Source organism: Dromiciops gliroides, chromosome 6 (assembly GCF_019393635.1).
Source record: "Dromiciops gliroides isolate mDroGli1 chromosome 6, mDroGli1.pri, whole genome shotgun sequence".
Lineage (NCBI taxonomy): Eukaryota > Metazoa > Chordata > Mammalia > Microbiotheria > Microbiotheriidae > Dromiciops > Dromiciops gliroides.
In genome coordinates this window covers 149,194,689-149,338,867 of record NC_057866.1, presented here as the reverse complement: position 1 = coordinate 149,338,867, position 144,179 = coordinate 149,194,689, and positions in this window count along the sequence as shown.

Sequence of the window (144,179 nt, the reverse complement as noted above, 5' to 3'; positions counted from 1 at the left end):
CTTCCTCTAAGACAAGTCTGACTATGCTACTTGTCTGCTCAAAATTCTTCAATAGCTTCCTATTGAATACAGGATTAAATATAAAATCTTTGCACTCATATTTATGGCCCTTTGCAAGTTTGCCCCCATGTGCCTTTCTTGCCTTATTTCAGTACTTTCTTCATATAATGTATATTGTAGCCAGAGTGGGCTAATTGTCTGCCATTGCTTTCCCTTATGCATTCACAAAATCCTAAAGTGCACTTGCTCCTTGTCCCTCTTTTTAAAAAATCGTATTTGCTTTCAAGCTCCAGTTCAGCTGTCCTTTCATGACTGGACACTTGTATTATTAGTTTTAAAGTTGTTCCTGTATGTGTCCCAGTCCCCAACTAGACTGAAGCCTATATATATGTAAAAACTCTGACATCTAAATTTGAGTCTTCCTTAGTTCTTAGCATAAAGTAGATGCTTATTCAGCATTTGCAAAGTTGAAATGAAGCAGAAAATGAAGCAGAGTTGTCATGTGTCCGCAGAAATACATACTTTGCATCCTTCCTCAAGTTTACATTCAAGATGGATTGCTTTCATTAAAAATGTTTTTCTTTGTTACCAGGGAGGATGAAATCTAGAATGTAGCAGAGAGGGGGGAATATTTCAAGAAATCGCTTTCATGTGAAAATAGGAATCAATGAGCTTTTATAAAGCATTTACTATGTGCATGGCACTATACTAAGCACTGGGAATACAAATAAAGGCAAAAATGAGTGGCAGTCCCTGCTCTCAAGGAGCTGACATTTTATTTTATTTTATTTTATTTTATTTTTTAATGTATGAGGTATTTTTTTTCCATTACATGTAAAGATAGTTCTCAACTTTTGTTTATACATGCTTTACAATTTCAGATTTTTCTCCCTCCCACCCCTCCCTCCCCCCTCCCCTAGACAGCAGGTAATCTGATATAGGTTATATCTATATATCTCTATACATATACATATATATATATATATATATATATATACACACATAATAACATTAATCCTATTTCTGCATTAATCCTGTTACAAGAGAAAGAATCAGAGCAGTGATGCAAAACCTCAAAATAGAAAGAAAAAAAAAACCAACAGCACCCAAAACAAAAGAAATAATATGGTTCAATCAGCATCTATACTCCACAGTTCTTTCTTTCTTTTTTTTTCTTGGATTTGGAGATCCTCTTCTATCATGAGTTCCCTGGAACTCTTCTGTACCATTGCATTGGTGAGAAGAATATAGTCCATCACAGTAGGTCAACACTCAATGTTGATGATACTGTGTACAATGTTCTTCTGGTTCTGCTCATCTCACTCATCATCAGCTCACGTAAGACCCTCCAGGTTTCTCTGAACTCTTCCTGCTCATCATTTCTTACAGCACAATAGTATTCCATTGTATTCATATACCACAACTTGTCCAGCCATTCCCCAATTGATGGGCATCCCCTCAACTTCCAATTCCTTGCTACCACATAAAGAGCAGCTATAAATATTTTTGTACATGTGGGTCCCTTTCCCCCTTCCATGATTTCTTTGGGCAAAAGACCTAAAAGCGGGATTGCTGGGTCAAAGGGTATGCACAGCTTTATCGCCCTTTGGGCATAATTCCAAATTAGGAGCTGACATTTTAAAGGAGAAAGGGGGAAAAAATTAGTACAAATAAAATGAATCCAAAAAATATGTGGGAGGACAGGGCAGAAGGTACAGAAGGCACAATGGAGAAATAAGTCTGGAGATTCAGCAACGGAGCTAAGAAAGGAAGGCATGGGGACAGCTAGGTAGTGCAGTGGATAAAGCACTGGCCCTGGATTCAGGAGGACCTGAGTTCAAATTCGGTCTCAGACACTTGACACTTATTAACTGTGTGACCGTGGGCTAGTGCCTTAATCCTCATTGCCCCACAAAAAGAAAAAGAAAAGAATAAAAAAAAAGAAAAGAAGGCATTAATAAAACTTATTTTTTGAGCTCTGTAAATTTTGTTTCATTAATGGATGTCCCATAACTACAACAAGGTTAACGATAGTCCCAATGTACTCTGTCAGATCATATCAAGTTCTCTGATCTCACTTTTTGGGGAACATTTAAGAACTTATTCAGAGGAAGGTAACCAGAATGGTATGGGGGATTTGGTATTATGTCATTTGAAGATGGAATGAAGGAAAAAAGTGAGGTTATAATTTTTTTTTTTTTGTGAGGCAATTGGAGTTAAATGACTTTTCTAGGGTCACACAGCTAGTAAGTGTAAAGTGTCTGAGGCCGGATTTGAATTCAGATCCTCCTGAATCCAGGGCTGGTGCTCTATCCACTGTGGCACCTAGCTGCCCCATGAGGTTATAATTGAAGAAGAAAAGACACCAATGGACACATGAACTCCAGAGCACCCATGAACAATGTATTTAAGTGTCTGAAGAGCTTTAGTTTCATAATTAGAATAAATTAAGAAGTAGAATGGTCTGCCCTAGTTGGTAGAAAGTTCTCTATCACTAGAAGTTCTAATCAAATTTTTGTGAGTACAAGGACTTCTTATTCTCATCTGGACTAGACTTCATGATTTCTTCCAAATATCAGATACTATGCTTCTTTGATTTCTTTAGAATAATAGTATCTGATTAATATGGCATGGAATAATCCTACACAAATATTTTCATTTTATTAAGAAGCTAACCCCCAAATTAATATACAACTTAAAATGTCCTTACTTTAATACATCATAATTAAGGAAATTATAAATATTTATTTTGAAGGAACATAATTATGTTGCGGCCTTCATTTGGTAAATTTATTGACTTTATTAAAATTAGAACTTTGTTAATTCGTGTTATTAATGTTATACTATTGACATTAACCCTCATGTAGTTGTAAAATTTAGATGATGTCATCATTTTATTTGATTATGATTTTTGTTCCATAATTGATAAACTCATTAAAAAATATAAGCAATGCAAGTTATGTTCTTAATGACTTTTTAAAAATATATGCTCAAACAAAACAAAAAATGAAGACAGCTGGTGATATTTCACATAGCACTCCAGTGAAATTATCATAATTTACAGGGGTCATGTCATAGATATAATGCATTTCTGGCAAAAATAGGGAAATTTAGTAACTATTTCTAACATAAAATGGTTTATTTTTTTTCAGCTATAATAATACAATTATTGCCATATCATTTTGGGGTGGGGGGATACTATATGGATTGATTCTTGTGCAAAGAAAACATATGCATTTTTAGACAAGGATATTTCATCTTACTTGTGTCTTTGTAGATTCCTAATATTCATTATTGATTACATATACTTAAGACTAGAGGGGTGTGTGGGTGTGGGTGTGAAGTCAGTAGTATCTATACCCAAAGCAGCTGTGAGTGATAATTATCAACTTCAATATTAATATGTATTACATCCTGCATCCAAAATGCAGACAATTAAAAAAAATTAATCCAGATACTGTTCATTAGATTTGTATATATGTGATAAATATCATATATGTTTGATTCTTTACTTCAATTTATTAAAATTCCAGTTACACATTTTAAAGAGAAGTTATTCTGTTCTCTATCAGCCACTCTGCTTGGCTTTCACTTCATGGAACAATATCCCACTCCCCTCAAAGATAAGCTGATCATGTGAAATCTCATCAGCATAAAAGATGATTCTGGTTTTGGTGGTCAACACTTTCTAAACTCACCCTCAGTTGCTTCACTCCTCTGATTGGAGGTCTAGAGGACAGAGCATTAAACTCCTCCCCATTCCTTCCTTTTATAGAGAGCTCACAACTTCTGTGGTAATTGCACTTTCCATTAGAAGCTCTGCTTGGCTTTCTATCCATAGAACAATGTACCCTCAGTGTACTCTCTACCCATTTGTCCCTCGCCCCTTTTCTCACCCTTCCCCATTTTTCATTTCTGTGTTGTTTTACTCCATCAGACTGTAAGTCTTTTGAGGACAGGAACTGTTTCTTTTTCTTATTTGTATCTCAAGCACTTAGCACAGTGCCTGCCTGCCATATAGCAGACACAATAAATAATTACTGAATTCAATGAATTTAAGTTCAGGCAGCGTGGCTGCCAGCAAGGTCATACTGTTGATTTTTATTGACCTTACAATTCCCTAATATTTCCAGGTTTCTTTTTATTCTCAATTTTCCAAAGAAATTCTCATTTTTAGCTTTTCTTTCTTTATACTCCATGAAAAGCATCATTTTTTTCTGTGATGATGTTACCTTAAATGTCACAATACAGTCAAGCAGATTAGAGATCCTTTTGTAATAAATTACAATTTAGAGTTTTAGCGCCTCCCTGATCTCTTCCACAATTTATCACGAACCTTTTCATACATTGCTGTCCCTTGTCCATAGATGTGTTACTGTTGCAGCTAGCCAATCTCATTTAATTTAGGTTGAATTAAGGATGCTTGCATAAACTCTGTCAGCCCTCTCTTCTTAGTTACCAGGAGGAATTACAGTCAGCAGAGAGAAAGAGGCATGCCCTAATAGTCAGAGGCCAACTTTGGTTTTCCCACTGATTATGTATGAGCAACTGCAAACCTTCCTTAATTGGTCAAAATAGACTGGCTCAAACATAATATCTCTGAAAATAAATCAATTGAATATATTTTATGAGAACCTATCCTGCATCAGGCATTGTTTATGACACAGGGAAGATTTTCCAGTCAGTGCTGACCACTATTTGAAACCACTTGTGCTCTGTCTTTTTGGGTAAGAAGGGAGATAAGGGAAATAAAATCTCACTAAACTGAACCAGAACCATTTGCCAACATGTGCCCTGCCCTATATTGGATAGCTGAAGCCTTACAAGCTAAACAAACCTATTATTTTGAAAGCCCTTTGTTTGAGTTAGGTCAGTCATTCATGCAGTATTAATACCTGAGGTTAGGATGGATCTCAGTGTTCTGCTTATATGACAAATGACTCAGAATGGATCCATCAGAAATAGTGCTGAATTTTGAGTCAGAGGACCTGGGTTTTGATATCTAATTTGCCACCTATGAATTGTGTGATCCTGAGAAAGTCATTTGATGGTTCTGAGCCACATTTTTCTCCTTTGTAAATTAGATCTGTGTTTTAGATGACTTCTAATATATCTTCAAGCCTTAATTCCTATGATCCTGAAAGTACATTAAAAAAAAAAAGATGCATAGTAAGTGGAAGGTCGATCTAAAAAGGAAAAAAAACAACAATATTTATTGATTGGGGTGAAATGGACAGTGCAATTAGGGAAGAAAATTTGGAAAAAGGTTGCATTTTACCAGGCTGGGAAGAAGCCCATGACAAATGCATCATGATAAAAATCATAACATAGTTATATAGTGCTTTAATGTTTGCATAAAGCATTATAAACATTTTCTCTTTTGGACCACAGAACAACCCTGGGAAGTAGGTATTGCTAGTGTTATCCAAGTATTACAGGAGGAAACTGAGAATCTAAGAAATTGGCTACTGTCAAATGGCTTGTATATATCAGAGGAAAGATTTGAACCCCAGTCTTTCTAATTTCAAATACAGCACCAAATTCATTACACCATCTTCCTCTCTCTTTGGCCAACCATCCATCTATCTATCCATCTATCTATCCATCTATCTATCTATCTATCTATCTATCTATCTATCTATCTATCTATCTATCTGTCTGTCTGTCTGTCTATATTTTAAATTAGACTGAAATTGCTCACTACTTTTCTTTTCCTTGACCTAGCATAGAAATGACATATCTTAGTTAGGTCAGGTTACACCAGGAAACTAAACAAATGGAATTAAAAATCTTTGGCTAACACTTTTATACATTTCGTTAAACTTTATATAAATCATACTAATTTCTTTGAAGCTATGCTAATTTACCTTGATGATTTTGAACTAATAATAGAAAGGTAACCAGTCTTCACTCATTATATTTTTCCACTTTAGCTTATTAGTTTTTAAAAATGTGGCTGATCCAATTTATTCCTAATTCCTGATGTTGCTTTTAAAAAACAAAATCTGAAGCTGTCTGTGATATTTTTTTTCACCATAGGTAACAGTCTACCGTGAAAGTACTCCTGAACCCATGGAACAAGGTAAAATATTGTTTAATCATTTGCAAAACAAACATTTCCTTAACTTTATTTTCCTGAATGCTTTTTTCCCATTGTGAAATGTATAATTACATTCTTGTTACAATTAAAAACAAAACAATGGATAATATTCACAGCATGAAAAGATAATTGCAACATTAATGAATCAGGTTTCTTTCTATGCTTCATTAGGAAGGTAAAATATATATTTTTAAACATTAAGGGCCTACACTTCAATTACCAGCAAAAGTAATGAATTTCCTTTTGTCCAAATCATTATACACATTCGCATATACATACATGTGTACATGCACACACATAAATACATGCATACACACATACATATATATACACATAACTATAGCAATGCAAACGAAAAAATTGAAAGTCAAACACAATTTCATTTAATGACAGGCACTAATGACTCATTTAAGTAAAACATCTCATTTAAGATAAATAAATAAGCACTCTTCACAAAAGTAAGGTAATAGTACCTTAATTAAAGGATTTTCTATTTAGTTGCAACTAAATATTTCCAATTTACTCTGTAGTCAGAGGACCTTGGTTCAAATACTATTTTTGTCACCTGTGTGACTTTGGGCTTCACCCTCAACAGAAAAGAATAGGTTTGGATTGGATAGCCTCTGAAGACTCTCAGCTCTAGAGGAATAATTCTAGAATCACCAACCCTAAGTTAACTGCATCATATATGTCAAAATTTCCTTAATGCAATTCTTTAAAATTTTGTTCATTTTAAAGGCTTTCTTTAAGTCTATCCTGAAATTCAGCAAGAATTTCAAGTCTACACACTGAGTTATCAGTTTAAAAGTTTTCTTCCACTCAAGATTTCTGTGAAACACAGTGTGACATAGCGGAGAGAGGTCCAGGCTTGAAGTAGACAGACACAACTTGAGCTCAAGTCTGTTCCCCGAAACACATTCCAGCTGCTTAATCATGGACAGGACATGGTTCTAGGCAGCCAACCAAAAGTAAGATAACAACCAATTGCTAATACACATCAGGGGAGGGAGTTCTCACAACAATGAATCATTACCTCTGCCAAAAAGCATTACATTAAAAAATTGTATTTTGAATACAAGGCTATTTTTCTCATTCCTATTATGAATAATATATAATCCCACAAAGTTAAGCCACAATTAATATTCACATAAAATATCATGTTCAGTATTTTAATCTTAGAGTTAATTTGTTATAAATTTGTAAAGGAATTAGAAAGGAGAATGGGTTATCTTCCTATTATTTGCTCCTGTTGGAGAAAAAAAAAAGGCTGTAACTATGTATTTGTGGTTAAAATGTTTTACTCAGTATGAAAATCAGTTAATATGTTTTACTTAGAGTAAATATCAGAGTTAGTTAGAGGGGAGAAACCAGTTTTGTTGAGGATAACTATGGGAGTGGATGAGTATACTTCCTTCATGATCCTTTGGTTTACTGTCTTTTGTTCTAGAACTTCTCCCACTTCCTTTACAAACCTTTGGCCACCAACCCCCAACAGTCCCATTATGAATGATACCCTCTTCTAGGGTTTACATTCCTGATGGAAGTAAACTGAGCCCTATACAACTAAGTTTGCCCTCATAATTAGAATTTCTAGTTATGACATGAATATTTGGATGAAAAATATGTCATTTTAAAATAGCAATGGTGTACCACAGAAAACTTAGTCAAGAATAATTTTGATGGAATAAAAAATTCATTGGAACATACTGGTCAGTGGTTATTGCTTTCATGTATTTGTTTGTAGTCTTTTTCAGCATCAGGTAATGTCCCTGGAAGTCTGACATGTTTCTCGGTCCTAATTAATTGTTAGGTGTCATGTATCTCGCTTATTAAGATTTTTATGGTTTTCCCACATCAGCAGAATGTGAAAATAGTTATGCTTCATTGCAATGCTTAATGTTCTATGCCAGAAACTATGAAAATATGGTTAGAATAGACCCTTATCATAATTGTTGTGGAAATAAGTAGTGCTATGAAATCAATACTGAACAAGGGACATGTCACAGTTTGATGTCATTAATATTCAGTCAAATGTAAGCAGGGATGTTTTTGGAACTGAATGAAGATGCTTAGTCCACACAGATGGCATAGTTTATTTCAGCATTGGGGGTTTCCAAGACCTATTCCATTAAACTTTTCTTATAAAATGTTGGAGGGTGTCTCAAGGTTATTTGAATTCAAGTAGCCATTAAAAACAACCACCCCACCAAATACATAAAGAAACCTTGAGAAATTATTATATTCCCAATCTCTTTAGGAAGACTGTTCCAGTATATACATTTTCTTTTGATGTAATATAACCAGTTAATGATTAAGAAATCTTCTTTACCTGAGATTGATTGGCTGATACCTGAGTTGGTCAGAGTAGGCTTAGCTCTCATCCAATTGCCCTGGGCATATAGCCAAGTGAGAACCATTTTTTTTCTTGTCTGCTGTCTAGAGCAAGAAGAAAAAAGTTGATCTGTGTGTCCCTAACTTGACTGGCCAAAGAGTAATGTACCAAATCGTCTTGGAGCTTGGGTATGCAGAATTTTATAAATATAAACTCTTATGAAGTAAGCTTTTAAAGGGGTTAGAAAGATTCATTGGAAATGATTTTTGACCTTTTTTGTTGATAATAAAAATGATTATAGATTAATTATTTGAGAATTATTTATGGTTTTGACCAATTTACATAGACTTTTTACTTATTGATTGGAATGATTAGTATGAAAGGTTTGTTTCTTTTGCTTCCCAAGCAAATGCTTCCATTGCTGGGATTTCCAAAACAAAATGCTAACTGTACTCACCATTCCATAGTCCTTATTTGTCCATAGACACAAGTAAATTGAGTGAAATGTGAACTCTGAGGTTAGACAGGCTTTGTACATAAGCCCAGTACTGTCTTTGTATATATGCTTGTGGCAGCATATGTCAGAAGCCTGAGGCAGGTGGCCTTTATGACTGTAGGGGGACAATCACAGCTACATATAAAAAGTCTGAAGTTCACTACTGCTGGTGTTTTTCAAAGCAGCCAAGTTATTTCTGTATGCATCAAAAGCACTATAAAATAACTGAGGTGCATTGCATATAGACTGATGGTAATCAGAATTGAGAGATTTGATATATAATATAGCCTTGTTGGCAACATCATCTATTCTGCTATCTAACTCATGTGTGTTTGGTATGGTTTCCTATAATTTTCTGCATTAGGAATCGCCCTCTGGGAATTCATGCCTCTTTACGTCACCTCGAAAGAGTGAAGTATCTCTGGGGATGTCACTTTTCTTCATGCATCTGAGAGATTTTAAAAGTCAGCAAGTGAAGGTCAGATAAATCAATGCAAGAATTGCCCTAAGAGGAAATCTGAGCTCAAGTAGTATTGGCCAGTACATGCATGAGAATAGCATCTACAATACTTCAATCCTCCTGCCTAGGAATTTACAAATAAGAAAGAAAGCAAAGTCTCTGATATTCCTATTTTTTTAACTTGTCCTTGAAAATTGAGAAACTCTATGCCCACCTCCATGTGATAACATTTTTATATTGTTATGATCCCCTGGAAGCTTCTTATTATTATGGTAATCAAAGAAACTCCTCTCTCTTTCTATCCTCCCACTTTCTTTATGCTTTTGACCACTAATACTCTTCTCATAAAGTTCTTCATAGAGTATCAATGGTTGGTTGGTTGGTTGTTGTCATTTGTGTCTCAAAGAGGACCAAAATGGCATTACTATGTTGGGGTCAAGATACAGTGTGTCTGTCACTTAATTCCAAATTGACTCACCAAAAAAAAAAAAAAAAAGATACAGTGTGTCTAACTGTGACTGATCAGACCAATATGAGCTTGAAAGGCTTTACCACAGGTCAGCCATAAATAGTCATATGAACATTTGGAGTACAGATGTCTCTAAATTTGCACATCTCACCTTTCATTTGAGCTATCACAATTCTGCTTTGCTTATAGAGCGTGGCACCTTCTTTGATCCAGGCCTGTCATGCTGGGCAGTCCTTTCACATTGTCTTCCATGTTATACAAGGTATATTGGGAGTAGAGAAAGCCTCCCTCTCACGTTTCAACAGAGGTGACTGAATTCTCAAAGACTATGAAGACAGCACCTTTCTACTATGTTGGAAATGACTCATTCATTAAGCAAACATTGATTAAGTGCCTACAGTATATCAGACCCTATGGTAAGTACACTCAAGGAGCTTCCATTCTAAAATGGGAGTCAACAGGTATGTATGCATACATATGTATCCACAGAATACCTACAAGACATTCATAGAAGGTAGTCTCTTGAGGGCAAGATTCTAGTAGCAGGGGGGATCAGGAAATGTTCCATGTACAAGATGACTTTTAAGCTGTTTCAAAGGATACCAGCTACTCTAAAAGGTGGCAGTGAGGATAGAAAGCATTGTAGTCATGGGGGAAGAGAGAGTACAAAGGCAAGAAGATAGGAGATGGTGTGTAACATAGAAGGAACAGCAAACAGGCTAGAATGTGTGGTAAACATTACTTGTGGTAAAGATTAATATTGCCGTTTTTAGCTGACTCATTTGGGAGGGGCCACACCTGGCCCAATCTGAGGTTACGTATGCTACTGAGGTCAGAAGGAGAACTCTCCATAGGCAGGTTTTGAAGGACCTCCACTTTTGGAGGAGGAAAGATTGAATGCTCCCTGAAGGGAGGTGGAGGGCACTTCTGGAATGCTAGGCATCTGCTGAAAAGCAGTCTCTCGGTCTTCTCCCCTGGCGGTGGCGTGAGTTTGCTCTCTCTCTGGCATCTGCTGTCCTGGTGGCATGAACAACTGCAGATTGTCAGGTTTTGGTGAGTTAATTATGGGAAACTCTAAATTCCTTTAAACTAGCTTAATTGCAAATGGTCTGAGGATTGAATAGGTTAAGTTTAGAGTTAAGAGTATTTATCTGTGTTTCTATTTTCCTATTTCCTTATCTTTTATTTTTATTAGTTTCACCTTTGTTGTTCAATTAATTCCAAATTAATAAAATCTGATCCTTTTGTGAATTAAAGCGTAAAGGCTCCTTTCTTATTGGCCTGGGAGAAATATCTAAAAAGGGCAGTTCAGAGGGGAGGGTGAACCTAAAAGGTCCCTCATATTTCCAGGACCCCAATATTAAGGTGTCACCTAAATAACACTCTGTATATCAAATTTTGGCCCTCACAAATGACTGAGCTATAGAGTACATGGAAGGAAGTAATATATAAGGAGACTGGAAAGGTAGGAAGGATCTAAGTTGGGATAAAAGAAACGTTTATAGGTGGTGTTATAATAAGGAAATGTAAGAGTTTATTAAGTGGGGAGAGGTTGTTAGATGGTCAGATCTGTGCTTTAGGAAAGTCACTGGGGCAATTATTTGAGGGGTGGTCAACGTGTAAAGAGATGAGGCAAGAAGACCAAATTGAAGGCTATTGCAATAGTCCAGGTGAGAACTGATGAGAGTGAGGGTGAATATGTGAGTAGTGAGAAGAGAAATGATTGTATAAATATTGTAGAAATATAAATGGCAAGATTTGTTATGGGTTGAGAGAGTGAGGAGTAATGAATGATACTGAAAATTTTGAATATAATCCTGACAATAGACTATCTCTTCTTTGTGAGAAATAGTCAAGTTAAGTATAGGGATGTATATTATCACTAAACTATCCACTTGGTGGTAGATTCTTTGGCAATTCAAGAAAAAAAAATAGATTTCTCCTTTGCAGTATAGGATTTGAAAATAAAAATGGAGGCAGTGGAGAGAAGAAGATGTGAAATTTATATAGTGTAAGCAAGGATTATCCACTGGATATCCTACATACTCCATTTGCATAGACACAGCATTACAATGGCAAGAGGTCTAATGGGAGTACCTAAGCATGGTGAATATATTTGTTTAGCTGATTTGAGGACTGGGATAAGAATCACTTAGGATGGGCAGACATGGATGGGTTGTGCTACATCACTGGAGAAAGTACTCACAGACCCATCAAAGTACTGAAGTATCAGTGCTTGTATGTATAGAAGTAAAAGATGCTCTGAGATAATTATTTGGTATTAACTATGTGTAACTTCATTTCAGAGCAATTGACTGGCTCTATGAGGTTATTGCAGGATTTCACATTGAACATTCAAATTCAGTAAAATATTAGTCCATCAGTGCTAAATGAATAAATGAATCAGAAAAAAACAAGCCAAATGAAGTAAAAATGTAGAAGGTTAGGCTATTTTCAAATAAAAATATTTGCTTATAATAATATTTGAATAGTGTTTTAAAACTAAACCCATTTTACCTTGCTTGGTATATATTTCTTTAGGGTTGTTCCCAATTTTCAAATTTAATAAAGCCCAGGAATAAACTGTTTTATATAACTGATATTTTGATATTCAAAGAATATCAAAGATTGTTGCTTAGAGACCTACATATAGTAAACATCCGGGGACAGTAGTAGCAAAGTTGGATCGAGAGAGTCCTCACCTGCCTGCTTTCATTTAACTATCAGGAAGTATTTACTTTTTAATGAGAAAGAGAGGGATAAAGAGAAGAGGAAGAGAGACAGACAGAAAGAGGACAGACAGACAGACACACACACACAGAGGGAGAGCAAGAGCAGTGCAAGCCAAGAGCAAGAGCAAAATACTTGTTATTTTTCATTGTGATCTCCCTATCTCTGATCTCAGCTCCTCCACTTCTGGTTTTTTTTAGTTTTTTTTTTTATGAATAGGCCAGGTCCAGTAGGATGACTATATCCTATACTAAAATGAGCAAGTCCTCTTTTCCTCTTTCATTTTTTTCTTTACTTATTTCTTCCTTTCCATCTCCTCTACAGTTCCCTTGCCAACTCATCCTCCACAACAGAGACCACACCCTGGAGAAACGTCCTCTGTGATGCCCCTTCTCTTTTGATTGGTGTATATATTGGAAAAGGTTTTCCAGAAAGTCTTATCTCTATCTTCCAGTCCCTCACTCCCCGCCCCCCCCCAACCCCACCTCCTCTGGGGAAAAGGGCACAGTCTAACCAGTTTGCATCAGATGTAACTAATAAATGTTTCAAGTGACAATAGAGTAGGTCCAGAATCAAAAATAATCTACAAAGAAATGGAATTATAACAACTGTAGACAATGGGAAGTGATACAAACTTTAAATGAACAACATATTTTTTCTCATTTTAAATCACTAAAACCATGGTTTAATTCATTTCAATAAAAACAAACAAACAAACAAACAAAAAACCAAAAAAAACTAGGTCATTGCTCCATCTCAGAACAGTGATTTTCTATGAAAGTCTTGCTTCCATGGGACTGGGTTTTCTGTCCATGAGTTTTGATCAATACATAGTATTCCAAAAAGAATGACCTATGTCTTATTTAGAAGATGGTGGTTTCTGGTGTTCATATTGGTGTTGGTCTTGTTTTTGGATCTAACCTGAATGCATATTTTGGCTTTGATGATGACAAACTAATAAACCCTGATGAACCACTGTTCTCATCCATCTCAGAATGTCTACTTGACTTCCCAATTGTAACTCTGCTTTAGAAATCAGGTTTTCAGGTTCATTACTACTTCCATTTATTGATAATTCCTTATTAGAACCTTCCTCTTAATTTTTCAACTCATACTAAATTTATCTTGCCACATTTTTGGGGGGCGGGGCAAATGAGGGATATGTGACTTGCCCAGGGTCACACAGCTAGTAAGTGTCAAGTGTCAGAGGCTGGATTTGAACTCAGGTCCTCCTGAATCAGGGCCAGTGCTTTATCCACTGCACCCTCCTAGCTGACCCCAAAATATATTCATGTATTTTTTTTTTTTTTGCTGGGCAATGGGGGTTAAGTGACTTGCCCTGGGTCACACAGTTAGTAAGTGTCAAAGTGTCTGAGGCCAGACTTGAACTCAGGTACTCCTGAATCCAGGACCAGTGCTTTATCCACTGTGACACCTAGCTGCCCCATCTTGCCACATTTTTAAATACACAGTGAAATAGTGGGGAAAAATATTACCATTTTTTTTTTACCAGGTATAATAAGTTGAATACAATTAAATGTTCTCCATTAGATGTCAGTTAATGAATTGCTACCTTACAATTATTTTTAGTGCAATATTCACTTCTTCTATAAATTGAAGGATAGATGTGTATTCTTGTATATGGCATGGCCCTGGCAAGGTGACTGACATATTTAAAGAACTACGCAACCAGGTCTTGGTCTTCTTTACCAACTATATCATGTCATTTCCTTTTATGCCTTTAATAGTTGACCAACCTGATCTTCTTGTGTTTTGTCTCACATACTCTAAATTCCAGTCCTCATCTTGTCTTTGTTATAGCTTCCCTTATTATGACTAATGTGTATCTCCTCTCATCTTCCACATTTTATATCTAGTTGCCTTCAAAATTAAACTGAAGTTCCATCTTCTGCATGAATTGTCTGCTAATGTTCAAACTGTTAACCATGTATTTGTTTGATATATATTTTTGTACCATATATATTTTCTATGTGCATATAGTCTCTGCTTCTCCAGATTTCTCTACCATGCCCCAGAAACTTCAATATAAAAAGCTCTTCAACCCTCGTTGAAGTACTTTCATTTGATTTGCTGCTTCCTCCTGTATCCTCTATTTAAGGCAGGCACCCAGGCCAGCCATTTTTTCATCATTCATCAGACTGTACCCCTACAAACTTCTCCATAGTGTCACCAAATGAGGTACCCTTTCCCCTTCCCCTTTCAGCTTTCTTTTATATATTGTCTTAATCATTAGAATGTAAATTCCTTGGGGCAGAGATACTCTTTTTGCTTGTATTTGTGTTTTCAGAGTTGAATCAAGTTATCTGACACATAGTAAGATAGTAAGCCTTTAATAAATACTTATAGACAGACTGACTGTTGAGAGAGTTTTAAACTTTTATTTATTTATTTGTTTGTTTATCTATTTATCTATTTATTTTTGGTGAGGCAATTGGGGTCAAGTGACTTGGCCCAGGGTCACACAAACTAGTAAGTGTTTAAGTGTCTGAGACCAGATTTGAACTCAAGTACTCCTCACTCCAGGGCCAGTGCTCTATCCACTGTGCCACCTAGCTGCTCCCAAGTTTAAACTCTTTAAGGGCAAGAATTTTATTTTATTTTGTCTTTATCTTCTTATCTACAATGACTGGTACATAGAAAGTACTTAACTAATACCTGTTGATTGATTGATTCTTGTTTCCAGTGGTTCTACTCCCTTACTCTTTCTTTTGAGTCCAGAGCAAAGTGAGCCATTATACTGGCACCACCAACCAGTCAATAGGACAGTTAAATCATAGCATCAAATGATCACAGATGTAGGGCTGAGAGAGGAAGCTTTGAGGTTATTTGTTCTTTATTTACAAATGAAGAAGCTGAGACCAAGAGAAGTTAAATCATTAGCCCAAGGTCACAGAAGTAGTAAATCAAAGAGATGCGAATTGAACCTAGGTTTTAGGGCATAAACGACATATTTACTTGGAATTATAGTCTTCCTTATCCCATATAATTCAATTAGTTTGAATCACCCCAGTGTTTTAGGGTAATACACAATTCAGATTTTTTATAACTTCCATAGATCTATAACCTGCATCATGGATACTGCTTCCAGAAATACAAATCACAGCTCACTCAGGCCTCCTCATTCTACTCAGCTTGTGTCCCTGCCTCCCAGAAATACTCCATAGGAACTTAGAGAAGGGTGACCTTTCAACAATTTTGAACTTTTTCTCTGGTTCTCTTGAGATTTGTGAAATACTATGTCATGTAGGTGCTAATAGATATTTGGATTAAACTGCTTAAATAATGAAATAACCATTCTTTTACCCTTCCTAGTTCAATCCTCTCCTAATTCAAGTCCCTCTTCCAGCCTTACCAATGAGGTACTATTTATTTTGTTTGTTTTAACTCACAGTTTCTCTCACTCCCCAGCTCTCATGTAGTCTGTGCACTTTTTTTTTCTTAGCTCCTTGAAAACTTTACACAATTAATGTTTTCCTTTTTGAGGGTTCCAGATATGCACCACAAGAGTGCTTTCCTCCTAGACACTGGTATTTCCATTAAGCCATTATCGCTGAAACTTTTCCCATGGAAATCTCTGACCCATCTTTTCTTTTCTTCCAAGAAAATATTACTGATTCAACTATCACATGCTGAAACACTACTTGAATGAGTAACTATTAGGCATTCCACAATTGTTTTCTATTTTTCTTCTACATTCTGAATCTTCAGAAATTCTTTCTTCTAAGTTCCTGGTTTCCCCTTAAGCCTTGAAAATATTATTAATTTTAAAAACCCTTTTGTGGGGGCAGCTAGGTGGCACAGTGGATAGAACACAGCCCTGGAGTCAGGAAGAACCTGAGTTCAAATCTGACCTCAGACACTTAACACTTACTGGCTGTGTGACCTGGCAAGTCACTTAACCCCAAGTGCCTCACAAAAAGAAAAAAAAAAAACACCCTTTTGTTTCACACACTATGATCTAATAATGTCTTTAAGCCATTTGACATTTACATTTCTATTTTTTTTATTTGGCATTTACAAATTCAAAATAAGATATAGAAAATATATTATATTTGTCCACCAGTAAACACCAATGGAGGAGTGGGGAAGGGTGAGCCCCAGAATTAAACATGTAAATAAATTAGAAAATAGATCGTGCAAAATGATGATAAAGTTTATTTCTTAAATTAAGAATTACTGAAATAAAATGTTGGAGGATCAAATCTATATTTTGTTGAAACCACATTTATATTTACTATCAATAAATACAGCGATATGAAGTGTTGTATGTTTAAACTATTGTCAGAAGAAAGTCCGACACATATTGAAATGGAGGCCAGCTAGCTCAGTCCAGATTGAATCCTAAGAGGCTAACTGTGGTGTTATCTGGCAAATGCCACAGAGAGCTGTTCTTGCTTGCAACAGGAAAGATGATATAGAGACCGAGAAAGCTTGTGAAGTCAAACAGCATCATTTGCCAAGAGAGTTCCTGGTACGACTGGCAAATCATAGATGGGGTCTCCTTTGGGTTTTGTTCTCTACTCATTATCATCTGATTGTAAATTCCTTGTCCTATTCTTCCCAGCAAAAGGTAAAGAGTGCCACAGAAGGGTCAATAGAGAGTCAAGTAAACTTTAAAATTAATTTAGATAAATGTTACTGTTATAATGCAGCCACCACCATTTTATTCAGTCTCAAATACTATGAACAGGGTTGGGGGTGGGACAAGATAAAACTGTATCCATTGCATAATTAAAGGAATAACTCTAATTTATTAATACCGCCTTCATTGAAAAGGTGAAGAAAATCTACTAAGGTTTATGTTTAAAATATTTTGCTCTGGAATCATGGTGATTTTGTTGTCTTGTGTGTGCCTGTGAGTATTGCTTGAAGCAATCTTCTTTTTCCCAACCCCTCTTCAAGCAAATCTTTGTACCTGCTATACCTTGCAGCTCTAGCATTAACTTTAAAAGGCATCAAAATATGGAGGCATTAGACAGTAAGCTAGAACAATGGTTGATCTTTCCATGTTCATTTTGTGAAACTCAATGAACAGAAAAATTTTGCGAGAATATCATATGGAAAAAGTGAAAAAAAATATTTAATATTCTGAAGAACCATCTTTATATTTTTAACATATGTTTTTATCTGTCCTCTTTTCAACAATTCCTTCAGTGTCTTTCTCTCTTCCCTTTCTTAGAATCATTCCATATAACAAATAAGAAGAAAAAGAAGAAACAAAAATCCAGTAAGGCTAATTAATGGGTCAGCTAGGTGGCACAGTGGAGAGAGCAAACTGGCTCTGGATTCAGGAGGATCTGAGTTCAAATCCAGCCTCAGACACTTACTAGCTCTGCAAAAGAGATTACTTATATCTCTAGAAAGGGGTCGGGTGGAAGGAATATTCTTTAATATTTTTCATCTTTGGAATCATGCTTGTCTTTTGTAACTTTGTGACATACTTTCTGATCTTTTTGCGAGGATGGTTATATTTACATTGTTGTAGCCTTTTTGTAGTATATTATTTTCTTGCTCTGCTTACTCTACATCAGGTCACATCCATCTTTCTGTTTCTCTGTATTCATCACGTTGATCACTTTTTACCAGATATATATTCCATTATATTCAAGTAATACAATATGTTTAACTGGATACCAACTGATAGGCATCTACTTTTCCCCAATCTTCGTTATTATAAAAAAGTGCTACTAGAAATATTTTGTTGTATATGGAGACTTTTTTTTCTTTAATAGCCTTCTTGGGATATAAGCCCAGTAGTTAAATCTACAACAGTCAAAACATCTGGCCAATTTGGACATTTCATTTGAATAATTCCAAATTGCTTTCCAAAATTGCTTTACTGCTTCAAAATTCCACCAAAAGCAAGCACTTCCATCTTTTTTTCTAGTAATATTTGGATAGCATGTATACACTTATACATACAGATAGATATAAGATATAGATATTGATTTTGTAATCTCAAACAATATTTATAGACAGATTTAGATACAAATCATGTAAATGTCCAAATACTTTAATGAAAATTTCAAAATTCATAGGACTCGAAGGCAATATTAAAGGAGCAATGAAGTTAATAAGCTTCATATTTCAAGCTGTGCTTGCCAAAGGAAGGTAGAATTGAATCTTTCTCTTCCACAATCCTTCCCACTATTCATAGTAGAAATGGAATTTAAGTGGTGATGTGGGTAAAATGAAGTTGTGATGTATCCCTCAAAACTACTCCAGAGAAATAGTGGAAAGACAGATGGCCACCTGAGCTACAGTTTAATTAATCTTAGTGTGTTGGTCTGTCTGATAAAGTCCCTCTTATCTCTGTACCCTGCCTACATGACTTTTCTTCCCTCCCATGAAGTTGCTGGTCCTCTCATTCGTCCTATCTGCAACAAAGGTATCACTCAGTTTCTTCATTCCCTGATATTTTGTGCAGAGAAGTGTGATTTTTTAAAAAAAGTTTCTTTTTATTCAGTATGTTTACATGGAAAATGAAGAGATTCACAAAAAGTAATTGAATTTTTTCATGCATTTGGAACACAGATAACATTTCAAAGTTTAATAAACTTCATGTATTTAATATCTAATAAAAATCACTGAATCTTACACTATTTGCTTTATGGAAATCAATTTATAATCACATAATGATAGTATTGCTTTCAAAGTTTCTTCTCAAAAATTTTTTTAAAAAGGAATCCAATAATTTGTAAATCAAAAATGTTTCATGCCTATTTTATAACTCAAAAGTCACTATTAATATTCTTAACACTTAAGATAGGTATATAACATGTCAAACTCCTAAATAATAAAAGAGAAGGAAACATTTAGAATACCTAAATATTTCTAGTAAACAAAATTTGCATTAGTATCTGAAATATTTCAACATTTACTATTTTACAGAACTAGTCAGTGAGAATTGTTTTTTAAAGGTAGGGGGGAAAGATTAAAGGATGGACTGAGAGTCTTAACAGCATATCATATTTCCTTATAAACTCAAAACTCAAAACCATTTTCATTGCATCAAAACTCTTATTAGAAACACAGTTTCTCCCTCTCCTTCATTGGCACTTCATGGCTTTAGAATGGAAAGAAATCTTTATAAAAGTAAAAACCTCCAGAAACTTCTAGAAAACTCTGGGTAATGCCTGAATACTAACAATCTTGCTTTCACCCAAGTCTCCATGGCAATATGCTTAGGGGAAAGGGTTAAAATGCACAATCTTTTAAATCAGCATTTTAAATTTTTTCTTCTCTAAATATTGGGTGCCCTGGACAAAGCCCCCATTACCTGACCTAGTTTTGGTTCTGCCTCTCACTATTCAAAATATACTATGATCTTGTTTTAAAGAGCTATTTCAGAAATAGCAGTTATTAAATATGTTTTTATACACTATTCCTCACGGAGCTTGATTTAAATATACTATACTTCCTTCTGTATTTTAAAAACACAAAAGCTATATATTTAGCGTGGAATTTAATAAGCTATCCTACCTCTGCTATTACAGATTATCAATAAACATTTATTAGTAAAGTTAATGAATAACATACTTTCCTCTTTGCCCTTTAAATGAAATAAGGGATCCCCCCAAATTAAGAATTTAACACAATTCACAAAAATCCTGGAAATAACAGGTTTTTAAAAATATTTTTGACAGATATCTACATTTTTTTCTTAACTAAAAAAGAGTTTATTGGCACTTTCCTACGTTCATGTAGGTTTAAACAGCAGGCTTTAAAATATGAGGAGTTTTGATGAACCATTCATGTGTCATTGCCAAGAAATTGAAAAGTATATACATTTTATGTGAGTTGAGGTTGTAAAATCTTTGTGAACATTTAAAAACAATAATCTTTTAAAATGCACATCATTTTGTTTCTGTGCCCACTATCAACTACCATAAAAGTTATATCACTTTCCCTTAGTCTCCAAATTGTTAATAAATAAACTAACAGAAAGAAATGTCACAGTGAGCAATGTTTGAACATAAAGATTTTAAGTTAGCTAAGATAAAGTACTCTATCTTAGGTAGTGGCAATACACAACTATTTCTCAAACATTTTAGTGCCTGACTACAGAGCAAAGACACAGACATTATCAGAGACAAAGCAATTTTAATGGCTTTCCTATTCTATATGAATAAAACATTTGAAGCAGAGATCTATTTTTCCTTGTAATCTGGAATAATTTGGGACCATGGACCTTGTAATTAAATGAGTTAATGATTTTTCACTATCATGCTTGCCAGGTCAAAGGTAGGAACCAGTGCTATGTGCAACTAAAAGCACCCACCCCAGTCCAAGTGTCTTGAGAGGTGATGGAGAAAGAGAAGAAGAGATTCAGCAAAATGATAGAAGAATCAAAAAGGTTACTAGACTCACTATGACTGAAACATGATCAATTCTGTCAAAACTGAAATTGGACATTGTAAGCTTTTTCCCAACTATTAAATCACTTTTGTTTTCCATATCCAAACTGCTTTTGAAGTCTACTAGGAAAGTCAATTTATTTTAGTGTGAGAGATTGAATAACTTACCTTAATACTTGGCAGGGATAAAATAAAACCATATTTTGTTTTGTTGGGCAATGAGTTACCCAGGGTCACACAGCAGTAAGTGTCAAGTGTCCTGAACAGCATTTGAACTCCATTCATCCTGAATCCAGGGCCAATGCCCTATCCAATTAGCCACCTAGCTTCCCCCAAAATAAATCCATAGTTACATCATTTTGTGAAACTAGTTCCTTGTCATTCCTCAGAGATATAGTTAGGGAGGGAACTCTAGGGTTTTGGTGCAAGATCAAAAATTTAGAGCACATTGAAAGCATTGTTTGGAATACACTATAGTTCAGCTCCCTCTCTTCCTATTCCACTGCCTATGCTAGGCATGTTTAAATGTATAGAGTCATCCCTCAGCCCCATCTCCCCTGTCCATAAAAGGGAAATTCAGAAGGCACAGAAAACACTGTCCATAGCTTCTTACATTCTCTTGCTAGATTACGTATTTTTACAAACTCTAGTTAAAATAATATGTGACGTGCGTTCTCCATGGGACCTCAGCAGAGGAGAAAACACTGGGTAGACATTGAAGCAACCGATAGCATCTACAACATCCCTGAATTTCTTTTCTTCATATAGATATTTTCATGTCATCTGTACCTTTCTCTCGTGCAGTCCCATTTCATCCTTTGTTTGAGATGTACAGCAACTTATTATAACATACTTGAAAAAGGAAAGAAAGGAAATTTAGAGGTTCCTTAGAAATTTTTATTACTGTGTGGGCAATCTGCCTTTTGTAGAATAGAAGTGCATTTGTAGAAGTTTGTAGGCCTCAACTAGTCTAATGATATCTTGAAGCAAAGAACTATTTTCATAGCACATTACATAATACACTAGGTGTGAAATTAGTTTTTCTGGTGATGGACACCCTGAAGGTTGTTAGCTTTTTAAATTTTTTTTTATTATGTACAGCTTCTCCTATACTACTACTGCATTTAGAATTTCTTCTTACAGCCTCAACAAAAATACGATATTTTAATGACCCACCTGCCAACATCATCTCAAAGTATATTGATCATTTCCTATGTTTCTATTCCCTAATTCACATCTTTGCTCCTATAAATCAGAAAAAGTTTTTTCCTGTGTCCCACGTGAAAATTGCTACTACTTAATGCAAAAAAATAATGAACATTATTTTTTATAAGTCGAAATGTTGTTAGTTAAAAGAAATTATAACGTTCCATGACTGTGAGCATTCTTGGGCTTTTTCTAGTGATAGTTTGTAAGAATCAGAAACTCTGGATGTCGCATGCTCACCTCAGTGTTATAGTTGAATTCAGGAGAAACCAGTAAAATCTCTTTGAACTAATGGAGCAGGAAACTGCTCAGGGGCTCTTGGGATAAATAGTAGAGTGCTTTCCTCTCCAATTTGACCTATAAAGTGATCCTGTCTTTAAGTTTATTGTAATACAGTTTAAGAACAGAATGTAGGTTTACCAAAGATGCAGTTCTTTCCTTCAGACTTCTCCCTGGGGCCACATATTCTAACCAGAAACTTAAAAAAAATGCAAAATGAAATTAAATAGGATTTTTCCCATATATTATATATAATATGTATATATTTATAAAAAAGAAAGTTAAAGATTATTCTGAAAAACTGTAAGAATCCATTATTGGCATAATGCAACATTTTGTATTGGGCAATTCTATCTATCCTTTGAATACAAGTATAAAATAATAATAATAATAGTTGACATTCACATAGCATTTTATATTTCTTAAAGTGCTTTGTATACATTATCTTTTTCAGTATTGTGGACCCCTGAGATATAGGTACAATCATAATTCCCATTCTACAGGTGAAAATACTGAGATGAGGACTGGTTAAGTATCTAAGGCAGGATTTTAATCCAGGTATTCTAACTCCAAGTATAGTCCTTTATTCAATCTTCCAGACTGCCTCAATTTAATAATTAAGTTACACTTGTAAAATGTGATTATTTTCTGTGATTATGTCTATAAAACCTCTCAAGTCTAAAACATAAATTATTTGATTAATGGCTAGAAATAAAAGAACTTAGCTTCACAACCTCAGTGTCATCGTCAATGTTCACTGCTCATCCAACCCTATCAAATTAGCTTCCAAGTTTGTCATTTCTATCTCTACAAGGTCTCTTTCCCCAGTCTCCTCTCCACTCACATAGCTACTACCCTCGTTAAGGCCACCCATTACCTGGAATATGGTAATAGTCTTCTATTTGGCCAACCTGACTCTAGTCTCTCTCTACTACCAATACAACTTCCACCCAATTGCCAAAGTGATTTTCCTAAAGTACACACACACATGACCATATCAAGTGTCCCTTCATGCATCCCCTAACCCCTGCCCAGTTCACACACCTCCATACACACTGAAAAATTCCTATAGCTCCTTTTGTATATGACGGACTACAAACTCCTTCATCTTTGCATGTAAAGCTTTTCACAATCTAGCTCTGATTCATCTTATTTCTGTCTCTGTCTCTCTCTGTTTCTGTTTCTCTCTCTCCCTCTCTCTCTCTCTCTCTTTCACTCTCAAAAATAGCTTTTAGTAAAGGATATTTTACTTGTAACAATATATAGCAAGAACAAACATACAAACATTTTCCCTAACACCTACAGAGCATAATTCCTAAAATGAAGAATTTTAAAATGAAGAGTGTGGGAGATTAGTCTTGCAATTTATATCAGATCCTACCTTGGTTTTATCAAGTTCGAGTCCAAATTACTGGATATTGCTGGAACTAGAGTCAAAAAAATCTGCTACTTGAGGTATAAATGCTAGACTAGTTTTTATCACCTGACCTGAACACCAGATCCCCCTGGCCTAGATAAAAGACTACTCTCTGCACCCTAGAATGGAAAAGAATGAAGTAAAAGGATTAAGACTCAGCACAATTTGGGGCCATTTGGCCTGGGGCAGGGTTGGGGAGGGGATATGGGGTGAAGTAGAAGGCTCAGAGCCTCGCTCTCCATTACAGGAAATTTTTATGTTATTTCTCTCAAACTCCAGTGAAGTCAAAAGCCAGGGGTGGTGGTAACTCAGGCCTTTATATTATTGGACAGTTTTGTCTAGACAGCCAATGGATGGGGGACAGTAGAGGAGGGAGGTTCCTCCCAAACCAATGTTAAACCAAAGTAGAATATTCCTGCATGCCTGAGGACTGGTATCTTCCATAAAATTAATGATATTTTAGGTGTTCTAGCCATATTCTAGCCCCCTCATTGCTCTTTCCCCTCTGAAAATGTTTGCTGTCTCAACAAATAAGAAGGAATGCATTTTGATTGCATTGTCTATGGTTCCTCATCTAGAAAATTAGTGCTTCCTTAGGAATAAACAAGCATCTAATTCAGAGGTAGAATGGCCTTTTTTCTGGGGTAGCGAGGTGGTGCAGTAGAAAAAGCACCAGACCTGGATTCAAGAGGATCTGAGTTCAAATCCAGGCTCAGACACTTAATACTAGCAGTGTGACCCTGGGCAAGTCACATAAACCCTCATTGCGCCCTCACAAAAAAATGGCCCTTTTTCAAACCACAAGATGAAAAGAAAAAGGAAAATAAAAAAAAAAAGGAAAACCAAAGATAGCTAAAATTTGCTTCTTGCCTTCTTAGTTTTCTAGTTATTTAACATATTACTCCCATGCAATCTATAATGCAGCCTATTGGCCTGCTTGCTTACCTCACACACCAATCTCAAACTCTCCTTTCTATGCTTTTGTATTATCTTTCCTATGAAGAAAGCTTTGCCTACTCACATTGGTATCTTCAATCCTTAGCTTTTCTAAACAACTCTACTTATTTGTCACTTCTTCCAGGAGGTCTCTGCTACCCTATAAGGTACTTTCCATACATTCTATATGTATCTTATATGTTGTTTTATGTATATCACTTCTCCTATTAATATGTAAGCTTCTTGAAATAAATTATATATGTATATATCATTCATACACACACACACACACACACACACACTTTGTATTTCCAGTGTAGCAGAGTACCTGCAATACAGTAAGCATTTAATAAATGATTGTGGACTCAAAATATCATTGACAAATAATGTATTTTTCAGAACAACTATGTCCAATTTCATAGTAAGAAATAAATATAGCCCCATTTTTGGTCATGGGATCATCTATTTAGAAATAGAAAAGACATTGAAGGGCATCTAGTATAACCCACTTATTTTACACATGAGAAAATGTGGACCCAGTGAAATTAATTGACTTGTCTAAGGTTGTTGTTGCTATCACTATCTATATGGCAACTTAAAATATTTTTTGGTAAGAAATGGATTAAGGTATTATCCTAAAGACAGGACTAATCCCCTTTGTAGACATACTTCAGGTAAAATAATTTCTTCTAAAAAAGCCATATGTAAGGGCATATTTTCTGCCAAAGCCGAAGGTTTCCTCTTTTGCCTTTGTTTGTTTTGTTTTTTAATGTACTACATCTGGGGTGGTACATGGAATCTAGACTGCTCAATAACAAGGCAGAGGTTATATACAACTGTATTTCAAGTACCATTATGATACTTCACCTCATCTTAGAGAGCTATAAATTCCCTTTGATCCAGGATGTTGACAGGGAAGCTTGTATAATACATTTGTAAATAATTATTTGAACCACTTCTGTGGATCTATGATCTCTTCAATGTTAGATACTTCCTTTAATGGAGCAAATTATAAGGAAAGCACACTTTTTATCCTGTGCAAATCTCTGTCTATATTCTTCTGTAGATTTTTCAAAAGATAATTAATCAACATGTTTGAGAGAGACTTCTGAGGAACTTTTGAGATTGTCGAAATACCAGTGGGACACACTGACTTTTCATTGTTTATCCTTTACCTTTGTCACAGGAATATCATACCTCCTTTTCCAGCCCTGCATCTTTCTGATGATATAAAATTTGCACTGATTCCCCTTAATGTTCATAGTATCATTTGAATAAGTTAGGATGTGCTTGCAAAAACAGCCAAGGGTGATGATTGGGGATGGGAATGATACAACAGAAGGCATCAGAGCAAAACTGGGAAAATTATATTATCTCTTGAAGACCTGTGTTTAAATGTCACCATTTACTACTTGGGTGACTTTAGACACACAGGCAGCTAGATAGCACAGCGGATAGAGTGCCAGGCATGGAGTCAAGAAGACTTCTTAAGTTCAAATCTGGCCTCAGATACTTACTAGCTGTGTCACCCTAAGCAAGTCACTTTACCTTCTTTACCTCAGTTTCTTCAACTGTAAAATGATCTGGAGAAGGAAATGGTGAACCACTCCAGTACGTGTACCAAAAAACAAATAAACAAAAAACACCCAAACGCCCACACCAACAATGAACAATAGTGATAGCAACAACAACCTTAGACAAGTCAATTAATCTCACTGGGTCCACATTTTCTCATGTGTAAAATAAGTGGGTTTATAATAAATGCCCTTCAGTGTCTTTTCTATTTCTAGATAGATGATCCCATGACCAAAAATGGGGCTATATTTATTTCTTACTTATGAAATTGGACATAGTTGTTCTGAAAAATACATTATTCTGTCAATGATATTTAAAGCATTATTTCTAGGATAAGCTCAAAAATATTATAATTTAACTAACTCTATTTTTACTCAAAAAGTCATATCATTCCATTTGATTTGTTGTAATGTGAGCTAATATTGTCACGCTCTGAGGAAAAAGAATAGCTTTTTTTTTTCCTTGATAAATTATCAGTTATTTAACAACGTATTTTATCCCTGTTAAGTACTAGGATCTTGATAATACCTTTCATGCTTTCTAGGTCATACCTTAAGTCGACAAGGTCTTTCAAAGATGCTCATATTTCTTAGATTGTTGTATTATTCACACCTTCTGAAATTACCCAGCCCCAGTGGCTCTCACGTTTCATTTTTTCCCCGTTTCCTTTCAGAGTTCTGGCTGAAAGAAAACATCTCCAAGTGAAACAGCTGTTACTTGTTAATACTCTCAACCTCATTAGTTAAATCAATACATCTATCTTTGGCTCACTGTTTGTAGATTTTCTTGTGAAAAGACTAATGCTGCAGATGGCCCCACAAGACTTTTATGAACTGATGCATAGGAAGAAAGTATGACCACGAAAACAGTTTACAGGATAATCCCAATAAGGCAAAGTATAGAAAACACGGACTCTCCAGAATTTTGATTAATACAGTGTTCAATTATGCTTGTGACTTTAAGAGGACTGCTGAAAGTTTTCGTTCTTTAGACTCTTAAGAAAGATATAGTGGACTATAAGCTTGCCCAAGTGAGGCATATCATTTCAAGACAATGCAATATGCTGATTGTTTTGCTTGCCTATATTTTTTACTATGGAAGGATTGACATGTGTCTGTATGTATGTATGTGAGAGAGAGGTTATGGAGGAGGGAGTCATTGGGAATCACATCTATCATCTAGGAAATACTGCTTTTTCATGACCAATTTCCTTATATGATATTTTCACAACTCCATATCATTTTATCGCATAATTAACTTAGGAAGTTTGCTATGTAATCTCCCAGACACACACACACACACACACACACACACACACACACACCACACAAATATGCAACACTTCATGAATGCTTCAACAAAAAGTCAAAACAGGTTCATTTAATGATGGGACTGAAGCCAAAATTATGTTCCAATTGTCAATAAGCTCAGCCTTATAGATACTATATAATGTTTAGGATCCATATGGAGATCCAGATTTAGTCATAGACCTCTTTCAGTATAGATGACAGTTTTTGTAAATTCAATTTACTCTCATTAAAGCAGGTTAAAATACAATGGATGCTTTAGCCAATCTGAATGAATGCAGAACTCTATTAAATATAAAGCTATCCATTATCAACTTGGATATTATCATCTCTACCATGTGTTTATTTGTTTTTTCCCCCAAATGAATTACATTATTAAAGAGTGGAAAAATCTGAGACTATATGAAGGGAATATGATGAAATTGAATATTTCTCCCCAAGGAATAAGAACTTCCCCATTTCTTTATTGTTTGTTCATTTGTTTGATTTTATTTCTCTTAAAATCATAATCACATTAGAACTGAAATGGAAGTTAAGCCTTTAAAGAAAAACAATATATGGTTATGAAAAAAAAATACAAAGATCTACTTTATTATGTATTATAGGGTGTTATCTATGGGAAGGTAGCCAACTATGGGTTTTAATTATCAAATATAACGGAGGTAATGGTATGTTTCACCTATCTAAATTCTAAATAATTTAAACATGCAGTGTTTAATGTATTGTAAGGAAGCCATATTTCTTCATGGCCAACACATTAGTAAGCATTTAATAGATGATTTATTAAATTAATTTTACAGGAGATTTTTAAACAAAATATTGCATATTTTTCTACCTCTAAATGGTAGGGTGAAACTAGTCTAATTTTGTCTACCTAGGGTCACCAGTAATGGACTGTTACCTTTTGTTCTTTTATGCACTCTAGTGGCCATTGAGATGGGCAAGAAAATTTCCTGTACACTTCATGTTGCAAAAAGATGCTTTAGAAATCTTGATCCTATTATTTTATCTCTCTTTGCCACTGCCAAAAATATTCTTGTCTTTGCTGCTCCCCAACTAATATAATAAACCACTTTACCAAGACCATAAATTAATAAGCTTAATGTTGCTCAATATTCTTATTTTTAACAGGTAATTGACATTTATTCCTTTCCAAATGATAGTTAAATCCAGATGGAGGTTTGTTTTAGTAATTAGAAAAAGTCACATTTGTAGTTTGGCCATTAAGAATTATTTACAAATGAAGAAAAATGAGACAAAACAAGTTGTTTCACATTATAGAGATCCTTTTCTCTCCCTTGTCCCCTCAGCTCCCCTACAAAGTCAAAATGAAAACACAAGAGGTAGACAAAACTAGAGTTTGAAACTGAGCAAGACATTTATAAAAACCCAGCTGGGTTTGCTTCTCCCCCAGCTGACTCAGGGCAGTAGAATGGTCAGGGTCTAGCACAAAATCCTCTGAATAAACTCCATCCCTATAGGGCTGTGATGGAAGACAGCCAGGTACTCCACTTCAGCCTCAAACATTGAGAATAGTACAGCAGACCTACTGGGAATAAAAGTAAGAGCTCACTAGTTGAAAGTGGAGGGAGCAGCCACTGAAGCTAAGGACCAGTCTAAGTATTTCACTACACTAACCTTCAGAGAAGATTCTATAGAAGAGTGGTTAGGGGATCTTAAGGGGAACCCCTGAACTCAGGTTTTTGAGTTGCCATATTTTTTGGAAACACTGTAATCAGAGTATGTAGGAGGCCATGAATGTGTCAAGGACAAAGCTTCCCCTGAGCTGCTATAATTTGTTGTTGTACCCCAAGATGGCCTCCCTGTGGGAAGCAAGATAAGTGACCATCAGCCTGTGCCAGGCTGAGATACTGTTTGTGAAGCTGGCATCTTCTGCAGCTAAGAGGGCTCTCCTATCTTCACAGTTTAGAAGTTCCTGTGGGAAAAGAATGAGGCTTTGTTGTCACCCTGCTCCTCCCCGGGAGAGTGGTTTTGGTCTTTGATGTGCTGCTCCCCATCCCATGTCATGCTCTTTGGTATTACCTCCTCCTCCCTTTGTCCTGCTATAATAGAAGTGTAAACTTCTGTAAAAACCTCGAGCTAATTGAGTTGCCATGCATGTTGATTTATCTTGTAGTAATCCTGGTTTTCACACAAGTCTCATGACATTGTGATTGCCTGTTGATAGGAGTTGGGGGGGTGGGGTGGGAATTTCCATGCATTCTCTAGGAGGGGATAGTACTAAGTGGGCAAAGGATGTGAGGAGAACAACCAACGCTCCCTGGAGGTATGTATCAGCAGCCTGTCCTACTCTGGGCTTGGAAGAATGGCTGAGACACCAGGTCTGGGTGGTATGAAAACAAAGGGAACACAATCTTTGAATCTGGGAAATGCCACCTGTCCCACCCTTTTATATTCTTTCTGCTCACTGGGATCTGGTTTTGTGCTTGGCCCAGGCCCCTGGGGGAAGGAAGGTATAGGGTTGAACTTAGAAAAGTAGTTCAAGTGTATCATAAAATGTATGATATTTATGGCTATGATTTGCCTTTCTTAGGGTTTTGTTGTTGTTGTTGCTTTGCTCACTGCTTTCATCCAAGTGTTGGAATTTGTTGAGAATCATTTTTCAGTAAATGAGGTGCTATGTGGTTCTTTTCCATAGATTTTAGCAAAAGCATGTGCCACAGAAATAAAACAGATCTGGGGTATTCTAGCTTCAGTTACCTGATGAGAATATGATAAAAGGCAAAGTAATTATAATACAAAATATATCATGAGATCATAAAAGGACAATGCAATGAGAAACATTTTCTATCAAATGGAAACTATTTGGTTCTTTTAAAATATTTCAAGGGTTCAGTTAGGTGGTGCAATGGATAAAACAATGGCCCTGGATTCAGGAGGATCTGCGGTCAAATCCTATCTCAGACACTTGACACTTACTTAGCTATGTGACCCTGGGCATGTCACATAAACCTCAATGCCCCACCCCCCAAAATAATTGTTCTGCTTCGGGATATATTTCTTTTAAAAACAGTTATAATCCTATTCCAGAAATCTCCAATAGAATTTCCTTTCAGAAATTGTAATGTATTTTCGATAGGATGGTGACATAAACTTCATTCAGACAAGATGCATTAGTCACAAGAACTCAAAAGAACTTTATGTAGTTGTGGAAGACTGAAGTCTGATTGTAACAAAAGTTTAAAAAAATAAAGAGTTTCTATTAAGAAGAATACTTGTAAGACATTCATTCTAGTCACAACAAGTGCATAGTTAACTGTTTTGTTGGTTTTTTAAAGAAAATTTCTTTTGTAAAACAAGGACATTTTGACAATTGAACTGAATCTTTTTCAATGCTTCAGATAGATTTCAATTTGGCACTCCAATACAGATGTTAAACACTAGAAAGGATTATGAGACTTCAATGTAGCTACACATAATTATCAACCATGCAGCAAGCCATCATAACAATGGATTTCTTTGGGAGACCCACCATGTTAATATTTCTTTTCAGAAAGGAAGTAATATTACTTAGCAATAGTATACCAAGTTTATTATACCAAGCAAATTGAATAAGCTAATACCCCCTGTACAAGTGTCCCAGAGATTGAGAATTTGCATAAAATATTAGAGAACAATCAGCTGAATCCTTATTTACATTTCTTATTAATTGATGAAGAGTATTAGAAACCAAATCTGTCCAAAGCAATAAATATGGATGAAAAAGGTAGCTCAAGATTTTAGAGTACTAATGGGGCACCAAGAAAAAATCATTTTTAAAGTATGCATAAATGATAGCAAACTTTTATAAAATGCCTACACTTTAAACACTTTCTCATTTCATGCTCACAACAAACCTGAAAGATTGTGTTATTATTATCCCCATTTTACAGGTGAAGAAACTGAGGCAAACAGAGGTTAAGTGACTTGCCCAGGGTCATACAGCTAATAAATGTCTGAGTCTGGAATTGAACTCAAGTTTTCTTGACTCCAAGTCTGGCTTTTTATCCACTAACGGCACTTAATATTGCTGTGTAATTTTTATTTTTTTTGTTTAATGGCAAACATGGATGCATTAAAGTACTTTAAAATATTCATTTTAAAGCCTCAAGAAGGTTGTTTAAAGACAGATATTTCCAGACTGATTCACTCTTGCATTAGATAAAAAAGCATTTCAAGCCAGAATGCCTTCTCTTTAAACTCGAATCCCTTCATTCTTATCTTTCCAAATCATTCTTTTCAGTTATAATTGGTTCTTCTTTTCTTTTGAAAATTTCCAACAGTGAAAATTGATTGTTGAAGATCACCCATATTTTATAAACAAAGTAGAAGTTTTTTAGCTGGCAATATAGTGTTGCCATAACATATCAGGCTTTCTTTCCTAAAATTGCATTTTGTGATCATTCATCATTTCATGTTAGACATTTCAACAAATGAACTCACATGTGATTTTGGAGCACATGATTTGACTATCTGCAAATTTAATTACTCTTTAAGTTAATGAGAATTTCACATTTAAAAATATGTTCTTTTCAAACCACAACAATCAGGAAAAAAATTATCAACTTTTTCATTAAATGAGTGGAAACTATCAATTTTATTTTTCCATCAGTCAACAAACACATTATTAATTGCTTCCTATATGCCTGGTACTGTGCTAAGTACAAGGATATAAAGAATAACAGAAATATTACTTGGTTTTAAAAGAGCTTATTATTTTAGTGGGGGAGACAACATGCAAAGAACTACATACAATCACAATATGTAAAGAGGAATCCTTGTGATAAGGATTATATTTGTAGAATTCTGAATTCAATTACTTAGATATCTTTGGGTCATCCTATCAAGAGTGGTTATTACATTATATCCATGATTTATTCTGTGGAGCTCTATTCTGTTTCTTGTTTGGACATGTACCCTGCATGATGGGGGCTTTTTCTCTCATCATTGACACTTTATGTAAACTAATGGTTGTCTATAGGTTATTTTTCATTCAGGCAGACATATATTTTTTATGTATTTAATATAATTATTTTTGCTTTTATATATGAAGGAGGTACACATATCTGGAATTTGGAGGGAATGCAACATGGATTGCATTTAGGGAAATGGTGATGAATTTGAAATGATCTAGCTATTTATCTTACCTGGTTCCTCAGTTACTGATATAAATAAGATGGCTACCTGGGAGTAGAAGTACAATCAGTTAGTTCCCATGGAACCAGAGCTCCTCTGCTTCAATATTCATGAGATGGGGACATTAGTAGAGTTCTTTTACACATTAAGGAAACCAATTAGATTCCAAGTCAGACTTCAGAGAAATTGTCATATTGACTAATTGCAACATGGGGAAAAAAAGATTTAAAAAAAAAGGTTCAGCAAAAAACTTTTCTACATTCAACTATATGACTGTGACTTCAGTGCCACAGTGCATCTTTGAGGGGATTCCTGTGGAACCTCATTTGCCTATTCTCATCATGGTTAATCCTGACTGTAACCAATTACTTACATGACACAATTTGCTTCACTAACCTTTCTTTGGTTAACATACTAAAACTTTTTTAAAAGAGAAGTTAGGGAAAGGAGTTCGTTATCTCTATGGGTACAGTGAAGTTATCAGAAAGTAGAAGAAGACAGGTTGGATGCTTACTTAGATATATTATATATATATAATATATATATATATATATAATATATATATATATATATATAATATATATATATAAATATATAAATATTATATTAAATATATATAATATATAATATATATTAATATAATATTATATATAATATATAATGATAATAGATAATATATATAATATAATAGATAATAGATAATATATATATATAATATAATATATATATATATGAAGGATCCCTCCACAATTCTTAATTTTGGAATGGTCTTGCCATGCCTTAAAAGTTTATTACATTTCATCATTTAAAAATAGGTCCTATACAAACTTATTCCTTCCAAGGAAAGATAATATTGGAGTTTATAGTGTTGTTCCTTTTTGTTCCTCTCTGTCCTCTGTCTCTCTGTATCATTGTCTGTCTCTGTCTCTGTCTGTCTGTCTCTGTCTCTCTGTCTCTCTCTCCCTCTCTGTCATATCCTGTCTTCCCTAGACTATACATTTCTTGAGGGCAAGGAGTGTAATTTTTCTTTCTATTCCTAGTAGTAGAACAGAGCTTATGTACACTGTAGGTACTTTAAAAAGGATTTCTTGAATTGGATTTAATTTGGTGCCGTGAAAAAAATATTGTGAAGAAACCTGGAAGTTTCCATATTTTAAAGAAAGTAAAGATGATACATGATGTGGTAAAGGGAAGTGCAGATCCAATCCTCTCTATAAAACTTTCTTATATAATTGTTTTGGTTTATATTAGCCTCTCAGCTATTCCTTAGAATGCTTTTCTTTTTATGATCTATTTGAATTCCAAGTTGTCAACATTCTCTGTATAACCATACCTCTTATTTCTCTTATTCCTATATAACTATGGATTCCTGATTTTTCTTTCTTCTCCTATCTTGCATATTGCAGAAAGCATTTATAAGTAGTGTATTTTTATTTCCTTGAGGCAGCCCTTTCAACCATTTTGGTCTTATGACCCCTGTATACTCAAAAGTTATTGAGAATCTCAAAAGAACTGATAATTCTATCATAATATCTATCAATATTATCTAGTAATTCCCACATTTAAGTACCTTAGTATTATTATGATAATAGTTTTAGGTGCCTCATGGAACCCCCTGAAAGATTCTTAGGGCCCTTCAAGGATCAATAGATGACACTATAAAGAACCATTGCTCCAAGGGAAGTAATTTTCCTTTTTGCAGAATATATTCTTAAAATGAACCTTTTCTATAAAGTTGGGTTTATTCATTTTACATCATTGAAAAACTTCTATAAATACTGAAGTAGCTTTTTAAAAAATAAACGAATAACAGTAAACAATATTTATTTTCTTCATATGTTTTCTATTTACTCCTTGCCTTTGTTGAAATAATCACAAATACACAAAAAAGGTCTTATGACTCCTTAGCATGAGTCACCTTCTTCAACAATGCAAATACAAATCTGCCTATATGGCACTACCTTCCCCATCCTCTTAACTGAAGACCTTTTTCTTATTTTTTTTTTTTAATATTTTAGCCCCCAGTTTGAAGCCATTTCCCAAGAATTCTACTTTTCTCCTCTGAGTCATCTCATATAATTCAGACATTTGCCGCTATTATTTCATTCAGGTCTTAAGTCAAAATGTGGTCTTCATCTTACAAGACCAATCCCTCTATATGATTGCTTGATCTCATTCCCTCACATTTTCTCAAGGAGATTGTTCTCAAAATCATCCCCACCCTCTTTATTTTCAATCTCTCCTTATCTTTTTCTCCTCTTCTGCCTACTAACACAAACGTTTCTCCTCCATTCTTAAAAAAAAAAAAAGATGATGATGCTGAAAAAATGTATTTTACTGGATCCTACCATTAGCTATCACCCTCTATCTCTCCTCCCATTCATGACTAAACTCCTTGAAAAAAAGATTAAGTAGGTGTTTTCCACTTTCCTCATTCTTTCCTCGTTAGGTGATTATGACAGTGCTCTATCTCACCAATTCTCCTCTTATCTGACCAATTACTTCTTTTTGAGCATCCTTTGCTTATTTTCAGACATTTTTAATCCACTAACAATGGATGGCTCCTAAGTATTTTGGTCCTGGCCCTCCTACATTTTGCATATTTCTTTCATTTGGTAATCTAGTCATCTATCAGGGGTTCAATTATCATCTCCACACAGATGACAAGATTTCTTTATAAAGCCCTAGTGTTTTTTCTGACCTCCTATTCCTCATCATCAACTCCCTTTTGGACATCTCAAATTGTATATCTTTTAGACATCTCAGACTCATCTTGTCAAAATAGAACTTCTTATATTCCCCTCAAAATTCTTCCCTCTTCCCAACTTCCCATTAAATGATTCCCATGATTGATTGGTTTGGGGAATCAGCGTTTTCCCCATCACTGAAGCCTAAAACTCACTGTCATTCTTGACTCTTCACTCATTCATCCCACATATCTAAACAGCAAGCAGATTTTGTCATCTCTACCACCACAACATATATGTGTGTGTGTGTGTGTGTGTGTGTGTGTGTGTGTGTGTGTATATATATATGTATGTATATATTTATGTGTGTGTACGTGTGTATATATATATATATATATTCTTCTCTTCCCTCATATAACCATGATCCCAGTTTAGGTCCTCATCACCTTTCACATGGACTACTGCAATAGCTTCTCATTTGTCTCCCCACTCCAATTTTTCCTCAACTCAGGAGCCAAGGTAATTTTTTTTTTCAAAGCCTAGTTCTGCCTTCCTTGCTCAATAATTACAGTGGCTCCCTGTTAGCTCCAAGATCAAATATAAATGCCTCCGTTTATTATTGAATGTTTACCTCACAACCTGATTTCTTTTTATTCTTTATTCTCCTCCGTGCACTTGACAATTCAACTACCCTGGTCTCCTTGCTCTTTCTAGAACATTATACTTCATCCCCACTTGGTACTCCATTTCCCTTCCACTTCCACTGCTGATCCTGCTTACCTGGTTTGCTCTCCTCACTCACTTTGACCTCTTAGTTTTCATGGCTTCCTTCAAGTCTCATCTCAAATCTCCCATTCTGTTGGAGGTCTTTCCATGTGTTCCCCCTCTCACCCATTAGTGCCTTATTCTGTCATAATAGCTTTTTTATCTATTCTGTCTTTCTCTTTATGTCTATTTTTATGTCTTCCCTATTAGAATGTAAACACCTTGAAACCAGATGCTGTTTTTGCCTTTCTGTGTCTCCTTAGCACTTAGAAGAGTGTCTGGCATGAAGCAGAAGCTTGCCAATTAATTGTCTAGATAACTTTTAGGGAATTGCCTGAGTCACAATGAGGTTAAGTGACTTGAACAGGGTCATTCCCACTAGAAAATGACAGAAGCCAAATTTGAACCTTGGTCTTCCTAACATCAGCTCAGCATTCTACTCATCCTGCCATATTGCTATTCTTTAATACACCTAAGAAAAACTAGAACATTGAGTCATTTAATTCTTATTAAATTTTTTTTTGATTGCTGAAGTTATCTTTGGGTTTAGGGTGCTTTGCTTATTGTACTTTATATTGTATTTTTATTTGCCAGGGCTTGCTCTCAGTTAAATAATCTGTATTTTTATAAATATTAAGTAATAACCATAAATGCACATTTTAACATAGGTTGACATGCTTTCATCTAAGATTTAACATTGAACTTGGTAAAGTCAGACTCATGTCATACTAAACTTAGAACAATTATTAAATCAAAAAGATTTGGTGTCTAAGTTCATAAATGTATCTCTGTGGAGTGAGAAACATTAATTATGAGTTTAAATTTATTGTGAAATGTGTTAAAAGCATCTAAGTGTCAGAAATTATTAGTTCAAAGCTATTATTAAAAGCTCAGTCGATACTGTGACAGATGAGTTTCTTTGTGGATAGAAAACATGATAAGACCAAGGTAGGTCAGTGGTTCTCAAAGAATGGTCCAAAGATTCTGATTTTGTTTTCCATTTGGTGCATAGGAAAATTTCTTTAAATAATCTTTAAAACATGATCATCTGTGTTTTGTTCCATTTGTATGTGCATAATTTGTTTAAATGAAAATGTGATCAATTTCAGCACAGTGTATTGGATATATGTCCAGTCATGCAGTTTGAAGGATCTGGGTTCAAGTTTTACCTCTGACACATGCCATCAAGTTACTTTTCTTATAAATAAAGGTGAATTGCATGTCTAAATGGAAGGGGTGTGTACACTGGGAGTTTCTTATACCAATAAAATTCTGAAAGTAGACTTTCCTCTTTCATCTATTGATACTTTGGTATTTTGATGAATTTTAGCTTCCTTCCAACTTTAAGTTTCTATGATTCCTTATGTGAAAATACAATGGCTTTCCCCAGTCATACTTTTTCCCATCTTCCTTAACATACCTATAGCATTTGATACCCTTGACCACTGCCTATATATCTCTAGATATATGTTGTATCAAGATTTCAACTTTGACATATGCCAAAAAGAATTCATTACCTTCTACTCCAAACTAGAATCTGATTCTAACTTTTCTATTTCTACTAGCAGCACCATTACCATCTTCCAAGTGACCCTTACTTAAAACACTGTACTTGGATTGATTCGTATCTTTCACTCCTGCAAATCCAATGAATTGGCAAAATTTGTTTATTTGAGAACCACAAGCTATCTTATATCACTCACCTTCTTTCTGTTCTCATTGCAATTACCTCAGTTCAGGCCTTTATCACTTTTGAACTAGACTATTAGCCTGCTAACTGGTGTTCTTTCAGTCTATCTCTGCTCCAGTTTATCTTTCTTACCTTGACATGTTCCTATTTCCCTGATTTGTTCATGTTGCTCCTTTTTTTCAATAGATTTGAATTTCCTACCAACTTAATACAAACTTATTTGTCATTCAAGGCTCACCACGATGTAGATTTAAAATATTTATTTAAGCCTCATCTTATACCATTCCACTTCATATCTTATGTCTACATTTAACTAATCACCATGTCTTGTTCTCATCTTGCCATTCTCAACCCATCTGTCATTACTTATTTCCTAGTTTTGTTCATATCTTCATGATCAGAATCCTTTGCCTTTGCCTTGTTGGCCTAATGAAATTCCCAGTCAACATTAATCTCAACTGAAATTATGTCATCTACTTAAAATTTCATAATTTGTAACCTAACCTATTAGTAAAGATTTCCTCTCAGACTATTTTGTTTTGTACCACCACCACCACTGCCACCACTACCTTCACTATTTCATGTAATTCTGTAATGTACTTATCATGTAATGTTTCACATTATTCAAATCTGTATTAGGGATTCCAGTATAAAGTCCTTGAGGGTAGAAACCCTGTCTTATCAAAACTTTGCTTCACCCCTGAAACCCAGAATAATTTTGTACACTGTAGGTATGTAATCAATGTCATATTTTTTGGTATTTTTCCTTTGCATTTACTATATTCTGCCTTGCTATATAGTTCATAAGATCAGAAATTTAGAGTAGGAAGGAACCTCATAGCCCTTTGGTCCAACCTTCTACTTTTCGTACAAATGAGGAAATTGAAGCCAAGAGAAGATGAGTAAGTTACTGAACGTCACATAGGTCATAAGTATGATAAGAGGTAGGATTTGAACCTAGTTTCTCAGAATCTAAAGTCAGTGCTTTTTTTCTTCAGGACTTGCTTCCTTATTCTTTTTATTTGTCCTTTCCCCATACCATTTGACTATTTGCCGTTTGAAGATATAGATTCTTGTTTTTCACATTTGTATGTCAATCTAGCACAGTATTTTTTAACTTCATGTAGATTTAATAAGTTTGCCTTTTTTATGATAATCCCATTATTTATTAACTATACTTAAGTATGTGTTAAATTTATACTTAAAAATCTGCAGTTTCAGCATTACTGGAGGGTGATCAAAACAGAGAACTTCAGTTTTGAAAGCACGTCATGTTCACATATTCTAATTCATATTTGAAGCTAGAAACACAGTTTAATGAATAGGTTAATTAGTTTTGATATGTTTATTTATATACTCCAAGTTGATCTTTGTTTGAAGTTGTATCTGTGGAAAACAATATAAGTGGATATCATGTTAACCCCTTACAGAACTATGATCTTTAAATTGCATATTAAATGTTATCCCTTCAGCCTTTTTATACCCTATTAAGGGTAAATATAAAATCTACCCTTTTGTATAAGTGTATTTTATCTTTTATAAAACAATTGAAATTAATTTTCACTCTTACCCAATGCCCATTATGTAAGGACTCAAACTAAAAAAAAAAAAAATTCCACTTATTCTCAGTTCCCAAAAAATGTTTCTGTTGGCAAGTGAATTTGAATAGATTCTTTTGTGAGAAAATAGAAACTACATAAAACTGTATTTCCCTTTTTGCCCTAATGACAGTAAATTTAGAACCAAATTCAGTGCCTAATGGCAGCAATCAGCTCCTTTCAGATGATTGGTAACATCATTTTTCTCTGCTTCTTTTACAAAATCCATGTTCTTTATTTTTTCTAACTAACAAACTCTGTTTATATGTATGGTTGCCTTAAATTAAGTTGCAAATTACTGTGTAAGCTGTCATAAGTCTTTCTAAAAGTAGATAGTTCTTTCAATCTTAAATAAATAAAAATAAACATCCATTCTTATTTCGTAGGTAGCTATCCAGAAGTTCTTCTGAAAAAAAGTGTCAAACTTACTAACATAGCCAGGGCAAAATAAATAAATAAATCAGTAAGCAAGCATATATAATTAGTAAGGTAAAAGATTGAAAATTATTTTTTACTACATAATTTGCATGCAAGAAATACTCATTATATATATATATGCATGCTTAGGACTTCTATTATCCTTCTCCTGATATGATAACTTATATATATATATATATATTTCATTTACACATATGTAATATACATATATCTACATATACATGCATATACACATGTATGCATATATAGAGAGCTGTCCCATGGGGCATGTTCCCAGTTATTCTTAGTTTGGAACAACTATGGGATAGTATGGCATACTTGCTTGGGGCTAAGTGGGATGTATAATTCATCATCTTGGAGTTTGTATTTTTGAGAAGAGCAGATATTCCCTTCATTGGCTTTGAAGCTGATAACTCAGTGGATATGCAATAAGGAGTAATCCATCTCTAGACTTCTCCTGTTCCTTCAGGTGGCAAATCATGGCAGGACTATTTCAAGCTTCTGCTGTAGACACAGAAGACTGAGAGTTATTTCTCCCACATGTAGCCTCATGGACATGAGCACATGGTATCTAAAGCAAATTATCTCTCTAGGCAAGCCAGAACCTGGGCTGCCTCTTTGCTTTTCTTGGCTAGGGTATGGAGTATGTGAAGAAACATAGGTACAGGAACAGAAAAAGTAACTATTATTTAACTGGCATAGGAAACCCCCAAGATGAAGAAATGTTCTCTATTAGTGAAGGTCAGTCCTTTCTCTGGAATTCTCAACCTTAGATGGTTCCCTATAGAATCGACACATTAATTAAATTTCCCAAGGTCAAACAGCCAGTATGCATTCAAGGAAGGATTTGAAATGAAGTTGTTCTTGCCTTGAAGCTAGATGTCTGTCAACTACACCATGATGCTTTTCCTGGAGAGGAATTCTATTTAAAAAAATGGGAACAGGTTGGATATGGAGGTGAAGGGTGGCTACCACTGATGAGGGTTTTTTTTATCACAAATGGTACAAGTACTAGAATAAGATAATATTTGGTTTATATTCCTGTCTTCAATATTTACTAGTCATATGTTTATTTATCTTACCTGTGCCACAGTTTCCTCATGTGTATAAAGGGGAATATCTATGGTAGCTACTCCATAGGATTGGTGTGAGGATCAAATGAGATGATGTATGCATATGTTTTATAAACATTAAAACCTTATACTGGTTGTCCCAAAATAGACTACTACACCAAGACTTTCAGACAGCCTTTAAAACGGAAAGCTCGTAGGATCAGAAAGGGCTTTGTGGGTACTTGTGTGAGGGATATTGGATTATAGTAGAAAACATTTTAGCTACATTTTTACAAAAGGCACAGGAGAGTAATTGGATGTAGACAGAAACTAAAAAAATATATTGTTTAATGTACTTTTTTAGACATGGGAAAACATCAAGATAGGCCAAATGATTTTCTCAAAGCCATGGAAATAACAAGTGCTAGAGTCTGAATTTAAACTCAGGTACAGATTCCAAAAGGTATGCTTCTCCTATCCTGTCACACTGCCCATAAAGACTACACTTATCTTTCCATTTTGTGGAAATAATGTAATAGTGGACAAAAAGAGGACTTTTATAAGATATAATAACTATTTTTTAAAAAAATCAATGAGCTATTCAATCAAATGAATTTAGGAGGAGTTAAAATAAGCTGTAAAAATAGCTCTCAAGGGAAAACGGTCCTTTCTTTTTAATATATCAAAGTAAAAAAAGTAATTATAGAGCATATTTTAATGTTACTGAAATATCACAGAATTGCTTTTAAGCAGACATTATAAAATAATGATTTTAAACAATTGAATTATCTCTTGGAAGACATTTTTCCCATTGATCAGAGAATTTGATCATCAAAGATGTACTGCGTCTTTTCACTCTGTTAAGGAGCAACAAGGAAATTCTTCTTTCTGAATAGGCAACAGTTCTTTGTGTTACCCTAAATTCCAAATAGCCCAATCTTACACAGTACTACACCATAAAATATGAAGGTGTTAAGCTCTGGACACCAAATTTTAGGAAGAACTCAGTAAGTTAGAAAAATCCAGAAGAAATCAACTTATATTTTAGAGGGCCTAGAGATATGAGAGGGGACTGGAGGAGCTGCTGATATTTACTCTGTAGAGAAAAACAAAAGAAAGGAAAACAAATAAACAAACAAAAAACAAGCCACCTAAAAATCTCAGAGGGGATACCATAGCTGTCTGTAAGCATTTGACTGTCTATTGTGTTAGCTTTGTTCTACTTGACTCCAAAGGCCCAAATCAGGGACTATACGTAGAAGTTCCAAAGAGGCAAATTGAGATTAAACACAAGTAAAATTGAAAGATTAGATCTAGCCCAAGGTGAAATGGACCATCTTCAGAAATTAATGGTGACTCCTCATTGAAAATACACAAGCATGGGGAAGCTAGATGGCACAGTGGATAGAGCACTGGCCCTGGAGTCAGGAGTACATGAGTTCAAATCCGGCCTCAGACACTTAACACTTACTGGCTGTGTGACCCTGGGCAAGTCACTTAACCCCAATCGCCTCACCAAAATAAAAAAAAGAAAAGAAAATACACATGCAAACACAGAACAACCAGTCCCTGAATTTCTTGTAGCATGGTTTCTTTTTGAGGTATGGTTTGCAAGTACATGAATGCTGAGTTCCCTTTCAACTTGGAAATCCAGTGGTTCAGAGATAAAGAAAATCTTAAATTCCCTGCAGAACAAAGAAACGACACTAAAAGTCATCTAGGAGCAGGACAAAAGCACCTCATACAAGTGTGAGGCAACTCACATAGAAATAAATCTAAAAAAAAAAAATTCTGTGGAGCTGTAACTTCAAGTCATAGGTAACTCCTAATATGAAAAATCTCTCTACATAAAATAATAGTAGAAAAAACAGAGAATTTAACCAGTCATGGTGACACATACTAGCAATCCTTACTAAAAGGAATGCTGGAATACTTAGGTAGTACCATGGATGGAGTGGCTGGGCCTGGAATCAAAGACAAGTTCAAATCTGAGCTCACTTACTATGTGACCTGGGCAAATCTCTTAACCTCTGTCTTCTTCAGCTTTCTCAACTATAAAATGGGAATGATAATAGCACCTACCTCCCAGGGTTGTTGTGAAATTCAAGTGAGAAAATATTTTTGAAGTGCATAGCAGTGTCTGGAACAAAATAGATAATTAATAAATGTTTCTTCCTTTTTTTTTTTCCTCTCCACCTCTTCATGCTGATGGATTGCTGGAACTCAGGAGTTCTAAGCCTCTAGTATGGAAGCTAATAGGGAATCCACATTTAGTCATTCACCAATATGGTGTAAGGTTAGCAGGCTGCCTAAGAAAAGGCAAGTTGACCCAGGTTGGGAATGGACTAGGATCAAAGCGATCAGCAGTGCAACTGAATCTGTGAGAGGGCACCAAATTTCCACCCTGGATGAGATTTTTTATCTCAAAAAAACCCCAAACCAAACAAACAAACAAACCAAAAAAAACCCCTGAAAACTTAGAAGAGTCTATTGGCATATATTTTTTAAAAATTACAACTACTGTACTTAGTCAACACTTGCCAAATAATTGATATCAATGTTCAATCCATTTTTTCCTATCTCAAGTAAACTAGGAGTACCAATTATACTTCTCATAGCTTCATGGAATTGAGTTCACTATAGGCATCAATCACTGCCATAATAGGTTCATGAAAAAGAAATGCTTAGGAAAATGAATCTTTTTTATATTTATAGAAAAAACCAAACAGCTTTTGAGTTGATAAGAAATAATAACCTTAGTGGATGATGAAGAAGAAACAGATCTATGGAGCAATGGCATGATATCATGAGTCCTGTGGCTATATCTTGAATTTTTTTTTTTTTGGTGAGGCAATTGGGGTTAAATGACTTGCCAAGGTCATACAGCTAGTAAGTGTCAAGTGTCTGAGGCCAAATTTGAACTCAGGTCCTCCTGAATCCAAGGCAGGTGCTTTATCCACTGTGCCACCTGGCTGCCCCCAGGTTATATCTTGAATTTTTAAGCCTGGTTTGCCCATGTAACACTGACATGTATAAATTTACCCTGTTTAAATTCAAACATCTCTTGAGTAATACAATGTAGTGTGTTAAGTAGGCAAAATATGTCTTCTCATCATATCACCTTAGAAAATAAAAATGAAAAGCTTCAATGCACATGTGAACAATAAGATAAAGAGTAAAGAAACCATAAAGATGTCTCCAAGGAGGCACATGGCACTCTGTATTTTCATCTCCCACATTATAAGATCACACATTTAGAGGTGAAAGGGACCTTAGAGGTCATCTCCCTCCAACCACTTAATATTACAGAGGGGTAAACTGAGGAACAGAAAAGTTAAATGAATTGCTTGAACAACCTTTCCAATATCCTTTCACATCACTCCCATCACCATGTTCTCTATTCCAGTCCAATTGGCTCACTTGCTATTCACTGTATGCCACATTTCATACCCATCTCAGTCTTTACACAAGTGTCCTGTTGCAACCTGAATAAATTCTATTCTTAATTCTTACCCTTTAGAATCTTTAGCTTGCTGCAATGGAGGGGGCTACTTCCTATATAAGACCTTTCCTGACCTACCCAGATGTTGTTTTTCTCTTCTTAAAAATCACTGTGTCTCTTTCAATACATTTTACATTTAATTGTGTTTATATTCCATCTTCCCACCCCCCAGCAACAGAATGTGAGCTACTTCAGGTCAAGGTTTGTATAGGTTTTGCCTTCACGTTTCTAGTGCTTAATGCAGAATGTTTTTCATATAGGAGGCATTTAATAAATCTTGGTTAAACTGAGTTGCCCAAGGTCATATAAAATTCAGATCCAGGGAGTCGACTTCCAATTCAGTGTTCTTTCTACTTTTGCACACAATTTGAAACATGCCAGATCTTTGAGAACTATGTTGTAAAATCTGGAACATGATATGGTATTTTAAATATCTCTCATCCTGGTTAACAATACCCCAATGCTGAAAGAGTCCTACTTCTTCCCATTAATCCATAGTAAATTTCATGGAGGAGCACATAAGCATTCCTGTGAAATCCAGTTTAGGAGAATCATTTGAGCCTTTTTCTCTATTTTTTCCCCCTGGACACATTGAATATGCCTGCAGTTTCTTTAAGTACCATTTGATTGGGGTAGAGAGTCCTGGTTCAAATTCAGAAAGATTACATTGAAAATATATGCTTGGAAGGAAAAGCACGGAGTTTAATTAAATTTACAGATTAGGAATGGGGATGAGGGTATTAAACAATGTGAATGTATTACTGAATGTCTCTTTGAATTTGACTCAATCAGGAGCTTATTTTCCAAAATGTTTTTTACTGTAATTGGGATGGAGGCTTTGAAGTAGCAATGTAACATAGAGAAATAAATGAAAAACAATCAGAAAAGCCCCAGAAGCCATTAGTCAATTCTATAGTTCAGAAATTGTTGGGGGTAGGGAGCTCCACCTGTTGGAAATTAAATCAAATATGGGGCACTGTGAATGCAAAGGGATATTTCAATTTTGCCTGAAGCTAAAGATTAGTATGAAATGATACTGCCAGTCACATTCTTATCTCCTTGTCTCTAGATTTCTCTGATGATGAGGTATAGACACTTGTAGTATTGCCAGAATTAAGGCAGCACATAGAAAAAGTCCAAGTCCAAATTCAATGGTTTGTTGATTTTTATTTATTTTTTTAGTGAGGCAATGGGGGTTAAGTGACTTGCCCAGGGTCACACAGCTAATAAGTGTTAAGTGTCTGAGGCCGGATTTGAACTCAGGTCCTCCTGACTCCAGGGCCGGTGCTCTATCCACTGCGCCACCTAGCTGCCCCGGTTTGTTGATTTTTAATAAGGTGGAGAAAATAGAGAGACTTTGTAGGGGGTATGGTTGTTCCTAACAAACAAGGGGAATATCTGATTAGGGAAGGTTCTGATGAGAAAGCATCCTCTGTAAAACACAATGCATTTCAGAGATCAAATTCATCTTGAGAAAGGAGCTTTACAAACAGCACTTAAAGCTCCTTCAGAATAACAATTATGAAATGGAATGCAAAGTTGAAACATGTATTTGTTCCAGTGCTGACCAACCTGATCCATCAGCATACATAGAATGGCAATAGGACCAGAGGGAGGAGAAACATGGCATTCTTCTTCCTAATAGAATACCCATAATCATGAGATCACAGCTCACTTGGATTATTAAAGGAGGCCTACACAAGAAGGACATGGTTATCAGCAAATAAAAGGTCATCTTAAATTTGGTGCTAGTTTCCCCTTAACCTTGAAATATATGGTATGATTGACAGGGGTAGTGTAGAACAATGGTTAGAGGGACAGCCTTGGAGTCAGGGAGACCAGAACTGAAGTCATTCTGAGGTATGCTAACTATGTGAACACAGGCAAGTCACAAACTTTTCGTTCCCCCAGACAAATCTTTAAAACTATAAGTTAAATTCTTATGGGTTTATAGCATTTAAAATGGGTCTACATCAATGAGATCTTAGTTCTACATATGGCCCTCTCTATCTCCATCTCTCTCTGAGGGAAACACATGCAGAAATATATGTATATATGTATACATTGCATCTACCTATATGTCTAATCCAATCAACCTTTATTAAGTACCTATTCTGTTCCAGGCATTATACTAAATTGTGGGGATATAATTAATAAGAATTCCTGCCCTCAAGGGACTTACAATTTAATGGGGAAAAATAAAACAAAAAAGAAGGCAGTAAAGTTGTGGGGGGCTTGGGCACCTAGAGGTAGCCAGAAGGGACATCTTATTCAATGGAGTTGAAACTAGGCAGAGCAGCAGATGCAAAGTGAATATATACATACCCACATACATACATGCCATGTACACATGCATGTATGTATATGTGTCTATACATGTGGGCATAACATACATATATGTGAATAAATTATATTCATATAGATACACATATAGATATTTCAATATCTATATAAATAATTCAGTAATGTTCCTGCTCATAGATATACAAACACCCATATATCTATGTACATTTTTTTCATGTGTATGTGAATATGAGTTGTTCATTGGATAAAGTACCAGGCCTGGATTCAGGAAGACTCATCTTCCTGAGTTCAAAAATGGCCTCAGACACTTACTAGCTGTGTGACCCTAAACAAGTCCCATAACCTTCTTTGCCTCAGTGTCCTCATTTGTCAAATGAGCTAGAGAAGGAAATGGCAAACCACCCCAAATGGGATCATGAAGAAACATACATGACTGAAAAAAGAAGGGGTAATTGGATTGCTAAGTGAATTCACAGCATTCTCAGCATACATAATAACAAGGGATGTGGATACAGCCCTTTAGGGATTGCAAAGCTCATGTAATCATGTAAGGCATACAGGTAAAATTAGTTCATTTTGTCAGAGAGGTAACTGAGGTACACAAAGGTTGAGTTAATCTCCTAGGCTGTCATAACTGAAGTGTAAAGTGGCAGGATTTGAATCTACCACTCCATTTACTACCCAAAACTACTTCATACTACTTGGAAACATTGAGCAGAGTCATGAACAGGGTCATCTTGTTGACAGGCTCCAAGAGTTTCAGGGTTCTCTCAATAAATTAATCACTGAGTATTTTAAAAAAGATGTAGTGAGCCAGACACCTGTTTGGGTTCTGCCATTACCACTATAAAGAATACAATAATCCCTACTTGCAAATAGCTTACATGTTAATGGAGAAGACAAGAAGTGCATATAAAAATGTATGCGTTTTTTTAATGTATGCAGCATAAAGTTAATAAATACATATGTATACAAAGCAAGTAAATGACAAGTTAATTTGGGAAAGAAGGAATTAGTAGCAGGAGGATAAGAAAGCATTTCAAACAGAAGATGGGACTTGAGCTGGCTCTAGGAGTGTGGTGTATGGGTGTTCAAGGAGGACTATCACCTCTGGCGTTTGGACTTGCTGAGCCCTTTTTTAGGGCAGCTTATCCAACTTTTTGTACTTAACTGGCACTCAATTCTGATGTGTGGTTCCAAGAACCTGTGCCATGAGCATTGAGTTTAGGGTAACAGACAGAGCACAAAGCTATCTGTGAATTAGGGGAAGGTATACCCCCAGCACAGAAAGACTTCCCCCAGGGCAATGGGTAGATGAGAATAATTTGTTTCAATGGCCATGAGGGCAGCTAAAGCAGGTACTATAAAGTGTTTATAGCTTGGTCAGATATTGAAGACACCAACATTATCTACTGAATCCTTGGCCATCACCAGTTATCTTGACTTTTATCTTGCACCTGGACTTTGATGACTCTGGTAGAGAGTGTGAGGCTGACAACTTTGTGCAACTCTGCCTCCCTTAAACTCACTTCACCCACAAGACATCACCCTATGGTGATGGACAAAAAAAAACCCAACAGGAGTCAAAGTTAAAAGGACACTTCAACCTGATTTTTGAACAATAGGCATCTAGAACTCGCAATCTTTTCCTTTAACCCTATCCCCCTTTCCCAACTTCCTATCAAGGCCACCATCATACTCCTATTTATCCCTACTCCCTGAATCCTCACTCTTACTCATACAATATATCCAAACTGTTGTTAAACTTGTTTTCTACCTTCACAGTATATCTCGTGCACTTTCTCTGCTTTTTACTCACTTAGCTATGACCTTTGTAGAGTCACTTATCTCCTTTTTCCTGAATTATTGTAATACCTTTCTAAATTGGTCTTCCTGTAACACTCCACTCCAACCCATACTCTGTTTTCTGATTGAATAATTCTAGGCTTTCAACATCCCAGTAAAACAGTGCTTCTAAATACAATATTCCTTATTATATTTTAGACCATGACAAAGAAAGGCAGAGAATCATAGTGAATCATGAGCATGCCTGACTTTACATACTGTCTATGACACAAAATTATACAAATCATGTGGAAGCTATTTAACCTCTCATTGTGCCAAGAAACTCTAAGACTAAATGTTTCAGGTGAGTTATATATATGCATCTTTAGGGTCGAAATAACAATCTAAACCTCTCTATTCCCCAAACCCTCCTCTTTTCCCTATGGTGAAACCATTTTCCTATAAGGGGACTTCAAATCCTTATGCAATTACTTCCTTAATTATTATTAATAAATTGTAATAAATTATTTTGCACTTACTACAATCATTTCCCACCAGTTTCCTTATTAACCAGAATGATTTTTATTTTATTTTTTCTTTCACTTCAGCTACCTGTAGAGATCTTTTCAAAGAATACCTCTAACAAGAATCAATACAATAAAAACCTTGTTAAATATAGAAATGATACAAAGGTGTATTTCCATATACAAGTACATAGATCAATTATCCATTTTCTGATGTTCTACTGGTGACTGTTGCTAGTCTTCTAGTTCAGTGAATTTTTTTTTTTTTTTTAGAGAGGCAATTGGGGTTAAGTGACTTGCCCAGGGTCACACAGCTAGTAAGTGTTAAGTGTCTGAGGCCAGATTTGAACTCAGGTACTCCTGATTCCAGGGCCAGTGCTCTATCCACTGCACCACCTAGCTGCCCCTAGCTCAGTGAATATTAAGTCCCCCTGCCTTGTTTGTTTAAGAAAGCAATTACAAGATATTTTATATGTTTGGAAAGAGTACTTTAGTTCAAGTATGGGAAGGATCCTTTTGTGGCAATTGTTTTCTTTAATTTATTCCTTAATAAGTGGTCTTATTGAACAAAGTTTAATAGGATTAAATACAATAATTAATGTGATTTAATTCATTTATTAAGTAAAAGAAAATTCTCCATTAAAGTTCTTCTTTGATGCATCATTTGAAGGTAGTTCCCAGGCTTTTCTTTGGTACACCAAAGGAATGCAAATAAGGGCAGGTTTTAACCAATCTGGAAAGGTCAGGCTCAAACAAATCTCAGTAATTTTGGAGAAATTCACCCAGAGGTTAGCATGAGGATGGTCTTCAGTAAGAGCAAATCTCAAAGATCATCATGTGAGGCATAGAGAACTTGAGATCTGAATTAGTAAATCATAGCCTTGAAGAATAAAGACTTGTTTTTTTGAATAATAAACATTTTTATTTAAAGTTTTGAGTTCCAAATTTTATCCCTCCTTCCCTTCCGGCCTCCACACTCTGTGAAGAGGTAAGCAATCAGATGTAGGTTATACACCTGGAATTATGTAAAACATTACCATATTAGTCATTTTGTATGAGAAAACTTGAATAAAAGAAAAAAAATGAAAGAAAGTGAAAAATAGTATGCTTCAGTTTGTGTTCAATATCAGTTCTTTCTTGGAGTTGGATAGTATGCTTCATCATTAGTCCTTTGGAATTGGCTTGGATCATTGTATTGCTGAGAATAATTGTCTTTCACAGTTCTTCATCAAAAAATATTGCTGTCACTATGTATAATGTTCTCCTGCTTCTGTTTACTTCACTATACATCAGTTTATACAAGTCTTTCCAGGACTTTCTGAAATCATACTGCATGTAATTTCTTACAGCACAATATTATTCCATCACTATCATATACCACAGTTTGTTTAGTCATTCCCCAATTGATGGGCATTCCTTTGATTTCCAGTTTTAGCCACCTTAAAAAGAGCTGATAAAGACTTCTTTTTGCTGTGTCTACTGAAATATAGTAATGGGCCTGATAACTCTAATTCTGAGAAGAGAACTATTTTTAATTTTAAATTATATTTTATTTATTTTGCTAAATATTTCTTAATTACTAAAAACTCTCTCCTTCCCACCTATCCCTTTGTCCCTTTCCTACTCCTTGAGATGGAAAGTAATATGATATTGATTAAACAGATGAAGTTGTATAAAATGTATTTCCTATTAGCCATATTACAAAAGAAAACATAGAAAAATATAAGAAAAATGTATATATGTATGTATATACATATGCATATACATATACACACAGACACAGACACAGACACAAACACACACACACACACACACACACACATATATATATATATTCAAATTGCACTCAGCCTTTATCCATTCTTTCTTTGAGATGGACAGTATTTTTTTATCATGGGTCCTTTGGAATTGTCTTAGATCATTGTCTTGTTTGGAGTAGCTAAGTCTTTCATAGTTGCTCATTCTTAAATTATAGTTGTTGCTGTGTACAGTGTTCTCCTGGTTCTGTTCACTTCACTATGTATCAGTTCATATAAGTATTCCAATATTTTTCAAAAACCATCTTGTTTGTCTCTTCTTGTAGCAGAATAGTATTCGTTCAGAATCATATACCACAACTTGTCCAGCCATTCTCCAATGAATGGACATCTCCTAAATTTCCAATTATTTATCACTAACAAAAGGGTTGCTACAAATATCTTTGTACAAATAGATCCTTTTTCCTTTTCACTGATCTCTTTGAGACACAGACCTGGTAGTGGTATTACTCAGTCAAAGGGTATGCACAGTTTTCTAATCCTTTGGGCATAGTTCCAAACTACTCTCCAGAATGGTTGGACTAGTTCACAACTTCACCAACAGAGCATTAGTATTCCAATTTTCCCACATCCCCACCAGCATTTGTCATTTTCCTATTTTGTCAGGGTAGTAAATCTGATAAGTATGAGAGAATACTTCAGGGTTGTTTTAATTTGCATTTTTCTAATCAATAGTGATTTAGAGCATTTTTTCCATGTGATTTTTGATAGTTTTTATTTTTTCTTCTAAAAATTACCTGTTAATATCCTTTGACCATTTATCAATTAGGTAATAGCTTGCATTTTTAGAAATTTGGCTCAATTGTCAAGGAAAAATTAATTTATATCAGTGTGTGATAAGTATGAGTTTTGAAATATTTGATATTGTAGCTATAAATGATAGCTGGATAGATGGAATCACTTAGGCTAAGTGTTTCTAATGAGTATAACTATGTAAGCAATGACAGACAGCCTGTACTTCTTCATGGTCATGACTCATTCTAACCCTGTGTTAAAGATATAAATGATCAATGCTACATGCTAACTGCAAAGGCTGTGTGTTTCTGGGGTTCCCAGTTGCCAACACAAACACTTATCTTACCCAGCTTCTGGTCTTTATTAGGAAACACTATGCAAGTCTGGCATCAATAAGTGACTCTGGGAATTTTTCACAACATTTGAGTACATTTAGAAATATCCTCTCCCATAATTGGCTTCAATTACTTGCTCCCAATAAAGCCTACCTTTAAGGTATAAAAGTTGCCTTCTCAGTTCCTACCCTGAGTGTGTGCTCCCACCAAAATCTTTGCCACAGTACAACTCTCCCATCACATGAATAACCAAAGCCCTGTGGGTGTGGCCTGTATTGCCATAGTGTGCGTGTGTGTGTGTGTTTATATAAACACATGCACATAGTTTATTTTTGTCTGTTTACTGTGCCACATAGTAATAAAACTCATGCATATACTAGTTTCCTGGGTTCCATTTCCTTTAAATCCTCAAACTTGTGTCTTTGCTTTAACCAGAGCCATAAGGCCAAATAAGCACCATTTTATTTGGAGGTTATTATTTTTACACTACATAGATGATTTTATACTACATAGCAGATACTATATAGCAGAAACACACCATATACTGCATTTTGTGTAAAACATTTTTTCATTAACCTTGTGTTACCAGAATTTGTTATATTTTAACCTCAAACAATTAAAATCTTTATATAAAGTAATTAATAGGATTTAAATAACATTCACTTTACTTAGTTCAATCACTAATTAATCCCTTGGTTTAATCTTTCAAGTCATAGGTGTATTAATCACAATATATATGATATATGCATGTATATGTGTATGTGTGTGTGTGTGTGTGTGTGTGTATATATATACTATAACTTTCTCTCCTATCTCATTTTGTTTTTGTAGCTAGAGCTGGATTGAATGTGGGGTTAGGAGGCAGTTTCTGGTCTGATTGGACAGCATGCATTCTATTTCAGCCCCAGGATGATAAGTTAACTCTTTAAAGGACCTTAGTCCCTTCATCATAAATCCAAGTCTCTTATTTTACAGATGAGGAAGTTGAGGATTAGAAAGCTTAAGTGATTTGCCCGAGGTCTTATAGGTGGCAAAAGTAGGATTCAAATTCATTTTCTCTTGAGTCCAAATAATGAACTCTTTTCACTGTGGCACCCTGCTTCTCTACCCATACCTTGTAAACAATCATAAAAGTGTTAGAGAAAATGATACACACATACACACACAGAGAATCAAAAAAGAGAAATGCTTATTTCATGCCTACCTCTTGGATTGTCTGCTCAAAGTCACTTTATAAATAGCGCAAGCAGAGAATTGTTTATCTGGTATTGAAATCTATTATGCTACTATGTTTTTAAATTTCCCTAGGTATGAACCTTCATCTATACATACACAACATAAATATATAAACAATTATACATACATATACAATATGCATGTACAAACTACTTACAAAAATATACATTTACATATATGTTAACTATCTTATCCCTAAGGGGTACTTAGAAATCATCCATTTCAGTTCCCTCAATTTTACAGTTAAGGAAACTGTCCTGTCTAAAGTCAAAAGGATAAAAAGTAGCTGAATCAGGATTTGAATCTGTGTCTCCTGCATCCAACACCATAATACAACAACTATTCATAGTATTTCCTCACTTGCACTCTAGACAAATTGGTTTTTGAAAATTTCTTCCACATCCCCTTATCCTTTATTTATTTTTGGTTTACTTTTTCTCTTCATAACCAACAAATATACCTTCTTTTTTACTACCATCAACTCCTACTGACAACTTTTACCAGCTGGCTTTCTCTTATCCTGAATTTATCTGACTTTAGGTCATTGTCCTCCCCAGAATTCCTTCTACCCACAAGGAATAACAAGACCCTCTCTCTAATCCCTCCTGTCTGGAGTGCTATTTCACCATCACAGTATATCCTACTTGTTTTCATTTTCTCTTTTTATATAAATTCATAAAATTTTATTTTTCACTCTAAATAGCCTTCTATTCTTGGCATGTATCTTTGTGACCAGACTTCAATGGGATAAGATCAAAATGTTCAGGCAAATCAATTCATGGTGGGGGCCATTAACAGAAACCCATGTGAATTGGATATTATCAATAGCATGGTCCTAGTTCCAATTAGCCCTCACTACATAGGCAAGTCCTTGATCTCTGCATGGGACCACTGTGAGTTGGTGCTCTGTGTACTTCTGAATAAAATGTCATCATTCATGAAATCAAAGGTCTTATAGTTTATTATTCATATAAGTCTTAGAAAATAAAATCTTACAAACTCTACAGCTAAAAGCTGCCCTTTTTTAAAATATTCTCTTTTGGTAGTTCACTAAAAAAATAGCAGGCTTTCACCATCTCATTCTTTGAATAGATGAATCAGATTTTGGAATCAGCAAGATGGTTAGCCTCTCATGTCAGGGAATAAATTTGCTTGTGAAGACAGAAATAAAAATGAAAGCTATAAATTGAAATTAGTTTTTTAAAAATCAATACTAAAGTCATCTAACTCTGGGGATATCCTCCTGTGAAGTAATCCAATAAGTTTAAGATGCCCTATTTGGAGAAGTTTTATCACTTAGCCCTTGGACATCTGTCAGGAAAGGAGGATTCATCCAGAAATCAAGGCTATGTTGACCCAAGGGATCTAAAAGTGACCAATTGCATTATATTTTTGAATCAACAAATATAATATTAGAGGCATTGTGTGTAGTGGATAGACATTTGGCCTTTAAATCAGGAAGATATAGGTACATCTACTTCCTCTAACACACAATTCTTTTGTTATCATGGCAATGTAACTTAAATTCTCAATTCTCCATGCAATTCTCTGACAACCTAATTGCTGACTTGGAGATTTGCATTGATGGGCATATCATAGGATCATAGATTTTGAGCTAGAAAATTCATTAGACTAAAGTTTGTGGTGTTAACCTAGAAATTAAGAAAACAATTAATAGAAGAGAAAACAAGGTCTTTAATCAGGGGCAGAGAAACTATAGCTCCTGGTATCACAAAGCTTGGAAGCTAGGAATACCCAAAGATGGGAACAGAGAACAGGGTTTTTATGAGGTAACAGAACAGAGGGAGCTATGAAACTGCCCTTGGGAAGAGTAAGTTTCTCACAGACAGAAAGTATTTAATGTAAATGAATCTTTTTACATAATAACATAAAGTCCAGGAAGTAAGCTTGGGAATCCTCAGGAGGGGATAGTTTGTTTGGGGGAGATCCATAAGTAGTCAAGAGTCTGGAGATGACAAAGATTGGTCAGCCCCAGGCAATTCATCTGTCTGGGAAAAAGGGGACTGGGTAGGGAATGAGTTCTCAGTAAATTTTGTAGTTCTCAGTGGATACAAGAAAATTTAGTTTATAACAATTTAGAATCTAAGTCAGCAAAAGGTTTTGTTCTGGAGATTTAATATAATTCTAGGTATGCAGAAGCATTATTTATTTTATATCTAGAGGGTAATATCTTCATAGGGTAAGTAGGCATCTGGATGTAGATTATTTTCCAAAGGAATTTATAAAAAAGCTCAAAGTTATGCAGGCCTCACCATTGATCTACTTCTGACCTTGGGGACAATCTCTTGTGTTTTAGGGGAAGAGAGACAAAGATTATATAATCTAGTCTAAAACTGGCTTTAGTGTGCTGAGACAGAATGGAGTGTTATGAGCATGTTCCATATGTTTGGCCTGAATGAATCTTCCTGGTAGACTTCAGAACATGCACAAGTTTTCTATGACTTTCATATGTACAGGGTGGACCAAAAGTCACAATGTTTTAATAACTTTTAGCAAAATGTTTTTCTTTATTTTTGGTCATTTATATGATTTTATTTTTCACACATAATATGAATTCATTTCCTATATATTCTGTATATGATGCTATAGTATTGCAAATTAAAAACAAACAAAAAACCAAAGGAGTCATTAAATATCAAAACCACTTCATGACTGTTGGCCCACTCTATATTTACTCTATGTAAAAGAAAAGGCATTTTTTTGGCCAGTGAGACAAATTTGAGAGCTCCATTTAAAAGTGTACTGCCTGGTCAACTGATCTTGGCTGTGTTTGACTTAGAGGAAGGTATAGGTAGGCTTAGTCTGGGGACTATACTCATCAGTGTGAGTGTGAGTTGGGATAAAGAACTCCTAGAATACATAAAGACTACATGAAACATGAAAACACCCCAAACATCAGAAACATGAGGCAGGTAAATGTGAGAAATGGGTAGTTGTCTCCTCTCAATGTAGATATAACAGTCAGTCATATTCCCCCTGACCTGTTTGTAGGACAAAGGTCTCAAAGCCCCTCCTCCCCCTCAGGTTAGCAAGGTCACATGGTTCAAGAAGCCCTGGTCTCAATAAGGTTCGCTCCTGAGTTGTGTCCATAAAAGGAAGTATAAGGTCCACTCCTGAGTCATGCCCATACAAGGAAGAGGGGTGGGAATACTGAATTCCGATTAGCTAGTTTTTGCGTATAGATTGTAACCCTTGAGGAATTGGACCATTGATGAAAAAGGGGAGGGTCCATTCATGTTAGGGACTAGGCTATAAAACAGGGCCTGTGAGCCCCCTTTCTGGGCACCCACTAGCTGCACACTGATGATATAGTGGAAATTGGGGTACGGGTTGGGGTTGGGGTTCTTGGGAATTCCTCTTTAAAGAATTACACCCTCTTGCACACAAAACTTAGTTAGAACAAGGTGATAGTTTATTTAGGAGCAAGGGAAGGGAAGGGTGGGGGGAGGGAAACCATGAAAGAAATCCTTAGATTTTCATGGGGAGATTTGGCATAAAGCACATGGCTCAGAGGTACCAAATCTCCTCGAACAGGAGACCGGAAGGTACTTTTATAGATGACTGATGGGGGTGGACCATCTGCCTGTGGAAAGTTCCTTTAGTGAGAGAGGACCATCCCCCACTGGTGGTAGCTGGGGAATTGGGTGAGCAGTGGAGGACCATCCCCCACTGGTAGTGACTAGAGGAATTGGGTGAGGGGTGGCTACGGATCCCTCTTCAGAACACAAAGGCCGAAGCCACACCCAAACTTATCTCCCCAGGATAAGGGAGACCGGAATGAAGGGTAGGAATCCCAAGCTAGCTCAGTCTGATTTGGTTCCTCTAGGCCTTATCTGTCCTCTGGTTTAGTTTCTCAAGGAGAAGATTCCTCGGTGTGCCCCAGAGAAATTCTGGGGTGCTCTGCGCCCCATGACATTCCCCACTTCTCTATATATAAGGAAAGGGGACGAAGATTCTTCTGAAACTGCTTCATGCTGACCGGGGGTCGAAGAAATCACGGCGCAAGGGAGGGGGAGGGGAGAGAAGTGGAGAAGGCCTGGAATGCTCGGAGTTGTGAGGGGCCCAGAGAGTCCAGAGGCAACACGTAGGCACAGTGTCATGAATCCTTGAGCCTAGATGGAACAGACTTAAACAAAAAAATTAAAACTGACCAGAGCAAAAGGGAAAAGGGACTTTATCAGATCAGGAGTCAAGTGGGACCTTTTTGCAGGACAGGGTGTGGCCTGCTTTACAGGAGGGAGTTCAAGCCTAATTCTGTGATAGGCAGTGTCTGTCTACATTAAGGGTCCCTTTTATCCCATCCCTACTTTGTGCCTTGATTGCATGCTAGGACCTGAACCAGAGAGTAAGACAGAGGTCGCCCCAAAACCATTCCTAGGCTTGCCTCCTATGTCCAGCTTGGCCATAGGCCCGACACGATGCTGGTCAGGAGAGCAAGCTGCAGAGCCGATCTCTTGGGTGCTGCCCTGGGGACAAAGAGGTAGGAGAGCTGACCTCACCTTCGTGCGGCGTCCCCCACTTCTGTGTCCCGGTTTACTGCAGCTGCCAGAATCTCGGCCAGCCGGAGTTCTGCTGGTAGCAGATGTGGTGATGGCGGCTGCTATTATAGAAGCTTGGTCTATGGAGCGGGCACGAGCCATCTTTTCTCTCTCTTTGGCTACTGCAAGGTCCCTGTTATTAAAAATCTTAAAAGCAATGTCAAGGAGTTGTGAGGATGGGATCTGGGGACCCCAGTCTAACTTCTGGAGCTCTCTCCTAATGTCAGGAGCAGACTGGCTGATAAAATGAATATTGAGGACAGTAATTCCTACATCTCTTTGGGGGTCTAGGTTAGTATATTTCTTCAGAGAGTCTGCTAAGCGGCTCATGAAGACAGCAGGATTTTCATCAGACCCCTGTGTTATCTCCCTCACCTTTCCATAATTGACTTGTTTCTTAACCCCCCTTCTCATTCCCTCAACTAGGCAGGTGACCATGTGATTTCTACGAGCCCTATCTTCCCTGTTATCATAGTTCCATCTCGGTTCTATGACCGGGACAGCTGTAAAACCAGGGACCCCAACCCAATTTCCAACCTGCGAGTGTTCATCCCCAACTTGTACCGCCAGGTCCCAAATCTGTTTTTTCTCATCAGGGGTACAACAGCTGGCAAGAATAATTTGCAAATCGGTCCAGGAAAGGTCAAACTCCAGTGTCACAGACTTAAAGCCATCTATGAACTTTGTGGGGTTCTCTGAGTAGCTCCCCAATTTCTCTTTAATCTGAGATAACCTGCTTATAGAAAAAGGGGCATGCCTTACTGTTGTGCCCTTCCCAATGGAAAATTCCCTTAATGGAAGCAGGGAAGTAGTGGGAGACACTGGTAAGGACCTGGGTTGGGGAGAAAGCTCAGGTGGAGACAGAGGATTGGGCGCAGGGCCCAGTGGGGGAGGGGTGACAGCCTTTGGCTGTGGAGTAGGTGGGGGAGGGGAAACAATCTTTGGCTGCAGCATGGGTGGAGATGGGGAAAGGGAGATAGCCATAGGTGACTGCAGATTAGGTAAAGCAGATGGGGTCGGCTGAATGGAAAAAACAGGAGAAATGGGAACATATTGGAGTTCCCCCTGATTGTAAATGGGGTAGAGCAGGATAGAAGGAGACTGATATCCACTCCCCGTGTGGCACAGGGAATTGGTTCTGAGATCAGCCGGTGGGCAAGGAGAGGTCTCAGTCATAGAGTGATATGACTGTGGTTGACCCATAGGTACGGAAGCAGGCGGAGAAGGAGTGGAACGAGAAACAGGTAGGGAATGAGTTTGAGGAGGAGGGGAGGCTGAGGTCTCAGAGTAGGTGCCCGAAGGGTTAGCGAATTGCTTGGGCTTTCGGTGATTCTCCACCGGCAAGGGGACCTCATCCTTTCCCTTTGACTTCTGGCTCAAACTCATAAAAGCCGATACGTATGGAATCTCTGTCCATCTCCCTTCACGCTTGCAAAACTTGTCCAATTGCAAGATGGTATTATAATTAAGGGTGCCGTGTACAGGCCAATTTCCTTCACTTCCTAGAGGATAATGTGGCCATAAATTGTTACAAAAATGTATCATACATCTCTTTCTTAGGTTTTTAAGTTCCAGTCTAGTCCAATCTCTTAGAATGCACCCCAGAGGTGAATTTTTCGGAACACTCCCTTTCTGTCCCATAACTACTGTCTAAGGAGAATAGTCTGAACCAAGAGCAGAGAGCTGGTAAGGGATAGACACATAAGCATAAATGTTCTTACCCAGAAACGTGTAGTCTGAGGGTCCTAGCGTGGTTCGGACATCTAGGAGTCCCAGGCTGCTCTCTGCTGTCCTGCAGACGCCAACCGTCTCTACCTCTCTGTGACTCAAACGGGAGGTTGAGTCCAGTGGGAGAGGGAGAAGAGAAACCCAGAAGGTAGGGTCTTACCTCCAGGTTCTGTGCCGAGTGTGGTCCAGACGTCTGTTTGAGCTTTCAGCGAGGGAGGGAGACTCAGGCTGCCCTCCACTGTCGCGTGCGAAAGCTGACCCTCTCTCTACCTCTCTGTGACTCAAATGGGAGGTTGAGTCAGGCGGGAGAGGGAGAAAGGAAACCCAGAAGGGAGGTTCCCACCCCCCAGTTTGTGTGCTAAGAGGAAAGAGGAAAATCCCACGTCCCTACAACGTTCGGGCGCCAGATGATATAGTGGGAAAATGGGGTACGGGTTGGGGTTGGGGTTCTTGGGAATTCCTCTTTAAAGAATTACACCCCATGACACTAGGGTGCCTCCTTCTCATGAGAAGAAAATAAAGCCTTTGTCACCTCACTGCTGAGTTCGTGAGAATTATTGAGAAGAGGATGAATTTTTCCCTCACATAAATAAATACAACTATTCAAGAAAGGTAAGTACAGAAATAAATTACTTCAAATTTAGGAGTTATTTTTGTTTGTTTATCAGCTTGAAAGGAAATAACTGAACTATTGGAAAAATAAAAAAAAATTAAAGAAGGATCTTGAAGAGATTAAAAAAAAAACCTTTGAGAGTTAAAAAGATAAACAACATTTAAGCAAATAGGAAAGATTAAGTTAGAGGAATATACCTGAAACAACATGAAATATATCCCATATCCCCCATTAGTGAATCAAAGTATTTTCTTGGGCAAATATTGCAGAATAAAAATGTGCATAAATGGGAAGAGGAGATGGAGTGAGTGAAGCAATTGGTGATACATACTTCTCAAATATTAGTGAATAAATAGTAAAGCGATAGTGACTCTTACAGTCCTTTGGCTAGAAAAGAAGCTGTTGGATGGAAAATGAGAGAGGATACAGAACTGAAGGAAAGAAACTAAAAGCATGAAGGGGTGAGGTGAGGTTCTCAAATAATGAAAGGAAGAAGGTCCCACTGAAAAGCATTGTCATGGGGAAAGCAGTGCAAGATGGGAATTTCATCATTGGTTTAATCTAGGTGGCCCAGTGGATAAAGCACTCTTCATAGAGTCAGAAGGAGCTGAGTTCATATCTCACCTCAGACATGTAATAGCTGCATGACCCTGGGCAAGTCATTTAACCCCAATTGCCTTGAATATCCAGGGCCATATCCAGTCATCCTGACATATATCTTGCCACTCGGCCCAGATGGCTCTGGAGGAGAGAATGAGTTTGGTGACCTTGAACAGCCCTCCCTCACTTAAATCCAATTCATTGCAAGTCATGGCATTACCTTCTCACAGTCATGGTCCTCTGAGAACAAAGAACAACATCAACAATCTAGGAAGAGTTGATGCCTTGGTAAATTAACCACCTTCTTTGAGATTGTTCTGTCTTAATAGATAACATCCTAATTCAGGAGATAGAAAACAGCTGAAACATAGGAGTGGGTGGGGGCCATAGCTCCTAAGATTAGATAGTACAAACAATAGGAAGTAATCATGGAGCTTGCCACCTAATTTAGGACAAAGAGTAATTTTGATCATGGAGCACTATTTCTAGCCACATATTGCTTTCCTTTTAAAATACTTTAAAAAATAAAGCACAACTTGGGGCAGCTAGGTAGCGCAGTGGATAGAGCACCGGCCCTGGATTCAGGAAGACCTTAGTTCAAATCTGGCCTCAGACACTTAACACTTACTAGCCGTGTGACCCTGGGCAAGTCACTTAACCCCAATTGCCTCACCCTCCCCCCCAAAATAAAGCACAACTTAAAAATGGGGTGACAGCCCAGATAAATAAAATTAATAAACAAGAAACTGATTAAAAGAATAAGTATAATTTCCAAAAGGATCACAAATTTAACCTCAACTTTAACCCCATGAAGATAACAAAGAAATTTAAAAAGGAATAAATAAGGATGTGGACCAGGCATTAAAGAAAACAATTGCAGAATGGATATGAATGGAAGAGATTTAATAGAGAAGAAAACAAAGAGTGTCTAAGGAGGGAGAGGGTAAATTTAGACAAAAATAAAACCAACATAACATAAGAAAGGGGAAAGCAAGGGGAAAGCAGATGAAGGGAGATTTTGAAGTAAACATTTAACCTAGAAGGAAAAGATGAGAAAAAAAAAAGAAGAATTTTTAAAATATAAGGAAAAAATTAATCAATAATTAAAAGTAAAACCTCAAAACTGGGGAAAAATTTAGTGAAAGGAAAGCCTATGGGAATAGTGTTATATAAATTTATTTCAGGGGAAAAAAAACTAATAGGTAACAAAGTATTTCCTGAAAAGGTGATTAAAAAAATCTTCAAAATTCTCTCTCAATAAACACACATACAAAGATACACAGATGTGTATATATGTATATAACATACCCCAAATATCTTGCCATTTAATTTTTTTAAAAATACAATAAATGATATACAGTAATAGTAGATTTTTTTGGTTCCTTTCTCAGAAGTAAACAAATCAAACAAATATAAATAAGAGAGAAAAAGCAGAATTAAAAAGCAGTTGGAAATTTTAGAGCTGAAAGATATATGGTAACTTCTGCATCAGACTATTAGTTCATTTACAATTCATTCATTTGTTCAATACATTTTATTCATTTTATGCCAAATATAACTGGGGGAAAAAAGATCATGTATTAGGGTACAGTGAGAATTCAAAGAAATGTGACAAAGAGGAAAAGAAAGCCTAAGCATTTCATTGACAGACCATATAACAATAAAATAAAAAGCTGTAATCAATAAGGCAGCACAAACAAGACAGCTAAGCAGAGATTTAACAATGAAAGACAACGAATGGTTCAAAACACATATCATTTAAAAAATTATAACTGTTAAATTTTTAAGAAAATATGATATTAGCAATTAAAAAGATAAAATAGATAATTTCAATTTAATATATGTATAAGATTTTGGCATGGACAAAGTTAATATAAGGAGCACAAAAAAGGGGAGTAATAGAATGAGTAAATTCTTTGTATCTCATATTTGTGATAATAGTCTGGTATCAAACCTACATAGACAAATAATGGAAATGCATATGTTCAAAAGTTATTCTCCAAAAAAAAAAAATCTCCAATTGATATGTGTTCAAAAGGTATGCAGTAATAGAAGGCTTTCACAAAATAAGTTTCCAATAATTAACTAATTTATGAAAGAATGCTCAAATTTCTAATAAGAGAAATCCAAATTTATACAATTTTGAAGTTTTACCTCATACCAAGAAAATTGATAATGATGATAACAAATGGAAATAGTAAATATTGGAGTGATTGTAAAAAGACAAGCATACTAATGAATTGCTGTTGGACATATGAATTGGTCTACTAATTCTGAAAAATAATTTGGAATTATTTAAATAAAGTTCCTAAAATGTCACTACCTGGGACAGCTAAATGGCACAGTGGATAAGCCACCAGTCCTGGATTCAGGAGTACCTGAGTTCAAATCCAGCCTCCAACACTTAACACTTACTAGCTGTATGACCCCTGGCAAGTCACTTAACTCCAATTGCCTCACCAAAAACAAACAAACAAACAAAAATGTCACTCCCCTTTGATCCAAAGATTCCATTGCTAGCTATATACCCCAAAGCAAATAAAAAAGGGCCTATGCATACACAAAAGTTATTATATCACTCTTTGTGGTAGTAAAAACAAAATAGATGCCCTTCAGTTGGAAACATCTAAACAAAATTGTGGTGCATGACTACAATACAATATTACTGTGCTTATAAAACAATAGCTATAATGAATAAAGAGAAACATTCAACTTAAATGAATTAATGCAAGTTGAGTTAAGCAAAACAGGGTGGGAACAGTATAAATATTGCCTACAGTAATATAAATGGGAAGAAAACAGCAACAAAATAATTGAAACTGAAAGCTAAGGAATTAGAATGATGAAGTTTGGCCACAAAGAAGTATGACTTCTTTGCAGATGAGTAAAACCATGGGTGCAGTATGGAATGCTTCTCAAAACATCAGAATTGGTCATTGTTTTTGCTGAAACTGTCCTCCTTTGCCTATTTTTCCTTAATAAAAGGATAATCCTCTGGAAGGGATAGGAAGGAAAGAATACAGTGGAAAAGACAGATGATTAAAAAGCTAAAGCTATGAATGAAATTATATTAAAGTTAAATTTAATTTTGCTTTTGAAACTGAAGCACTGTTTTTATTTTTTTAATTGTGTTCTTGTTTTTTTTTCCTTGTGATCTGTGGAATCTCTTCATTGATATAATGTGGGCACTATTCAAAATTTCTGGACAATTTTATTTTGTCTGGCATTATGTTATTTAGATTTTTTTATTTATCCTCTTCAGCTGGAAAACTTATGATTCTTTAATTTTCTCTGGCACTAAATTCAATTGCTTTAGTTTGTATTGAATTTATATGTTGTACTTCTCTTCTACTAAATTTTCCTTAATGTCAATATTTTTTTTCCAAGTATGTTATTCTTTCTCTTACAGCTTTTATTTCATTGGCTAGGTTACTTGTACTCTGACAGTTATTTTTTAATTCTTCAATAAAGCTTCTAATTCTTGCATTGAGAACTATTTTCTAACTGAAATTTAATCCATTTTTGTTTGTTTTATGGGGGGTATCACACTTTTTAAATCATTATAGTTTCTTTTTGTTCCATGATCAATAAGGCATCTACAGTATTCTCTTCTTCATCAGGCAATATTGATTCACTATCTTTCATATAACATTTGTTTCAAGTATATTGTTTTCTCTTATGAAGATTTAGTCATTATTCCTTCTGTTTTTAAGACTTTGCTTACCTATCTGTAAAGAGTTCTTTTATTTAAGTTTTTTTCTTGATCTTTTTTGTGTTTCAGAAATTTCCTTGTTTTTCATCATTCCCACTTTGTAACCTCTTATATAGATATCAAAGACTGGGCTCCTGAGCAATTTCAGCTTCTTCATCTCAGTCAATACAATGTTCTCTGGGCCAGGTACCTGCCCTGAATAGTCTCTAAGAGGACAAGGTTAGACCCAGCTGCTTCTCCTGCCCTATGATTTCTTACCTCTAATCTCTAATTCTGAATACATATCTGTCCACACACATGTGCTTTAGCTCAACAAATTCCTCCTTTCCTTTTCTTCCTTACTTTCTCTTCTTTCCCTCATCAAATTGTTGGGCAAAATCAGTATTTGCCAATTATTGCAAAGTTGGGGGTGAGAGCTATTTTGGCAAAGTAAATACAGTCATGGCATGGAGGGGAATCCTGGGTTAGGCACCCAGTCATAAACCGATTACTTTCCTTGTACTTTTTGCACAGGGCATGTGGAATCAGATGCCTTAATATTAAAATATTCTAGTGTTAATTAAAAAAAATTACCTTGAGGTTACTAATTCTTATTTTATAGCATCAGCTAATCAACTATTATTATTCTAACTCTTTGATATGTGAGAATTGGAATGACCCACCCTGCTGAAAGGGACATTGTGAAGTCTGGCCTGAAAACAAAACATGTGACTTTGGCATCCAGAAGTTGTGTCTACCATTTGTGGGTAGTTGTCAATCAGTGTTACCAGCCAATTACCTTGGAGCTGTGTGTGTGTGGACAGCCCTGTTTCCTGTTTCACAGGAGGGTTCTGGGAGAAGCTGTGGGGGAAGCAAAGCCTTTTTCAGTTCCTGACTTGGGCTTGGCTGCAGAGGCAGCAGGGACAGGCAGAATAGGGATACTTTATCCACATGTTTCTCTTTACTAACCCCTAATATACTTTAATAAATACTTAATGCCCAAAGATTGGTGCTATATGTTTTCTCATTTAAGGTGACCACTCATTAGATTTTAGACATCATACCTAGAATTTTAGGCCCTTACAGGTACATAATTGCTTTTGTTTAAGGTTTAGTTTTGAAGAATTTGGCCAAAAGAATTTTTCTGTTTACTATATTTATATTCACACACATATATGCATATACATATATGTGTATGCATACACAAATGCACATACATGTGTATATAGACATACTCACATGTGTATGTATATATGTTTAATGTTCATGGCTAATTTCTGCTCCCATTTAAATTGTACTAAATTTTTAATTAGGCATATGTCTGTGTGGGGTTGTAGTCTTATATTGTCCTATGGGGTCTTTGATACATATTAGGGTGCATACCTCTTCAAATTTACCTCTTTCACTTTATCTTGCTTGTCTTTATTTTTGTTAAACCTTATATATATATATATATGCCTTTAGACATCTAAAGTTTTTTTTCCTTTAAATCCTATGAATTTTTGAATGCCTCAGTTCCTATTATTCTTTCTACTTTGTAGAAAGAATTGTATGTTTTTTATAGTCACTCTAGATATTCTGCGCACACTAGGTCTTATTTGTAGGGTTGTGTTCACATCTCAGGACCACATTTTGGGAAGGCTACAGTGACCTAGAGTTTTCTAACAAGGACAACCTGGATGGTAAAAAGTTTTTTTGATCATTGTATATAAGGATTAGTGGAAACAACTTAGCAGATTAAGTCTAGAAAAGAGAAGACAGGCATTTAATAGATCGCTACAAGAATCTAAAGTGCTGTTATTTGAAAAGAGGTTGGACTTGTACTGATTTATCATAGAAGACAGAGCTAAGAGCAATAGAAGTTTCAGAGAAAAAAGTTAGTAATATAAATTCTTAAATTTAGAACTAAGCAGAAGTATAATGGATCATCTCAAGACGTAGTAAGCTCCTCCTCAGTGGATGACTTCAATCAAGTAAAGGCTGGCCACTTTTTTTTGGTATCCCCTGTGGTCAGCACAATGCTTGGCACAAAATAAGAGCATTGAGGAGATTTCTTTGTATTAGGGGAAAAAATACATATAGATAGAAAATTAAATAAAATACATAAAGTTATTTATGTGAAAAGAGCACAATTTTTTTTAAAGGAGATTTGTTTACATTAAAATGTGCAGTCTTAAAGGTAAGGGTAAAGGGACTAAAATGGATTAAAATGAGGGAATCATGGGAATGACCAGAAAGATGCTGGAATTATGAATACCATGCACTTCACATTAGCAATGGTAAAGTTGATTTATGAATTTATGAATTCCTGAGCAAGATGGTTAAAGGATGGGAATAGGAGTGGGGAGACATACAGGAAGCAACAAGGCAATTGGTAAATTCATTTTGTTGCTTGGATCATGTTCAAGGTAATATGATCTGTAAACTTCTGGGATCAGTTTGATTACAAGACTGAAGTGAAGGGTGTTTGATCATTTCATTCTCAAACATGTTAGCTCTGTCTCAGGTCTCACTTCAATATTGTGCCAATTATCTGTCCCAGATCATTTTTATGTGTAACGTGTGTAGGGGAAGGATATGGAGGATACTTTGTTTTTCAGTGGTTTCAGTCATGTCTGACTTTTTGTGATCCCATTTGGGGCTTTCTTGGCAAAGATGGTGGAGTCGTTTGCCATTTCTTTCTCCAGATCATTTTTACATATGGGGAACTAAAGTAAACAGGGCTAAGTGACTTGCCTAGTGTCTGAGGACAGATTTAAACTCCGGAAGATGAGTCTTCCTGATTTCAGGCTTGACACTTTATCCACAGCAGCACTTAGCTACCCCTTTGGAGGGGTACTCCTCAGCAAGAAATAAAGTGGTATGAGGTGAGGAATTGTTTTGAAAGAAGATATTGATTGAGGCTGAAGGCTTAGAATAGTGATGGTCTTAGTCTAGTTTTTGAATTTCCTTTGTTGGAATCCTCAATGTAACATATAATAGTGGTTCATAGGTGTCTATTTTGGCACAAATTGTGGCTTATGTTGTTCTAGTACCCTTATACAGTATGTACTCATTTTAGGGAATAGCGAACATTGAAACAGTGAAATCCAATCCAATCCAGCAACACTCAAACCCATTAAATCAGTTTTCTTTCTGTCTTTAATGAAGATCTAGGATACTGGGTAACCTAGCATCCCTAAACTAGAGAGGGACCTCATTAAACAAAAACTTTGCCAGATTCTGTCAAAGAAAAATGGTATACATATTTTTGTGAAACATCTCCTGCAGCATATTTTTATTATATATTAGTTTATGATAACGTTTCCTACATATTTTCTAAATCATTTAAAGACACCTAAAATAAGCTACTTCATTGGATATTTTTATCTGTTTTAAAAATAAAACAAGTATTGGTGAGCCATAAAGATGAAGAATGGGACATTTCCTTGTGCTTAATTATGAATGCATATTACTACAGAAATCAACCATGATACTTAGAAAAAGGAATTCAGCATAACAAGTCTGTCTGGGAGAGGATCACAGAAGCTTTAGTTACTGCCACAGCAAGTGGACTTTGTTAGAGGATAGCTTTACCTATCGGGTGTGGGGACCAATTTTTAATTGGGGAGTGCTAGCTAAGCGGCTCCCCGCAATATTGGGGCAAGGAAGGAGACCGGCAGCGTCCCTCAAAACAGAGCAAGATTTATTTTAACAAGAACAAACTTAAAAAAACCACAAACAGGATCAGTAGGATCAAGGGAAATGAAATAAAATGGGGAAAGGGAAATTGTAATACCTGAAAAAATACCACTCCCAGGAATCAGCTGAAAATACTCAGTAAGAAACACCCCCCACAGCCCCAGCCAATGGGATGGCTGACAGTCACATGACTGCCCTCACTACGCTTTTGCCAGGCCCATGCAGGCGTTGGTGAGTGGTGATGATGTGAGGTGCCAGAGCCCTGGCAAAGGCTACCACCAGTGGGTGGAGCACTGTGTGGTTTGCGGACCCCCAGGCCAGTGCTCGCCAAGGCATAAAAACCTCAAATAACAATTAATTCTTTACAAGGGTAAAACACATACTCTAGAGACAGTGTTGTTGTGAGACTCGAATAGCTATATTTATTATCTAGTGATAGGTTATTTACTATTTTTGATGGAAAGAGAAAATACAAACTACAATAGCTAATTCACATTTTATTTTCTAATTAAATTATTTCAATAATATGTCTCAGTTACACATATATATTTAAGATAAAATATACATATGCATATATGTATCTAAGAGAAAATATTGTTGATATAGCTTATTAAATGTGTGCTTATATATGAATATGTACTAGTATAAATATATTAGCTTTATACATTTATTACACAAATAACTACATATGTATATATGTAGTCATACATACACCCAGTTACACATCAAGTTTAAAAAATCAAAAATGGAAACAAAACTAAAAACTCTGATAATTCTTAGTGCTTCCATATAGTCTTGCAGACTTTAAATAATAACTTTTGGATGGGTGATTCTCTTCGAACTCTACTTCCCTTTGACACTAAAAATCATTTGTGTAGTATATACATTTCAAATATTAAACTTTAAGAAGAGTACTTTCTTATTTCTGTCTTAATTATGCTAATTTCTTTGTTCTATATATGGCTACAGTTTAAGCTTTGTTACTTTCACTTTTCTTACTTAGTAAAAGCCAGTAAGAGTCTGACATTTTTTTCTCTCTCTCTGCACTTTAACCACTGTTTCTGAAAACTCAAACCTCAAACCTGAATCACTTCTTTAATCTCTTTAATATGGTTCATATGGGACTTAGACATTTAGGTAGGCATTCTATGAAGGATCTTCATTATTTCTGAAATTGATTTTCATCCCATTTGTTAAAGCTGAAAAGGAAAAAATTGGAAAAACTCAAATCAAATCATTTTCTTTTCTGGGAAGGATAAATATCATGAAATTGCATTGTGTGGTATAAATAGAAAGGTCAAGGTATGAAGAGTCATGAGGCTTGTATCAGAGCAAGTCAGATCCTAGGTAAGCCATAACAGTTGTTTTGGTCTTAGTTTTTCCATAAGTGAAATGGAGGAAATTACCTTTTCTTTCTCCCTTGGTAGGTTTTTCTAAGGAAAGCAACCTTTGAAAATATTGTGTATAACTCTATGCAAATGTGTGTTTTAATGGCATAGAAGTTCCTTGGGGTCAATGACTGTTTTACTTTTGTCTCTGTGTAGTTATGCTATTGACTAGCACAGTACTTTACCCTTTAAGTATAGTAGGACCATAATAAATATTTGTTGCATGCATTAATGTGCATTAGTATTCTATCTCAAGTGACTTATTTAGCAGCATGAAAGTTCTCTACTTCATCTTTATTCCTTTTTATGTTTGTAGTTCCATATTCTTAAAAGGAAGCAAAAAAATAAAATCTGAACTAAGTCATTTTAAAATGTTCTATTTTTTTCTGGTAGATTTCAACTGTATTTAGATACATCCACTCTATTGGCTGTTTTTGATCATTTGGGATAGTGGCTTTTTCATGCTCCAGGATCCTTTATCCATGGAATCCTACTATGAAATCCATGGGATAAAACCCTCTTTACATTTTTCATTAGAATTTCTAATATCAGGAATTAGTTACTTAAATCCACTTTTATAATAGTTTTTTTCTAAATTTTAAATAACTCTGTGATGTTTTAGTTTAATAATATAAACATCCATGATTTTTGTAATGTGAGTTCTGTGATCACTAGTTATAAATCACCCTTTCCTTATCTTTGAAAGCAATGTGATTCTTGTCTATGTTTTTTCCAGAAATTGATCATTAAACTGCACTACATACTGTATTTCTTCCTCTTATTCTTTTGGTATTTCATGAGTTACAACACAGCATTTGAGGTGTCAATTCACTGTTTCTCATTCCAAGTGAATAATCATTGCAATGGATTTCCTAGTAATAGAGGTTTTTTTTAATCTTTTTGACCCTTGAAAGTTTTGTTTTTGCTAATGTTATTACATCTCTTGAATACAAGTGTGGTTGGTAGCAAGCTACAGTTTGATTAGAGTTGCTATTCATATTTTAATTGTCCTTTGAATTACTTAAAATTTTAATTATTCTATTTGTTATATTCAAAGAAAAACAATGATAGAGCATCACTGGAAGAATTTTGCTATTAAGGAGATCAGAATTATTTGTTACTCTTCTGTCATTTTTCAGTCTTGTCTGATCCGTCATGACCACATTTGTGGTTTTCTTGGCAGAGATACTGGAGTAGTTTGCCATTGCCTTCTCCAGCTCATTTTACAGATGAGTAAACTGAGGCCCAAGTGACTTGCCTGAGGTCACATGGCTATTAAGCATCTGAGGCCAGATTTGAACTCAGAAAGAGGAGTCTTCTCAACTCCAGGCTCAACATTCTACCCACTGTACTACCTAGCTGTGTTATCAGTAACATGGCAGGAAGTAATTTGGTATCAATGAAGAGCTGCACAATTTCCCCTACACAATATGATGAGATATTTTGCTTTCAGCCTATTTTTGACTTGATAATTAGATATATGTATCAGTTATCTAAAGTACACATATTGAGGACTTAATAAGAATGTTGCAAATTTAGAAACATTTAATAATATTAGGAAAATGTTTTATCTATTTTTCTACTTTGGCTGATCTTTTATTTGCATTACAAAACTTTGGAAGAAAGGAACTGTTCATTTTTATTGTCAATATGAAAAAAAAGTTTGAGTCATTTATGTAAAATTGATGTGGTAGTTTGGGATATGGAAGAGCTAAGATAGTAAAAATTATGTGAACAATTCACACTATAACACTTCCCAATATGCTATTGTTTTGATATAAATACAAATTTGCATTCTAGGAACATTATATATAAACTTATTATCCCCCAAATCTAAGTTTCTTCAAAGATTTACTATTATACCTAATTAAATAATATGTAAGTTCCAGAAACTTTTTTCACAGCTTAGTTGAGACATTTTTATTAAAATTCAAATGAAATATGAACATAGATTATTTGTATTTATGCATATTTATATGAATTATGTATGTATTTGCAAATATATGTGTTTATACATATGTATGTATCAATCTTTTTTTGTTTCCATTGCATTAAGAGATGTTGGAAAATTTGAGAATTTTTTTTTTATTCTACAGGATTTTATATTCTGATTTTAAATAGAATGTTAGTGGGTAAGATTACTTGGTTTCTAAATTTTAATTAGCTTTAGTATTTATATAAAACATTGGTCATTGTGTCTTCAGAGTGCTATGTTGTCAGTCCTTGAAAGTGGAGAGAATGGTAGGTTTGGAAGGAGTGGGTCTTTATTTGAATCCTAGATCATTACTTAATACCCATGTTACCTTACATCTCTTAACCTCTTTGAGTATTAGTTTTATCATCTATAAAATGAAGGGGCTAGACTAGATGTCCTTTGAGGTCCCTTACTGGTATAAATCTAAAATCTTCTGAGCATTGTATCTTCAAAAGCCTTTAGTGTTCTGAATAGTCTGGGTCCATTGCTAATGCAGCTTTTGCCCACACAGTAATGTTAGAACACTGAATAGGTTGCTTGCCTCTTTGAAGAATTTGGGAGATGGTATGTACTTTTGTGCCCATGGGTCAAAATCTTCACCACCTTGCCCCAACTGCCACAGAACCTAGAATTCTACCATTCAAAATATGAGCTAAAAGAATTAAAAAGAAAAAGAGAACAATAAAGGGAAAAAAAGATAATTTTGTTGATGTGAGGGTTTATGTAAGGAGACACTTTCCTGTTGGATACCAATTTATTTCTCTTCTTGAGAAGATATTATAGAGCCTTATTTAAAAACTTTTAGCCTTGGCATCCAGAAGTTAAAGTTATGTCATTGAATTTGGGAATTAAAAAAAATCAGAATAGAATTTAGCTTAATAGCTATAAAACAAATAATCACTTCATAAATTTCTAGAAAATTCTGTGGTTCACAGATGATACAAATCTCTTGGATAAGTACCTTTTGGAAAAGTGACAGCAATTATTTCAAGACTCTGAAGCTCAGGGATTTAAACTCAGGCAAAGGAATAGGCATTTAGTAATATGTTCAGAACCGTAGACAGCTCCAAACATATTATATGAAAGATGACAGAACATTTAGCCTTGTGATGATCTGAAAGTGATTTAGAAAGTCAAATGTATATAAACCATGCTTTCTTTGCTATAGTGAAAATAACATTTGCTTCAGGCTTATTAGACAGACATTCACTTCATATCAAGGCAGAAGCCACTATTTGAATTAATCAATCTGCTATCTGTTGATGCAAAGATACATTTTTAGATGTAATTCTCAGGGGAAAATAATTGCTACAAAAATTTCCATAGGCATCCCACAAAAAACTGTGCAAAATCTAGCACATTACTCAATTTGAATAAATCTTTATGGGAATAGATTACATAAAAGTCCTCAACTGGAAAATGAAGAGGTTGGACTAAAGTATCTCTGGGGTCCCTTTAAGTACTAATGATGTATGGCTCAAGGTAAACCTTTAGAATTCTGCTTAAAAATTAACATTATATAAATAAGAAATGTTTTCATTCATTAGATGAATTGATAATGTTAGGCACAGAAGCATATGAATGAAATGGTTCAAGTAACCAACTTTCTTCTGCAGTGTAAGATTGTCACATTTATCTCAGGACCCAATGTGCTTTGTTCAAACTAACAATGACACTCAAAAAAGATAAAGTCAAGGAAAAGTGCTGAATCATTCTAAACATATACGGAAGTAATCCATGTTAGAGGAAATACACTTTTGAAAATATTCATGGAAGAGTAGATCAAGAGAAGTGGGGAAATACCTGGGTGTAGAATTTTGTATCCACTCTCAGATTTAGGTCCTATGTCACTTGGTTTTCTTTGGTTCTTTTTCTTTGCTACAACAGAAGACAATGAATGGTATATGGGGGATGGGTGGGAAGTACAACCTTCAATTTTGGAAATGACAGTGATATAAAAACACAAGGCATCGATAAAACTTCTTTTTTAAGACACCTGCAGATTGATTTTTCAAAATATATAAAAATGGCAAACATACAGAAAAATAGAAAAGATCACAGATAGGATTATGCCCCCTAAATCAAACACAAAAGTGAGAAAACATCAATGACTAGCCGGGTTTTATTTAAGAGGCAGAATGATATAATAAAGAGAAACCTAGAATTGAAGTCAGCAGGACCTAGGTTTGAGTCTCAGCTCTGTTGCTTCTTAGCTGTCTAACCATCTGTAAGTCTCTTAAGCTTTCTGAGCTTCAATTTCTCCACCTGTGAAATGAAGTCGATACACTACTTCTGATATGCACCTTAAGGAGCTGTAGAAAGAGCATTATATAAATGTAAATTATTCCTACAAACCTATATTCATATTTACTATTCTCCAAAAAATCCTTATAAGAATGAACTATGCAAGTATTCAGTATGTCTTTGATAGATATATGAGAAGACAACAGACCTGCTTTCATAGGTGATTTTATTTCTTTTTTTTCAGGGCAATGAGGGTTAAGTGACTTGCCCAGGGTCACACAGTTAGTAAGCATCAATTGTCTGAGGCCAGATTTCAACTCAGGTCCTCCTGCATCCAAGCCTGGTGCTTTATCCACTATGCCATCTAGCTGCCCCCTGCCCCAGGTGATTTTCCTATAACAGATCACACAACTACCAACTGGTTTCAATGAGATTACAATGTACTTGGGAAATATTTAAGAACATTAAACTTTAAAATACAATAAAATATAAAATCAATATGTGCTTTCCTAAGTCAAAATACACTCATTGTGATCCTTAGGTATAATTTGGGGATTCCATTTCTATTTTAGTTTGACACTGCTGGTATAAATAATACAAGATACTACTTAAGTTACTGAATGCTGATTACAAAGAAACACTCTACTTGGAAAAGCAAAATGGAGCTGTAAGGTGCTTTTGTTTGTTTGTTTTTAATGAGGAATCTTTCATAACCATACAAGCTTCCTTGACAGGATCAGAGGAAGGCCTCCAACTTATCAATTGTATCCTTTATGGAAGATTTATGGAAAGATATGGGCAAGAACATCATAGCTTGAGAAGGAAAATGAGGGACAGTTAACTATACACTGATGGATGGAGTACCAAGTCTCATAACATTATTGATCCATTAAAATTAGGAATCCTTTAAATAGCAAATAAATATTTGAGAATGTCACATTTTCATAAAACCTAATGTTAGGTGACTTATTTTTGTCATTCTTCGAAGTGACCTTAGCTCCATAAGGATGGCAATATCCTATTTTTCATTCTTTATTTCCAACACTATCTTAAAAATATTTCTCCATGCCTTACATGTTAATTACAATTTTTTATGCTTAGGTGGAATTCCTTTGAGATTAAAGCTAAATGAATCAAAAGAATGCGCTGAGTCTGCTATACTTTAGCATAACCAGAACTGACCTAGATTAATAAAAAAATCTATATATATAAAATTTAATTTATGTAAGGAAACTCCAATTAAAGTGAACTTCCTCTATCAATACAGATTAGTAACTGTCTTACAACATACATATTCTTAGAGTGTAGCTTGAGGAGGAGGGTTTGAAAGCCAATTTTCTATTCATTATACTATAACATGCTTCCTTTCTATCAACTGAATAAGGTACATAATCTCAAATTCTGTTTGTAGAATGAAACTGATTAGGAAATAAACCAAAGAAAAGTCAATATCATATGGAAAAATGACCTTTAAAAATTTCAAACAGAATTACTTACATGGCAGTACAATGCATTTAACCTTTAAAAGAATATTCACTTTAGACATTATGCCTTATTTTTAAAGAGTTTCAAAATAAGTACGTCAAGAAATTATACTATTTTCCTCAATGCAGTTTTGTATATTGTTGTTGTATGGCTTTTATAGTTCATTTACCAACCAAGAAAAAGTCATTTACATATAATATTCATACTTCTTTCTAGTTATATATTATTTACATTCCATTACAATATTATAGAATTCTGTAGTCAGCGGGTTGAGAAGATGTAATATTTTCTAGCCCAATCCCTGAATGGTAGAGTATTATACTGAGTAGTAGGGGTCACAATCCAAAGACCTGGGTTTGAGTCCTGGGATCAACATTCTTTGACCTTGGCAAGTTACCCCATTCCCTGTGTCTTTATCTATAAAATGGGGGTTAGAGGTAGGGGGGATACTTTCTTATAGAAACATCATATCACACATCATAGAGGTTTGGCCTTAGATGGAGGAAAACTTGGTTTAATCCTGCTTCTGACACAAAATGGTTTTGTGATTATGAGAAAATTTCATAACCTTTCAGGGCCTTAGGAAAGTTTGTCTAAGTTAGAGTTGAAGTGGTGATCTTGATTAGTGGTCAAAGTTTCTGCCCTTATAAATCCCCATCTTAATGAAGGGTCAAGAGCAAATGAAGAAAAAAAAAAATTAGCCTCCTATTACTTACTTGATGGGGTAGTTACTTCACTGACCTGATATATCAAGGAATTGAAGATCTCATTTTGTTGTTTGTTGTACATAAATTTATATCTATGATCCACTTCTCATATATTTATTAAAATAACTACATATAACTAAACGTTTCACTGAATATCCTAGAAAATAAGATATTCTGTGAAGTTAAAATTAATCCTTTTATACTTGCAATGGATTATTCTTGGTACTGTTCTTTTTATTTGAATAAACATTCTAGTCTTCTTTTAACCTTGTGTGTTCATTTTCAAAACTTAAAGATGCACTTGTTTAAATCTATCTTGAAAGCAAATTAGTGATATGTGGGTGAATGTAGGGAAGGTCTACAGAGACCAAACAAAAATATACCTTGATGGTTATGATATACTGCAGAACAAATCAGTTACTTATTAATGACCAGTTTAGGACACTTCATTGCTCAGGTTCATTATTACCTGTTTAGTAATAAATGACAAACAGGTCATTAATGTTGCTATAAACTTTATTAAATAAACAGAAATGGTTGGAACATATCTTACTACTGTGATATTTAAAATCTAAATTGTGTGATTGCCTTAAATTAAAAAGCTTCAGTACCAGTCTTTGGGCATTAAAAATTTATTAAAAGCATACAGGTATTCACATGGAGTTCAGAAAGTTAAGAAAAAGAAAGCCTACCTAGTCTAGAGTTCCAGCCTTGTCTGGTTCCTTTTCAAGTCCTCCATCACCAGCCTGCTTCAACCACGAACTCACTAGCAAACTGATTGTGGAAGCTTTTTATAAGTCTGGAATAGAGGCGGTCCTTACACACTGCTTCAAGCTGATTGGTTTGTGTCATCCAAATCCATTGGTTTTGAAGGTGTTCTCAAGATGAGTTCACAGTCTAGCTTTTGAGAACAATACCTTCTTAAGGGCTAGCCAGGTGTGATTACAATCCAGTTAACTTGAAGTAGGCTAATCAGCAGTCAGTCACTCTCACTTGATTCAATCAGTCTAGATTAATTTCCAGGTGGGTCTTTGAATATCTGCTAAATTCCATTATTTCATCACACTACCTAGAGCACTATCAAGTGTGTCAAGGGAACATTAAGTCAAGGCATTCTGTACTTCATACACTATGGTCATTTACTATTTAATGGATGACTTAAAAGCAAATGTTTGGATAAATTGTAGAAAACATTCTGGAAATGAAAGATTGTAATAAGAAAAATTCAGAATACAATCAATAAGATATATATATATATATACACACATATATATATAAATATAAATCTATATATGTGCATATATATGCATCAGTGCAAAGATGCATATTGACATATGAACAGGTGTATATATAAAGACTTAGACTCAATCTCTACCTCTGACATATACTGGTTATGTGACTTTGGGTAAATCACTTAATCTTTCCTTGTTCCAAGAGACTTTCTGTGAGCATAATTTTCACGAAAAGATGCCTATTTTCATTGGTAGGTGCAGATTCCTCAGTATGGATTTTCGTATAGAATGAAATTATTGGCCTAAACTCTCTCTGTATTTATAGATGTATCTGCAGACACATGTATACACTCATACATGTGCATGTGTATATGATACATGCATGCATACTCACATATATGAATATACATATATGTGAACAGAACACATATATGTATATGCATACGTATGTATCCTAGGATGGGGAGGAAGGGTAGTAGACTGTGAGTCCAGCATTTGCTCTTCCATACAAGCAGAAGAGAAAAATGATCAATTATCCTTCCACTTTGCCCCCTTTCTCTGACATTTCACTTCACCTCTTTTAAGATAATACTGTCAAAGTAGGACATAATCTCCCTTAGAATTAGTTTTATTGTTGAAGGAGTCAACTACAGGGAACTCTCAATCATGTTTCGATTGAGAGTTGTGAACTTTCCAGAACTATCAGAGCAAGGAGTGATTCCATAGCCCTGGGTTTGCTTTGCCTCCCAAATTTATCTTATTATTAGTCAGAATGGATGGTGAAAGTAGGGAACCTATATAATTCATCTATAATCTCTAAAATAAAGAACATCATTATTCCCAATGTTAGAAATGCTCAAGACTAGAAGTAATAAAATACTGAGGCTAGGTGAAGTGGGGTGTCAAGAGTTCTTAATGATCTATATGCCTTGAATTCAGTTACTGAAGTCCTATCCACTTGGTTGTTTTAAAATTATTTCATTTGGAATGTGGAAATCACTTTTAAGGTTGGTGAACCCACATCAGCTCTTAGATTTACAATGTTTAAGATGCTCAGAGAAGCCACATAAGTCACTGTGGAGCACACCTCTGCTGATTTCCCACAAGGAAATAAATTTTTATATGTGTAGTAGAAAAGGTAGAAAATAGGTTATTGGTACTGAAAAATCTCTGCATTTTTCTTGTTGTTGTTGTTGTTTTATCCTAGTTCATTAGAGTAGACCCTGACAGCCAATTAATGACAGTATAACCATCTAAGTAACACGGTGAGGAGAGATTGTCTCATTTGATATTATGATGGTTATATCAAAACCTGTAAAACTGTAGCATTTTCTATATGAGATTCCATAATCATTCTAGAGCTTGGGCAAAGTAAATATGTATGAACAAAAAAATCAACAGTTGGATCAATGTCTATTATTCAGAATAGAGGATTCAAATAAATGTATTATTTATAGAATTAACTCAGTAATTTATGTGTATATATGTATATATACACATATATTGCATGTAAGTATACCTATACATATGTAGGTATACACATATCAGTCAACATACATTTTTACATGCTTGTTAAGTGCTAGGGACTGTGCTAAGCATTGGAAAACTAAACAAAGCCAAAAAAAGTCCCTATCTTCAAATAGCTTCCATTTTAATTTAGGAACAACAAATAAAAATCATAAACTACGAGATAAATAGAGAGGAGATATGATAACTTTAGAAGAGATAGCACTAGCAGCCAGGATTCCCAGAAAAGGCTTTCTTGAAGGACGTAGCATTCAATCCAAATTTTGAAAAAAAAAAGTCAGGGACTCTCAGAGGTGGGGTTGAGGAAGAAGAACATCCCTGACATATGACTGAGCCAGCCAGTCAGTGCAAACATTGAAAGAAAGAGAAGGGAGTGTCAGATGAAAGGAATGGCAAGTAGATGGGTATGGTAGCCTCACAGAGAGTGGAGAAGGCAATAGGATGTAGGAAATCTATATCAGGAATAAGGAAAATAATTGTGAAGAGTTTCAAATATTAAACAAAAGACTTTATATCTGATTCTGGATGAAATAGGGAGGTATTGGAGTTTATTAAGTAGGGTGGTAATGTGGTCACACCCACACTTTAAGAAAGTCACTTTGGTGTCTGCGGATGGATTGGAGTGCATCACTTTCCTCAGCTGTAAAATAGGATAATAATAGAACCTATCTCCCAAGGTAGTTATGAAGCTCAAATGAAATAATAAATGTAAATTGTGTAGCACAGTGCTTGGCACATGATAAACCCCATATAAACATTTGCTATTATTATATGGAGTGTAAAAGAGGGAGATAGAGTTGATGATCATGTATATAAAAACATTATGATTTTTATGTGTATTCAATTGGCAGTGTCTGTCCATCTATCTTGGGCCCAGAACATAACAGCTGAACAGCAGGAGGAGAGTGGGTTGGATTGCCTTTTAAATATCAACATTCTTCTCATGTTGTTTTGTAGCTGCCAGTCATGGATCACTAGAGTTCTTATAGGATTGAAATCGAGGATCAACCAAACAGCAATATAGAAGTACATAATATTACAATAATGAATTACAAAGACTAAAGTAGTGTTACAAAAAGGAGACTGACGATATGGAAGAGAAAAAAAAAAGCAGATGGTCTGGTCATGTGGCAAGATGGAGAGATAAGAAATAGACAGCCTACATACTTCTCTGATAGCATCAAGATATCAACAGAAAGAAATGAAAGTCTCCTGAACATGGGAAGAAGGAATCTCTGTGGCAAACTTACAGAAGGACATGCAACAGAATGGAGCAAGATAGACAGCATGAATGTGTTGGGACATATGCCACTGGAGGGCATAGCCACGCTGATGACATCGCAGATACATATTACAGGCAGAATGTAAATACACAACCAGATAAGCATGTGCCAAATGATAACTGTTTACCAGCTATGGGGCTAAGTGCTAGGGATACAAATACAAGCATGCCCTCAAGGAGCTTATATTATGATTGGGAATAATAACATACAAAGGCAAGTCTGTAAATGGTGGAGAGTTGTACAGTGTAGCATCATAATTTATAGATGGACCAGCGTGACTGGAGGTCCAGGTTTAGGGGAGAATGAGAAGAAAGTCTGTACCTTCATTAAAATCTTATCTTTTTGTGGGGACAGGGGCAATGGAAAGTATATTGCCGAAGCACAGCCACTTATAAAGATTGGCTACACAAGTGTATATTGCTTGTGCTATACACTGATGGAAGGAATGTCCATCCATATTGACAAAAATTACAATCTGTTGGAGTATAGGAAAACATGAAATACATGGATAATAAAGGAATGTTCATCACCAAAGATACTACTACTATAATTAACTTGTCTAGGTAGATGGCTAAAATTATTTATATATTTTTAAAAGTCTTTTACCAAATTAAATAGTTGTACACAAAGAAAACCAATGCAGCCAAGATTAGAAAGAAAGCAGGAGGGGCAGCTAGGTGGCACAGTGGATAAGGCACTGGCCATGGATATAGGAGTACCTGAGTTCAAATCTTGCCTCAGACACTTGATACTTACTAGCTGTTTGGCCTGGGGCAAGTCACTTAACCTTCATTGCCTCCCCCCACACACACACACAAAGTAGGCAAATGTGGGGTGAGGGGTTTACAGCAAGTTTATCTGATAAAGTCCTCATTTCTCAAATATATAGAGAACTGAGTTAAATTTACAAAAAATACTAGCCATTCCACATTTAATAAATGGTCAAAGGATATGAACAGGTAATTTTCAGAAGAAGACAAAGCCATCAATATTCACATAAGAAAACACATTAAATCACTATTGATTAGAGAAATACAAATTAAGTTAAATTAAATTAAATCTAAGGCACCATGTCACACAATTGACTAATATTACAAAAAGGAAAATGACAAATGTTAGAAAGGCTGTGGAAAAATTGGGATGCCAATGGATTGTTGGTGAAGTTGTGAACTGATTCAAGTATTTTGGAGAAAAAATTTGGAACTATGCCCAAAGGACTAGAAAACTATGCATAATCATGAGGGGTCAAGGGAGACAAAATGACAGAGTATAGGCAGGGATTTGCTCTACTCCCAAATTTCCCTTCAAATAATTTTAAAATAATACGGAAAACAAATTCTTTTTTTTATTATTTTGTCAATTATTTTTCCCTTTAAGTTTTATTTTCCCAAATTACATGTAAATACAAATTTTGAAATCAATTATTAAAAAGCATATTGTTCCAAATTCTCTTCCTCCCACATCCCCCACAAGAACTCTAGCAATTCAATATAAGCTATATATGAACAATTATTCAAAACATTTCCATATTAGGCAGGTTGTGAAAGAAAACAGACAAAAACAAAACTTCAGACAAAGGAACTAACAAAAAACAAACAAAAAATATGCTTCAATCTGTATTCAGACACCATCAGTTCTCTCTCTGTAGATGGACTACATTTTTCATAGGACCTTCAGAGTTGTCTTGGATCAATGCATTCCTGAAAATAAGCAATACATTCATAGCAGATTATCTTACATTATTGCTGTTATTTTGTATACAGTACATTTCACATTGCATCAGCTCATGTAGGTCTTTCCTGATTTTTCTGATAGCATCTTGCTCATATTTTTTTTTAGTAGTAAACTACATTTATATAGTACTTTAAAGAGGGATTTCTGTACAATAATCCCATGAGGTTAATTCTTGCAACAAAAGTAATAGATAACATTTATATACTACCTTATACCTGACAAAGAACTTTCTTCACAATTGCTCAGAAAAGTAAGTACCAATGATTTTATCATCCTCATGAATCAATTCTCATCATCAATCCATCCCCATTGTCATCAATCAATTCCCATCTTCATCCAATTATCATCAGTCCTTCAATCAATCAATCGTCATCATCATCTTCCTACATTACTCTTGCCTATGCTTCAAAATTTTTTCACAATTATTATTGTTAACTGTTTCCCTTCATCCTATCCCCTTCCCCATGATATTTACTATATTTTCTATCTTTTTTCATCCTATCCATCCTCAAAAGTGATTTGCTTCTGACTGCCATCTCACCCAATCTGCCCTCCTTTCTTTCATCCCTCAGTCCTTATCTCCTTCCTTTCATAAGTTCCTGCTGGGTTAGATAATATTACTCCACCAATTTGAGTGTGTATGTTAATCCCTCCTTGAGCCGATTCTGATGAGATTAAAGTCTTTGAGCCAATTCTGATGAGTTTAAGGTTCATTCACTGCCCTACTCCTCCCCCATCTCTCTGCCCCACTCCATAAGCCCTTTCCTGTTTTTTTCATGTGGGTTTCACCCCATGCTACTTCTCCCTTTTCCCCTCCCCCAGTGCATTCCATTCACTCCTCAATTTTACCCTAAAGATGTCATCATGGGGCAGCTAGGTGACACAGTGGACAAAAAATAAAAAAGAAGAAAATGTAAAATATATCATTGGAAAAATAACTGACCTAGAAAATATATTAAGGAGACATAATTTAAGATTTATTAGACTAACTGTAAACTATGATAAAAAGAGCCTATATATCATGTCTTAAGAAATTATAAGGAAAATTACTCCCATATGCTAGAACCAGGTAAAATAAAAAGAAAAAAAGAATCCACCAGTCACCTTGTGAAAGAGATCCAAAAATGAAGACTCCCAGGATTATTGTAGCCAAATTCCAGGGCTCCCAGATCAAGGAGAAAATACTGCAAAGAGCGAGAACAACAATTCAAATACCATGAAGCCACAATCATACAAGAATCATGCAGAATCATACACTATCATACAAGACTTAGAAGTTAAAATATGAGAAGTCTTAGAATGTGATATTCAGGAGAGCAAAGGAACTATGATTACAACCAAAAATCACCTACCCAGCAAAACGTTTTCAGGAGAAAAAGGGATATTTAATTAAATACTTTTAAGTATTCCTGATGAAATGACCATACCTCAATAGACAATTTTACTCTCAAATACTGGACTGAAAAGAAACATAAAAAAATGAAAAGTAAAGAGGAATCATAAGAGATTCATAAGGTTAATTAATTAATAAGGTTAAACTATTTACATGCCCACATGGAAAAATGATACTTGTAACTCCTAAGGATATTAACCTTATTGAGGCAGTTAGGAGTATACAGAGACAGAGGACATATTCCTTTCTATTTCCATTCAGTTTTTTCCAGAGGTCTATCAGACCTTAATTCTTTAAAATCCTGTCCACCTCCTAAAAGTATTTTTTTTTAAATTGTTGTTCTTGTAGTTACATTTATAATAGTCAACCCATGCCCATGCTTCTCAAAACAGTACTTAGAAGAAACTTTATTTCTCTAGATGCTTATATCAGCAAAATAGAGAAAGAACAGATCAAAGAATTGCACAAGAAACAAAAGAAAACAAACAAAGAAATGAACAACCTGGAGAGAGAACAAATTTAAAATCCCTAATCCAAACACCAAATTTGAAATCCTGAAAATCAAAGGTGATATTAATAAAATTGAAAGCAAGAAAGCCATTGAACAAATAAATAAAACTAAGACGTAGTTTTATGAAAAAGAACAATAAAATAGATAAAACATTGATTAATTTGATTTTTTAAAAAGAAAGAAAACCAAATTACCAGCATCAGAAATGAAAAGGAAGAGTTCACCACCAATGAAAAGGAAATAAAAGCAATAATTAGGAACCATTTTGCTTACTCATATACCAACAAATCTTGCAATCTTATTGAAATGGATGAATATTTCATAAAATATAAATTGCCCAGATTAACAAAGAGGAAATAGAATACTTAAAGAATCCTAATTTAGAAAAAGAAATTGAATAAGTCATCAATGAGTTGCCTAAGAAAAAATTTGTAAGATCAGATGGATTCACAAATGAGTTGTACCAAACATTTAAAGAACAATTAATTCCAAAAGTATATGAAGTATTTGGAAAAATGGGAAAAGGGGTCCTGCCAAATTCCTTTTGTGATAAAAATTTGGTGCTGATACATAAATCAGGAAGAGCAAAAATAGGGAAATATTACTAAAGACAAATTTAGCCAATGTACATTGATTCAAAAATTTAAAAGAAAATATAAGCAAAGAAATTAGAACAATATATCATAAATATCAAACACTATGACGAGTCAGGATTTATACCAGGAATGAAGAACTGGTTCAATACTGGGAAGTGGCATAATTGGCCATATCAATAACAAAACCAACAAAAATCATATGATTATCTCAATAAATATAAATAAAAAAATCTTTGGACAAAACATAATATTCATTCCTATTAAAAACCCAAATAACATAGGAACAAATGGAGAGTTCCTCCAAATGATAAATTGCATCTGTCTGGTGGTTGTTATCCTTCTTCTTCTTCATTCTTGAAGAGACCCAATATGACCTTACTGTTTTAGAATAAAAGTGCAACATATCCAGATGTGGCTGATCAGAACAAGCTCAGAAGGCTCTTCCACAGATCAGGCACAAATAATCTATGTGAATATTTGAAGTGGAGGTATCCCTAAATTTGTGCATCTCATATTTTGAATTACTGCAATTCTTCTTTGCTCATAGAGCACAGTACCTTCTTTGATTTAGGTATGTCATGCTGGGAAGTCCTTTGCCAGTGTCACCCATGATATGCAGTTGATTACCAATTTCTTCAGAGACCTTGAGAGCATCCTTGTATCACTTTTGTCCTGTATGTGAGTACTTGCCTTGTATGAGTTCTCTGCAAAATAGTCTTTTCATTGAACTGATGTTTGACATTCCAACAATGTGGCCAGTCCACTGAAGTTGTACTCCATGCAGTAGAGTTTGAAATCTTGGAGCTTAGTTTGAGAAACAACTGAGGTGTCTGGTTACTTAACTTTCCGGGTGATCTTCAGGAATTTCCTAAGACAGTTTAAATGGAAGTGATTCATTTTCCTGGCATGGCACTGTTATGCTATCCAGATTTCACAAGCATACAAAACTGAGATCAGCATAATAGTTCTGTAGAACTTTAATTTGGAAGGCAATCCAATACTTCTTCTCTCCCACATTTACCTTCAGGGCATCCCAAACAGTGTTATAGATCTGGCAATGCATATGTCAATCGCATCATCTATGTGGAACTCCCTAGAAAGTATACTGACAAGATAAGTAAACATCCACAGCATTCAATATGTCTCCATTTGTTGTGCTGGCTGGTAAAGAACTGTATATGTATAACTTTAATCAAATTATTTGCCTTCTCATTGTTGGGGGAGGAAAGGAAAAGTGGGAAAGAACTTGGAACTCGAGATTGTAAATACACACAGGTTAATAATTGATTTTACATCTAATTATGAAAAAATAAAATATCAGAATTAAAAAAAAAAAAATCTGTGCATGTCCTTTGATCCAACAATACTACTACTGGGTCTGTATCCCAAAGAGATTTTTTTTTAAAAAGGAAAAGAACCTATATATACAAAAACATTTATATCAACTCTTTTAGTGATAACAAAGAATTGGAAATTAAGCATATGCCTATCACCTGGGGAATGACTAAACAAGATATAACATATGATTGTGATTGAATACCGTTGTGCTATAAGAAATGATTAGCAGGATAGTTTTAGAAAAACCTGGGGAGACTTACATGAACTCTTACAAAGTGAAGTGAGTAGAACCATGAGAACATTGTATATAATAACTATTATATAGTACAATGATTAACTGTGAACGACTTAGGTATTCCATGCAATACAAAGAACCAAAACAATTCTGAAGGACCTATGATGAAAAATGCTATCCAGACCCAGAGAAAAAACTGTTGGAGTCTGAATGCAGAGAGAAGCATACTTTTAAAAAACTTTATTTTCTTGCTTTTTAAAATACATCTAATATGGAAATACATTTTGCATTATTTCACATGTATAATTGATATAAGAATTCATGCCTTCTCAATAGGTGAGGGATGGCTACAGAGGTGGAGAGAATTTTGAACTCAAAATTTTTAAAAATAAATGTTAAAAGTAAATAATACCATTTTAAAGATTTATGAACCCATAGAGATTTTCTTTATATCTCTAAGAGAAAGTGGTATTGTAAATAGAGAAAGCTGGCCATGGAGTTTGAAAAACAGAGTTAAAAATCCCCCCTCTGCCACATCCTGACTTTATGACTCTACAAAGGTTAATTAGACACTCAGTACTCCAGGCAACTATGACCAGCAATGATTCTTTGTCTTTTTCATTTTTTTAATGTAAGTCTTGGTCTACTTAATCAGCCTGGTTAAAAAAAAAAAAATCTATGGGAACCAGTTCAGCATAATATGTACATTTTATATACATATCATGTATAGTCAAGTGGCAGGTCAAGTAACTACATGTTAAAGTAGTGATAGATAACCACAAACAATATTTCAAGATATATGCAACAAATGTAATGTGATATGAAAAAATCTGATTTTTAAGTGACAAAGTCACAGAGGTGACTAACACTACTAAGATTTGTTTTCTACTTTCATAAATGAAGGAAATGATAAATTTCAGATGGGAATTAGTGAATAGCCTAATTAGCGAATACATATATATATATTAGTGAATACATATATATATATATATATATATATAGTGATAGAGATAGTGATATATAGAGATAGTGATATATAAATTAGTGAATACATATACATATATATAGTGATATATATAATAGTGTATACATATATATGAGAACATTATTCCCATATCTACTTTAGATGGGAATTAATATTATATATATATATATATATATATATATATATATATATATATATATATATATATATATAATATTAATTCCCATCTAAAGTAGATTTCCCCTGAAATCTATCTGCAGTCTCCTAAAGGGTCCAGGTAATGAACTCTCTTTTTTTTGCAGGGCAATGGGGGTTAAGTGACTTGCCCAGGGTCACACAGCTAGTAACTGTCAAGTTTCTGAGGCCTGATTTGAACTCAGGTACTCCTGAATCCAGGGCTGGTACTTTATCTACTGCACCACCTAGCTGCCCCCCAGGTGATGAACTCTTACACCAAGACTAAAATTTTAAGAACAATATCAATATTGATGAGGAGAGGGGATCATTTTACCTGAATCTTCTATAATAATGATATCATAGACTTCATTAAAATGGTAGATTTTGAATGTAAATTCTGTTAAAAAAGAATCAGACTTATCATTTCATTGGTATCAGTAACTTCCAGTGCCCAAATTCCCTTTACTGTTGTACATCAGCATCTTGTAATCTGCATTGGTGTGAAACATATCACCTTTATTTGGTTGAGAGAAAACTCCCCCTTCATCCCATAAAAACAAAACAAAACAAAACAAAGCTGCTATAGATTGAACTCATTTAACTTGAGTTCAAGGACTGTTTTGGGAATAAAGAGCTTTCTTGAGGTTAGAAAGAGCTCAGTTCAAGTCCTGTTTCTGACAATGACTGTGGGGACGTGGGTAAGTCAGTCTTTTGGTATCCCAGATAGCTCTCTTCAGAAACAGATAAATTGCTGATCCTTATCAGCGAAGGGAGTCTGTAATGGGAATTCCACACAGTAATGAACTCATAGTTCTTTCTCTTCCCCCCATCCCTAAGAAAAATTTTGACTTCACTTTTATGACTGTTTATATTAATAAAGATATTTGAATTAATGAGTTTATAAAGCTGAATTGAATCAATTAGTTTTCACAATGCCATGGCATCCTGTTATCACCAGCATTTTATGTGTTTCTTGTTCCCTTTCAGACAAATCCATAGTAGTTCTGAACATGGTATGGGAAATAGACCATTTCTGCTGATATATCTTGCCAAAAATAGTTGATATGTTTCAGCAAGGGACTGTAACATAGTTGGTGATTTCACAGTTCCAAATAATTCTCTGTCTCTATCTCTCTTGACTTAACTTAAAGGACTGCTTTAGGTAAGCAGATGGCTTTAGGTAAACTCATTTCTGAGGAATGAAGTGAGTGGAAAGTATATGGATATTACTGTGATTACTAATATAAAAAAGAAAATACCACAGAATTTTAAAAATAGACTTACATACTTCTTTTCAACTTCATAGAAATCCATGCAAACAATGAATAGAATAAACAGATCAATAAAACAGGATGAAAGGATACACTGTGGATTAAATTGAATGATAGCATAAAAAGACAGAAAGAACAGATGAACAATGGGAAAGAGCAGAGCCTTAGGATGGCAAAGAATGGGTAGGAAGATGGTTGTCATGGGGGGAAAAAAAGAGCTGCTTTCTCTTAATGAATACATTTAAATATGACTTATTGTAGCCCACCAAATCAGATGTTTCTACACTGAACACTTCATCAAAAAAGATCTACATCAGTTAAAGGATCTGAGGTACTATAAAGAAGCTTATTTTGAGAAAAGAAATGCTTTAAGAAATCGGATCATTTTGTCCTTCTTAAAAAATGCTATAACTCTAAATGTGGAATTAAGAGAAAGGTAATATCAATATCAGTGTAAGTGCTATTGTTAGTATCCTAACCTTAAAAACTATATAAAGTGCTATAAAGTTTACAAAGTGTTTTGGAATATTACCTCATTTTATCCTCACAACCATTTTGAAAAATAGGTCCGGGGCAGCTAGGTGGCACAGTGGATAGAGCACCGGCCTTGGAGTCAGGAGTACCTGAGTTAAAATCCGGCCTCAGACACTTAACACTCACTGTGTGACCCTGGGCAAGTCCCTTAACCCAAACTGCCTCACTTAAAAAAAAAAAAAAGAAAAATAGGTGCTATTAAGATTCCATTTTATGGATAAGGAAACTGAGTTAGAGGATAAATGATTTGTGCAGGGCCATTATCCAACAAGTGTCTAAGGCAGGACTTTAATCCAACCCTTCTGGACTCCAAGTTCACTGCTCTATCCACTTTGCCACCTAGCTACCTATTTCTTTCCTATGTTAGTAGTGGTTTATAATACTTTTGCTCCAAATCTCATCACAATGCAAACTGCGAAATTTTTATTTCCAAAAGCTTCAAGTGTGAGACTTAGTTTTCAGCATCAGTATTTGATCTCTTTTCAAATGAATAAGGACATCTGTAAAGAAAGTATTATCCTTCATAGCTGCTAGAGTAACATTCTGTACCTTAGCTTCCTGTCAGGCATCAATCAAGCCTTTAGAACACTTACATCTTCCAAGAATCTCCAAGGTAACAAGAATCTATCAAGAACAATAGTACCAGTGAATGCCTGGAGGGCAGCCATCTTCTTTTGTAGTTCCAAAGCAGAAAATGCAAGTGTGCAAAGAGAAATCTGCCTTATTCAGCACTGGCAAAATGAGACCAATAAAAGTTTTGCATTGTCATGCTCTATTTCAGATAAGTAAAATGTTCTGGCTTCTAGCTCTTAATAGTTTTAACCAGATGTGACACTGCTTTGACACCCTCGTGCAGGTGACAGAGATTTCATCCTACCTACAGATGTTCAGTTTACATGTGTCCATGGTACACATCATGTATCTTAAAACCCTAGGACCTCTTATACTTGTACCTGTAATTTTTTCTGAATTTCTGCATAAGGGCTAATCAATTACTTCTACTTAAGTAGTATTTAAATTCTTTTTACAAAGGAAGTCCTTTTAAGAGTAAGAAGGAAAGTATTTTGCAAATAAGTAAATGAACCTATCATTCTATTCCTTGCTCATATAAAACTGTACGATTTCAACTTTCTCTCAGATAATCTTATATTACATTTTGGTAACAATCATTTTGAATTTTTGATGATTTTCATAAAGTATTTGATAAGCATTTTATACTTAGAAAGTATTACTACAAAGTTTTGCTATTCAGCCTCAACGTGTCTTTCAGTGCACTCTCTCTCTCTCTCTCTCTCTCTCTCTCTCTCTCTCTCTCTCTCTCTCAGCCACTCACTCACTCACTAAATTATTCACATATAGATCTAGACCTAGAACAGACCCCAGAGGCCATGTAGTGCAGCTTCTTAATTTTACAGATCAGGAAACTAAATCCCATAAAGTCAAAGTGAATTGCCCAGGATCACAAGTAGTAAACATCAGAGGCATGGTTTGAACCCAACTTCTCTTACTCCAGAGCTGAAAGAATTACAGATTAGGAAACATTACCTATGAAAGTTGCCATTGGCTCTGCAGTTTATGATCTTAAAAATTAACCTTGGTTACCTCGAACAATGGTTATCAAAATGTGATCTGAGAATCCCTTGTGGTTGCTGAGATGCTTTCAGGGTATCTGCAAGGTCAAAACTATTTTCATAATAATATTAAGATGTTATTTATCCATTAACCTACTCCTTCCAATTACATATCTGTGTGAAACTAGATTTTCTTTATATATTTCAACCAAAACAACATTGCAACAGACTGAATACAGAGCCAGATAAAAGAATAGTTATTTTCTATTAAGCCAGAGATGAAAGAGATCTGTAAAAAATATGTAAATCAGTTCTACTGTTCTCAATTTGTTTCTTCTAGAAAATGTGGTTTTATATATAATATATATATATAAACAGGTAATGATTTTATTATCTTATTATTATTATTTAAATGAATATTTGACATTTATTAGTTTTTATTTCAACTATGGTAAATATTGGTAAACAAATATGGTAAATATGGTAAACAAAAGCTGTTTGGGGTCCTCAAAAACTTTAAGAATATAAGAATTCTTGTGACCAAAAAGTTTGAGAACTACTGAATTAGAGCTTAAATGACTTGCCTAGCATGGGTCACCTTCATAATTTGAAGCCAGCTCTTCCTAATTCTAAAGATTTTATCTATCCATTATCCATTATACCTTATTGTTTTTCACTGGTCATTTCCACACTCCCTCTCATGGCTTTTCCAAATCATCTCTTTCTCCTAAAGCCTGTCTCCATCCCTATATCCACTCCCCTCTGCCTTCAACACTCATCATCTACCCTTAACTTCTGAGTCAATAAATATTTACTAAGGACCTACTAAATGTGTCCTAAGTACTGTTGGTACAAAGAAAGATGTGACAGTTCCTGCCCTCTAGGAGCTTACACTCTAATAAGGGAAGTGAATATGTAGGGGGAAAAAGCAAAAAAGAGTTGTTGGATGTGACCTGGAGGGGAATGATAAGGTCTTACAGTACACAGAGAGATGATATGAGATGGTTAGAGTTTCAGAATTGATTTCATCTTGCTAAATTATGTTTTTCTAGAGATTGTGAAGTCCTAGAAACCTAGGTTTGAAATAATAAGGTTTATTATCAGAGCCTTCCTTATATGCCAGAGGACCATAAATAAGGTCTCCAATCAGAAGAAAGGATAGGGGTGGGGGTAGGGGGGGAAAACATTTATCAGATGATGTTGCATCCTACTTCAACAGGACAGTTGAGCAAATACAGTCTGAAAACCCTCAAATTTTCTTCTCAATCCTTTAAATACTGTGACCCATCTTTTTCTTCAGGCTCAGAATTTAATATCATCCTCCCCCTTCTTGAAAAGAACCAGTCCATATGGAGTAGTGCATAGAGTACTGAATTTGGAAGGAGGGTCTGGGTTCAAATCTCTCCTCAGACTCTTAGTAGGTCTGTGAACTAGAGAACATCACTGAAGCTCCCTAAGTCTCAGTTTCATCATTTGTAAAATGGGGAAATTGGATTGGATGGTCTCTTAGATGCCTCCCTGCAATAAATCTACGATTCCTTGGCACTTTGCTCTTTATGAAGTGGTTCTTAATATGGGGTGGTCCATATAATTGTTTTTAAAGTATTTTGATAAGTATTTCAGTATGATTGGTTTCCTTTATAATCCAAACTATTTTATATGCATCTAAAGAGCATTATAAAGAGAATGGATCCATAGGCTTCACCACTTTGCTTAAGGGATCCATGATCTAAAGAAGGATTGAGAACCCTCCCTTTAAAGGCCCTTCCTTTCAGTCTCTTAATATTCTATGGTCTCCCTTGCCCAAAACCAACCAATCAATGAAACAAACAAACAAACAACAGACAAACAAAGGAACAAACAAACAAAGGAACAAAGAAACAAAAACTTTCCCTTGCCCTTTGTACCCCTTTAGGTATTCTCACAATTTTCTTTCCTATGACTTGGGGGGGATGGTCTTGGAGGTTGGAGCCCAGGAAGTGAGAGCAGGTGGAGGAGGTAGCAAGGCATGGCCAGAACCTGGAGGAAAAAGTAGGTGAAAGAGGGGCGAGCAGATAAGTAGAGGCCCAGACTCGGATGGAGGAGAGCATGAGAGGACAGGGAGACATACTTGGGGCAGGTGATACATACTCTGTACCTGAGGAGAGGAAAGGAAGGAAGACAGATCCCAGGAGTACTAGTTGGTGGGTAGATGGGATGAGGCAAAGGTCTGCTCTTTCTGTGTGCAGGAGGTCTCAAGCCAAGCCAGATCTCTCCATTGTACCACTGCATTCACTAAGAGGTGTTTTGTTTATTTCTTTTGTTTTAAAGAGGGTGGGGTCATGGAGAAATGGGAAGGTGAGTGGCCTTGAGTCCTGAGGCTGGAGCTGAGAGAGAGAATAGTATTATAAAGTTAAAAAAAAGTTGTTTCTTTGCAATGTGGATATGTTTCTGAATTCTTTATGTCAAGTTGAATTTGCATAATGTGAATTTATGTGAAGCACACAAGTGCCTATTCACTCCTTAGTCCCTTAAAAGCCACAACCACTCTACCTTAATAGTTCTCCTGAAGGTCACTAAAGACCTCATCATAACTAGATCCACTGATTTGTTTCTCTCCTTATCCTGCTTGACCTCTTAGTGAATTTTTACATGATGGACCACACCTTTGGCTTTGTAATACTATCCTTTATCCAGTAACTTTATGACTGGTTCCGCCAAATTTCACCTGAACCAAACAGATTCCAGTATTCAAACAAGGCCTCTAGTTCTTTAAAAAGCCTTAAACACAATTCTGCCTTTCCAACGGACCCTAAATAAGCCCACAATTCCTCACCTAACCATTCAGAATTAAAAGAGTTTTTAAAAAAGAGAGTAATGTAAAATTCTCAGTTTTTCCTCTGACCTTCAGTCCCACATCACCTTGCCTGTTTAACATTTCTGTTGAATTTCCGGGAGACCTCTCAAATTCACTATATCTTAAACTAAATTCTTTATCTTGCCCCCTAAATCTCCCCTTCTAAACAAACTTCCCTATTGTGCTGAAGGCATCACCATCCTTGTAACACCTAGGTTCATCAGACGGTACACCTCAGTCTCCATCACATCACATACATCATCCACTGGAAGAGTTTGCCATTTCCACCTTCACAACATTTCTTGCATCTACCCTTCTCTTCATTCACATAACTATTACCTTAGTTCAAGTTTACATCACTTTCTTGTCTCCATTGCTATAACAGCCTCCTTATCTATATGTCTTTATTTATAAAATGGGGATAATAACACCTAACACCTACCTCCCAAGATTTTTGTGAGGATAAATATTTGTCAATTGCCCTGCAAACCTCAAAGTACAATATAACTACTATTGTCATCAGGATTGTGGAAGCCAAATTGCAGAGGATTACGGAGTGAATAAGTGTAGCGAGTTGGAGAGTGTGTTCCTCTAATTTCTTAAACTTTGGATCACAACCCCATATGATGTGGCGTGAATTAATGTAGAGGCTTTGAAACATTTAGCATCAGCAAATCTAGATATCTATTTCTTGATTTCTCTTTGGAGCTCTAGTCTCACATTTCCAGTGGTTTGCTTGCTTGACATTTTCACCAGTACGTTGCACAGGCATTCAGAATGTGTCAAAATGAGAATTCATTATTTCTGCCCTTCCACCTCCATCGCCATCATTCTTTGAACTGACCAAGTTAACAATCTAGGAGGCAACTTCTTTTCTTTACTCTCATTCACCACCCATATTCCACATTATCAAGACAGTATTTTCATCTTTTCAGCTTCTCATGTATCCTCTTCTTTATTCACACTTACAACCATCCTAGGCTATCCTCTCCTCTCTCTCCTGGATTATTGAAATACAGATAGATAGATAGATATCGATATAGAAATATATATAGATATAGATGTGTATATAGATATACATAAATATACACATAGATACACACATATGTGCATATATATGAATATATATGTATCTATGTATCTATGTGTATGTGTGTATATATATATATATATATATATATATATATATATATATATATATATATATATATATATATATATATATATATATATATATATATATATATATATATTTACAGGGCATTGAGGGTAAAGTGACTTGCCCAGGGTCAAACAACAAGTAAATGTCAAGTGTCTGTGGTCAGATTTGAATTCAGGTCCTCCTGACTCCAGGGTCAGTGCTTTATCCACTGCACCACCAAGCTTCCCCCTGAAATAACTTCTTTTTTTGTTGTATGTTTTGTTTTTTGGTTTTTTTTGCAGGACAATAGGGGTTAAGTGACTTGCCCAGGGTTGCACAGATATTAAGTGTCAATTGTCCGAGGCCAGATTTTAACTCAGGTCCTCCTGAATCCAGGTCCAGTGGTTTATCCACTGTGCTACCTAGCTGCCCTGAAATAACTTCTTAAATCAATCTCTTCATCTAAGTCAGACTCTTTTATTCTTTTCTCTGGCCAGTTCTGTGACTGCATTATCTTAAGGATAAAATTCCAGTCTTCTAGTCACCATTTAAAGCCCTTCATGAGCTGTCTCCAGGCTAATATTCCAGACTGATTACACATTACTCTTACATAGTCTTTGTTCCATTCAGCTGCTTCTGCTTAGTGCTCCTTCTATAAGTCATTCCAGATTCTCAGATCTATGTATTCTGTACCAAGCTCTTTCACATTCCATTTCAGACATTTTGAATTGTACATTCAATAGACATTTTAAACTCAACAAGTTCAAAAGAAAAATCATTATCTTTCCCCCTAAACTCTCTCTATCTCCTAACTTTCCTATTACTGAGGAGGGCAGCAGCATCTTCCTATCCCTTGGGCTAGTCCCCATACCCCACCCTCTATATCCAATCTGTTACCAAGGCCTGTCAATTTCACCTTTGAAACATGTCTAGAATAGGCCCTCCTCTCTCCTCTGACAGTGCCACCATTTTCATGCAGGTCCTCCTCACTTCATGGCTGAACTTGTGAAATATCTTGCTGCATGTGTGTTGGCAAGGGGTGGGGGGGAAGGTGAGATTTGCCTCCTTCAAGTCTCATCACTCTCCATCCATCCTACATTGAGCCACCAAAGTGATTTTCCTAATGCATAAGCCTAACCATGTCATATCTCTATGCAGTAAAGTACAGTGACTCTCTATCACCTCCAAAATCAAACACAGAATACTCTGTTTGGCATTAAAGTTCTTCATAAAGGCCCTTCATACCTCTCCATTCTTATTACACTTTACTCTCTGCCATTTACTCTTCAATCTAGTGACCTCTTTGCTGTTCCAGGAACAAGACAATCCCATTCTGGGCTTTGGACATTTCCTCTAACTGTCTCCCATGATTGGAACACTCTCCCTCCTCAACTGTCTACTTAACTCCCTGGATTCCTGTAAGTTTTAACTAAAAATCCATCTTTTACAGGAAGCATTTCATATCCCTTCTTAATTCTAGTGCCTTCCCTCTGTTGATTATGTCCTATTTATGCCATATAAGGCTCATTTGTTTATATATGGTTTGCATGTTTTCATTGCCATTAGATTGTGAGCTAATTGAGGAATGTTCTCTTGTTTTGTTTTCTTTTGTTTGTTTTTGTCTCCTTTTGTATCCCTGGCACTTAGCACAGTGCCAGGAATATAATAGGACCTTAATAAGTGATTGCTAATTTATTGATTCATTGATTGCTTCCATACTTTTGGACAGACTATTGTCTCTGTCCATAATGTTACACCTCTTGATCTCTGCCTCTTGAAAGTTCTAGCTCTCTTCAAGACTCAGCTCCAGTATCAGCTCTTTTCAAAGTCATTTCCTGATTACCCACGCCCCCTATCAGTGGATTCCCTCTGAAATATGTACTTATTTTGTGCATATTCTGCATTTACTTCTGTGTGAACACATTGTGGTATTCTAGCAAGTTCCTTGATGTAAAGGATTTTCTTATTTTTGATTTTCTATTTCAAGTACCTAGCTTGGTGCCTGGCATCTGTTAAGTACTTAGACAGTGCTTGCTGATGTATTTCTTACAATCAAAAGAGGTAGCATCCATCTGAACTGAGACTGGAACACAGATCTGCCTCCAAGACCAATGCTCTTTCCACATCAGAATGGTTCTCATTTTAACATACTTCCTTAAATCAAAAATAAATTAATAGATTCAGATACATAGACTCTTTCTTTGGAAGTTTTGAAAGTTAGGTGATAGAAGCAGAAAACCCAAAGTGAAATTCCTCTAAGTAATACTACATAATGATTTCTTTCTCCCTCTAAGAATAATGTATTTTCTGAAGGAGTTCATGAAAATAATGCCAGGCTCTTTGCCTATAAATCTTGGGAAAAGTCAGCAATCTGGATTCAAGAAGGGAGATGATTTTAATGGAGCTCTCTCTCTCTCTCTCTTTCTTTCTCTTTCCCTGTCTAATGAAAGTTCTCAAGTATCTCCTTTCTTGATTTAAATAAGATTGTATTTCACTTTTGAACCAGCTGAGTAATATTTTTATGTATGTGCTTCCCTTGGTAATATAACTCTAACATTAAAAATATATATTTTTTTGAATTTGAATAAAATGAAATAAGAAACCCCAAAGTCCTAGAAAACAAAAGAAACTATGAAAGGGTGTGAAGCAAGGTTTTTCAATAATTATTGGAAAATGAATAATGTTTTGTTGTTGCTAAATGTGATGAAAATCATCCATCATTGAATGTGTGTGCCCCTATGTAGACCCCTGTCCAGTAAGGAAAGGAGCTGTTTACATACTGTGAAAGATTTGTCATTTCATTTTTGTATATGTACATGAAGCACTATGCTTTAGTAGGTAATATTTAGGTAAAGCTCTTCAAATATTCATTATCCAAGAATGGATGATTTTAAAAATATAATATGCTAATTCTCAACTTATGAACATTAAGTCTATCACTGTGCCTAATCTAAATTTTCCAGCTTGTTAGGACATGCCAAATCTTTTGGTCTAGGTTCTCCTTCTGGAGTAGCTAGAGTCACCTCCACACCATGATGAGCATTTGAACAAATCTTGTGAAGAAATCTTTGATGGTGATAGGTCAGTAGATATCTGTATTTTCATATTTTCCTTTTCTCACCATCATGTATTTGTCATATGCCCTATTCCCACCACCATGTACCCTGTAATATAGCTCTTCCCTATCCTTACTTATTGATATCCTTTCCTGCCTTAAGATCTCAGATCAGATGTCACCTCCTTTATGAATTTTTTGGCCCATTTCTCACTTCTTAACAAGTAGTTATCTATCCTTTCTAGAGTTTCTCATCCTACTCTTTTGATCTCTCCCATACTCTAATTATAATCTAGCTTAGAGCTATTTGTGTTCAATTCTTATCATACTATTAGGTCATCAATTTCTACAGAGCAGGGATGGTGGCTGTAGTCTTTTAATCTTTGCCTCACCAATAGTTCCTAGTCATGTCTGTTGTGTATAGTGATTGCTTAACAAATGTTGGTTGAACACATAAAAGAATATATAGATGAAAAATACATTTTGAGAATGCTAAAGTTTTTGGAAGGGTGTAAACCTTGTGATAAACATCTTGGTACTAGGATTGGATATATGAATTAAGAAGAGAAAGTGAATAACCATATTTTTCTACAAAGCTGCATGAGTTGATGAAGTCCAAAGAGCTTATAAGTGCTCATCAGAGAACATGAAAATGGTAAAAAATTGCATGGCCTAAATATGTCCTCAGGAAAATGCGAGCAATCATCCCTGCCCTACTGTATGTTGACACATGTAGCCCATAGTGTATATATAGCAGTATTCAGGATATTGTGAAGAGAGAAATTTTGATCACAACTAAATTGATGGATCAAGCAAGCATCAAGGAAGGACTAACAAACTCCAATGCTAAAAGTCAAGGGCCCAAGTTGCCCATCGTATATAAAAGTCAATTTACATCTGCCAAATGTATGTTTCATGAGTGACATCAAACCATGTAAATGCAGCTGACTTCTATATAATTTATAGGAATTTGATCTCATAACCAATGGTATAATTAACCACAAATAAACCCAATGCTATGAAATATTTGTTAAAATACTTACACATTCACACATGCCAGGACACTAGTCTATCTATCATGAGAACTATGTTTATACCAACTAAACACTCTAATTAACACTCTGATTAAACATTCTAAACACTCTAAGTAACTTGAACTAATCTTGCCCCATTTCTTGCTTATGACTTTTATTTATGAATGAAGTATTTTAATTAGTTTATACAAAGAAACCTAAGAGCTTTCAGTTCTTCTCACTCCTTATTATTCCCTGTCATTACAATCATGTGTCACTTTCTGAATTTCTGAGATAAAAAGAATTTAGACTCTAATCTATTTGGTTCTTCCTACCATATCACTCATTGTACCACTTTCCATTTTCTTTTATTTACTTTATTTTATAATTTAAAACAAAATTTATAAAATAATTCCTCATGGATTATATTTGCAAGCCCATGGAATTTGGTGGTATGCCAACATCATTTTTTTGTATTCAGGTTTTAGGTTTGATAGTTCCATAACTTTTTTGATACTGATAAACCATAAGTATGTCCTATTCTTTTGTACTTGTGAAATCTTCCATTAGATACAGCAGTCTAGTAGTTCAAGGGTTTTTGTTTGTTTGTTTTGCTTTGGCAATGGAATGGACCCAAGTCATAGCATATTCATTGCTTTAATTTGCTTGTAGTAGAGTATTTCTAGGGGGAATTTGCATTTGCAAAGTGTTGGGATCCAAGGAGATAAAAAGTTCTAATGTTATGCCTATTCATGTTGTTGGCGAAGTTAGGATAGGATTTGCTTCAAGTTCTACATTGAGAATCACAATCTGAGAATTGGAGGAGACCACATAGATCATCCAGTCTGAGTCAAATGTGAACATGAATCTTTTCTACAATAACTAGAATAACTAAATATTCATTCACTCTCCCCATTAAGAAATCTAGTGATTGTGAATTCATCCCTTCCGGAAGAAGTCCCTTAAACTTGAGTACAATTCTAATTTTTATGAAGGTTATTTCTTTCATTGAACCCAAACCTGACTTTCTATAGTGTCTATTCATTGTTGCTACTTCAATCTTCTAGGCCAAGCAGTACAAGCTTAATCACTTTCCCTCATGACAAAGCTTAACCACCTAATTCTTCTCTTTTCCAGGCTAACCATCCCTATTTCTTTCAAATGAACCTCATGTGGTATGATTCCCAAGCCTTTCATTGTCCTGGTTGTATGCCTCTGAAAAGGTAGTTTGTCACTACCCTTCTTAAGGAGGTCCCTTCTGAGTGAGGCCACTCAGCAAACAGGAATAACAGTAGCTATTCTCTCTAAATCAGTTGTTCACTGCCCAGACACCTGCCTCAAGGCAGCCCTGGGATCCACCAAATGAAGGCTAATCATTACCTGAGAATCATAAAAAGGATTTTTGTTAGTTACAAAGATGAACACTACAATGTGTATAATACACTGTACTCTTAACAGCTGCATGGTAGAGTGTAAAGAGCACTGAACATGGAATTAGGAAAAACCTTGGGCAGAATGTCACCTCTAAAATTGGAACACAATTAATCTCTGTTTCCTGATTCATGATGGAGTTGAGTATATAGAATGAACTCTGAATCCAAAAACCTGGGATCTAATCCTACTGCAGATTCTTAATTGCTGCATGAATTAATGTTAGAGTTTATAGAAGGATAAAAGAGGTGATCAGACTTTCCTATACACTTTCCTGACAGTTTAAACAGAAAATACTCTTGAAATTGGGAAGCCAGTGGCCATACCAGAAAAATAATAGTATACACATAAAATTAATATATCTTAGCAATGTTTGATAAGAAAGGCCATTTAAAACTATTCCTCCAAAAAGATATATTACTTATTTATTTTTAGCATTGTTTTTTTAAAAAAATGAATTTCAAATTCTTTCCTTCCCTAAAGCTCCCCCACAGTTACTGAGAAAGCAATCAATATGATATCATTTATACATGTGGAATCCTACAAAACATTTCCATATTAGATATATCACCAAAAAAAAATCAAGAAAAATAAAGTATGAAGCCTATACTTCAGTTTATACTCAGAATTCATCATTTCTTTCTCTGGAGATGGATAGCATTCCTTATTATGGGTCCTTTGGCCTGGGGATGAAAAAGGATGGTAGAATAGAGAACGCATTCAACTGGCCTTTCATAATATTCTCCTCCAAACAACTATAAAATTACACCTCAAATTTAATTCAGGAGTGGCAGAGGCAACAAAAGTTCAGAGTGAGACATTCTTTCAGCCCAAGACAACATAGAGAGTCAGAAAAATCTGTGATGGGGCTAGTGGGGTGAGACGGAGACATCTGGCTTGAACCAATGTGGATTAACACCAGTGGTGCAACTAGGTGATAATAATAGAAGTGGCATCAGCTTCAGGAGATCTCAAGCCAAAGACAGTGAGAGAACCTGGAAATTGGTCAGAAAAAGATCACAGGGCACCTCTGTGGAAGCACTGGGTACAATACTATATGCTGTTTGGCAATTCCACTGCCTTGTCCTACTTCTGAGCCTTACTTCAAGGGCAGAGAGGATCACTTTCAGTGAAAGGAGTAGAAGCCCTAAGAGGCAGTATCACTTCTGGTCCATTGGATCACGGGCCCTTTCTCAGTGAGGATCAGAGTTCAGAACAAGAGAGTAAGGATGATATCTCTCCCCAGATCACACCATGGAAATATTGAAAATTTTCAAACCCCTAGAACTAGCTTGAAAATAGCAATTCTAAAATGTTTAAATCTTGAGACAATGCCCCCACCCACTCCCTTACAAGGAATAGATCCCAACATTAATATAAAGTTTCAAATCAAGAAAGAGGGTGGAGAGATTAATGAACAAGAAGAAATGAACCTGATAATAAAAATCTACTATTGTGAGAGGGAAAATGAAGACACAATCTCAGAAGAAGTGAACACCAAAGAGCTACAAGCAAAACCTCATTGCTAGATAAATCTAGCCACAGAATAAATAAGAAAAAAGTTAAGGAGATGAATAGAATATTAGAAAAGTTAGATGTAATAGATCTCTGGAGAAAATTGAATAGGAATAGAAAGGAATATAACTTTCTCACCTGTACATGGCCCCTTCATAAAAATTGACCATATTCAGGCATAAAGTCCACAAAATCAAATAAAAAAAAAAGAAGAAATATTAAATACACTTTTTTCCAGACCATAATGCAGTAAAAATTATTTAATAAAAGACTATGGAAGCATAGATGAAAAGTTCATTGGAAACTAAATAATCTAATACTAAAGAATGAGTGGCTCAAAGAACAAATTATAGAAACAATAATTTCATTAAAGTGAATGACAAGATAATATTCCAAAGTTTGTGGGATGCAGGTAATGAAGTGCTTATGGGAAAATTTATATCTCTAAATGTTTATACCAATAAAAGAAAGAGATCAATGAATTTATTAGGAGGCAGGGAACTAGAAAAAGTAAAAGTTAAAAATTCCAAATTGAATACAAAAATGGAAATCTTGAAAATCAAAAAAAAAATAAAATTGAAAGTTAAAAAATTGAACCAATAGTAAAACCAGGAGCTTGTTTAAATACACACACACAATAGAATAGATAAACCATTAATTAATTTGATTTAAAAATAAAGAAAAAAATTATTATTATTATTATGAAAAGGTTGAATTCACCACCAATTAAGATGAAATGAAAGTCTTTATTGTGAATTATTTAGTTTAATTATATACCACTAAAACTGACGATCTAAGTAAATTGGATGAAAATTTGTAAAAAATATATTACCTGCATTAAAAGAAGAGGAAAGAGAATACTTAAATAGCCTAACTTAGAAAAAGAAATATAACAAGCCATTAATTAGCCTCCTAAAAAAACACCACAGCACCAGATGAATTTACAAGTGAATTCTACCAAATATTTAAGGAAAAATTAATCCCAATTTTATCTAAACTATTTGATAAAATTGTTGAGTCCTAAGAAATTTCTTTTATGATACAAACAAGGTTTTGATACCTAAATTACAGAGAGCAAAAACAGAGAAAGAAAAACACAAAATAATTTCCTTAATAATTATTAATGGAAAAAATTTAAAGAAAATACTGGCAAGGAGATTATATATGTCACAAAGATCATATATTATGACCAGGTGGGATTTATTGGGAAAACTATCAGCAAAACTGACCAACCATATCAATAACAAAAAGAACAAAATCATATGATTATATGAATAGATGCAGAAAAAAGACTTTGATAAAATACAACCACCATTTATTTATATTAAAAACATAAGAAAACATATGAATTAATGGAACCTTTCTTGAAATGATAAGTAGTATCTTCCAAAAACAAAGAGAAAGTATTATCTATAATAGGGATAAACTTGAAGCCTTCCTCATAAGATCTGGACAGAAGCAAGTATATCCTTTAATTATCACTACTATTATTTAATAACATACAAAAAATGCTAGTTATTGCAATAAGAAATTGAAGGAATAAAAAAAAAGGTAATGAAGAAACTTAATTTTTGTAGATGTTATGACTGTATAGTTAGAGAACCCTAGAGAATCAACTAAAAATTCAAGATGAAACAATGAACAATTTCAGCAAAACTGAGGATATAAAATAAATCCACATAAATCATCAGCATTTCTGTATATACTATAGCAAAAGATAGAAAGATGAATTCCATTTAAAATAACTGAGGACAGAACTCTCCATGGCAAGATGGTTGAGTAAGGAAGGAACCCTCAGAAGTCATCCCAAATTTCCTCTCCAAACAAATAGAAAACTTCCTCCAAACTGTTCCTGGAACAGGAAAGCAGCTTACCAAACCCAGCAGGAAAGATCTATCTTACCTAGGTGGGAGGAGAGATACAAGGGCAATAGCAGCAGTAGCAGCCAGCCTCACAGCAGGGGGCCTATAACAAGGCTCTAAGCCTAGAGCAATCCACCAGAGATTTTTCAGGAAAAAACTGGATACATAATGAAATAGAGGACTTTCAAGCATATCTGATTAAAAGCAGGGGTAGCAATCATGATTTCAGATAAAGCAAAAGCAAAAAATAAATCTAATGAAAAGATATAAAGAAGAAAACTATATCTTGCTGAAAGGTATGAGAGACAATTAATTCATATCAATACTTAACATATATGTAGCAAATGGTATAGGATCTAAAGTTTTGAAGAAAGTGAATGAATTATAAGAGGAAATAATGAAACTATCCTAGTGGAAGACCTTAAACTTCCCTTTTCAGAACAGGATAAATCTAAACAAAAAATAAGAAAGAAGTGAAGGAAGTAAATACAATTTTGGAAAAGTTAGATATGATATGATAGATCTCTGTAGAAAACTGAATAGGAATAGAAAGTAATACAAATTCTTATCAGCAATAGATGGTAACTACACAAAAATTGAATATGTATTAGGATGTAAAAATCTCACAACGAAATGCAGAAAAGTAACAATAGTAAACATAAATTTACATTCACTAATGGACAATTAAGAGATTAAAAATTAATTGGAAATGAAATAATCTGATCCTAAAAACAAAGGGTCAAAGAACTAATCATAGAAGCAATAATTTAATTGAAGAAAACGACAATGAGACAACATATTAAAATTTATGGGATGTAGCCAAAATGGGGGAAATTTATATCTCTAACTCCTTACTTCAATAAAATAGAGAAAAAGCAGATGAAGAATCTGGGCATGCAACTAAAAAAACTAGAAAACGAACAAATTACAAATCCATAATTAAACACCAAATTGGAAATCCTGAAAATAAAAGAAGAGATTAATAAATTTGAAGGTAAGAAAACCATTGCACTAATAAAACCAGCACCTGCTTTTGTGAAAAAAAATAGATAAATCCATTGGTTAATTTGATCAAGAAAACAAAATTACTAGTATCAAAAATGAAAGAGGTCAACTCATCACCAATGAAGAAGAAATGAAGACAATTCTTGTGAACTATTTGACCCAATTATATGACAACAAATTTGATAATCTAAATCAAATGTATGAATATCTACAAAACTGTAAATTACACAGATTAATTGAAGAAGAAATAAAATACTTAAATGACCCAATTAAAAAAAAGAAATTGAATAAGCAATCAATGAACTTCCTAAGAAAAAATTCCCAGGACCAAGTGGATTCACAAGTGAATTTGACCAAGAACAATAAATCCTAATACTTTATAAACTATTTTAGAAAATAGGTGAAGAAGGATTGCTACAATATTCCTTTTATGAGACAAATATGTTGCAAATACCCAAACCATGAAAAGGCAATTTTCTGAAGAATTTAAAGCATTTGAAAAAATGCTCTAAATCAGTACAGATTAGAGAAATTAAAATTAAAACAACTCTCAAATGTCATTCACAATTTTTATATTGGCTAACATGAGAGAAAAAAATGACAAATGGAAATACCAAAAAAATGGGACTATATTGCATGTTTGGTGGTGTTATGAATTAGTCTTAGCATTCTGGAAAATGATTTGAAATTATACCTTTAGGGCTTTAAAAACTCTGCATACCCTTTGACTCAGCAATACCACTACTAGAATCAATGAAAAGGGGATAGGACCTAGTTGTACAAAAATTTATAGCAGCTCCTTTTTCAGTGTCAAAGATTCAGAAACTGAGGGTATTCCAATCAACTGGACAATGACCAGACAAGTTATGGTATATGATTGTCATGGAATATTATTGTGAAATAAGAAATGAGGAGTAGGATGGTTTCAGGAAAACCTGGAAAGACATATGACCTCATGCAAAGTGAAGTGAGTAGAACCAGGAAACATTGCACATAGTAACAGAAATATTGTATGGTTGATCAACCATGAAAGACTATTCTGAGCAAGACAATGATTCAAGATAATTCTGAAGGACCCATATTGAAAAATGCCATCCCATCTCCAGAGAAAGGATTAATGGATGACTCTGCAGATTGAAGCATTTTTTTTACTTTTTTGTTTTGTTTTGTTTGTTATTTCTTTTTCAACATGACTAAAATAAAAAAAAATATTTCACATGACTTCACATGTATAATCAATCTCAAATTGCTTGCATTGTCAAGGAGGGGAAAGGTGGGAGGAAGAAGGATAATTTGGAACTCAAAACTTTAAAGATGATTGTTAATTTGTTTACATGTAATTGAGAAATATTTCATGAAGTAAATGAAAATAATTTTCCAAAATGTGCCCTTTGAAGTTTTCTTGGGGCATTATATTCATCACAGTAGCTAAATCTTTCACAATCATCCTGATTTTGCTTTTCATCAGTTCACAGAGATCTTCCTAAGTTTTTCTGAAATCTTTTCCCTCATAATTTCTTATAGTACAATAGTACTCTATGACAATCATATGCCACAACTTGTGCAGCCATTCAACATCAATGAACATCTCAATTTTCAATTCTTTGTCATCACAAAGAGAATTATTACATATATTTTTGTACATGTAGGTCCTTGCCCTTTTTTCTTTGATTTCTTTGGAATATAGACCTAATAGTGGTTTTCTGGCTCAAAGGGTATACATAATTTCATAGCCCTGGGCTGAGAGCTCCTGAAGCTGCTTCCATAGATGCTGTTGTTGCTGTTTCCAAGGCTCAGAACTGGCTTTTCTTGGTCTGGCTTTCATCCCAGTATCACAGACCTCTCCTGCCACCTTTTAAGTTATCTTAGGCAGGAAAAAATCTCTCACTGGCCTTTTGTTGGCTCTGCTGCCCCAAAATTTGACTTGAGATGTCATTATAAATTGGTTTGGAGGGGAATGTTATGATAGTTTGGCTGGGTTGCTGCCTCTAATCTGCCATCTTGGCTCTGCCCATCTAAAAAGCCTTTTTTTAAAGGCACCAAAGTTCTCCAGCAAAGAATCAAGGACTAAAACTGTGAACTCTTCTGTATACCCCCATATTCTAGGTTTTTCCAGGAAAAATTTGTCTTGCTTTAGGTATATAGCTCAGTCTCTTATTCCATGTTGATAAAACATTCAAAATGGCTTCACAGCTTTTCCTTTTTATATGAGAGGTCCTATCAGTGATGTGTGACTTTGATGATTCACCAGTTTTACCTCCTTCCCTGAAAAATGATTGGTGGGAAGACACACTGTTATCTCTTGCCTCCACTTTTAAACCTATTCTTATAGGTTCTTTGAGCATTGTAATTGTTTGATGAAGTGAAGAGAGGAGGTAATGAAGGTGGGGGAGAGTCTTGTTCACCCATGACTGACTTTGCAAATTTATTGGTCCTACTCTCATGGCCTTGGCTTAGCTTTGTGAAATGTTATCTGTAAATTGCTTAGAGTCCAGAAGCTCACCATTCTGCTGATCACCATTATCTATCTATATAGCTATAGCTCATTGGAAGTTTGGAGTTCATGGTTGAGGGAATAATCCAAGGTTAGCAAATGATAAAACAAAGGCAATAATATGTTTGTTCATGTCCTGAATATCTGATTTAAGTGTCAACTTTTCTGAGGTAATCACAAAACATGATGTACAGGTACAGTAAAAGTAGGCTATCATTCACATAGGGTTTGTGTTCACTAGCTAATAAATTGGGATATCATATTTATGAGACAGAAAGTCAGTCTAGTACAGAAGGCTTGCATAGGCTTTTGCTGTAGTAATCCTGGGCAAATCACCTAGCCTTGTTCAGCCACAGTTTTCTCATCTGTAAAATAAGAATAATAATAACTTTAGTACGTCATAGAGTTTTTATGAATATGAAAGTAAATAATGGATGTAAAGTGATTTAAATACTTGAAATCTTTTTTATAAATGTCAGTATTATTGTTATCATTACCTGTAAAAATAAGGACAGTGATGTGTCTCTCACAAGATTGCTATGGAGATCAAATGATATGATGTACCTAAAGCACATTGCAAGTGTTAAAAATCTAAGGAAATATCTCTTATGATTAAGTTGCTGTTTTAGTTGTTGTTGTTCTTATAACCATATGGCATTGTTACTTGCCTTTACCACTTTTTCATTTTATATAAACAACTACATTGTCAAAAGGACCAGTTAGACCAGTCACTCAATAAGCATTTATTAAGTACTTACTGTGTATTGGACACTATGCTAATTGACGTAGTAAATACAAAAACAAGCAAAAGACAATCACTGTCCTTGAGGAACTTACAATCTAATGGGAAGAGAGGAATAAGAAGCAAACAAATATGTACAGGCAAGTTGTATACAAAATAAATAGGAAATAATTAACAGAGGGAAGAGACTGGGAATAAGAACCATTGAGAAAGGCTTCCTGTAGAAGGTAGTATTTTGCCTGGGCCTTGAAAGAATCCAGGGAAAACAGGAGGTAGGGGAAAAAACCCAATTAACTTAAAATAAAACTTAGAGAGAAAGAGGAGGGTATAGGGAATTGGTTGTGATTTGGGGTTTCTGTGACGCCATCTTTGGCTGGGATTGGAGGCCCCAGCAGGCGCCCATGTGCTCTAGCCTTATGCCTGCAAAAGTAAAACCTCTCCTCCCTTTTCCCTTCCAGAACCCCTCTCTCCCACAGGAAATAGGGCCAACCACACAGATCACCTGACCTATCCTCACGGTCTTCTAGTCATTATAATTTGGCTAGGCCCATGCAGGCATGCGGGTGTCTGGCCTGAGGCCAGTGTGCATCGGCGCCTGCTGGGGCCTCCAATCCTAACCAAAGATGGGGTCACAGAAACCCCAAATCACAACCAATTCCTTACAAGGGATTAGGGAGGTTTTCTGTCTTAATGAACTTGAAGACAGAAATTTGTACTCTTAAAGATGGAAAGACCTCAGCTTAACTGAATATGGAACCTGAATATCTTTAGCAATAGATGTAAATAGAGTCTTTTAAAATGGATATGTAGGGGGCAGCTAGGTAGTACAATGGATAAAGCACTGGCCCTGCATTCAGGAGGACATGAGTTCAAATTCAGTCTGAGACACTTGACACTTACTAGGTGTGTGTTCCTGGGCAAGTCACTTAACCTTCATTGCCCTGGCAAAAAATAAAAATAAATAAAGAAAAATGGATATTTAGTTTCTGAGTCTTCAGGTGTATATTAAAATATTTAAGTGGAACATGGTAAAAGTAAGTGAGTTCTGCACTGGAACTCAGGACAGAACTTGGTTTAAATCCCTCCTAAGTGAAAATTTCTTAACATTTTCTGTACTTTAGTTTTCTTATTCATTAGGTAGGTATAACAACATCTGTCTCACTCACCTCACAGGTTTCTAAGGATGGAATAAGATAATTTGTTTAACCTGAGCCCTGAAGTTCATTAATATGAGACTTTCTCTTTATTGGTGGTGATCAATGACCTACACTGGTGTGAGGGTGGGATAGGAGAAAGGAGAGAGAGAGATAGACTCATCAGTCACTTTTGGATCTTCTGACATCCATCATGAAGAGACAAGATTGATGATGCCAAACTTAATTTAGGTTGCTGAAGGGAGAAAAGACTATTGGAAGAAGCAGACTTGTGAGGAACTGGCAGTCTCCACATTGTCCCTATCTTCAGCTTTCTACACTAAAGTCTTTAGGGAATTTCCTCTTTAAGTGACGTCTGGGCACCTCTCTCCTAATTGAAATGAATTTTCTCACTCCTAATGGGAGAGCTCCCTTATTCTGTATTTTCTGGTATATATTCTCCTAAATATTCATATAGATAGATAATTACATTAGATTGTAAACTCCTTGAGGGCAGAGATAGTCTGTATTTTTATTAATGGTATTCCCAGTGTTTAGTACAGAACGTGGCACATAGTAGGTGCTTAACAAATGTTTATTGGATTAGATGATAGATAGAAAGGTGATAGATAAATAGGTGATAGATCAATGATAGATAGATAGATAGATAGATAGATAGATAGATAGATAGATAGATAGATAGATAGGTGATAGGTGATAGATAAATAGATAGATGATAGATGATAGATAGTTGATAGATAGATGGTAGATAGATGACAGATAGATAGATAGATAGATAGATAGATAGATAGATAGATAGATAGATAGATAGATAGATGATAGACAGGTTTCTTTGATATAGTCTATGAGTATTCATTGTGGATCTGGATTTTGTTGGAAAAGGATAAAGCCTTGGATATAAAGCTTGTATCCCTTTCTCTATTATTCATAACAATCATCAATTTAACTTGAATCTGAAAAATCCATCCCCTAGTTGAAAAATATCTAAAGGAACTGATATATATATATATATATATATATATATATATATATATATATATATATATATATATATATATATATATATATATAATTCTAGACTGATTCCTTCTCTCTGTAAGGAAAGTAGAGGGCTAGTGCCTAGCCCCAAATTTCCTGATTCCTCTCCTGGTAGCAGAGTTTCCCTTGCAGAAGAGGGAGGAGGAGGAGACAAAAGAGATGTGTTGTTGTTTTTTTTAGACTTCCTTTCAAGACACACAATGACATGTCCATGCTACATTTGGGAGACAGCCTTGTTACATGCAAATAGATTGTTCTGAGAACCTCAAAGTACTACCAAACTCAGCTGCTGTTAATGTTGACATTTTCCTTTAGACATTTTCCCTGTCATCGGAGAGTAATAGTTAATTGGGTAGTTGAAAGAAGAAGATTTCTTCTAGGAGTCAAATGTAGTTTTCTGTTTTTACATATTTGTAACCAAATTTTTCTGCTTTAAAAAATGTACCGTATCATCTTGTTACTTAATTTTAACCACTGGAATAGATTTTTATTAATAGAGCAAACTAATAAAATTAATCAATGAAGGAAGGTCTACTTTTCCTTTTCTCTCATTTGGCTGTTTTCACTCCCAGTTAAATCAAACTCTGTCCTTTCCCATAAACTTTGATAAAATGTTCCTTTCTAACATTCAAAATCTAATGTTGTAGTCAAAATCATCACAGGGTTGGCAGATGGCTCTAGGAATTCAGGCCAACTTGGCATCAAAAGACCTTACAGCTATTCTCAGTTCTGGCTATGAGTCTTTAAGCCTAAGTAATAATTCCTATGCATGCCCTTGTTCCGTCAGGTGATATAATAATTCCTCATATTTCCCATACTTCTCCAAAATAAATTTCTCAATTCAACATTGTCAGAGTTCAGGATAAGAAAGCAGGAAGAAGACCAGACTTGTGATAGCAGTGGCCCAGATTCTTCACAACCCAATAAGATAGGGTGTCTCTCAGCAGCAGGAAATATGAGGAAGTCCACAAAGGCAGTCTGAAAGATGGATCATCAGAATTACCTAGCAATAAATAATGGGTACATATCTGAATAGGCAGGAGGCATGGGGAATCTATAATCAAAAGACAAAGATCTAAGGGAGAGAAAAAGTTAATCATGAAGACTAGGGAGATTAATACAAGCCCTCATTTAGGAAATAACTAGAATAGTGGATAGGTAATCAAAGCATATCTTCCAGAACATAAAAACAAAGAATCCACTGAAGTCACTAGAACTGGATTATAGAGTAGGGTCTTAGAAAAAAGGAATAAGAAAAGAAACTTACTAGAACAAGAGTATAAAGTCAGTCACTTAAGGTGACCTGATCTTCACTAAGATAAAAAAATGAAGCTGGAGTTTTTATATTTCTGCCATGTGATTAGGTAGGGGAAAGCAACAATTTCACAAACTGACTGAACTTCCATGTTTTCATTTACTAACTGGTTCCAACTCTATCTTTGGCAAGCTATTACTGTCTGCCCAACTTATACATCCACACAGAACCACACAGGACACTACATATGTGGCAGAAATAGGAAAATAGGGAGGAAACAAAAAATTTAGGGCATTTTCACATAGAGAAAATGTATCCTTTTGTGAGTAGGTTCTCTTGAAACAGGTTTTTAGCTTATCCTCAATGAAAGGGGGGGCATTGTATGTTTCTCCTGTTCATTTTCTAGTAAAATAACAATAAATTGTTTAAAAGTAACATACTTGGATACTTTAATGGATATATGATCTCACTGATGTGTGTATTCCTTAAAGTAAGGCAGAACACCATCCATCTATCCTGGTCCTTTTATCCTGTGTGATTCATCTTTGTGGCTTCTCATAGGTCCTCCACTTAGGACTCATGCTATATTCTGGGGTGATTCTTCACATTTGCTTTGCTTTTAAGTATATCAGTGGAAAATAGAGGCTTCCCATCAGTTATTCCTACCTCTCACCATATGAATGATACACCTTTGGTGGTCATAAATCTTGCTGATAACAATCTTTATTCATTTCTTCCTTACCCGGTAGTGTATTGCAGCCTCCTTATGCCCACCATGCCTCTCTCCATTTCTTTTGGTTTTGTATTATATCATATGTCATAATTCTTCTGCTATCAATGTTCTGGCTAATCATGGCTTAACAACTACCAAGCTATCCCAAAAGAAACTTTGGGAAGGGCTTCTTTAAATGCTTTCCCCCTCCCTTTATTTCATGGAACAGAATATTTTAAATGGAATTTAAACAAATATTCTGAATAGAATATTTAAATAATTGCATATCTCGCATTGTGAATTTAGTGAGACAGCTTTCACTTTATGCATCTAATAGTGATACCAACTTAAATGTTAGTTGGTTCTTTTTTCTTTTAAATTTTTTTTTCTGGTGTCATGTAGCAGGATCAACATATCATCCAAAAAGTATGATATAAAATTATTTCATCTATGATGTGACACATATTTATGCATTTTTGTTTTTCTATTGCATTTACAGAATCATGGATTTAGGACTAGAAAGGACCATAAAGTTCATGTATGACTCTCCCATTTTCATATAGGGAGATGTCACATGATTTGCCCAAAATAAAGGTAAAGTGGCACATTCTGCATTAAAACTTACATTCTTTCATCTTAAATACAATTCACTTATCCCCTAAATGTATATTTATATGGTTTTAATAAATGAAGTTTGATGGAATAGTTAGAAAAACATTGAGGATGAAGAGAAAGAAAGCGATGAAGTAGACCATTGTTACACTTGGACAGTAGTGCTGAGAGGAGAGCATGAGCTTTCCTTATCATATTTTCATTATTACCCACCAGCTATTGTTAGGAAATATATACAGTCTTACAAGGGCTTGCCATACATGTCTCAAATACAAAATTGAATAAGTCTTTAATTTAAAAAAATAGTATCAGATGGACAGAAAAAAAAAACCCAACAACAACCAAACCAACAACCCTTACTTGCTTTCTAATTAATACATAGCAAAAGTCAATGAAAGTCACAATGCAACAGATTTGTATAACATTTGTTTTTTGGTGCGGCAATGAGGGTTAAGTGACTTGCCCAAGATCACACAGCTAGTAAGTGTCAAGTGTCTGAGGCCGGATTGAACTCAGGTCCTCCTGAATCCAGGACCAGTGCTTTATCCACTGTGCCACCTAGCTGCCTCTGTATAATATTTTAAATGGAGCTGCTCCTAGGTAGCAGCATTGTCCAACAGTCCGGATTATGCCCTGGGTATACAATTTATTCACAAGCATGAAAGTCTAAATGTTGATCAGTTAAATGTCAGGGTTGTGCAGAATGTTCAGTTTAATAGGAAATTTTCAACTATAGTTTTGCATTTCTTGGATATATGCCCCATGGTGTAAGCTTCATGGCAATAAGGAAGTCAAAAATAAATTTCAGATGCTAAGCCTTAAGAAAACAGGAAAAGTTAGGAACAATTTAGAGAGAAATAAATTTACCTAATTGCCTCAGAAAATGGAGGATGAAGAGGGGAACAAGCATATTAATAGGAGGATGGATGGGTATATAGTGAGCAAGTTTATTTATTTCAAATACATATATGGATATTAACATGCATCTGTTAGTTTTAATCAAAACGCATATATCATATATCTGCATTATGCATACATGCATTGTATTTGCATGCAATATATAATATATGCTTATATTTTGAATAAAGGTATTAAATTAGCACTTAAGATCATGGCTTTTAGTTAGAAGATCCCTTACAATCTGACTTTAGTTACTTCTGGCTTTTATAGATAAAACTACTTAACAAGGTCACACATGAATAAGTGACAAAGAAAGTAATTGATCTCAGGCCTTCTGCCTCAAGGTCTGGTGTATATTCTACTATACTCTATAAAGAATTGGGCTCCATTCACTATTTTTAATTTGTTGTTTAAGTTATTTTTCAGTCACATCCAGCTCTCACTTTTGGGGTTTTCTTGGCAATGATAATAGAGTGGTTTGCCATTTCCTTTTCCAGATTTTTTTAAGCAATAAACATTTTTATTTATAGTTTTGAGTTCCAATTTTTATCCCTCCTTCCCTCCCTCCCCTCCCCCTTCCCCGAAGCAGCAAGCAATCAGATATGGGTTATACATGTATAATTATGTAAAACTTTACCATAATAGTCATTTTATGCAAAAAAAATCCTTGAATAAAAGAAAACAAAATGAAAGTGAAAAATAGCATACTTCAATCTGTGTTCCATCAATATCAGTTCTTTTTTTGAAGGTTGATAGTATGTTTCATCATTAGTCCTTTGGGATTGTCTTGGATCATTGTATTTTTGAGAAAAGTCAAGTCATTCACAGTTCTTCATCAAACAATCTTGCTGTCTCTGTGGACAATGTTCTCTTGGTTCTGTTCACTTCACCATCCATCAGGTCATACAAATCTTTCCAGGCCTTTCCGAAGTCATCCTGCTTGTCATTTCTTATAGCACAATAATATTCCATCACCATCATATACCACAGCTTGTTTATCCATTCCCCAATTCATTGGCATTCCTTTGATTTCCACAAAAAGAGCTGTGATACATATTTTTGTACAAATAGGTCTTTTTCTCTTTTTAGGGATGTCTTTCTCTAGCACTTTTGACAACTGAAAAAAAACTGAGGCAAACAGGCTTAAGTGACTTGCCCAGTGCCACACAGCTAATAAATGTCTGAACCTGGATTTAAACTCAGGAAAATAAGTCTTTCTGACTCCAGAGCCAGAACTCTATCTATTATGCCACCCACCTACCCTATTTTTAATTACATGAAGATATTATCAACCCATTTTCTTCCAATATAGAGGTGAGGAGAATTTTGAAAAAAAAAAAAAAAGAAAAAGAAATCATTAAGGCAATGATATTGATAGGCTATCAGGCAGTGAGGCAAAGGAGTAGTATTTGGAAAGGAAAGGTTCAATAATCCTTAAGTAAAATGTTAATTATACCACCACAAGGTAAGTTGTTCAGATGTGAATAGTTATGAAGATTGGCCTATACATGTGTATTCTTTGGAGTTAGATTTCCTATTAGCTTTGTCTGTGTTGTTCTTGGTTATAGGACAGTATGTACCTGCCATGGTATAAAGGATCTGGGTTTCCTTTGAGGTTATTCAGCTTATATTGTCTTGTGTCCTAACCAAAATTCCTTGGAAATCCTCTCTACTGAACAGATCAGTAAATGATCAACTTTCTCAGATGAAGTATGGCAATCCCAGTGTAACAACTTTATTTAAAAAAAATGAGCAACTACAATAAGCATGTACAACACAGAGAGGCAAATGCCAATATTACAAAGTTGGCTAATATCCATCCATCAGTGAGTTTCAAACTCACAATCTTAGGAGATCTTCAGTCCACAAAACAGACTATAATGATCTCCTTAGGCATTAGATGGTATAGCTTTTCTAGTGCTATCTTTTGGTGGGTTTTCTACTGGCAAAGATTCTCCTTGTCTTTCAGTATCCACAGCTCTTCAGGAGCATCACTTGATATTTTTAAGAGGGCTTGGGAACTCTTCCATTAGTCACTGTTAGTATTTTTTAGTTTCCTTTGCCTTTTTTATATGCTGTCTTCTCATATACTTACATGTATACTTGCCATATACCCTTTGTAGAATTTAAAGGTCTAACATCCCTATGTAGAAGTTAAAGGTTTTTGAGATGAGGTTCAAGGGTACTTTCCATGTCTTTCCAGTGCTGAGTACTATAGGTTAACTATAGGTTAACAAATGCTGGTTAAATTGAATTGAATGGATCTTTCCCCTTCATGCTCTCTAAGGTTCATAATGGATCTAATATATATGATGGCAAAATTATAGTGATAGAGTAGGGATTGGATATTAGATAATTTCCAAAGAGAAATTATTTCTACAAATTCAGGTCGGTACCTTTTCTGTAACATACAGTCTTAAAATGTTGCCAAAGGACAAGGAGATGAAGGAACTTCCCACACAACCCGTACATATCAGAGGTGAGTCATGAAATTAGCTATGAGGCCAGCTTGCTGTCCAGATCTATATGATGCATCTCCATTATTATATAACCTCAAACATTGTATTTATGTTAGACTGATTCACTAACATATGATGGCTGATGATTAAAAACAGGATTGGATATATTTAGTTTAATATTATTACTTATGAATCTTATGGATAAAGGAAACAAAAGAGTTCAGGTAACAGAAAGAGTGCTCTGGGATCAGAGGAGTCAGAGAATTGAGTTTAATTCCCCTCTCTGATGTTCACTTCCTTTATGACATTGGCAAAATCCCTTAAACTCTGTGCACTTTTCTTTTCATTGGTAAAGTGAAGTGGTTGAACCAGTTGACCTCTGAAGTTTCTTCTCCTTTCAAACCTATGAACCTGTGAATTAATTAATAATAGCTAGCATTTATGTAATTATCTAAGTTTGCAAATCACTTTATATATATTACCTCATTTATTACTCACAACAACCCTATAGAGGAAGTGTTATTATTATACTCATATTACAGATAAGAAAATTGAAGATAAGAGTTTAAGTGATTTGCCTAAGTGACACAAAACTACTAAATGTCTGGGGAAGGATTCAAACTCTGGTATTTCTGTTGCTAAGTACTACACCTTATACCACATTAGTTATCTCTAGAGTTAGGAGGTATAACATTGAAGTATTTCTTCAGGCCATGCACCAATATAATGTGACTAGGACCAGTTTTCAGTCATGACAGCATTATGGGGATTAGAGAAATGTTTCCAATCCCCAAACCATTCAATCCAAAAACCAGTTGGCACATCAATGCTACATTGATTAGCTCAAAAGATTTAATAGGTCTACATAAAGGGCCTATCTACTTTTAAGAAGTAAATTATTCTTAACATATTGCGAAGGAAATGTTTCCTTTTGATTTCAAAAACTCAATTCTAGTTCAAAGTTAGCTTTTCAAACTAATGGCAAGCAAAGGACTTGTGAATAAATATTGCAGGAGAGTTGTACATGTTGAAAAATGAATATACTATCTAAAATAAAATACCCTGTGCTTTTGAATTTTGTCACTGCCCAGATTGTGAAACTTTTGTTCTATTCCAAAATGACATCAACATACTATTCTCCAGCAGCTGCTCATGAGTCTGCTTTGTTGGGGCCATTTAGAACAAAGAAAAGCTACTTGAAATTGAATATTGCATCTCCCTGATGAAAATGCTTAAGGGAACTAGGCTTTTTCTCTTTGGTTAATTCTGATGTTTCACTGATTAGAAACATTTCAATGGCTAACATGTGGATTGCCAGAACTTAATAAATGGGATCCATTAGTATCTGAAGGAATTCACTTCAATTTTCTTATGTAAGCTTGAGCTATCATAACACCCAAGACACAAACTACTACCTAAGTATTGTATTCCAGGCATCTCCTATGTTATTCTGCCTAACAATTAAAAAGAAAATAATTTCCCAATTGTCAGTAGACTGGGAGATAGCTTGTTATAGTGGAGAGGATGATTTATTTGTAGCCAAGAAGACTTGGGTTCAAGTCTTATCTCTTCCATTTACAAGTTGTTTAACCATGGGCCTGTCATTTTTTTCCTCTCTGTTCTTCAGACAGCTGTAAGACTTATCTAGTAAGGTAGAGATGGGTAAAAGGAAACAAAGAAATTATAGGTCCTTCAAATAATTATGATTTATATATATATATATAATAGAATTCATATATGGTAACAATGTGATATAATGGATGGAATATTAAATATGGGATTATGATAAACCTGTGTCCAAATATACACTAAGGTTTAACTTCTGACTCTGTTTTCTAAATTATAAAATGGAGATAATAATAGTACCTGCCTACCAGGGGTTTTGTAAGGATAAAAGGAGTTATACTGTGTAAAGTTTTTTGCAAACCTTAGATAGTACTATATAAATGCCATCCTTGGGAAGTAAGGATGGAGCTACATTGTAAAGGGTTTTAAATGCCCTATATATAAAGAAGATGGCTTTTATATTGTGACCTCTTTTCCAGGTGTGAATCTCTTTGATTGGCTCTAGAAAAATATCTAATTGGTTAAGAAGATCAGTCATACTCACTGGGTTCATACATAAATATCAATCCAATGACGAACTCAGCCCATAGTGGCCTGGCCTATGCCAGTGATAGAAGATTTTAAGTTCTAAAGTTAGAATTCCAGTTCTAACTAAGCATTTGGAACAGAAATGCTTTTAGGGGAAGGAATGAGACTCCCCCCACCCCAACTCACACCCCCTTGTTTTCACTGACCATGTCATTGTTTCGCAGGAAACAACAGGCGACAGTGTATTCATCCCAGAGCAGAGAGAACAAACAAGGACAAACATAGACAGATCTGTAAAGGAGGGTAGCCACTCAAGTAAGGAAGCAACTTCAGAGATTGTGACACCATTCCCTTCTCTCCAACATTGTTGAGATAATGTTAGCTATGGATTCTAGGAAGGGACTGATCATCATAACTCAGCAGAAAGTTGTACTGAAGAACTTTATAAAGACTCCAAAATGGGTTAAGGAATTTTCAGTGCCAGGATATTTCAAACACACCCCTTATCATATGTGTTCTATGCATTTTTGATTCACCCTCTTATATTCTCAGTTTGAGTCTACTTTTCCCAAGCATCTTGTCTATGCAAGGGATAGAGGACATCCAGGTTTGGGTATGAAGGGGAATGTTTTATATTGTTGCTCTTCTGATGCTACATTAGTAATAAAAAAGAAGAAAGAAAGAAAGAAAGAGAAAAAAATAACACTTTTTCCTCCCTAAAAGTTGGCTTCCTCCCTAATTAATTGGCTTATAATCAATAGGGAGCATACCTGATGGGGGTCCCTGTGCAACAGTACAAGAAAACCCCAAGTCCTCAGGATTACCTCTAGAAACCTGAAGGAAGAAGTATTCTTCTCATGGCCCAGCCTGCCTTCAAGTCTAGGTTGTAGGACTGAGGCCACAGAGGGTGCTATAGAGACCCGCTGAAGGATAGTTTTCAAACTAACCACATCATGGATAAGCAGGCAGTCTTCTTACATGAAATAAGCATTGTTAAAAAAAGGTTATGTTGGTGATGCAATAGCTGGTAAACCTGCTAAATAATCACTTGAAGCAACTTGGTCTCTGCTTAGTTCCTAATGTTTGATTCAATTTCATTTTGACAAATATATCTTAACCATCTAATATGTTCAAGGAATTGTAGTAAGTTCTAGGAATATAAAGACAAAACTTTATCAATCCTCTCTTTCAAAGAACTTACTTTCTTTTGGAAGATACATACACACACATACACATGCAAATAGAAAAGCATATGCATAGTAAATACAAGTAATTTGAGGAATAGGAAAAAAGCAACAACTGGAGGGATTAGGAAACTTGTTCTATAGGTAGACCTACGAGTAAAACAGGTGAATCTAAAAGGTGGAGCCAAGGAGGAAATTGATTCCAAGATTGTATGATATAGCCTACAGAAAGACTTGGTAGGAGAAATGGAATGTGTTTTACCTTATATCACTTGGCCCAAAGTGTGAGCTAGTTTATGTGGAACAAAGGATATGTGAAACAGAAGGCAAATTACAGGAGACCTTAATTGTCCATGGAAGAACTATTAGAAACCAATGAAGCAACTTGATATGGGAATGATATGGTCAGAATACTGCTTTAGGAAGGCTGCTATAAGGATAATGTCTTAAGAAAGGAAGCACTGAAATTATGTAGACCAATTAGGAAGTAGAATTCTAGGTGAGCAATGGTAAACTACTAAACTAGGGTGGTTCTGTGTAATAAAATGTAACCCTTTTGTCAGTGATAGTTGAGACATTATTTTGATTGGCAAAAAAGTGGTTGAGTAATGCTGTAGCTTGTCTACTATAGTTGGGTTTCTAGAAAATAATACTCCCCACTACTCCACAACAAATGACATTTATCAAACACTTTATGGCAACATGAGGTGGTCAATAGAGCTGGTCTCTAAGCCAAGAAGGTTTTTATTCAAGTCCTGACTCTGACACATACCAGCCTTATGATCCTGGAAAAGTAATTTAACTTCTCAGTGCTCAAAGAAATGCTATAAGACTAAATTTCACATAAGTTGCCAAACTGCTTTGTTTGAGGAAGTTTCCTTTTCAGGGAGTTAACTGAGCCAATGAAATGACAAGTCCAGTTCTTGTCTCCAATTTTTATTTTTAGATAGAGTACTTTACATTACATTACAATACATTATTGTATTTAACCCTCACAACAACCCTGTGAGGTAGGTAACTGTTATCATTCCCATTTTACACATAAAGAAACTGAAGCTGAGATATTTTGAATCATTTACCCAAATTCACATAATTTTTGGGTGGCAGAGTCAAACTCAGGTCTTTAGCTAATCACTGAATCTATAGTGCTTTTTTTCAATAGATATAGCTGTCCGGCCTCAGACATTTGACACTTATTAGCTGTGTGACCCTGGGCAAGTCACTTAACCCTCATTGCCCTGCAAAAAACAAAAACAAAAACAAAATGGGGGGCAGCTAGATGGCGCAGTAGATAAAACAACTGCCCTGGATTCAGGAGGACCTGAGTTCAAATATGGATCAGACACTTGACACTTACTAGCTGTGTGACTCTGAGCAAGTCACAACTCTCATTGCCCTGAAAAAACAAAACAAAACAAAACAAAAAACAATCAATAGATATAGCTATTTTTAGATGGTGTAGTTTTTTATTTGTTTTATTTCTTTGACCTACCTTCCTTATCAAAGATGATTAACTCCTTATTTAATGTATAGGGGCCCTTAGGTGGCACCAGGCCTCTAGTCCAGACAACCTGAGTTAAAATCTAGCCTTAGCCATTAGTTGTGTGACCTGGGGTAAATCATTTAATCCTGTTTGCCTCAGTTTTCTCATCGATAAAATGAGGTGGAGAAGGAAATGACAAAACATGCCATTATTTTTGTCAAGAAAACCCCAAATGGGGTCACAAAGAGTCAGACACAAATGAAATGACTGAATACATTAAATATATAACATAAAATCTATTTTTAGGAGTAGGGTTGTGGAATAAGGAAAGAGTGAGAGAAGAAAGCATTAGGAACATATACCATTACAGTGATTTTGCACTCATTCCTGAATGAGAAGAAAGTGTATCGTTACAAAAATACACTTCAGGGACACATATAATGAATATAATTGGTTTAATTAATGGGTGCTATGAACTTTTGGTACTATTTTTATCATGAAATTATAATTTTCCTCCCAATTGCATATACATGGGAGTGTCAGCTAAAATACAAACTTGCTTTCAAAAAGGTTTAATTTGTATCTTTAACAGTTTCTAATTTGGACACAGAAAAATTTTTAAATGTATTTTCCATATTAGATAGCCACCCATTGTTTCTTCATAATTTATGGGAACTTCTAGCTTGTTAAAAATGACAGATTATAATTACAAATAATGAACAGCAAATACAAGAGAATAACAACAAACAAACAAAAAATAAAATGATTCCATCTGGAAAATTATAAGTATTATTAAAAGGAATCTGAACATTAGTGTAATGCTAGCCAGTAGTAGGGATAAACCAGGGATACTGTATAAATCAATATAAATTGACCTAAATTATCATGAACATTGAGAAAAGAACATACACTCACAGTAAATCTACTGGAATATATGAGAATAAGCAAGCAAAGCAAAGGTTTGACCCACAAATTTCTGCCAGTTTCTTACATGCTGCTGCTTTTTTTTCCCCCAGAGAAGGATTTTCTATAGCCATTATTCTTTCCTTATAGAAGTCAGACAATGTGTTTGTTTGACAGTTTCCAACTATTGACAGTAGACAGAGGCTCAAAACCAATGAACCATACCTCAGACCTATGTTGCAGATACAGAAAGGAGAGAGCAAGAAAATCAACAAGCATTGAAAAGCAGGATAGCAATTTTAAGTTTTTTATTTCCCATCATCCATTTTGTCTCATCAGTACTTTAGAGAGAAATACTGTGAGTGCTGATGGGACAGAGAAAGTGCAAAGAAACAGTTTAGAAAAAGGAAATATTATTTGGGTCTTAGAAACTAATCTGTATTTTTCATTATTTTCCCATTTTCTTTTCACTTTTGCTCTTTTTTTCCCTACCTTTAATTATTTTTCCTTTTCAAATTCTCATTCTTTATTATTTATTTGTTATCATCCTTTCCCTTCAAATATGTTCAGGTATTCCTTACCCCCAAAACACCTTATGACACTATTGCCTTCATGGAGTACTACTCTATTAATCTCTTCCATTCATATATATATATGTGTGTGTGTGTGTGTGTGTGTGTGTGTGTGTGTGTGTGTGTGTATTAATGTCCCTTCTTTTTCCTACTCTCTGAGCATGAGCATGCACCTTGAGTTTTAGCCAACAGTGCCCCAGGAATCTTCAGTAATAGTCTCCAGTTTCAGGCTCCGTACTTACTCCCTCTAATGTCTGGTCTTGTTCAATCTAAATAAAATTCATCAGACTCCCTGTTTTTGTGCCCAGAGAAATGAACCTTTTACATAGACCTTGACTGCCCTTCATTATTGCGAACGTGCTCCTTCAATAAAGCTGCCTTCTTTTGTTTTTTTTTGTCTTCTTGTTGATTTCTCCTTTTTCTGAACTTTGATATCTTAAACCTTACTGAATCTGTAATAAGAGAGCAAGTTTAAAATTTGAATTGATGCTTATTTTATTTTTATTGAAACAAATGGAATAATGTAGAAAAATGTCTATTATTGAAGAGCATCAGAACCACAAAACATCCCACAACACATGAATAACTGAAACTGCATCAGACATATACTTGTATTAATTTGGGACTCTTTTGACATAACTGTAGTTGGCATATGAGAGATTGAAAATCATTGAACCTACAGTTTGATTTACCATTAGCATTGAAATTATTCAAAAACACATGAAGTGATTTTTTTCTAAAAGTCTAAATACTACAAATTCAGTTTTATAGACGAGAGCAGATGGCGATTAAAAGTGAGGATAAGTTAAATTACTATTAAGACAGAGTAGTTACTTTTGTAAGAGCACAGTGACAGATGTTAGTGACAGATTAGAATTGTGTTTTTTTTCTTGCAATTTGCTCTATACAACCTTTTAAATAATGTACATTTCAAGTTGAAATCAGCATACTCACCCTAATTCTAACCCATTTTAAGTCTGAAACTAAGATTGAGGAACATGTGTAATTTTTAGTTTTCCTGTTAATTCCCACTTTTGTATAACCTAATTGGTTATAGGGCAAATCAAATGAAATAAAATTGTGTTGGAACAATGGGTAAAGTATATATGTGTGTGTGTATGTGTATATATATATATGTGTGTGTGTGTGTGTGTATTATACATATACACATATATGCCAAAATATAACATACACATGTGTAGACATTGTTATTGTCATTAATATTATCAGTATTATCATATATGTATATATGTATGTGTGTGTATATATATATGCATGTATATATTTGTGTACATGATCCATTGGAATTATTGCTATTATAAACATAACTCAATCATGGTTTCTTATAAGCAAGCCCAAAGTATCACTTCTATTGAAAAAGACTGATGTATTTCTAAAAGATAACTAACGTTATGAAAAGCTGTTGTTTTTTAAATCTCAGACTTTGTATTAGCATGTATACATACATATATGTATGTATACTCTCAAGACTAACAGAGTTTTCTTCACAAGAATCCGATGCTTTCATAGTCCATACTCTTTTCTACAAAAGGATTCTTTTTATGAAAAATGTCTTTCTCCTTTCTGCTCATCAGCCTTGGAGCTATGGTTATCAACTTCCCAAACCAGGTTAAGCCAGCTCCTTGCTTTCCCCCAGCTCTCCAGGTGAATTACCTAAACCTGACTTCCCAAATGAGTAACAGGACAAGGAGTGACAGGGAATTGGCAGATGGCCTAAGTGGACAAAGAGAGAGCAAAGTCAGGATAGGCCTACCTACTAGGGTGATTATATAAAGAAGTATTTTAAATGGACATTTTATAGTTGGCATTTTAATGTATGCTGTTAACTTCTGCTACTGAATGTTCTGTCTTTTCACTGGATTTTCTGCTTATTCCCTGAAGATATTTCTTCATGAAAGGCACAGTTTCAGCCATTGAATAAAGAAATGGTTCCAAAAATTCCTCACACATGAAGTCTTTATTAAGAAGCAAAGTCCCCACTGCTCGTCTTTGATTCCAGGGGAGAGTCCAGATTTGTGCCCACAAGGATGCCAAGGAGAAAGGTCCTGATAGCCATTGGTACCTGCTTTATAGCTTCTCTAGCTCTGAGATGTGGGAGCTACTCTACACATCTCTGTTGTGAAAGTTGATCTTCCCATTGGAGGCAGGGCAGTGAACCGAGAGTATTATGAAACAATGGTAGCTGTACTTCACTAGCTTGGTTGACTTTCCAGTGGTGACAACCACCATCCTCACACACACTAACATAGATGTAGCAGTTAAAACTTTACAAAGTGCTTTTCTCAAGATACTGTATCCTTCCTAAAGTCATGTTGCCTTTTGGTGGTACATGTCCCCACTTTGAACCAATGCTTTGAATAAAGAGGGCAACTGAGCCGCAGTGCAGTTCAGTAGACAGAACACTGGCTCTGGAATTAGAGGAGCTGCATTCAGATAACATCTTTGTAACGTGTTTTCTCTGCAACCTTGGAAAGTTATTTAACCATTCTAGGTCTCAGTTTCTTCATTGTAAAATGTTTTTTAGACTAGATGGCCTCTAGGAGTTCTAGCTCTGAAGTCCCATGACAATGACTCTTTTTTCCAAGGGAACAAAATCATATAAATTTATGATAGAGGAGGAGAAATTTTTTTCCTCAAAGTAAAGAAATAACAATTTTAAAAACCTCTCAGGGTTTTTGTGAGTATAAAGATGAGACAACATTTATCAAACATTTTATGAACCTTAAAACTCAATAGAAATGCTACCTCTTAGTAGATTTATTTTAATAGGGGTAAAGTCTAAAAGAGAGTTTTGTTGTTTGGAAATGCATTTGCAGAATGTGAAGTGATGAAGGTGATATGGCAAAGGAATAAAGTAACCCAGAGGCAGCTTAGAAAGGTAGGAGCAGATGGTGAGTGTTGTATGTTACAAGAGGATAGAAATTGGGGGGAAATGTTTTCAAAGGGGAGAGGGAAAGAAAAGAAAAGAAAAGAAAAGAAAAGAAAAGAAAAGAAAAGAAAAGAAAAGAAAAGAAAAGAAAAGAAAAGAAAAGAAAAGAAAAGAAAAGAAAAAAGAAAAGAAAAAGAGAGAAGGCTGGTGGATCCCAAATGCCACAGTGTAAAGGCTAGGAACAGCAGAACCTGTGCTCCAGGCCAGAGAGAGATTAGATGGGGAAGACAGGATTTCCCTAGCCCCAGAGCCAGGTACACCAAACAAGTATGAGAGGTAATCACGAATATGAATGCATTTGACCAGAACCCAGAGGGTGGACTTGGGGCCCAGATAGGAGTGGACATTCAGAACTAATTGGAAGCAATGAGAAGTTATGCCTAGAAGGGACTCTGATATTTTTAAATCTCAGCTGCCTCTTACATCAACTATGAATGTTTTTAAATAGACAAAACAACATGAAACTGTAACGTGAGATACTTCAATTGTACCTGTGTCCTGAAGCTCCCTCACAGTATGGTACATTTTAGTTGTTCACCAAACTGTTTATGCATTCTATATTTCAATGGATAATTAGGGAGGGATAAGGTAATTACAGCTGAAATATTGTATTTCAAGGTTCGCAAAGGACTTTTGTTGGACACATTATCTTATTTATACCTTACAAATGATCTTAGGAGATTATTCAGGCATTATAAGTCTCATTTTACAAAAGAGAAAACTGAGGCTCAGAAAGGTTAATTGACCTACTCATTGTCACAAGAAGTTTAGGAGATGAGCTTTGAAACACCGAAATAAAAAAGAATAAATGTGGCAAGGAAAATTACTACCCTGGATGTGGAGTTTTACCAAAAAGATGCTCCATCCCCCTTTTTTATTTTTGAGAAATGGCAGTTTTTAGTTGGTTCAAGATGAATAAGAGATACATGCTAGTTCACTTTTTTTTTTTGTGAGGCAATTGGTGTTAAGTGACTTTTCCAGGGTCACACAGCTAGTAAGTATCAAGTGTCTGAGGCTGGATTTGAACTCAGGTACTCCTGACTCCATGGTCAGTGCTTTATCCACTGTGCCACCTAGCTGCCCCCTCTCAACTGATTTTTAAAATCCTTTTTGAGCTCTTCCAAGAAGGCTTTTTGTTCTTGAAACCAATTTATCTTCCTTCTTGAGACTTCACATGTAGGCAATTTGCCAGTATTGTCCTCATCTGAGTTTGTGTTTGCCTCTTCCCTATTGACACAGAAGCTTTCAGTGGTAACAGTTCTTTTTTGTTTCTTGCTCATATTGCAGCTTTTTTTTTTTAATTTGAGGTCTGCTTGGGAGTGGCAGGGTCCCAGTTTCAAGCTTCTTGTGCTAGGGTATAGAGGCTGTGTCACTGGCTTTCTACACTGAGGCCTCTATGGCTTGTGGATTTCTCAGTGAGGGTGCACTGGGATGGCCAGGCCTGGCCTTGCCTGTCCTGTGTGTGGCCCTCCAACTGGTAACCTGCCCTCTCTGCTGATGCTGGTGGGTTTCACCGCTGGCCTGCTGAGCCACCAGCTTGTTGATCCAGGATTGAGGGGCCTCAGTTGCTCGGCTGTGGCCTACAGCTTCCTGCTGACTTGCTCCAACCCCTCCATTCTATGTTGCATTGTGATGTGCTGCACCTTCCTTTTACGCAAGTGAGACCAACCTTTCCTGAAGTCTTCTAAATTATCTCTGGTTGGAAGACTGTGTCTCTCTGTCTCTTTGCAGATTCTATAGTTTCAGAATCTGTCCAGAGGCTTGATTTAATGTTCTGTTTGAGGGAACCAAAGGAGAGCTCAAGCAACTCGCTGGCTTCTCTCTGCCATCTTGGGTCCACCCTATCTCCTTCCTTTGGTTGGAGAAGTCGAGGGGTATGAGTGAAAAACCTTGCATATGTTCAGGCATTACCTCTGAGTTGGTTGATTTTTGTTTATTTGTTTTTCTTCATTACTGGGAGACTCAAGGAAAGGACACACTTGTCTGACTATGACTTCAGTGTTAAAACAAAAGACATCAATAAAACTTAACACAAGAAGGCACTTGAGATCATTTAACAGAGAGAGAGATTAGAAATCCCTGGACTGAGGCTTGGTAACACCATCTATCACTTCCCTTTCACTATTCCTATTGTATATACTTTAAATATAGGCCCAGGGTGAATAGGCACAAAAATAATAAATATTCATGGAAATCTTATTTGGCGAATCAAAATCCCGAAGACTGGCAGAGGCTCCTGCTGACACAACGTAGCAAGCGCTTTGAATCATGTTGGATTAAAGACTAGATTTGTTTTTTGGCCAACATCATGTCATGTTGAGTTATGCAAATTCCATCACAGAAGTACAAACACAATGCAGCAGGAACATTCCCTGGCATTGATGTTTTGCCTGGTTTTCCCCCTGAAACCAATCTGATGTCTTGCTACAGATTGTTTTTCCCTGGAGGCTTAATTCTAATGGTAGTTGAATTTACAATTCTTTTAAAAGAATTTACAATTCTTTTAAAAATATATTTTAGCACTCTCCTTTTTTAAATAATGAGTATAATTTATAGAGAAATATAGATTTTTTAAAACTCATTGAATATAAAGGAACTTTAAAATAGCTTGAAAATTCATTAAAATATTTAGCTTCATTAAAAAAATTAACAATATTGACTACAGGAAGAGAATGACTAAGCAAAAAGCCTCTACCACTATCTGAATATCCAGATATTGAAGGGCTATTAATTACTCCAATGTCCTTGTGGAACAATGGAGACAAAAAGTAGATGGATTGATGTGGGGGATCTAGAAGGATTTTGTTTTCCCTCCTGTCTACTTCTGGGAAGGCACATCACAGCATCATGCCTTCCTCTCTAAGGCTACTTTTTACCTACTTTATTTATGTTATATGTACTGATTTGTATGTGTTTTGTCTCTCATTAGAATGCAAGTTCTTTGAGGAAATGGATTTTTCTTTCTTTATATCGCTAATCCTTAACAGTGTGTGTGTTGTTCATAAGGTAATCATTAGTAAATGTATATTGATCAATTGATTATTAAGTTGAATTTTGATGGCTTATAAATAGTAACTTAGTGAAAATTACTCTGAAAGTGAAGTGCTTGGAATTCAGCATTACACTGAATGAGGTTCATTTTGTATTTTTCTTTGTTTCATGAACTGCCGTGGCCAAAGAATTTATCATCACTTGGGCAGCCAGTACTGGTGAGAAGTTAATCCATCGATAGCTGGCCCTCATTTCTGGCACTCAGTAAGTAGGCATAGTCAGTTATAAGGATTGCATTCAATGCTTTCCCAGAATGGTATGACTGGCCAGAAACCTCCAGTATTCTACTAGCATAGCCCTTAAGAACCTAAAGTTACCTCTTTGCCATAGTGAAGTTTTGGAGTAGGATTTGTGGTGGAGGGCTCTTTAAATCATTTTCTGCCTATTGGTAAAGTTTTGATCATGACCTGAATGATGCACTTTGGTCTTAATAAGGAACAATCAGCATAGCTGAAATTACTCTCTATTAATTCACTGACTAGGAATCTAGTTGAAATGGAGAAATTTGGCATATCTTTTTAAGTATATAAATCAGGCATTGACAATCCACTTATTCTATACAAAAGGCACATCACTTACCTCGGTGGAACAGAGCTTGTTCAGGGGAATAGAAACTAAATTATCCTAGTCTGAAACCCAAATTCATTTTTTACTGTCTCCTTAAGCAATTTGACCAAACTGAAGCCATCTTCCTCCTTGTTTTTGACTGTCCACAGACACACAAAGTGATCAGTAGAATTTCCTCTCAGGGTTTTTATGAGCCTAGAAACACACAGGAGGATGTACCTTCCTTTTTCTAAACCTTTCTAGATAGATCCCAGAGAAGGCACAAACATTCATACAGAGTCATAACAACTAGATGTCCAAGGGTCCTCAGTCTTGTATTGACTATGGAATTACTCAACCAGAATACAAAGCAAGGGGACCAGATCAGAATAGGGTCACTAGGGCCATTGAAATCCTTGTAACCAGTTTTCATCTTCAAATCTTTGTGAGCAGATCTTTGTGAGTAGGATTAAAAGAGAATAAAGACATATCTGACCTGTGTAGGTATGATGGCAGTGCTTCAGCTTTGAAACTGAATGTTCCTGCTCCTTATTTCCAATGTCACCAATAATTGTTAAACTTTTGATTTTGCTGAATGAAGTTGATTCGGTTTCTATTTACAATCTTGTTCTCAACCTTGTTGACATTGACTCATATAACTCATCTTTCTGGATGGGTCTAATTTTTGTTGTATTACATCTGGGAGAAATTTCTTTATTGCTGATCTCAGGTAGCCCCTGTGGTACAATGATAAGAACATGGTCCCTGTAGTCAGAGGTCCTAAGTTCAATCCTTACTCCAGATTGTTTACTACCACTGTGACCCTGGGAAAGTCACTTAATCACTCAATCTCTATTTCCTCATCTGTAAAATGATGAAGTTGAACTACATAGGCACTGAGGTCCCTTCTAGCTTGAAGTCTATGATACTGTCAGGAATGATATTCAATTATCTAAATAACTACTGAAGTTCTAGGAAAAAAATGCAAAGTAGGCAAAATTTGTCCTTGACATGGAATTTTATGCAATACTCTCCTACCTCCTAATCAGAGGTGTTAAATCATCTCATGCTCCCCAAAGTTACCTCTTGCAGCTCTCTATCCAAATGTGTTATTTCCTGAGTTCCTTAGGATCCCAAATTATTTCCTGTTCCTACCCTCCCTACCTCATACCCCCATATAAAACTCCTATTATCTTCTCTCAGTGGGTTTAGCTAGATGGAAAGCAATCAGATGATATTAAATTACTTCATACTTCAGTATCAAGAACTGATAGTCATTACTGCTCAAGAAGTGCTGTGGTTTTTTGACCCAAATAAATCTGTCATTGATTCAAATGAGTTTTGGTGACTTTTTTTTTTTTTTGCAGGCCAATGGGGGTTAAGTGACTTGCCCAGGGTCACACAGCTAGTAAGTGTCAAGTGTCTGAGGCCGGATTTGAACTCAGGTACTCCTGAATCCAGGGCAGGTGCTTTATCCACTGCGCCACCTAGCTGCCCGTTGACCTTTTTTGAATAGGGTTATTACCAAACCTAGCAAGTCAGAAAAGCAGAGTTCAGAACCTTGGCAGACTACATCTTAAAATGTGCCAACTCCTGCTATTGATATTATCATAACCTCAAAGACTATTCTTTGAATGATATCTTTTGGGTTGGCTGTAGTATAAATAAGCAATATTCTTAAAAGTTCTTTCTACAGGCCTGGCAATATTCTCAAGCAGGTTTGTAGTAATCACAACATATCAACATTATAATGTAATCTCCTCCAAGTACAGGTGGTGAAGTTTATGGTTCTGCTCATCATCTCAATTATGATTAAATAGGCAATCACCATAGAAATGCAAGTCTAGCTGTGCCTTCCATCCTCCTATGATATACAATTGTTATCTCTTTACTCATTTATCTCTCTTATTTAGAAGTCCTGAGCTGCTCTAGTACATTTTTATGTCTCCTTCCCAATTCATTTTGTGCCAACTGCAAAACAAAGCTTTCAGGAAAAAAAATAATACTTGTGGGAAATCTCTATGTAAAGATATTTTCAATTAAATTGTGACTTAAATTCACTGACTAGTCAGGTTACTCAGAAAATATTATTTGTCCATAGATTTGAGAAACATCTAGGTGATGCCAAAGGAAAGACAGATGAACCTGGAGTTAGGAATACCTGAGTTCAAATATGGCCTGAAACATTAACTGGATGTGTGACTCTAGGCATGTTACTTAACCTCTGTGTGACTCAGTTTCCTCATCTGTAAAATGAGGATGATAATAGCATTTACCTTATAGGGTTCTTATACTGTAAGGATAAAATGAGATACATGAGATAATATAAATAAATAATTTGGCAAACATTAAAAGTGTTATAGACATCCTAGCTAACTAGCTACCAAGTAGTAGTGGTGGTGATGGTGGTGGTGGTGGTAGTAGTAATAGTAGCAGTAGTAATATATCATACAACAGAAAATATGCAAATGCTATATCAACCTTAAAAATTCTTCCGCCTCCCTTTCTTATATGGATTGTTTGGTACAATGATGGAGACATCTTGAGAAGGTTATAAAAAATGTCTTAAGTGCAGGTGTAAAATCAAAGATTTACAATGCAAACCAATGTCAAGTGAAGTTAAGTGGAGAAGTAGGTTAAAGCACTCTCTTTCTGCTTCTGAAATCATTGGCTCAGATCCACAGTGAAATCATTTAGTTTGCCATTTCCCCATGTGAATAATAGTTCAAATCTGGCCCATTTTATTTTATAAAAATTCCATGCAACATTTGAGCTCCAATGAAACTTCCCATTAAAATGCATACCCTCATTACTATAGTTTTAAACTCTTTAAAGGCAGTGCTCAGATATATTGGCTAAATTGAAAGGTTTAGGGGAAAAAAACACATGGAGTGACTTTTAATCAGGTTGTTGTAAATCATTGACTTGTATTCAAAAAACTGAAGTGGAAACAACAACAACAAACAATTACTTCTAAATAATTATATCAAACTGACATTTTGTCTTTATATATTATTTTTAGTATTTTAAATCATAAATATATTTTATTTTTAAATTTTATATGCAAAGAATCATTTTAATATGATAATAACATCATAGTGAGAAGAGTATACAATTAAATAATTATGCATGTATTAAGGACCTGAGGAGCCCAATTTTCCGTTAGGTACAAAGAAGACATGCTTACTCATAGAGGAGAGTTGACTAAATCTTTGTAGAATAACACAAATTCTACAAAAGAGTTGGGTTCCTGTGTCACATATCATATCCCAGTTGTCTATTAATAGGAAGAATAGGGGACATGGCCACCTGAATACACTCACCCTCTGCAAGCTACTAAGAAAAGCAAATCACCCTTAAGCTATTGCTGATCCAGGTCCCCACCTTGTTCTCTAATTGTTTTATTTCCTAGGTTGCCACACTCTCTTGTGTCTCTCTTCACACATATGGGGCTATCCCTCATACACTATTCTGATACTTGGATTAGATGATATATCTGCCTTATTGACAAATCTTTGCAATAACTACTAAGTTATTACTGATTAACCAGAAGATGCTCAACCTGACATTATAAGACAGACTTGTGCTTGAAAGTTATGTAAAGCCTAAAATTCTAACTGTGATGTCTAAAAACTCTGATGTGTGGTTGCCTTAAATTAGAAGCTTTAGCACCAGTCTTTGGGCATTACGCATTTATTAAAGTATACTAGGGGTTAGCAAAGAGAAGAGAGAGAGAGAGAGAGAGAGAGAGAGAGAGAGAGAGAGAGAGAGAGAGAGAGAGAGAGAGAGAGAGAGAGGGAGAGAGAGAGAGAGAGAGGAGAAAACCAGCCTTCATCCAGTTATCAAAGAAAGACAGAGTGTCCCTGCTGCCAACAGCCCATTCCTGAACAAAAAGACCCAGATCTTTAGCTACTTCTCCCAGAAGCCCCCTGTGAAACAGGAAGCAGTGCCATACTCACACACAGCTCCTAGCTAATTGTCTGGTAGCACTGATTGACATGACCCACAGGCGATAGACACAACTTCCAGATGCCAATTCGATCTTCAAAACCCCGGAAAGATCACCTCATGCTTTCTCCTTAGGGCAGAGCTTCCCTGCAATGTCTTTCTCAGCAGGATGGTGGTGCTCCAATTCTCACAGTTATTTGGACCTTTTTTGTTTAACTTTATTTGAAATCTAGCGTTTTAGCATCTCTGATTATACATCTTATATTAAGTTTTGTGACTGGCTGTAACCTAATAAGAAGTCATAGAGATATTGAGAAGATCTGACATTGTGCCAAGTACAAACTATAATAGGTAAGATGTGTGCCTGGTTTTATTCTTATCATGTCCATACACCCTCACATGACTACTCCAGACATTTTAGTTGCTGTCCCAAGCATTATATATAGAAAATTCTACTTGTTGACTATCTTGCCATGTTTGGGTAAACAAAACTAGATTTGAAGTCAGAAAGATTTGGGTTCAAATGCTGCAGCACTTTTTTTTTGACATGTGACTCTGGGACAATTCCATAGAGTCCCTTAGCTCTCCAAGCCTCAGGTGACACCCTAAGATTTATCTCCTTAATTATAGGTATTGTAAAATATGTTGGTAAGTCTGCCTAAGTTGAGAGAATCAAGCTACAAATTGGTCAAGCCACTTTGGAAAAAAATAGTGTTACAAAATATTTCTAACTTTTACACCTCTTTGGGAATAGTGATAACAGTAATGGAGATATATATCAAAGAAGACAAAGGCATATAGAAACTTCCCATGTGTATTGAGTTAGTAATAGAAGTTCTTACTGTGATAATTAAAAAAAACAGTAACCGAGTTGAATGACCATTAATTTGGCAATGAATGAACAAAATGTGGCATTTTACTATAAAGGAATATTACTGTTGTAAAAAAGAAAGATGAATATGAGGATTTCAAAAAACAAGGAAAGACATATGAACTGAGACAGAATTAAATGAGCATAATTGAGAGAACAAAATGCATGATTGCCATGGTTCAGTACTAAAATAGATCTATGATCTCAATGGTGGAAATGGATATTTATAAGTTAAGGTTCAATGTTGGGAAAATAGTTAAGCACTTGAGAGTCATTGAACAGGTAACAAAAGGAGGTTTAACTTGCTGTAATGGAGAAAGCCTACGCAATAAGCACATAGAGGTACAAGTCATTCCCCAATTGAGAAATGGTCAAAGGCTATGAACACACAGTTTTCAGATGAAGAAATTAAAGCTATCTATAGTTATATGAAAAATGTTCTATATCACTATGGAATTAAAGAAATATAAATTGTAGTGCTGAGAAGAGCTAAACCTATCACAATTGAATCATCATACAATGTTGCTGTGACTCTGTACAATGTTCTCCTGGTTCTGCTCATTTCACTCAGCATCAATTCATGTAAGCTCTTCTCAGCACTACAATGAACCAAGATAATTCCAAAAGACTTATGATGGAAAGTGTTCTCCACATCCAGAAAAAGAATGGCAGAGTCTGAATGCAGATAAAAGCATACTGTTTTCACTTTTTATTTGTGTTTTTATTTTTTTTTCTTTCTTGTGTTTTTTCCCTTTTGTTCTGATTCTTCTTTCACAACATGACTTATATGGAAATATGTTTAATATGATTGTACATATATTTCCTAAAACAAAGAAACAAACAAAACAAGGATATAATGGCACTTCGACTTGATCCTTCTCTTCTCCTGAGATGAGTCAGGTTATCAGGGCAGAATCAGAGGAAGGGCATGGTAACTTATGTGGTCTTTAGATATCTATCAAATGTGAGGTGTTGGCACATTGTGCCCTTAGGTGACCAGGAACCTACATCAGGGAAGCTGGAACAGTCAGATCTGGGTCCTTGTTTTAGGTAAAACCTCCACATCTTGTGGAAATAAGCTGCCTCAGGGAAGTGCTGGTCTTATCACAATCTTCCCTTTAAAGATGCAGATGATGTTTCATAAGTTCTGCCTATCTAGTCCTACTCTTAATCAAACCTTCCCATAAAATTGCTGCAGGGGAATTGCTTAATAATGACTACAGGACTTTCTTACATTTCCCTAACATTGCTCATCTCCCAAAAGAATTAATAGGCTCTGCATTAGTTAACCTTTCCCTTGCTATATGTTCAAAAAACCTTTTAAAAAAAAAAAAAACAAAAACATACATTTCTTTGTTTATATACTCTATACTTTACTGCTTCATGATTTACTTCAACTTACTCACCAGTAATTAAGTGCCTACTATTTGTATAATGGAACTTTAAAACTGAGTATATGAAGAAAAAAATGGCCTCATGGAATTTACATTCTGTTGGAGGAAAATAACATGTTCACAGCTAAGTAAACAGAGAATATATGTAAAATACATAGAAAGTAATTTGTGTGTGTATGTAGGGGGAGAGGGCACTAACAATTGAGCAAATAGCAAAGGCTTCTTAAGAGATATTAGATCAGGTAACCATGAAGGAAGCTAAGGATTCTATGAGGCAGAGTTAAGAAGAGAGTTTATTCTAGGCATGGAGGTCATCCTAATCGAGGAATGAATACAATTAATATTAGTTGGTATTTCTCTTTCTCTCTCTCTCTCGATATAGAAAAAATATACATAAATGTATACATAAGTGCATATGGTATGCTTCTTTATGGAAATTTTATGCTTAATTCCTATACCTTTTTCTCCATTTTGAAAATAAATATCCTGTTTACATAGGACAGACAAATGAATGAAGGAAAAACAACAACAACAACAACACATTTATTACATACTTAGTATGTTCTAAACACTGTATAAATTCCAGGGATACAAATGAAAAAATCTACACTGTTCCTATTCTCAAGGAACTCACATTCTAATTTGGACAAGAAACACCTGTATTTTTTTCATTTGCTCTAACAAGTCTCTGATTGGATAGTACACAGAAAACTGACTCAAGAATAACTCCTACATTATTAAGGAGCCATTTCTTCTCTGTTAAAATATAGTCGATTCCAATTATGATTATTTACTTTTTAACATGTCTAGATTCTTTTTTAAAATTATTTTGAACTTAAGAAAAAAAAATTTCCATGAGAAAGTAGAATTTTCAAAAAAAGAGGATTTCACATGAAGCTACAAATCTATTATGCATAACTTGCTTTTCTTTTTAAATATATAATACAGTTATCATGCAACTTTCTTTTTTCCCCTCCCCCCACTCTAGAGATGGCTACCATTAGACACACACACTCACACATAAAACCTCATGTCTAAATTCTTTGGGTTCTTTCTTTATTTTTTAAGTGACGCAATTGGGGTTAAGTGACTTGCCCAGGGTTACACAGCTAGTAAGTGTTAAGTGTCTGAGGCCAGATTTGAACTCAGGTACTCCTGACTCCAGAGACAGTACTCTATCCACTGTGCCACCTAGCTGCCCCTCCCTAAGTTCTTTCTTAAAGAAAATATTAATGTTTTTTAGGCATGAATATTTTGTGTAGTCTACAAATGTTTTGGCCCCTCTTATTCTTTATATTTGAACCATATACTTTTCTATCTCTTTACCTATACCCACTTTTGCACTGAAGTCATCAATGTATGTGTAGACTTAATTAAAAGAATCAATAATTCTTTGTAGAATTTCTCTATCTCTTGCTTCATCCTTTGTAAAAGATGCTGGTGTTTTTTTTTTTTCTAAGTATCAGTTGTTTCTGATTCTTTATGACCCCATTTTGGGGGTTTTCTTGGCAAAGATACTGGAGAGTTTTGCCATTTCCTTCTCAAGCTCATTTTATAGATGAGGAAACTGATACAAAAGGGTTAAATGACTTGCCCAGGGTAATACAGCTAGTAAGTCTCTGAGGTTAATTTGAACTCATGAAGATGAATCTTCCTGACTTCTGTCCCAGCACTTTATTCACTGAGCCACCTAGCTGACCTTTACACTTTAGTATATAATCTGTGATTATTCTCTTGGTAGTCCAGTCCTTTTGTAGTTACTTATCATTAGTGGTACAATATGAGATGACCAAACACCCAAATGAATGAAAATGTAGACCTAGAGCTAGAGGTCAGTCAGAGTCAATTTCTGTTAATTATTGTATTTTATTTCCTCCAAGACTAATTGGATTTCTGATTGATATTCATAAGCATCCTTTTTTCCTGTTGCTGTATTTATAGAAAAGTTATTTTAAACTTTGACAAGTATAGTACATAGACATGCTTTGATTACCCGAGGGTCCACTTGTTAGGTTTTATTTATAATTACTATATCCCAACAGCGATTGCCAAGATAATTCTTAAAAAGTCATTATCCTGAAAATGATATAGCCAATTTACCTGATGAATAAAATACAATTTACTCCCAAATTGAAACTTTAAATGGATTGTAGTCGTATTCCTATTTACTATGGATTAGGTAAATCACAGCATAGGATGATTGAGGACTGTCAGGAGCCTCAGAGATTATCTTGTTCACCACCTCATTTTACTGATGATAGGTCTATCCTTATTCCTTTTTAAATAAACAACTGAACAATATAAAATATATATTCATGTTTACAGTCCATGTATAAACTAGATTATGGCGGAGAACCATACGAATGTATACCAATTTACTTGGTCATTTATAGGATTGCTGTATTATTTAAGCTTTTTCTCTAACAACATTTAAATGGAGGAAAAAGACAGAGAATGGTTAGTTAACAAGGACATATAGAAAGCAGAGAGCAATAAAAGGGATACTTAAATCATTCTCATAATGAAAGGACTTTATTTTTACTGAAAGGCCCAGACAGTCACAGCCTGAGTAGAAAGATAGTATAAAGCCAGGCAGACAGATGTGCTCAATCTTTATCATGAAATATTGTTGTTCTGCTTATATCACCAGAATGGTCATTTTATCTCTAACAATGTATCATATTCAGACAGTCTGGGGAGGGAAAAAATGAGCTCATCCCTAAATATTTATTATTAACTAAGAACTTATTACCTTATCTTGGGCAAGTCTAATCTATTCAAGATAACCATATGGTTAAGGCCCTTATACAGATGTGCTCCAATGGAAGATGTATATTTATGCTAAAGCATCACCTCCACTGTACAATGCATCAGACTGCTTTCACAGTCTTCAGCCATCTGTGCAAATCTCTCTCAGTGTGACTCATACCAAACACTGACAGTGCCACTGAGATGATGGAGAATCTGCTCAAGAGACAGATATTCTGAATCACAATAATGCCTTATGGATCATTTCTTCAATTTAATTTAACAGCAGCAACAAAAATAGTGAGTACCTGCTATGTGCTAGGCCCTGCACACAGAAAGATGAAATGATTTTTCTTTAACCTATAACATCCATAAATAATATCAGAAACAACTGTTTTGAGACATTTCAGTTCTAATATTTAAAATATGTTAAATTAACTTTTCTACCCTGGTTTTATATTTAATATTTCTTTTATGCCCTTTCCATTTTTTGACCAACCAACCTACTAGTTGTTTGCTCTTTAGAACATTTTTTTTCTTCTCCTTCCACAATTTTGCACAACTAATCAAATGTGAATGTTATAAAATGGGGGGTTGGTGTGTTAGGGGGTGTGGGAGGTGTCAATGCAATTGGCATTGAAGGAAATCCTCTGGAACACTGGAATGTGGGTTTGAGCTGATAACATAAGAAGAAAATCACAGCTCCTCAGGGATATGTTTGAATGCTGATTGGAAATGGGTTAGTAACCATCCTGGGAAACTTTTGATTTTCAGGTAGAGATGGAATTGGGTAAAAAGATCCTAGACCTCCTGTATGGGCCACCCTAGAATATTTCTACTGCCTAATACCCAACTCTTTGATTTCCTTACTAAAGTTAATGCAGATTTCACTGCAGAAACTAAGCCTTTCCAGATTATCCAAGTCATTCATTCTCTCTCCCTCTTGGAGTTGCTTTGCAGCATTCTTCTGTATTGATATGTGTTTACTCATTTATGTTCACTTATTATTGTTGGGCCTATCAACACTCTCCACCTTCCCCTACACTAGAATTTAACTTCCTTAAGGGCAGGAACTCTTTGTTCAAGTTTTGTTTTCTTGTATTCATAGTTTCTGATTCATAGCAAATGCTTAATAAGTGTTTGTAGGATTAAGTATTTCTGAAGGAAATGTTTGCATTCTACTATAGGGAAAGACAGAGAACACACTCACTCTATTCCCCCCATCCCCTAATTCAGGGGAACAAACATTCCATTTCCTATTACTTCCTCCTTTGACACACAATTACTTCCTCCTCTGACACTCCACGGTTAGCTCAGTTCTGAGCACTAGACAGCAGAAGGAAAGGTTCAGAGTTAGCACCTTAATTGAGACAGTAAGAGCTGGAGCAATAAATCAGTTAAGCAAGATTATGGCCTGTCCTGAGATGTATTTTCACAGGTCTCCCATAATTCATTCAATAAGCATCTGTTAAGCATTTACTATGTGCCAGGTACTATGCCAAACTTTGGGGATCCAGAAGAAAGCAGGAGCTTTTAGATAAGAAAATTGAAAAGTTAGGAGTTGCATGCTAAGTTATTCTCCCCCTCCCTTCTTCTCCTTCTGTCATATACTTTGGAGACCTGGGGTCATTATCCTCTATCTAATAGATTTGAAGTTGGAAGAAACCTGAGAAATAACTTTCTCAGTCCTAACAACATTGCAGGAAAGACCAAGTATTTCTTGGCTTCACTATGTTCTCTCCCACCGTATCCTTTATAGCTTCATCCCTAATTGTCCCCGGTCCTTTTTTCCACCCTGACCCCTCAGCCAATCCTCTTGGGCCCATTTCTGATAACTAAGGCTCCACACCAAAGTGCTGTCTTTGGCCACCACTCTGCTGTGTGTTGATTTTCCTTTTATCATGCAAGTTGTCTTTGAGCAGGGACAATTTTAGCATTTGCATTTCTATTCCCAGCTTATAGAAAAAATTGTGGCCCATAGTGAGTACTTAAGAAATTTTTCACTGAAGACAATTCCCCTCATTTTATAGATAATGAAACTGAACAGAGAAGTTGAGTGATTTGCACAGAATACCACAGCTAAAAGGTGTCTGTGGTGGGATTTGAATTCAGGTCTTCTTTGCTACATCCACTATATCATGCAGCTTCCTCAGAAGCTACATAGATATGTTCTATGTTCAAGTGGTCCCACTTTACATTCCTTTACTTCTATTTTCATATATTCTGAGATCTACTCATTAAAGACCCTTCTATATCTGGTCCCCTACTGACTTTTCCAACCTTATATCCAACTATTCCCCTATTGGAACCTTCACTAGGCAAATTGGTGTATTCCCCACCCCTAAATTACCTCTACATTTTTCCTACTGTGCCCTTTCTTTACTAGTCCCTTCATCTATATAATACTTTCTCTTATTTTCTGTACAATCTGAACTATCAAATGCTTACACATCCTTAATAGCCCAGCTCAAATGTCATGTCTTCAATGATGAACACTAACAAATTCTTGTTGACTTGACAATGTAAATGCTTATTGATCGACTGAATAAATTAACAACAAATATGAGAAAAAGAGGGAAAATAATCATAATATTGCTTCAAAGTTGGGGTCACAATGAGTTGCACACAACCTAAACAACACTATAATTGTTATGAGTATACCTTCCAGCCAAGCAGATCCCAAGTTCCACTCTTCTTTCCAGCGTGATCTTTGGAAGTTGCTGAGATTAAAGGGCATCATTGCACTGAAGTTTAATAGTAAGACTTTCTAAACATAGCAAGTGTGGTCCTCAATTGATGGGCATCCAGATGACCACCAGGTGTATAGTGAGATTTTTTGATCTTGATAGTTATTGTCTGAGCTTTTGAGCCACGAGAGAAAAGTTTTAGAAAACCCAGGGGCAAGCTATACTTCACAATGAGGTTCTTTCAATGGATTTGGGTTTCATTTTATAAGTTATAGTGGGCTATAATATTATGGATATCTAAGTTCATCAAATTTGAGAATCTAAGTAAAATGAAACCATACACAATTTTTGTTTATTTTTAATTTATGATATTGATGAGGACACACACATATATGTGTATACATATACGAACATATATGCACACAGAATATATATGCGTGTGTGTATATATATGTGATATATATATATATATATATATATATATACACACACACATGCATATTCACAAGGAATATGTTAAACATGTATACATAGAGGAGTTAGCTAGTTTAAATGCAGTCAACTGCATCCTCCAAAGGCATGCTGGTGAGTATGTTATTTAAATATTTGCTTACACTTTTAATTAAGATCTATTAAGATAAATTAAAGCCACCTGGTAAAGTCATCTACCTTTTCAGTTGCCATCATTTACGGTTTCAAAAGGCATTAAATCTGTATTTTTTTTCTCCTGACTCATTAGAAATATTTCCCTTGTACATTTTACTAATTGTTTTCCTATTGTTTTGAAAAATTGCTAGTTTGTTTGGGGGCTAGGTAGGGGTTACTGATTGCATATTTAAATTATAGTGTGCATAATTCCCTTTCTATATTAGGATGAAACATTAAGCTGGGGAAAACAGACTTAGAATGTGTTTTAATTTTGTGATTTTATAATACCATAATTAATTGGAAATATTAGTCCTATGAGTACACATTATGATGTTTAAGAAAATTTCTGTTAGTCCATCAATGAATTTATGGGGGGGGAATTACAAAATGGAAGTTCCCTCCACTGAAGCAGATTACAGGCAGCTAGTTGGTGCAATGGAGAGAGTCTTGAGTATGAAATCAAGAAGACATCTTCCTGTATTAAAATCCAGCCTCAAACACCTACTAATTGTGTGATTCCAGGCAAGTCACTCAACTGGATTTGCTGTAGTCTTCTTTTCCAGTTAGATGCAGAAATAATTATCAACATTTGTTTATACAAGATTTCCAATTTCAAATCTTTCTCCCTCCCTACCCTCCCTACACTCCCCCTCCCTTCCCCCAGACAGCAGGCAATCTGATATAAGTTAATATACATAATAACATTAAATATATTTCTGCATTAGTCATATTATAGGGGAAGTATCAAAGCACAAAGGAAAAACCTCAAATCAGAAAGCCAACAGCACCAAAAACAATAGAAATAATATGGTCTGATTAGCATCCATATTCCACAGTTCCTTTCTTTAATGGATTTGGAGAGCCTTTTCCATCATGAGTACTTTGGAACTTTCTTGTTCCTTTGGATTGGTGAGAAAAATCTAATCAATCACAGTTGATCAACACATAATGTGAATGATACTGTACATAATGTTCTTCTGGTTTTCCTCATCTCACTCATCATCAGTTCATGAAAGTCCTTCCAGGTTTCTCTGAACTACACCTGCTCATCATGTCTTACAGCACAATAGAATTCCATTACATTCATATAACACAGCTTGTTCAGCCATTCCCCAATTGATGGACATCCCCTCAATTTCCAATTCCTTGCCACCACAAAAAGAGCAGATATAAATATTTTTGTACATGTGGGTCCTTTTCCCTTTTTTATGATCTCTTTGGGGAAAAGACACAAGAGTGGTATTGCTGGATCAAAGGGTATGCAGAGCTTTATAGCCCTTTGGGCATAATTCCAAATTGCTCTCCAGAATGGTTGGATCAGTTCACAGCTCCACCAACAATGCATTAATGTTCCAATTTTTCCACAGCTCCTCCAACATTTATTATTTTCCTTTTTTGTCATATTAGACAATCTGATAGGTGTCAGGTGGTACCTTAGAGTTGTTTTAATTCGCATCTCTCTAATCAATAGTGATTTAGAGAATTTTTTCATATGGGAAGAGATAGCTTTGATTTCTTCATCAGAAAACTGCCTGTTCATATCCTTTGACCATTTCTCAATTGGGGAATGACTTGAATTCATATAAATTTGATTTAGTTCCCTATATATTTTAGAAATGAGGCCTTTGTCAGAAGTACTGGCCATAAAAATTGTTTCCCAGCTTTTTGCATCTCTTCTAATTTTGGATGCATTGCTCCTGTTTGTATAAAACCTTTTTAATTTAATGTAATCAAAGTCATCCATTTTGCATTTCATAATATTCTCTATCTCTTGTTTGGTCATAAACTGGTCTCCTTTCCTAAGATCTGAAAGGTAGTCTATTCCTTCTCCTCCTAATTTGCCTATGGTATTGCCTCTAATGTCTAAATCATGTACCCATTTTGACCTTATTTTAGTATAATGTGTCAGATGTTGGTCTATGACTAATTTCTGCCACACTATCTTCTAGTTTTCCCAGCAGTTTTTGTCAAATACTGAATTCCTATCCCAGAAGCTGGGGTCTTTGGGTTTATCAAAATTTAAAGCTTGCCCAGGGTCACACAGCTAGTATGTGTCAAGTGTCTGAGACCACATTTGAACTCAGGTCCTCCTGAATCCAGTCCCAGTGCTTTAGCCACTGTACCATCTAGCTGCCCCCTATGGTATCTTTTTTAAGAACACTGCATATGGGGCCACAAATAGAAAGAAAGAACTGAAGAACAACTGCACAAAAAAAGTCCTCCCCTCATCTGAAATTCATAATCTTAGAAAGTTTCCTGGAGCTATAGGTAAGTTATTGATCACTTTTTGTGTGTGTGTGTGTGAGGCAATTGGGGTTAAGCAACTTGCCTAGGGTCACACAGCTAGTAAGTGTAAATTGTCTGAGCTGGATTTGAACTCAGGTCCTCCTGACTCCAGGGCTGGTGCTCTAGCCACTGTGCCATCTAGCTGACCTGATCACTTTCAATGATACTATGAGGCTTATGGATATCTTCAGCTTATCAACATGTTATATCCTTATTATTTAGAAATATTTGTTTTCATCACTTTACCCCAATTAAGCATATGCTTGGAAATCATCTGAATTTTTTTCACAAAGATGCCCATTTCCTTGCTCCCTTGAGAACCTAAAAGGTCATATCATCATTTTTTTTAATGGTAAATTTTTCTTGTACCAAGGCCATTCAGGATATGTCAGAGATAGCAAACATTGTTTGCTTCCAAGGTTAATTATCAATCTAGTATGAACACTGCCTTAAAAAAATTGACAAGACAAAACCAGGAAGCTCATAGAAATTTATATTTACATTTATCAGTAGTAAAAGACTGCTTAAAAGGTTGGCAGGAGGGGGCTGCTGTGCCAGGGCAGGAGTGAAGCCCAACCCCACAGTCACACTGAAACAGATCCAGTCCTAGGCAGGCTGAGCGAGGGAAATAGACTGCCTAGAACATCTGAAATAGCTGCAGTGCCAGTGTTATCTGGAACTAAGCTCAAGGCCTAGTGAGAGGGCTCAGTCATTGCCTGGAGGGAGATCACAGGGGTCTCTGCTGGCACTGAGGATGAACTTGATTTTTCACCCCAGCTGGGAAACAGGAAGTAGGCTTGAGAAGCAGTGACCCAGGATGGGGAGGGGCACAGGCTCTTTGGAGCTACCAACCACAGCACACAAAGTTTGCTGTCTGGTTAATTAGCAAGTTGGCATGGGGTTATCTACAGACCAGAAAACAGGTCAGGTGAGTGAATAACCTGGCCATCCTTAAATTATACCACCTTGGACCCCCTGAAGTTTGGAACAGTCCAGCCTGGAAACAGTGCACCACTTTAAGGAGTTAAAGTCAAGTAAAAGATAGGCAAGGTGAGCAGACAGAGAAAAGTGAAGAACATAGAAAGTTTCTTTAGTGACAAGGAAGATTGAGTTGCACCCTCAGAAGAGGATAGCAATGTCAGGGCTCCGACATTTAAAGCTTCCAAAAAATATGAATTTTTCTCAGACCAGAGAGGCTCTCAATAAGGACTTTGAAAAGAAAGTAAGAGAGGTAGAGGAAAAA